The sequence below is a fragment of the Amblyomma maculatum genome, chromosome 3 (assembly GCF_055883805.1).
Source record: "Amblyomma maculatum isolate TAMU_Amacu chromosome 3, ASM5588380v1, whole genome shotgun sequence".
NCBI lineage: Eukaryota > Metazoa > Arthropoda > Arachnida > Ixodida > Ixodidae > Amblyomma > Amblyomma maculatum.
In genome coordinates this window covers 165,229,029-165,373,207 of record NC_139346.1, presented here as the reverse complement: position 1 = coordinate 165,373,207, position 144,179 = coordinate 165,229,029, and the positions used below count along the sequence as shown (strand labels likewise).

The following is a 144,179-nucleotide window of genomic DNA, read 5'->3' as shown; positions in this document are numbered from 1 at the left end:
CAGCTCTTCCGTTTCAAGCGAACTGGCTCCTTCAATATTTCACGTAAAGCTGGGGTTCTCCCGTGGATTATGTATCAAGATTGCGGAGGCCGTTCAAGAAAACATGTCAAGTACAAATTAGTTCACTAACAACAAAAATAACGTAATCAGAGGTGAGTCAAATCCCGGTTGAAATTTGGCCGGGGTTCTGCGCCGTATTCAGAACAAGCTCGCACCTGTGCCTATAAGAGAAAGGATTCAAATGTCAGTATTGAAAACGTTATAGCACGAGGGCTTGTCTTCCTATCAAGTTACGGTTCTCCGCTCGCTTATTTCGATATCCTCGCTTCATTGCAATTTGTCAGTTTATATGCAGTACCATTCAGTGATCGTCTATATCGCCACCTGGTGGTTTCAGGTAGTGCCTGAAAGACGAAGAAGTTGAAGACTCTCGCGCGCTACCTCAAACCACCAGGTGGCAATATAATGTTAGGACTGCTATTTTAATAAGATGTGCAAACGCTAAAGTCAGTGTGGCCGATTGGTCATAGTGTTTCCACAGATATCTAGCCGTGGAATGAAGGAAGAAGACGGAACATAGTTAACGACGCTTCGGTCCATCCAGAAGCAACTTTCTTACAGTTTGTAGCCGTACCCTCTATGTACTAAAAAGACAACATTCACTTTAGGTCCTTTATATCCCTGAGTGATTTGTGTCCACAGTGTCTCCTAAGAAGGTTGCCTATACCAAGACAAGGCGAAATCGAAATGACAATGAAAAGGTAGTTTCATTCGGCTGAACGTACAGAAAGAAAAAACAAAGAAATCATTGCTCCTGATGCCACACAATTATTCCTGCCCGCGACCAAAGAACAGCAACGGTAATCTGAATAGGTGAACGATTAAAATATAGTACTCCCCTGATGGGGCTAAGACAGGTAGGTCAACACCGCTTGCGGCGGGGGCTAGCCTACGACCGAATTTTTTTTTTCTGTTGTAGGCCGTCATTGCACCTGCCACCGCTTCGGTGGTGGATGATGGCTGTTGTTGCGGCGCGCGTCTTTCTCTCCCTCTTCCTTTTCTTTTTTCTCCATTTTTTTCTTCTGTCTGCACGAGGCAGCGGAGGTGGCTCAGCTACAGAGCCAGTAGCAGGCCCATGCATTTTCTTTTCCTTCTTCCTACAGCCACAACAACAACAACAAGAGGTGGACGATTAAGTTGTTAGTTTGTCATCTACTGCAATTTCCGGTTGGTGGCGGAGGAATAGATACTTTATCCAGAGCTACAAAATTCGACAGGAAAAAGAGAAACGACAAATCGTTTGCGACAAATCGAAAAGAGCATTTTTTAACGACTATGCATAGTCAACTCATGGGCTAACGCCTATGGCCAAGTTTCATACGTAGCATTCCAAACGTAGCAGCGTAAAACAGGTAGGGAAAAGTTGCGTTCTCCTGGTTTCACTTGGGAAAAAAACAAAAAGAATAGCTTTGCACATTAAAGCTAAAGTCAGCAACGCACCCACTACCTGCTAATTAGCGCACTGCCTGGTCGCCTTGTTGCACCATATCCGTGCCGTAGGCCCCTGACCTCAGCAGTGGAGAGGAAGACGCTATGAATCGTTCAAGGCCCCCGTTAATACGTATAGATTATCACAAGCGTGTACTGTACTAGAGGCTGATTCAAGCGTGGCCACGCAGCACTTTTGTCGTCAGTATTTAAAGCAGCTGACGAAAGACTTAAGTTTTCATGAAGAGAAGCGAGGTAACGAGGAAACGATGAGAATTTTTATCGCTTCAGAACGCCCTGATTTTGAATAAGACTCATACAGCCTAACAAAGTTTTAAAAAGACAGAAGACGAGATGCTCTACAGCAGTTCGCTAAGTTGTACTGGGCATACTTCGGCCAAGACAATATTTTAACACTATCAGTGCTTTTATAATCTACTGGGCACTTGCCTCTAGGAATTTGCCTCTAGGCACTTGCCTCTGAATTTCCGCTCTCGTATTGAGATGTACTGAAGGTTCTGACTTGTCTGAAAATATATTTTTCATGTGCTAAAAATTCGGCACGAAAACGTAGGGCTGCCTACGTGTATGAATGAGAACGCATTGTACAGTGTTCCGGTAAGTGCAATACTTTCGAGTGTGCTTTTCGACGTTTATAATGCAGCCCTATCTCTATTAGTATAGTATTTGGTGCGTGTGTGTTTGAGTATTCCACATAAACTGCTATGCTTTACGAAGCTTCTGGGAGCAGCATTCGCCGAAACCTTGCTTCGAAAGCACAGGATTGGGACCGGTACATATGCCGTTTGTTTGAATCTTTTTCGTCAGATGTAGCCTACTGATTGTCTAGTACATGTATGCTCTCAGCAACAATAAATCGTATGACTTCCCCTGGCATGTTCTACGGCCAACATTTACATCAAAGTTCTGATACGAATGACAGAAAAACTGGCGTCACATGAAAATCTGGCAGTATATAGGCGAACTGCAGATATAGTGTTGCCAGGAGTGATGGTGGCCGCGGTTGTAGATAGGCCTGACTGCACCCAGTAATGCATCCTGGGTGCTTGGCTTGCTGTATGCGTCATACGGCCGCTTGATGACGTCGCCTTATTTTCCTCCCTGGTATATTTATGACCATAACAGGAGCACAAACGAAACGCACCTCTGGCTTTTGTCGTAATGGAATAAATAATTATCTCATTAAAACTGAAATGGCTGACATCCTGGATCGACTCAACGGAACAAATTAAATTCAATTGTATTACAACTCGACACTTTTGGACCTTTGTCAATGGTGAAGACCAAAGAGGGGCCTGTTATCTCTACAGGACTGCTTGCTATGTTCAGAGGAATGACAACAACGAAATAGGATTAGACAGTAAGAGCCACTTATAAATAAGCCAGCTGAGGGGAAGGCATTCCTGCTTTAAATGGGCTTAAGGCATTTTAGGACGAAGACGCGCCAGCTGAAATACACGTTGGCGTGCAGGACCTGCAGCCCTGCATAAGCGGTAAGCCTCACTACACAAGCGAGACTTGGCTGTCCGCCAGAGAACCAGTACCTTTACCGCTGGCTGGCAATGGAACAGAAAACTGAAGATACGGTTAAACTTCTTTCAGCTGTTTGTTTGTTTCTCGCTCTGAGTTTTGACCAGACTAGTATGCGCATTTCTCATTACATAGTTGCCGTGACTGCACAGAACACTGAAAAGAACGAATACCAATATTGAATGAACGTTACTTTTACCGAGCGGTTCCATTCTTATAAAGTAAGGTTTGCGCACTCCATCTTCAACTGCATTGTAAACGGCCTAAGGCTGGTTGCTGGAACCTAGCTTGCAGACTGCGGATTAAGGCGCCCTTTTATGCATTAAGGGGAAATGACTCTGGAACGACCAGACGATGCAACCCCCCCCCCCCCCCCCCCCGCCATCCCCTCCTAATTTTTCTTTCCAGTTTCTCCAACTGCGCCATTACGAATATGAAGGCCTGGCGTTTCAGTTGTAACACTCCGGATGTTTTCTGTTATTACCCGAAACCGTGGTCCGGACGCCCACGCGTTAAGCACCAAAGAAGCGAACAGAATGCTTCGCGAAGTTTTTGCCACGAGCGGAAGAGCTTAGAAACGCACTGCTGGGGCAGAGAATGGTATTGCAAAATCCACCCGCACTGCATTCTGTACCCGCGCCGGCAGCGACCGGGGAACGGTGGACTGGTCATAACGTGGTTATGGCGCAGTGTTTCATCTTGTACCCTGGCGCGGCAGAATATGCTTACTTTCTTTCTACGCCTGAAACGCTGGCTTCAGCACGGAGCTTGATTCATAGGCTACACTAGTAAGAACAGAGAAGCCATCACGTCCGAGTTAGGTCGGTAGTTAGCGTTAGACGCGGACAGACTGCTAGGAAGATATGCGAGAGTTAACTGGTTGTGCCTAAAAAAAATGCAAATTGCTCGAATTGTTGAAACGATAATGTCTGCGTGAAAGTGGGAATGAAAGAAAAAACTCAGGCCAGTCTGGGAGGCACGAGAAGCATTGTATTGTGTGAAATTAGCAAACTGAATACTGAGTAGCTCAGTAAGTGGCAAACCCTCCAGTCTTGGTCGACTGTGGTATATGGCTGCCATCAGCATAAACCGCATAGAGATTCCACCCGTGGCCCTCGCACATGCTGTAGTTTCGTCTGCCGAGCGCTAACTCAACGTCCCTTGTGATTTCCAACTGGCTCCCCTTAGCGGACGCAGAGAAAGAAATTAACATAAACCAATATACGCTCGAACGACAGCGAAGAAAAAGAACCATAGCGGGGCCTTTTCCTCATAATTGTTTTCATCAAATTGTACAAATCGGGTTTATGAACGCACAGAGTTTGTCGCTTCAGTCCCAGCGCATCTGGCGGAGGCCTAATATGATGTACTTATTACGGCATCTCTGGGTGCGTGACAGGAGTTTAAAGTGATGCAGAGAAAAGAGGCAAGGGTGAGGAAGCCACATCTCCTTTCTGCGCCAGTACTGGGTCACAGGCATGACGATGTATCCAATTTTTCTTTATACAAAGAATGCCAAGACACCTCAAAAAGGTAGGCGTGATAACACCACCCCTGTTCTTGCTGTGTTGAGTGAGTGGGAGCGTTTTGTCTTTATCTGAGTGCTCGATTTCGATAAAATATTTGCAGCAAGCAAGTAAACATAGTATTTTCCAAGCTGCGGAGTTTTAATAATGGAAATGTGTCATCGCCTTGAAGAAGGCCAACTTTCAAAAGCCAATCCTTGACGATATGGTATAGCACGGCAAGGTTCGTCGGAATAGGTACGGTACGAAATAGGTATGTGATGGTGTGGTATGCGGGAGTGCAGCATGATATGGCGTTGTACGGCATAGCATTGTATGGTATGGTATGGTATGGTATGGTATGGTATGGTATGGTATGGTATGGTATGGTATGGTATGGTATGGTATGGTATGGTATGATATGGTATGGTATGGTATGGTATGGTATGGTATGGTATGGTATGGTATGGTATGGTATGGTATGGGTATGGTATGGTATGGTACAGTATGGTATGGTACAGTATGGTATGGTATGGACTGTTTTCGTTTATTTTATGGATGTCCTTAAGCATCTCAGGCTATTAGAGACGTTGTAGTGAAGGGCTTCGGAAATTTTGACCATTTGGGTTTATTTAACGCGCACTGACAACGCGCAATGCACGGGCGCCTTGGTTTCACCTGCAGTGAACAGAAGCAGCTCCGGCTACTAGGATTCGATCCCGCGTCCTTGCGCTCAACAGTCGAGTGTCTTAACCACTGAGCCAACACAGTGGGGCGGTACGGTATTGTATGATGTGGTATATGGTACGGCGTGATGAATAGGCATGTTAAACATCCCATAGTACCTCACAGGCTGTCTACCACTGGTAATACCATGGCTGTATCGAGGATGTAACTAAAAAATGGTCTTGAACCCTGCGTCGTGATCGATGCTTATTGCCGAAAACATACACGTATAAATAAATACGCAAGAGAAATTGGTGGCTGCACTACTAGTCAGAGCTTGCGTGAACACCAGGAAATGCACTTAGTTTAAGGATGCGTGTTTACGTGGAGAATACAACATGTGACCCTAAATATAGGCTTGTATATGGTAAAAGAAAGACTTGCTATAAAGATTTAGCGGCACGCTTGAATTATAGCGTTGCGGGCGCATTTTTAGAACATTTTGCTGTAAATTTGTAGCAGGACCGACTATTTCTCCAAAGCCCGGGAACAACCGATTCACGGAGTCGTCAGCCATAACTATTTCACAATTTCAAAATGCGTCCAACACGCCCTAACACGTCTCTCTCTATATTTGTTAAATGGTCATAAGCGCAACAAAGTTAAAGAATTTGACGCGAAGCGGTTAAAACTGAAGACTCTACCAAGTGAAGACCCGCAGATACCAGCAGGCCCACAGTGAACAGATTGAGTCAGCCCCGCTGAGAGCATAGTAAACACTGTCACGCGTGTTCTGTTACTTTTTCACTTAGACGAATGATGCCGCAATATGTCATTTTTTTTTTTTATAATGGCTGAAATCTTCTTGTACTTTGAGATTAAAATTACGCTCAGAAAGGTAACTATGAAAGAGCTTACTCAGTAAAGTCAGGACAAGTGATGTGAGCTTTGAGAAGGCAAAGTAAACAATTGCCATTCTGATGCGCTTAGGGATGCTTGTAAGTTATAACTACTTTGACATCAGAAGTTGAACGGACACGTTGTCTATACGGCTTTATTCAAAAGAACCTTTTTCTTTTTAATAGCTTGCCGCTATTGTGTACTGATATGTTTACAGGAAATGTGATATGTGATCTGACACTACTATCGGCGTGACCGGAACAGAGAAAAATAAAGAAATTACTGCCATAAAATCGCGCGAAAAACATTTACAGATCCTCATTTAAAACAACACATCGCAGTTCTGTCTTCGCCTCGGTAATAAACTCACGAGTAAAAGCTTGCAGCTCGTATAGTAAAAATAAGAGCTTCTCCGGCATTACCGGTAGCGAGATTCAATTCTAACCTATTTTTCATTATCGGCGCTTGAGGGAACAATGGGCCAGCGGCGTCCTCAAGTTACATTACATACTATGTAGTCACCAAAGGTTCAGTAACTGTGCCATCAAAAAGAAAAAGCATACAAGAGAATAAAGAAGCTCCGCCTGTAAGTGTATGACGCGGTAGCGTAGGCGACCACCTGACATATAAAGCCCCGCTTTAACCAAGCGGTACAAACGTGCCTATGCGTAGCGTGCCTGATTCGGCATACAAGAGCACTGGAAGGTTGATTCTTATGGCACCTTCCCACCTTACGCGAACAACTCGATTTGGCAGCTCCTCCTAACTTTCTAATATCATGTAACTCTAAGTCACACAAACCACCGAAGTATCAGTGACTGGCCTTGCCAGCTGCCACCTGCCAGCGCCATGCCCGCGATTTTTCACCCACAAAACCGATGTCTGATTTTTTGAGTACCAGCATCTTTAACGCCATAGCGTTATAATAAAATAAAACGTGAGAGCAGGTTGTAGGTAACGAAATTATGTAACGCCCCAAGTAAAAAAACAAGATGAAGAAATAGAAATATGAAAAAGTAGTGTCAGCAGACCGGTCATGGTACTTTTCATCATTTGTCGGGACAAGTTGCGGATGAAAGAGAGGACTCGCTCCCCGATTGTTCTGCTGAGCTGCAGTTTATCGCACAGAGGATGTCAGCGTCTTTCACAAGGATCCAGTTATGCATGCGTCATTTCATACTCGTGACAGAAAGAAACGACAGCTGTTCTAGATTCTTTTTGCGCGTGTGATTTCCTTGTCATGCGAAGAAACGCATTAAGCTCACGATAAAGTTTCGTTTACTAATACCAGCTGCACGCTAGAGCTTGCAACTTAACAAACCAATGATAATCCGTCTGCGGCACCTAAGACAAGAGAAACAGAGATTAAACAAATGACCTTTTCAAGACCGGTAACCAAAAAGCAACAAATCTAATTATCAGGCCCCGAGAAATCAGGTAAATCAGGAAGCGATAGGGAGGGAGATGGGGACATGCAGGGCAATCAGGCACCACTTAAGTCGGACGTTGAGCGTATGCTTTTATAATGCAACAAAGTGAGCAAGTTATGGTTAGGTAAGTCCGCGTCTATAGTTAAGAATAAAGAAAGAGCTGAAACATGTTCCTCCTGCGTTTACATTGCGCACCATCAGCGTGGACCCGAAGCCCACGTTTCCTTTGCAAAAGAAACAAAGAAGAAATGGGACGAAAGAAGTCAGCTCGCAAACTAAACGAATACACGAGTACAGTAAAGCTGTCACAGAAAGAAAGAAATACGGCGAGTGTTCAAGCGATGCTGTATGAAAATAGGTGCAAATTGAAGGAATGATACAAGTAGGGTTAGCGCAAAGTGCGTGACTTGCGCTCTTTCGGCCTCACTATGCAGCACCACCACTGGTATGGACACACCGAGCTGTTAAGCCACCGTGGAACGAACCTGGAGAAAAAAATAGCCTAAAAATATAACCCTATAAGATAAAACGTACAATTCTATAACGAAGAAGAGTACCGATAAGTACGGTTGAAATAGAACAGGCTATAGCTTCCTTCTGCACGGCTGAATTTATTCTTGCGTCAGCGGAGAAGACTTTTCATTTCTAAGAATTTAAGCCTTTTTTCTTCAATCTCCCTCAAGCAAATATTCGCGAACGAGAGTATCGGGTGCTGCGAGAACGTGGCTCTAATCGCAGATTTCAATATCCGCCCCAATTGGAAATTAGAAACCGCTCCTCTTTCTAGCTTTTGCTGGTGCTTGCCTTTCATTTCTCTTTCTTTCCTTTAACTTTGTACACGGCTTATTTTCATTATAACGATCTGCGCATATAAGTCGGCTAAATACGCACAACCAACCAGAATCCTCCTTGCCGCTGCAACACAGTGCAGGCATGCACGTCTTTTGCCGTGTGGGTTCGGGAATAAATAAAAATGACAGAAAGATGAGCAAAAATTAAAAACAAACGGAGGAGACAATGAGAAAGAGAGGGGGGGGGGGGGGGGGGGGGGGGGAGAAAGGGCAGATAGTTGAACAGGCTCCGTAACCCCGCGTTTCGACAGCGACCTAGCCATCATGCAATCGTGGACGAGGATGGCCGATTTTATTCGTGCGAAGAAGGCTTACTGCAATTGACCTGCGACGCTGAAAGCAGCTCAATCTTCTGAAAGAAGAAAAGCGAAAGAGCACATGCAAAATGTGTTGGCATTTTACCGTTCCCTTCTGTTACCGTTACGGATTGTTCAAGACTAAGTTTCGCTTTTTTGTTCTGCTCTTACATAGGAAATAGTTTGCGTGACCCGCAAATCCCCGTTCATTAACGCTTCCTGTGTCCGCTCTCCTACAAGCTGTGCTTTAGAGCTGTGCCACTGAAGTGAGCATTATTGGGCACAAATTGAGATAAGAAATTGAACAAGGATCCGACTATTTTTCGAGGTTCCACAGAAGACATGGGGACGCCGTAACCGCTGGGTATTTTACAACTGAGATAAATCGTCAGTGCAGTCATGCCTGCAAATACCCTTTTGCCTGGAGTTGTCACTCGTTAATAGGTCATACGTACCTTAACAATGGTGACACGATGCTTGGCTGTTATTGAGCTCATAACTAAAACGTGGGTGACCGCTGTCATGAAACTATAGCCTTTCTAATGCTTCTTAATCTGTTGCGATCCTGTCTCACTGGAATGCAAGCTTTGTTGATTTGTTTCCACGTTCTTGCAAACGGGCTGCCTGGTATGTTGTTTTAAGGGACACTGCCCCTAACCATAACATCTCCGTCACATGCCAGTACCCTGCATTTTGTGATCCTTGTGACAGACATATATATATAGCCTTTCTAATGCTTCTTAAACTGTTGCGATCTTGTCTCACTGGAATGCAGGCTTTGTTGACTTGTTTCCACGTTCTTGCAAACGGGCTGCCTGGTGTGTTGTTTTAAGGGACACTGCCCCTAACCATAACATCTGCATCATATGCCAATACCCTGCATTTTGTGATCCTTGTGACAGACATATATTTATTTTATAACTTTCCTAAAGCCCATTCACGCATTGAAGGTAAATGCCGTGTCTTAGCGTGGTGAATGACGGCCACTGGGACCCAATTCTTATAGGTAACTGTAGTCAAATGTCAAAAACGTTATTCGAGAGGGAGAGGAAAGACATTCACGCATCTATGGGAAAGCAGTAAGGGTGAATGTTGGCCACCAGTGATCAAAAATTCCCCAAAGCAATACTTCAATAGTTCGATTTTGCCTCCACCGCTAGTAAATGCTCGCGTGTTGAGAAGTTAGTACAGTCGCAGTCTAGAGTACCTTGCTAGTTGTGATTTTGAGAGTGTTTGTTGAGATGAACGCCTCTAGGCAAAAACCAGTGACTGATCTATTCATCAACAATATTTTAGAGAAGCCTGATGGGCGAAGCGCGAGTCCTCGATGCATGATATCTTTACCTTGTGGTGTTGGAGCTAATATTCGCGTGTTACCTTTGACGGGTGAATTCTTTTAAATATATGTAATAGTTAACTTCTTGAAGATAGCGTCAATACACATATGCACTCCTTTATGGTGTACGCTGAATGGGATCCCTCTTTTGGAAAATAAACTTGCGATATATTTATACAATGAAATTAGGAAAAACCGTAACAATTTTGCACAGACATATATGAGCCTAAATCAAAAGTTTGACCTCAGGAAAAAACAATACCGACTATCAAAGGTGAGAACAAATTACAGTGGGCAAAGTCTACAACCCCAAATGCCCATGCTTTTGAACAAAAATAAGGATTTTGATACCGTTATTGAACGGCATGCATCACTTTGTGTATTTAAACGTATACTGATCGAGATGTGGAACTAAGTGTTTTAATAAAAACTGTCGTTGATGTCAAAAATTATTTTGCTTTTTGAGTGCCTGTTACTGTTTTTTTTTTTCATTTTTAATTTGTTCAACTTTTTGAGTGCAGATTACTGTTCTATTTTTTCATTGTTAATTCGCATCTTTCAGTGGAGAAAACAATTTCATCGGTACTGCAGCGCTGTTTCTCCTGTGTACAAATTATACGGGGCTCTGAACCTAGGCAGGTGCAAGTACGCAACTTTTGTTCCGGGTCCTTTAGTTTCTGTATGAAGAAACTAAGAATAAACTTCAAACTTCGAACTTTTCAGCGTGCATCAGAGACATCAGCGGCCATGCTTCAAGCGCTGCAATACAAGAGCAAGTTATTAATATGGGTGGTTGTTTCTCTGGGGCACAGTTTTCATGGGGCACAGTTTTCATGGCGCAAAGAATCCGGGCCGCATAGTGTGCCATCCCAGTTTTAGTTTCCTTGGGAAATTGCTGATTAAACGTCAAACAAGTGCATTATGCATTGCCAGCATGCTTCATCGTCACTGCGCGCAGGCCTGTGTCGCAAGATAAGCTCGCTCAATCCGGAGCCTGTTGCTCCATGCCAACCTCAGAAATTACCGGTATATCACACACAAGGTTGATTTAAGTTATTTCTCAGACCTGTCTATACAGGCTTACTTGTTTGGCCATGCCTGGTAAGATGAAATAGTCTTAACCTGGTCGACTGGCTTCAGAACGCTGTATATTATACCCAATTTTAACTAAGCCAGATATCTTAACTAATTAGGCACTTGGAGCTGCTACACAACCACATTTTTGGAGACCTCTATCAATCTCAAAGCTATGGGTTTATGTTTGAATCAGTGGCCTCAATGAGCACTAATTAAACAGGTACTTCATATCCCTACCTTGCACTGCCTTGTAGAGGTTGGTTCGAGGTCAAGGTAGGCTCTCGAGGTTGAAACACGTTGATGTATTATAACGGCCGGCGACCACTATCTCTCTTAGGCCGCTCATTATTCAATTCTGAACATAACACAGTGTGCGCGTTATACATGCATTTTTTTTTTTTCATTGATCCCGGAAGCACTTGAAATAAGATAGCGAGCTCGCAGAGACTGAAGACAGAATGAATAGCGCAAGAACCGTGCCTTCCTAGCGTCCGTCGTTTGAGAAATGAATGCTCTGTGACAGCCACCGGGTGAATGACCGCTCTAGCGACTGCGACGCATGCGAATGTGCGGCCGCCTACGCGCGTTTCTTCCCCGCCGCGGGAGCTTACACGGCACAATGGGTTCCCGACTTCCAGCTCTCTTGCGCCGTTATTAAAAATGGGCCCAAGCGCGGGTTGAGTGTGTAGGGTGGAGACGGAGGGGCTGAACAAGTGGTCCGAGGCAATCGTCGCGATGGTGAATTCTACGGAATGCCAACTGTTGTTAGTGGATGCACTACACTTGTCGGGGAGGCGACGAAGCCATGGAGTTTGTGTACGTGTTTTCAATCGCTTCCGTGAACATAGGCATTGTGGTGGTGGTTGTGGTGGTTCTGGTGACTATGGGATATTTTGGGGAAGGGGTACTGATCGCGTCTTATGTTGGCCATCTTTGTGGCATCACTCGTGGCGACAAGGGGCGGGGGGGGGGGAGGGGGGATTATCGGGGACGGGAAGGGGGTAGGGGCGAAAGGGCGCTCCGACTGAGTGCAGCTACCGGCGAAGATGAACAACTGCTCATCACCGCTACGCGTTCCTTCGCGTATACCAACGAGATGAGGCACGAGGCAGGAGGACGTGGACGTCTCTTGCTCAGTCTCGTGAAATGAAAAGTTTTACTTCGGAAAAAATGAGCTCGAGTGGAACGCCATTTGTAGACTTCGTAGGCTGCTGTGGTCGCACAGCCTCAGTGAGCATATCGTACAGATTAAAGAACGAAGACACATTGAACAACAATGTTTTTCTCAGTTTGAAAGAAATTACTCGATTAATATGGACACATGTTTTCCACCGCGTTAAACCATCACACCGCACGAGGTTAGAACTTCACACACAAAAAAAAAAAAAAAAAAAAAAAAAACATCCAGCGATGGCTTGATCGACGGATTTTCGAAAGCGGAAGTCCGCTTCACCTGTTCAACCAAATTTGTGACGTGGGATAGTCGTCATGTCGCAGATTCAAATATCAGTCAGGGGAACGATTTTCAGGTCTTTTAGAGATCGTGCTGGGCTTTGCAAAACTACTCGCATACTGCTCGCATAATTGTGAGTTTTAACACCAACGAGATTCAGCGTTTCTGTCTTTTTGAAGCCACCAGAAAATCTCAGTTCCTCCGCATGGCTATAATCCCACTGAAGGTCAAAACAATTAAACCCTGAAGTTCTTCGCGCTATATTTCGAAGAACTTCAAGGTTTTATTGTTTTGATCTTCAGTGGGGGAAAAAGTTCTTCGTACTATATTTACCCCGCCGGGGTGGTGCAGTGGTAAGACGCCCGACTACTGTGCCGGAGTACCCGGGTTCGAACCCGACCTCGGCGGCTGCGTTTCGATGGAGGCGAAACGGAATGGCGTCCGTGTGCTGTGCGATGTCAGTGCACGTTAAAAGACCCCAGGCGGTCGAAATTTTTGGAGTCCTCCACTACAGCGTCTCTCCTAGCCTTAGTCGCTTTGGGACGGTAAACCCCACAAACCAACCAACCAACATACTATATTTCGTGAAGTGAATGCGGATTGCATTCACGTCGGAACTGTTGTCTCTGCGGCCGAAGACAAGGAATGCTGAGATAGTCATTTAAGGATAATGTTATTCACTGCAGCACACTATACTCTATACCGCGTAGTATATTTCTTGAGCAGCAGCACTGCTATAGTCACATTCACACATTTCTCCGATATGCGCCTGAAGCCGACATGACCTTTTACATTCACGAGTGCCGACGTAATTAAGGGGCCACCGCTAGTGGGCCTCTAATCCAGAGAGAGGCAAAGTAATCAGATGTGGTGTTCACTGTGTGAGACTACTGCGTCATCTCTTCGTTTTTTTTTTCTTTACTGCACGGGAAGAGAGAAAGAGAAATGGAAGAATAGAAAGGCTGGGAAGTTAACTAGACGATGTCAAGTAGGCTAGCCTACACGTGAGGAGAGAAACAAAGGGAGAAAAAGAAAGAGAGAGAGCGGCAAGGATAGGAGTCTGTCACGTCTCCACAGATGTATAGTGAAAGGGGGTAGAGAACGTAGACTTAAAGTCTATAACTCCACCCCAAGTCCGTTAAGGAGCGCCTTCACTGCTTTCCTTTCTGACGAAGGTGTCGTCCAAGGACCCATAATCCTTTCTTCTGTAAGAGAACAAGAGTCCAAGCGGCGTAGTGTAGCATCCAGGAAGGCGCGCTCACGCTCAAACTGCATGACGGCAATCACAAAGTGTTAGCAATCATTTCATCACACCTGCACTGCTTGCACGTTGGAGAGGGCTATTGCGCTGTGATGGCAATAGGAGTTTGTGAACGCCTCTCCTAGCCCCAGGCGGGAAAACATTGTAGCTTCGCCGCGAGAAATGCCGATTGATGTCTGCAGTTGAACTAATTGATCAATGTGGTGCAAGCGGTATGTCCAGCCTCCCGGCGTAGACCATGATTGTAATAGTCACTCTTCTGGCGAGCAGTAGAATACCACTGACAAGAGCCGACGCAGCAAGGCACCTTCTACTGCATGGGAAAACTTCCGAAAGGAAGACACCCTAACAGCTCATGACTCAAATGAATGCCCTGCATAATGCGAACCCGCCATATCTCAGCATATCCCCGCCATCACAAATGGCAAAATTATGGAAGGCACACACAAGTATTAAAGTATGATAGACAGCTAGGCGGCTCTTCCAAGGCAGCATACACTGCCCGCACCAAAGCGCACTGCTCCGGGGACACTTGACTTTAATGATCGTGGAGATTTGGCATGACGATCCATCGTACGACTCGTCCGTAAATTGAATAGTCCAATCAAATTAAATAAAACGCAAGGTACATCGCAGATTTTTTCAACAGGCGAAAAACCGTATTCTATACGCCGTAATTTCAATATCCCTCTGCATCGCTCCATCACGGCTCAAGATAAAACGATGATCAATGGCCACTGCCGTTTTACACAGGCCGCCATTCACCGGCCATGGCACAGAGATCTCTTTAGCGTGAAGCTACGCCTTGGCAAAGAAGGTTAATGTGTACATTTTAAAGAACAACGTTTTTGCATCACATTGACTTCACATGCACTTAGTGCATTTTACACCGCTAGTGCCAAGAAACCTCTGACAACCCTGCCGATACACCAGTACAGAGAACAAAGGCTCAATAAAGGCATCTGTCTTTGGACAAGCTATGTAAGTAATATAAATAATGAAAAGATAATTGAAGTGTCTGCAACTTCCATTTATGATCCTCATCAGTACGTTCACGAGCCTGTCGACTTGGTGCGAATAAGCTAGAAAAATGAGCTCTAAGACGCCAGTTAAGTACTGCCACTAAAAAGCTGTGATTTCCCAATTTGAAAAAGAAAGAACGTGAAACAAGGTGATGCTTAAACAAATTTAACGAGGCGTATTGCGCCGTACTCTTTAAAAAGAAACGTGTCACGACAAATCCGCTCCCCTTAAAAGCTTCGCATGAAGGTTGCGAATATTCTTTTGTCTTACCTACACTTTCTTTCTTGCGCAATGGAGAACCTGCAGGACGCAGGTAAGATTTGCAAACAAGAAGGTTTTTCAGGCTTGAGCACGAGCAAATACGCAGAGTTCCTGACACATCCAATCATTCATCTGTCGCCTCATAGCCAACATTTGCGAATCATAATATGCTTCATTGTTGCAAACCTGGTGCCGGGGAACCACTAGGTAGTGAAGGCGGCCGCAATCCCAGCTTATGTCACCAAATATATTCGGCCTCATACTCCACAGACCCAATGAAAATGCTTTGGATTTGTCTCCATTGAGAGCCGCACCTGATAACACGTAAAGCTGTTTAGTCAAACGTAAAGCCTCGAGTGCACCCTTTGGTCCGAAGTAAAAAGAGCGTTCTCATCAACATACGTCAAAATGTTAATTTCACATTTAGGTAAGGACAAACCACGAATAACTGCACCGTTAATAATGATTAGACAGAGAGGTTCGATATATATATAGGGCGAATATAAAAGGCGCAAACCATGGCAAAAAGATTATTTCATTGGAATAAATTAATTAAATTGGTTCACAGGAAGGGAAAGGCGCAGTAACTGTCACACTTGCTCTTTGGACACCCGAACCGCGCCGTAAGGGAAGGGATGAAGGTGGGAGTGAAGGTGGAAAGAGAGAAAGGGGAGCCGTAATGGAGGACTATACGGAGTAATTTCGACCACCTGGGGATCTTTAACGTGCGCTGACATCGCACAGCACACGGACGCCACTTCGTTTCGCCTCCATCGAAACGCAGCCGCCGAGGCCGGGATTCGATCCCGGGAACTCCGGCACAGTAGTCGGGCGTCTTACCACTGCACCACCCCGGCGGGGCTTGGAATAGGTTTTGGGTTTTCCTATTTTGCTTCAGATAATGTCTTCTTCTCCTCTCACGAAGTAGCACTAAAAATCTGAATGGATGGTGTCGCCCCTCCGGGGTGGCACAGTGGTAAGAGGCCCGACTACTGTCCGGAATTCCCGGGTTCGAACCCGACCTCCGCGGCTGCATTTCGATGGAGGCGAAACGAAGTGGCGTCCGTGTGCTGTGCGATGTCAGCGCACGTTAAAGATCCCCAGGAGGTCGAAATTACTCCGTAGCCCTCCACTACTGCTCCTATTCCTCTCTTTCCACTTTAACTCCCACCTTCCCCCTTTCCTCACGGCGCGGTTCAGGTGTCCACAGAAAACGAGTGAGTCAGTTACAGCGCCTTTCCCTTCCAGTGAACCAATTAATTAATTAATGGATGGTGTCCAGTTTGAAGTGTAGCTCTATTGACACAAGTGGTCTCCTCGTTGCACAAAAAAGGATGACGCTTAATGAAGAGCTTTAAAGGAGTTGGTGCGTTACGCGTTCGTTTGCTCTGTGTGCCCGATTTTCAAATCCAATTGCAATGCAAACCTATTTCGCAGCGTAGCCTACGCGTGTCTGTATGAGTTGTGGCCACGCTAGTCTCTATATGCTAGCCCGGGCTCGTTCGAAGTGTCTCATGGAGAGTATTGCAAGTCGTGCAAGAACGCACAACTTTGTGCGTAACTCTGCAGTGAAACCGACGAAGAACGCCAGTCACCGCTTGACACAAGGAACGCACAAGCTCATACGACGCATTCCATAGTGCTACAGCACGATATCCGGTGCCTAAGAATGCCAAACCATGCCCCGCCGGGGTGGTGCAGTGGTAAGACGCCCGACTGCTGCGCCGGAGTTCCCGGGTTCGAACCCGACCACGGTGGGTGCGTTTCGATGGAGGCGAAACGAAGTGGCGTCCGTGTGCTGTGCGATGTCAGCGCACGTTAAAGATCCCCAGGTGGTCGAAATTACTCCGTATAGTCCTCCATTACGGCTCCCCTTTCTCTCTTTCCACCTTCACTCCCACCTTCATCCCTTCCCTGATGGCGCGGTTCAGGTGTCCACATAGCAAGTGTGACAGATACTGCGCCTTTCCCTTCCAGTGAACCAATTAATATTATTATTATTATTAGGAATGCCGCTTTTTTTTTTTTTCTTGCCTTCCTCCAGCGAGGTGCCTAGCAAGATCGAGCTAATTCTATATTGTGCGCCTGAAGGGAGACATGTAATCCTTCCTTGCTGAAAGACTCAACTCTGTTTCACCCGTGTAAAGATGTCATCACCCGGGCCTGATGATCTTTTCGTTTTCTTGGCATTATTTAGCTTAACAGGACGACAACGCGGTAGATGTATCGCGCGTCCTTCGCCATTTCTTTTCCCAAATGTTTCCAGACCCAATTTGAACTAGGCCCTTCGCTACCCCTTCTCCTTCCAGCCCAGGCTCTAATACATTGTCGCCAAGTTTTCCGTAAGTGCACAGAGTGCCATTTTCCTGACATCTGCGGTCAGCGTCGTATTCCACATGGTTTTTCCCCAAACCGAGGCAAGCCCAAAAATCTCGCTGTGTCCTCCCGCTATCCTCCTAAATGTCCCTTCAGTTTCTTCGTATCGCAACTTTGCACTTTTTTTGCCTTCTTCACTCTCGGCTCAAATAAGATGTCGAGGCGACCACTGGTGTAGAGCCCCCCCCCCCCCCCCCCCCCCTCTTTTTCTTCCACTTATCGATCTGCGTGGCTGCCCACTTGACGTTTGTGCGGCGGTCACATAGCTCCAAGCATTTCGTCACACGCAAAAAGAAGCGAGCGAGAACACGTGCTCAACGTTTGAGCTCTGTAAGATTGCTTGACCCGAGGTCATGGGACGGATGTGGAGTTGCGACGAAGCGCTTATTCACGAAATTTATTGCCTCGACGCCAAGCGTTTCAATTTGCTGGTAAGCTTTATTTTTATTTTTGCTTGTGTTTATACATAGCAACACGTTGAATTATTTAAAGCCACCAGAGCAGTTTGCGCGTTGATATGGCTTTGATTTTAGCTATTCCTAAGACTGTGACATTCAGTTTATATACCAAATGGAATAGTGAGGGTTTTGGAGCAACCTGAAGGCCGGTTCAGGAGCAGCGTTCTTTTTGCTTTGAGTAGTTTTCCTGATAACATAGGTTTTTCTGCTGTCTACACAATTATCACAAACTTTGCGCTAATTTCCGCAAGTTTTTGATCGCAAGCAATGTCGCTGCACAGTTCATAACAGAGAATTGAGACCTTAATACTGAAAGCAATTCTCATTTACAGCATTGTATCAAAGAAACTAAATTCCTCTATGAAGCAAGAACTATGAGCAGAAAAAAGGCGGAAAACTAGAACAGAGGTGCTGAAATTCTTGAACTCCTTCTTTTTTTTTTTCCTGTTAACAAGTCTGGGCACAACCGCATGATTAGGAAAAATATCGTTCTTATAGCTTCTAGCCAATATATTCGGGTCAAATAGTGCTTTTTGATCCCACTGTGTGGCAGACAAAGCTACATATATAAATAGCAATGAGAACGCAAGAAACCAGACTGTTTGTAAATTGTGAAACTTGCTGAGAACATGTTCATAAAACAAACAAAATTAGCAACGTATGTAATTTCTGGCGCTATACGCGGAGTTAATCTTTGGTCACGGGAAACCAGTGAAATATCCAGCATTTAAAATTATAGCTTCTTTAAATTTACACACAGCGCGATTCCTTATGATGCAAATATAAGCTTTGCCACGCTGAGGATAGTGTAATAAACATAGTGGGGAACCCCATATGCACCACCTTTGACGGTATGCGCGACGACGTATTGATTCCTGTTTGCCGGGCCCTCTTGCGATCCTCGTTCATCTGACTCGAGATCGAAGGGTCTTTGAAGGCTGCACTCAGATGTTACCCTCCCATATCAAAGACCAATTACTAGTTGGCAGTGCCTGCCAACTCTACCATGTCACGTGGTCTCGTGACGTGACCCAACGCCGACGTGGAACCGGGCCTTCAACGCCATCGTGTTGAAATATAGTGAATGGCAATAAGATTGGTGTGCACTTTTCCCTAACGTTTTGCGAAAAATGACACAGTGGTTTGTCATTTCACTCTACAAGTCAGCATAAACCATTTAAGATGTAAAACTACATTTTATAAGAACATGGCGTGCTACACAAAGGCACATTGATAGTGGACTCAATGCATATTTATGTTTACCTTGGCCGACAAGGACTCAGGAGCGTGTGACATGATTGTACAACTGCATGAAGGAGAGGCTAAACAAATACACCTAAATACACCAGTCAGCCCGTTTGAATACTGGACGCAACGTGCACTATATGAAGGACATTAGAAAACTACTTTTAATGAACGGAGCACACGCAATAATGCAGTGTTTTGCTTTAATGTCACGGTAGGTTTAAAGAGGTTCGAATATTTGACATGAACAGAAACTATTTGGGCGCGAATGTACTTGAGAAGCTACAGAACCGATCTGCAGCTCGGCTTACATGAATGCGACAGCAGTACATGATTTCTTAGTAGAAAGCATGCAGTACGATGCGCCAGCGTTTGCATGTAACGTGTTCTGTTTGGTGCGGTGGGGTCGGTACATGATGTCGCTTATCGGGCAAATGAGCGCTTCCTATGAACTGGGCTTTCACGTTGTGTGCAGGAGATCTGATTTTGTCATTTGCAAAAGAGGCTGCGAAGTAATGTGATGATCCGGTTCACGCATTAATATGAACACGGTTTACAGAATACAGTGATGAAGAATAAAATGGCAGAAAAATAGAGTTTATAAACGAAAGCAAAAACAGTCATGCACATAGGAGGCAGAAGCGATTGTCCTCGAAAGCATATAGTTGGAGCGTCATATCATGACCCTTCAGTTTTTAGCGGTGCTTTCCACACGAACGAGTGAGCTGCACTCTGAACCTGGATGTCTAGCTGACCTGTCGCTCAGCAGCGTGAGTGTAACTTGGAGCTTCTAAAAATGCACGCGAAGAGCCCGCCGAATCGCACATGCGCGAGGCGCTTTCAAGGCCGCGCAACGTTTCTGAGTACCGCATCTCACTTCAGTAACGAAGGAGTGAATGCGCCTCATCGCAGACCATGCACCAGAACCATGACCAAGGTTCTATACTGTCCTATTCCCATTGGACTCTCTCTGGCATACGGTGGTTACAAACAGAGTGCTAAAATATGTAGGAGGAAAAATAGGACAAAACTGAGGAGTGAAAAAAAAAAAAAAAAAAAAGAAAGCAGCTACAGCAGGCCACAGCGAAATGGGAAAATGCGTGGCTCCGTTCCCTGCGGAATGAAGGCAATGCGCTGCCGCCGGCTTTAATGAAACCGAATGCACCCACACAATTAGCTCGCCCGAAATCTGTACCCACAAGGACAAATATGAGAACAGAGATCCAGCTTGAAAACAAGGGTTGTGTGTCCTCAGCGCTCTCCTTCCGACATGCAAGGAACGCAGCACACATATCAAGAGAGAGAGAGAGGCAGTGGAATTAGTGCGTTAAGAGCAGCACCACCACAGTCTAGACGTCGTGGTGTCTGAGCGCAAATCTGTAACGAAAGGAAAGACGGAAGACACATGGTCAGGAAGGCAGATTCGCGAGGATGCGTCGGAGCTATGCTGCATGAGGCAAGACGTCGGGGAAGTAGATATTGGCTCTGTTCTAGAGATACAACCGACCTCTTCGAAACTCTTCAGCACTGCGGACCTATCTTTCGTCTCGAGTTGCAGTCGTGCGTTGTGGTGCGAAGAAGAAGAGCGATCCAGAAAACGATATAGGCGGAACTCTCTACTGTTGCAGCATCCCTTGTGTCGCCATCCAGTTTTACCTCTTTACATCTGCCGCACACGAGTGTTTACATGATGTAGATGCAGTTCCATAGCAGTTCGTTCCCTTCCCTGCACAAGGAACTAAGTTGGATCCCCAATTTCCACTAAATAAGCAGATTTATTTTAGCATTCTTATTTATTTCACTTCCTTATGGGGTGTGACGTCACAGACTCTTTCAACTAATGATAATTTCATTCCCCGAACGCATAGTTTCTTTTCGAGCAGGAAACCTAACGCTTTCACTTTAATTGGGTTCGCAAAGAATCGCCGGTTCCAGAAGAAAGCGTTGTCTAGAACTCATGCATTATGAAGAGTACTCGGCTCACCTACTCGAAACTGCCTTCTCGATGAACGCATGAAAGAAAAAGCATAAAAACCAAATCGCATACCATCATGCAGCGAAAATATCTACATGTATTAGGGGAGGTTCATCGGCGCTGCTCTAGCATTACACGAGGCAAGCGCTGAGCGCCGGTAGTGAAAGCTAGTTAAAAAAGGAGACATCTCCGCTCTCGTAGACTGTTCGGCTAGGGTTGCTTTTCGCTGGTCAATCCGCCTTTTTCATAAAGCAGCTGTGCGCATGCGCGCCTCTCCTCTGGTTGAAAACAAACCGCCAACCCCAGCTGCGCATGCGCAGTTTTTGGCCTCCGCGATCGCCGGAGCCGTAACTGATCTCGGAGGCCATGTGTAGTTAATATGCGTGACATGCGCATGCGATAGATGGCGGTAGCAGTCAAGAACACACACCGGCATTTCTCTGGTGCCAAGGGCGTTTTCAACCAGTATCAGACGAATTTTCAACCACTCCCAGAGGGCGCCACATTTTGTGAAAAAGGCGGATTCACCTTCCTTTGCTTTCTATTCTCCCTCCTCATCGATACCGCTGCCGCCGCTGATTCATGGAGTTAACCCGTTGTTTCCCCAGATAATCGAGCTTGAAAGCAGAATCACGGACCCAGTGGTATGTACGCGAAGTTGTACAGGCGTACAGGGTAGCTATGCTATAAAACTATAGAACAAAGGAAGCCATAGGAGACGGACGAGGCCATATGTGATCGAACGCGGCCGAGGTATTGGGGTCACTAAATCGATGGCATTAAGAGGGGAGAGATGATGCACATGCGGCTCCTACTTCTATATATCCGCCGCGATTCCGGAGATTCCACAGCACATCTACAGCGCAGGCAAATAAGAGGAAAACATCTCAGATACGTACAAGATTAAGCACCGAAGCAAAACGTTGGATGAGAGAAGGTGAACCAGTCAATGGGACGCAATTTCGCCCTGTTTTCAAAGCCCGATTTTTTTTTTTCCGTCCAGCTGCAGACTCGTAATCAGATATGCGCAGAAAAGACGCTCGCATATGCGCGCGTTTCAATAATGAAGACAAAGCCCCATGCATACGTGCTTCACTGTTGCGACATGAGAAACGTTCACCATTGTCGTGATATGGGCGGCTCTTCGGACGCGTCTTGAGGGCACGTAACAATCATCGACGAGTGAGCGACACTTCCCACCTTTCTATGTTTGTGTCTGCGACGTACTGCATTTATGCGTTAAGAAAGAAAATAATGTTACGCTGTGTAGAGGCCGCCGCAAAAACCGTATGTTACAGGACGCGAAGTCGACAAAATTAGAAACAGACTAACATGAGCAGCAGAACGGCATAGCACATTGGCGCCGAAGGTGGCATGCGGTATGAATGTGCACCGATTGATAATAACTATAGGCTGCGATCTTCGCAGTTATTAGGTAATAAAGAATAAGGAAGTATCTGCAAAGGGAGAATGAAATAATTCAATTCAAGGGAGAGAAAAAGGAACTGCACAGACCGCCGATCGACCGTCACCAATTACGTAGTTCTCAGAAAGCTGGGCGCTCTTAATTAGACAGGGCACAGAAGTCGAGATAAGAAAATAGAAGTTAGAAAAGATAAATATTAGATTACTGTATAGAAGTAAGCTCGCCCTCGTTTCACGCAGCCCCTGGAGTGCCTGACTTCGAAAAGAAGCCTCGCGGCATATAGCCGTGCGTGTACGCGAGGATGCACTGGGCCCTTTTAATTGGTCTAACGGAGTCTGAAAAGCACAATGTCACTCTCTAGTCCTAATTTCGAAGTTCCAGTAGAGGCTTGGCGAGGTTGGTATTCGTCTTCATTGAGCTGACACCTCTGGACTGACCAGTGGCACGGAAAAATTAATTACCTACCGATGAACGAAGGGAAACGCTAATGTATCTTTTCTTAAGTAGGTGCCACGGTTGACACGTGCTCCCCTTTGAGAATGCCGAGACCACTGGCCTATGCAAGAATTAATGATTAAAAGGCAACTTAGAGCCAAAAAAATGCGTTCATGCTGAGGCCATCCTTCGCAAATCGTCTATGCATGAAACCAAGAATACTGTATATCACCAACGTTGCCTCGTTAAAGATTGAAAATTGAAGACGCAGACTCGCTGAAATAACAGTTAACGCCTCGCAACTCAACAAGACATGTTTCGACAGTACTGGTCCTTCAAGAGAAACTTTCTCCAATTCGGTAATCTGTAACTCAGAAAACAAATCACTATAATTAGGCTTGGGATCGAAGACTGATTGTATTAAACTTAAAAAATGGTACCAGGCTCCTTGTTCCTTTTCGAGGTATTGTTAGTAGCTTTTAGGCCGTCCAGTGCGGTTCACGTTGCGCTTTCTCTACGGTAAGATCTATCTCTCAGCTCCCAAAGCTCGCGTCTACTCGGGAAGGAAGATTAAGAGGGAGGAGAAAGGGGGGGGGGGGGGGGCAACAAGCGCCCTACAGTGGGACCATGAACATAACCCGGAGGAATTTATATTTTAAAGCGGAAACGTTTAATCGTTATGGTTCAAGATCGCGTTGCCAAGTACAGCTATCCTTCCGTGCCACAACCTAGCGCGCTAAGCACTTTTCTACGCCGTCTTTTTCTTTTCAATCATTGGGTGCTTCGACAACATCACTCTATACGGTGACCTCTTGAGAACAGTTTCAGTTTCAATATAGATTTATATTTTATAATAGATTTTATTTATATTTAGATTTAGATTTATTTATATTTTTAGTATTATTTATAATTTTCTATATTTATATTTTTATATTTTATATTATTAATATTTATATATTTTTACATTTTTATTATTTATATTAAGATTTTATTTATATTATATTATATAAAATCTATTATATTTATATAATAGATTTTAGAAATATATTTTATAATAGATTTATATTATATAATATATTTTTAAATAGATTTATAATAAATTTATATTTGCGAATGCGAAAAAAAAAAAAGCTGAGAAAAAACGATCCCGGACACCTACATCCTCTTACGTGGTGAGAATGCGTAAGCGTTGAGTACAACCGTTTTGTTTTTGTTGCATGTTTTTACAAAACGATTTAGACGATTATTACCTCACGATTACCTGATTTTTATGGTTTATTGTTTGATTTCAGATACTACGTATAGATACAGTTTGAAAGATATATGACTTGATGTTGTTTCCTAAAATTAAAATGATGTCCATATATAAATAATTAACAATAAATCCTTAAATTGTACAGCTCTCCCGGGGTAGTCATACTCGACATACTCGACGGGGCAGTCCTACTGGACGATATTTGGCTAGTTGCTGTAGTGTGAAGTTCAGCCTTATTCACAAATAATTAGATAACGACAATTAATTATGATGTACATTTTTAATTGCGAATTATACTAAATATAGCTGAAGTCACATCGAACTGCAACAGATATTGATAACGACTTACATTTAGTCTAGAGCAATTACACGCCACACATGAAATCCAAAGATATAGGACTTTATAATGCAACAAAAAGTTCAATATTAATCGTATTTAACTAATTAACTTTATTTAATTAGGTCCGTAATTACCTCAGTGAAAGTATACTTGAAATAATCTATCCAATGCTAGACTTAATACTGAAGTGCAAAGTTAAACTTAACCACAATTATCTCATCACTGGTAATTAATTTCGATGTACAATTAGTCTAGTGTGAATATACTGAAGATAAGCTGCTAGAAGATATGACACTTGTAGCTGTTATGCTCTACATAACCTACACAGCTACTGCGCGCACATTCAGTGCACTCATTCTGTACGCTCAATTTTTTACGCCTGTTTCATGCAATCCGTACACGGCACACATGGAACAAGCAAAGCTACGACTTAATTGGCCCTTCGTCATGGGTGGTGCATGTTGTTTTTCTCCTACGTGATTTTTATAATGGAAATCCTTGCTACGAACATAGCTGTCATCATTGCGGTGATGGACGCGCGGCTTGTGGCGGATGCCAAAGATATTACTGAGGTGAAGCAACCGTGCGTTCTAAGCAAACCTGGTGGTTTTAGGCCTTTTTCGTTTTTTTCATGTGTACTACACCTTGTATAAAAATTCATATTATTTTCGTCTTCAAATTCGCCTTTTGTTCGGGGCTAAGTTTGGCCAGAATTTAAGTAATACATTGTTGTAATATCAAATACTCAAAAGGATGAAGTTTTGAGAAGATTTAAGCAGCGCTGCAAAAAGATACGATAACTCGCAATCTTCTCCGGTTTTAGTGATTTGACATAATCTTGACAATTGACTTTGCTTTTTTTATTTGCTGTCCACAGATGGAGGAAGTAGCACACGCTGTGACATCCAAGACTCCTCGCTGCCCACTTGGTTCCTTGTTGGTGCCTCCGTAATCTAACCCTTCACAACCTTGCGGTGCGTTCAAGATTGCACCGCGTGGTGGCAACTTCCCCCTCCTTCTCTGCGGCTGAGCCGCCTGAACTCAAATGACGGAACCGATGGGTCATAATATCAAATTACCTTAAACAAGCAAACATGAAGGTGACATGAGCTTGTTGCTAAGAACTGGACGACATAAAAATGCCACCGTACCACCATACTGCGCCACTCATCAAGCCAGCGTTCGTCTCCAGCGTTCGTGCCTACCAAGGCCTGCAGAAATGGTTCGCGTGTTCATTTCTCTCGTGGTCCTTTTTGTCGGTGAGTTATGCTTTTCTCCTCATACGATATTTCTTCTAATGTACGCTGGGCGGTAGAGCCCTTAACCCTTGAAGACAAAAAATCATAAAAAAGCCACAGGTAGAAATCCTATTAGTACCTTATGGGAGTTTACGTACTCTTGTGAAAAAGCTCAGTTAATTCTTTGCAATGACTGGAACTTCGCTCGTTTGGCTAAAGCAGGCGGAGAGGTGCACAAGGACCGCTCGTAAGTCTGTATTCGCGATTGAAGTCGCACAAACGTTTCTCCTTAAATATGGAGAATTTCAGAATTTACTTTTAACAACGGATATCGATTTAGTACTTAGTGCTGTCACTTTATAATTTTTAGAGAGAGCCCGTCATTCCTTCTACATTTTCTTTCTACGGCCTCACGAATGGTAAACTTATCCGTTTGCATGGGCCTCTGCCTTCCCTTCATGATTGTTGTCCGTATTCATTATATGGTCACATTTTAATATGTACACGCAGCCCGGGTCATCACTGAAGGGTGACTTGTTCAGTAGCTTACTCTAAAAGAAAAAAAAGCCGGGCGCTCCTTTAAATGGTCCCGAAGATAATTCCATGCAATGTTTTGCAGTTAGTAAAATTTGTTTTGTGGCTTGTTCCCACTGTACCGGAAAAAAAAAAAAAAAAAAAGCTTGAATTTATTGTCGTGAAAATTGAATGTAAAACATTGCCGCCATTCGACTCAATTTAATGGTGTGAAAGCCATATAAAGACTCTGAGGCTACAATTTCAAACTGAATAAGCGGTTCCTATAGCTTCTCACTGTCTTCTTATCTTCCCATTTTCATCAATTTACAAATAATCTTTCGTGTTTAGTATACATGCTGAAGCATGCACTAAAGACGCGAATACACCGACAGGCAGCCATCTAATACACTGTTTGTTTTATCTTTCTTTTTTTCCAAGGTGTCATCATTGCCACTGGAGAGGTGAGCCGTCCTTTTATGATATCTTGACCGTGTGCTTTTGCCCGCACACTAATCTTCTACATGAGAATAGATTTTGTGTACTTGTAAGCTAAGCTGAAACTAATTCATTTCGTACTTGTACGAGAAACGACGAAACTGTGCGCATCTCAAAGTAATAACCGTGCTTACTTCTGCAAGTTGTTAATGTGCAGTGATGTCAGCGTCTAGAAATGTACATGTATAAAAAAAATGATTAAACCCCAGCTAGGTTTCCTTTTTCAAGGAGGTTAGCTGCTCAGCTAGTTGGTTGTCAGATATAACGGGTATTCAGTGCAACACAAACACACGTAAGAAAGAGGACACCATGGGCGCTTACTACAACGACATAAAAATTCTGGGTAGAGGCAGAAATCAGACGGCTCGTGAAACTCTAGAACATTTATATCAAAAAAGCAGGTTCAAACCTTTTCAGTGACACGTCGTTTTTTCTTTATGAGGCGGAGCAAACCTTTGTCACGCTTGCTTTGATAACAATGATGCTGTTCCCTGATGCTTTGTACGCGTGCGCATTAACTCAGAAGGTTATATATGTGGTCTGTTTTCACCTGATTAAACAGTTGTAGTAAGCACTCGCGCTCAAAAGGGCGGTAAAGACATTGGACTCTTCAACTTGGAAAACAAACATAACAGCAGTTCTGCCGTCCAAGACAAGCTCTAGGATATATGAAGAGAAATATAATCTCAGCGCAGTTCGAAAACACTTTCTTACCTGCGCACGAACTAAGACAAGTGGTGATGAAAAGCATAATAAAGTGTTCTTAACCAGATGGTTTTTCTGATACGATAGGGGAGCCCTACAGGTCAGCCCAGTCCTCCAAGCAATATTTTCACCGAAGAGCCTCCGCGGGCAAGTATCTTGAAATTGTATTTTTTACCTTCATTTCACGATTACTTAAAATCGCTGCTGTCGAACCTCGAAAAATAAAATCTGACAAAAAAAAAAAAAGAGGAAGGCTGAAAATTTGCATTTTAATTTAGCTATAATACTACCTTATTCAATTATTCGTGACTCTCATTAAACGTGGGAAGCTTATCAGTATGCATGCTTTTTCAGCACCGTTTAAGGGATCAATTCCTTGTGAGAGTTGGGATGTTAAAGGAGTAAAAGTATACCATAATTTGGTTGGGTATTATGCCTCTGGGGAGGATGCACAGAACGTTACTTAACACGAAGATCGGCATGAATTACGCGATGGATAGCCAATAAATGCAAATAAAAATTTTCCAGCATGCAATTTCGGTTTCATTTTCAACTGCCGAACGACGGCTATGATATTACCGAGGTATCGAGGTCATGTCAAGCGTACAAAACCTGCAGTATAATCTGTTTTGTCCATTTTAATTCGCACCAGTGCTCATGCAGTCCAGCGCAAAAGGTACAATAACTAAGAAATTTAAATACAGTAATTGTATCAAAGCTTTTACATTTCTCAAGTGACCGTATTGCGTCAATGACGTCACAGCCATCGTTCAATCGTTTAAACGGGAATATAAGCAGTACATGAAAAAGATTAAATATAAACTAATCACCTGGTGTATTCCCGTCCTGATTCATGGACACTACTGTCTTGTGCACTGTCTCAGACAAAAAAAAAAAAAAAAAAAAAAAACACGCGCCAGAACAGTTGTTGCCTCTACTCTTCTAATCCCACGAATTTGACAAGGTTCATGCATAGACGCTGAAACAATCTGTCTCTTTCATTTGACTTCCTCTTTTAGTCCATTCTTTCTTACTACTTTTTGTTGCACGCGGTCTCGTAAAAATAACTTCTCTCTAATTTCGACCAAACGCGCAGACCGGCAAAGCTAATTAATTGCGTTTCTATACTGTGTTTATTTCTCCTCCTTGGTTGCAGGGTCGAATTCATTTGTACCGTTCTGCCCATGGCCACCAGCTAAATCTCGGAGTCCGAGGGGAATATGACATCGCCCGCTCAGAGGACGGCAAGAGACTCACAGCCTACGGCCAGGGCTCGCAGGGCATCGGCAACTATAACGGCCATTGGTACTTGGGCCGTCCCCAATGGGAGGTGGGACTTGGGGCCCACATTCCCTTCTGAGGGCTGCGCGTCGCTCTGCCTCACTGCAGCGCAAAATGGGACATCGTAATTGGACCGCAAGAGGCTGCCAGCTCTCGCTCGTGGCTGACTAAAGACATTTCATCAATTTATGAGCAATCAGCACTGTATGCAACTTAATTTCTTTTTCTCGTAAAATAAAGCCTAAATCCTATCGTCCGTTTCAGTGTTGCATTTATTGAAGGAACCGGACGTTTCAATTCACGTGAAAAGTTGTATACAAAGCATTTTTTTTTGTGTGTAAAGCTCTAAACTGGAATAAAGAAAACAAGCGTTTTTGCAGCTCCAGGAAAGAAACATGGCGGTGAGCTATAGAATTAAATTCCTTTTAGTGGGTACACACAGCGCAGATGCGAATTTGTTGTTCAGGGGGGTCGCACTATTCGGCTGCCGTAAGACCAATCAAATAAAATTAGTTGTCGTGTAGCTTTGGTTAACCCTAGTTGGATTGCGAAAGCAACGGCGGAAGCTTCTTTTGCCTGCTGCATTATTTCCCTATCACGCCCTATCAGTGTAAGGTGCTACAATATTGCAGACATTTAAGCTCATCTTTTAAGGGTATGACGCGAGAGCGTAAGCTATCAGCCCGCATATAAAGTCACGCTTCAACCTAGCCGTATGGACGTGCCAGCGTGTCGTAGGGGTAACGAGAATGCAAACGGTTCTGGCAGGTTGATTATGATATGACCCTCCCATATGAAAGGAGCGACCCGAGTTGGCAGCTCCTGCCCATTGCAGCGCCGGCTCGGGGACCACGGACACGGACAAGCACACGGGCAAGTGCATGGTCAAGTACACGGAAACTGACACGTACACGGACACGGACAGGGCACACAGCGACGAGCGGTTAGACCTAGCGTAGTAGTTAGTTCGCAATAGGAATTCAGACACCAGGATGGTGACTTTGGAGTCTTCGCTAGGGCGCTTGGAAACAGTAAGAGGTCACCACGCTAAGACGACTGCAAACAGACCTATACCAACGCACAGCCATGTACCAGAACATGTGGCCGCTTGGACGAAAGACCGTCTGAGGTGTAGGGGTTACGCCATGACGTACCACGTCATCTAGGGTTGCGAAAAGTGCCCTTTATTATCAAATATTAACAGCGCTAGTCTAGAAGAAAGAGAGGCCCATTTCACCGACTCCGACCTAAACGCACAGCTCGTGGTGGTGTCCCGTGTCCCGCCTTTTCTCTCGTGTGCGTGTGTGTTTTTTTGCGCTAAGTATGCCGTCTGAAGCTGAAAACCATCTAGCCCGTCTAAAAGTTCTTTTAAACAGTCAAACCAGAACAGTGCATCCAAAATACTATTCAGAAAACTCAAGTAATGCTCAACAGTCTCGAAGGTACAGTATATTGCGATGGGTAACGAGATGCTGGAAGTGGCACAGGAATACTTAGGGCAGTAGTAACCGCAGGTCTGTACCACGAGTGATATAGTTAGGACAAAAAAAAAGAATTAGACTGGCCAAATATTGCAGGTACTCTAAGATCACACTATACGATTATCCCTCAAAATAATTTTATATAGCAGCAGCCTGTATGCGGCTCTGAAATATGTAGTATAACGAGAAGGAGAAGGACTTAACGAAAATTGTGGGAAATGAAGTGAGCTATGGAAAGGAAAACGAGAGGCGTAACGTTAAGAGACAAGAAAGCGAGCAGATCACGCCAGGAAACAAACCCGAGATAACAATACTCTTGCTGAAATCAAAGAAACCAAATGCCGCTAGCAAGATATCTAATTTCGCGAAGACAAGGAAGGGTAGTCGAAAATAAAAGCGCCAGGATTTCAATACCGAACCTGTAGCGGAATTATTATTATTATTTTTTATGTTGGACATGCCGGTAAATATAGAAACTCTGTGCTAAGCTTTTCGGCATTCGCTGAGAAAACAGGATGTTTTGGCTCGAACATCCTTAGTAAAGTTAGTTGTCCAACAAAGGATGAAGACGACCCGTCACTGTAGCCATTTCATTGAGGACTTAGAGAATCGCGGGATTACTGTCACTTACTGTCATGCCAGTTAGGAACTTTTTTGGGACCTCGAATTGAAATTGCGCAGTTGTCATGGAATTTCGTAATGGAGTTCTACAACATCCAACTGGTGGCTGCCATTTGAAATGAATGCGTGTCATTATGAATTTCTTAACCTCTCTCCTATGCCTTCCTCTACCTGTGCTAATTATTTCGTGTTTGAAGTTGGAATAACCTACACATGGAAGAATTTAGGGAGCTTATGTGTTGTTCAACACGGTATCTACCGCCTTTTACTTCCTGCAACTTCAGTGGCTCGCTACGTCACAGAAGTTTAGGCGAACGATGTGAGACAAGCAAGCTCGATTGACAAATTGCTTACGGTCTACCATCTGCGTCGGTCACAGTCGATGCTGCCATGGCTCAGTGACTTTGGTTGAAAAGTTGCTCTGTAAATGGCTGGAAGTGTTTCGAGACGGCCAAACCGACCGCGATTCTGGGAAGAACACGACATAGATACAGAGAAAAACGATTGGAAAAATGAGGCTTCAATTAATTCATCAGATCATATTACGCAATTACGCTCTCAGTCTGTGGTTTAGTGACGAGCTGCGACATCGCTTTTTTTTTTTTTTTGCATTCTTATTTTAATCCCTTGTATTGCCGTGCCGAATGGCACTGAAAGCTGCGGAAATGAGCATCTTGTAAGAGCATCTAGGCACAATTAACCTGGTGCTGTTGTGGAGTTGTTTGCAGGCGTTTAAACTACACATATGTAATAAAGCTTGGGGTAGTTAGGTTCATTTTGAGAACATGGAGCTATAGCATTTAAGGATCCCTATGTCATCTCTTGAACGCCCCCTGGCAAACGCTTTTGCAGACATTGCCAGGCTTGTAGGCATCACATACTGTTTTTTAATACAAAGAAGCGAACAGGCCACTGTGATTCGCGACTGAAAGATCAGAGGTCGAACTTCACCACTTCAGCACGCATTTGTTTTTCAGCGATGCTAGAACGTGTAACGTCACGAATACGTCGCGATCCTTCTCGTCCAGTCACGATTTTCTATACCCACCATATGGCGGTCTTTCCGGTGAATTCGACCTTTACCGCTGCCCTGTTAATAACTACCAAAATGACGCTTTCGGAAGATTATAATCATTATTGGCCGTTGAAGATCGCTTTTAAAACTCTGCAAATGGAGGAGCGTTTACGTTTATGACCCTTTTGCAGAAAAAATCTACGAATATGGGTGAACATCCGCCGTAGTTGCGTAGTGGTTATCTCGTACTGTCGCTCTGCAGGGGGTTGCGGGATCAACTATCTGGTCCGGCCACAGAGTTTTGATGGGGGCGATAAGGAAAATATGCACTTGTTCTATACAATGGTAGTGAACGCTAAAGCACCAAAGACGATCGAAGAAAATGCGCAGCTCTCTATCAAGTTACTTTCTTCCGACTTGCCTTCTATTACGCCTTCTTCTATGCCTTTCTCAATGACGTGTTTCGAGGGTGCACTCAATGTGGCAGTCGACGATTTTTACTCCTTTATATATTTCAGTATGTTTTTAAATGACCTCCACTGAGATTATTACGTGGAGGTGTTGTACAAGGTTCATAAAGAGGAACCTATAATTATAACAAAATAAAACATTCCAGCTGAGCAAAATACTACTGAATAAAGCTATTATTTGAACAGCAGGGATGGCTTTAGGCCACTTTTGGGGTATAACAAGGGTTTAGGAGTTGGGGCTACGTAGTTTCTAGCTTCTTATTGGTTCTTCTCGATTCTTATCCCTTCTAGCTTTTTCCGATACTGCAGACTTGCATGTCGAATCGACCTCTCTTACATTTCTCTAAGCATTATGCTCTCCCTGTCATATGTCGCAATGCAATTAAAGATTGAATAGAAATTCAAATTGCATGGGCACCAGGACATATACACGCATAGGGGGAATGCAGCCGCTCACGCAGCTGCCACGCGGGAGCTACTATATAAGTTAAGTACACGAATACTAGCATCATGTGGGTACATACATCAGAAAGATTGTGATGTAGAATCTGAAAATTAAATAAAATCCAAAAAGAACGCATGCATTGAAAAAAATATTATGTAAATGCTGCGCGCACAAATGAAAACAAAACAAATTAAAGAGTAATTTGGACTAACAGTGATTGAAGATTTGATGAAAGTCTTGCGATCTGATAAGTTTGGAGTCTGCAGAAGAACTGAAATCGAGGTTGCTCCATTCAAATGAAGTACGAGCTTTCGATGTTTAGCAAAATCATTGGAATAACATATTATGCGTTGAATCTAGCTGGAATGAGTGGTTGCGGCATGAAACATTGTTATAATTTACCTAAAAAGTTGCTGTGAAGCAGTAGTTGGCATGAAATTACCCAGGATGCTCCAGGTTTGCGAATTACGCTCGTATAGTTTTAATCCTATCACGAAAACATACCGTGAGTAACCGGAAGAGGTAAATGGGTTTGCAGAGATTGGGTCATTTATAAATGATCATCATCATCATCAGCCTGACTTGACCCACTGCAGGGCGAAGGCCTCTCCCATATTCCTCCAATTCACCCGGTCCTGTGCTGGCTGTATCCACTTGACCCCTGCGAACTTCTTAACCTCATCCGACCACCTAATTTTCTGCAGCCCCCTGCTACGCTTTCCTTACCTTATAACCCAATTTGTTACCCTTAACGACCATCGATTATCCTCTCTTCGCACTACATGTCCTGCCCATGCCCATTTCTTCTTGATTTCCACTAGAATGTCAGTGACTTGAGTTATTTCTCTGACCCACCTCTTAATGTTACCACTACCATTTTTCTTTCCATAACCCTCTGCGTTGTCCTCAACTTAAGTGGAACCCTATTTGTTAGCCTCCACGATGCTTAATCAAGGCACCAGATGGTTGATGCATCATTTAATATATGACTCAATATAGTATTGTATGCTAGTTTTCTAAACTTCGAGGGGGTTGTAGATGTTATGTTCAAGATGACGCCAGAGACAGTTGCTTGAAAAGAACTGCAACTGCAAAGTTGAAAAGAACTACAACAAAGAGGAGGTAATATGGTTAACTCCGCGGAATTTAGGCTAAAGATGGAATACAGATACCTGTAAGCAGTAGAAAGCTGAAATTGATTATTTTGAAAGCCTTAACATTTAGGTACACGATGGGAACTGTGAGTAACAGAAAGCAACTTCGTTTTAGAATAATAAACATTATTAAGATATATAGACGAGCATCAGTTACTAAAAGAATAGAGTACAGTTTGTAAAGGCAGCCTATCACAGATTCGGCCACCGCATGCGCAGAGTCACTACAAATAGAGGCAAGAAAATAAATCGGGTGAATATGATCGATATAGGAATCAATACTTCCATACAGGCGATAAATGGCGAGGAGGTCAGGGTGAGAAACTTGAAAGCCAGGCCAAACCGAAGACACAGCTGAAGAATTTTTGAGATGTCTTTCTGGCCATAGGTAAACTTTCAGTATTTCAGCTTCGTTTATAGTTTTCACGTTTGTGTAAAGTACTGATGCGTTTAAAGACTGATAGCCAACACAAACAACGCAAAGCGAATTGAGTGAGAAATAATTAAAGGGTTCCTTGTATTTGAGAAATGGTGTTTGGGGTTAGCGCACCACTTCTCCATAATGAAAAAGTGTCGCTTTGGTCACACTAAAGTATCTGTGTACCATGGTGAAGGCACTGAAGCAAGGAACAAAGGACGTCTTTGGCATTTGGCGTTGAGAACACCAGAGTGGGAAACACAATGTGGAAGAAAAGCAGTGGTATGTGAGAAACACCTTTTTCTCCATAACTTGCCTCAGAGTGGTACTAACAAATGCAAAGCCGCGGTGCAGAATGTTGCTCCAATCAAATTGATCCTCAATAGGAGGAGCACTGCAACAACTCTAGGTCAAAATTTTTCATTTTAGTGGGCCCTTTCTGGGCGGTAATATCTCTGCCCAAAATTTTATGATTTTGCTTAACACTTACAAGTGACTATTTTAAAAAAAACTAAAGTAATTTAGAGCTTTGATATTAGCAAAGTAGATTCTCCTTTATGCCTATTGTAGGTTCATAGAGCGAAACCAAGAGACAGTGCGTTCTTTTCTAGCCAAAAAGTATTTGCGGCAGACTTAATTTAGTCCTGAAACCCTGCGTTCCTGGATCGCATAGGACGTCTGATAGTCAATATGCCATCCAATGTAGCAACATGCGCTTTTATTATAGCGCATACACTGCAAGCAAAGGAATATTATATGGATAAGGTATTTCCTAGTTCCAGAAAAAAGATGAATTTGGGAAGTGCACTCTATATAGGTCGGCTATGAAGGCGGCATTTGTATTCAAATCTAATAGAGGCTAAGTGATGAGGACGACAATATGCAAAATCATCAGATGTGTTTTCGCAAGCCAAGAGTTACAAAATAACCCCACCCCTGCATCTGCGACTCCATTTTGCAACAAGAATAGTCCAATCAGTTTCAAGAATGAGAATAGGATAGAATGACCTATTACGTGATTCTGTCGCTTTTCACGAAACTCCCGAGCAAACTTTGCTATTTTGAGACTACACAGCTAAACTGATTGCCGCTCTCCGGACAGTTCTTGAGAAACCAGCGGATAGCGAGAGTTATGGAACTTGCTAATCCTTTCGCAACGAACTTCTTCTCGTTGCTTTATTGGGAGAGAGACCATCATTCAACACTGGACGCACCTCCGGAACACTACCTCTCAGCACAGGCGAGCGCAAGGCTGGGTCAGGCGAGACTGCCTATAACGACTCTCGCCTGATGGGTAGCTCACGAAGCGCAGCTTTTACCCTGATTATTGCCGGTGGCACTATGGACAAGTCATTAGTTCACTTTTTATCGCCTAGCGCCTAGTTTCGGTGTGAGTATATGTAGACAAATTAGTTTAGTGACTGGTAAAATAGGACACTCACCTGGAAAGGTGAGTATCGGGCTTGTTAGTGCCCGCTGGGGAAGGAAAGAAAGTCGTGACGGGTGACGATGTGGTGAGAAGAGGTATAACAATTTCCACAAGCAGATTAGTTGGCATCCAATCGTGAACTGAGGCCCGTCTCGTTCAAAAATAAATTAATAACAAACTAAAACGGTGTACCACATACCTCCTACTTTGTGATAGTAAATCTCACAGAAAACCTGAAATGCCTGGTATCCGGGCAGAAATAAAATTTCACGGCATTGCAAAACGAGCAATTAAAAAAAAAAAAGATGATTTAGTAAAGGAAAAAGTGGCTTTCAATTTAGGCTGCATGGCTAAGCTCAATGCGACCTAGGTACACTGCCACATATTGCTGTTGTTCAGCATTGTTTATCGTTTGCGTCGCTGTTAGAGGAGGCGTTAAAGGCTGGCTGGCAGACCTTGGCCCATGGCAGCCTTCTCCGCCAGGTGGACGATGTTCCGCTGGACCTCAGGGCCCGAGCTTTGCAGCAGGGTCTTCCAGTTCTCTCTACTAAGTATATTTTTTCCCAACCCGAGAGAGTGCGGGCATTCCCATATTATGCGGTCGAGGGTCTTTCTCGCCCCACAATCACTAAATCTGTCATGGTCTCTCGTCTCGGGGTACACATGGTACGCCAAGACCGGATTGATGAACGTATTAGTTTGCAAGCGCCTCCATGCAGCAGCTTCTTTGTTATTCAATTTTGAGTTTGGGGGGGGGGGGGGGGGGTTCCAGCCTACGTGCCAAGCGATAATGGTTGATTATTTTCCCATAATTTAGCAACCGCTCCTCGTTACCCCAGTCGTTGGGGGGTCCCATGGCTGCCCGGAAATAGAGTGCTCGAGATAGCTCATGGGCCAGCTCGTCTGGCACGGACGCCCGGCGGGTCGAGTTCATATATGCGTTAATCGCTTGGTGATGTCTCGGTCATGACCGGATATGACGCCATCATGACCTTCGATCATGACCGATGACATCACAAGGCGATTCACGCATATATGAAGGTGACTCCGCCGGGCGTCCGATCCAGACGTCAGTGCTGCGCCTTTCATTTGCCGCTTCCTCGAACGCCGCAACGCACAGCGCACAGAAGCAGAGCCAGTACAGCAGGAATCAGCGGAGTTTCAAATTGGCATGCACCTTCAGTAAATATCGCGCTGCAGACTAAACAACCACCTCGCTATAAACGCTTTCGCATCACATTTTAGCGGTACAAAGTGACCCCTACAACTTTTATTTTAATTTTGCCTCATTTATCACACACATAATTAACATATAATCATATGGAATAACAATGTGTACCGATGTAAATAGAGAGCGCCGCTTTAAGCAAGCCTCTAGGACGTAACTGCATGACATAATCTTATTGTGACGGGTTCTGATTATAAGGGTCGAAATTCAATTATCTTCTGGCCTCCCCTCATCAAACGAGCCGCCCGATTTGGCTGCCAACTCGGCAATTTTATGTGATCTCATAACATTGCATAATCTATATAATCTATCGAGCAGTCAGTGCCCGCCCATGTCACTACCGCCTGTATGCAAATGCTTCAGCCGTACACAGCGGTTTGGCCAGAAGTGACACATTCAGTGATAATCCAGGGTAGAACGAGAGAAAGAAGGTGGCTACACAGTACGAAAGAGAACTAAACAAGGGTTGAGGGGGAGCCTCAGTTCGCAGGCCGAGCCAACGTTTCGACAAGGGGACTTGTCTTCGTTTGGCTAGACGAAGTCACCTTAATTGTTGAAACGTTGGCTCCGCTTGCGAACTGATGCTCCCCCTCAACCCTCGTTCGGTGCTCTTTCATTCATTCAGTGGTAGCATTACAAAGTAATATAAGCAGTTATCCCTACATCCGCTTCCCACTGCATCGAATCTCCTCACCGCCCGGTACCGAGCGTTCGCATGAGTGCAGTCATACAGTAGTAGGTTGCTGACCCTAGCTTAGGTAAGATATGTCTAGTGAGAGATAAAGCACGCGAATACGGTACCGATGGCTGTTATATTACTAGGCCTGTACTTTCCAACTATCAGGAGCCTTCTAGCGGGTATCAGATTTCGCTGGCCTTACATGCTGTCATTGAGGCAGTACTGTGAAAATAAAGTGCAGAGATTTGTTGAATTTCAGAGCAGCAGATGAGCCCTAAAAGGTATAGATATGAATTTTTGATGTTTTCTCACTGTTAATGGACTACATGGACCACCACGTGGTATTCTAGGACTAGTGCTAAATAATTTGTAATCAAATTTATTCATTTCTATTGTGTCGGTTTTGGTTTAAATTCATCTTGTTGATGGCTCAAATTTTCTGTAAGTCACTTCAGCGTGCGCGAAGATCCGCCACAATCCCTGCTTTTTCAATTAACGTAATACTTTTTCTTGAGTCAGGCTGACTTTACTGTCTCAGTGAATAAAAATAACGAAGGCGCAATTGCATATCGCAGGTTTCTTTAATCACTCACGTCACTTATACAGAACTTGAACGTCGACGCCTCTACCACGCTGCAACCGGAACAGATGAGAGAAGCACATCGATGACAAGTTATTTATTTGTCGTAGGCGAATGCCACGCGGTGATCCATGTAAGGTATTGTCTTGTGCATCATTAAAAAATAAAATAAAGAAACAAAATACAAGCTTCTTCACCGCTCAGGCAATAAAAACAAGGCAAATACCAACACGAAGAATTCTGAAGGAAATCTCAGGAAGTATCAGCACCACGGTGACCACAACAGAACGTTGGACATTTTACTATACACATCTGTATGCCTATGTGCGTGGCATAGCTACTGGCTCGCCTTCCTGTGAGTAAATGTTTTCAGTCTTCACAAGTTTCTGAGTAACCTTTTCACCTGTCCCCCCCTTTCAAGTGCCAGCATTGGTCAGGCTGTTCGCAGACAATTACAAAATGCCGCAGTAAAGGTATTCCAAATTACCTTCGACTCTAAGTTCCCTAAGCTACATTCACAGTCAATTCCACATAGCTGCAACAGTGAGCATATTGCCTAACTGGAGCTCAGAACAACTGCTCTCGACATTATATACTCTCAAGGCATCTCATTTGGGACAGGAACACTAGCGCTTATTTGCCTAGAGACGATGCGAAATCCAAGTAGCATGTCAAAACAAAATGAACCGAAGCCAGGGCATGTGCACTCAATTCTCATTTATAGGTTCATGCAAATGCCCACTCGGGAACAAAGTAGTACACGTGTGCCTCGGGTATTGCCGACGTTGAGTCGGCAGTATACATGAGCGCGCATTTCATTACTGGTTGAATCCCTGCTCTGAGCAAATAGAAGGGGACGGCGCCAAGCACACGCGCCTGGGCTCATCGTTCTCGCTCGCGGCAAGGCTTCGTTGCGAGGCACCCGGCTGCGAAGCAGGGCAGAAACTAAAGCGTATTGGGAGGAGAGTTGTCCGACCACTCTCCGCCGACATTACCAGTCGGCCGGACGCTTCAGCGTGGCTGTGATTAAACCGACTCTAATTGACGTTACGTGTCTGGCCCGCAGGAGGCGCGCCGTAAACGGTACGGCCTCGTCAGGCGCTGTTAATGGCTGTTTCGGGACAGGTGCACAAATTTATGTTTTATTAGTGTTTAATTAGTAGTAATTACTCGTGTCTTTTATAGCAGTTTTAACCCTAACTGGCCATTTATATCGAGGCGTCTATTGTAAAGCCCATTTAACCCAGCTAAATATTTATTAACCACTCTCTATATAAATGCATCCATAGGGACGCACCTTGAACAAGAGTAATTAACACAATTTACTCTGGTACGTATAAATTGATTATCTAAGGCCGCGAATCTCTTACGCATGCGGTAGAAAGGAGTCGTGAGTAAGAATGGCAAGCTTGGCAAGGTGCCTTAGCTATAGAGGTGATGGCTCGCTAAAAAGCCCGCAATGCCCTTTAGCGGAACGGCCCCGGTGCAAGAGCTTACTCGTAAAAATAATTTTGTTTTGCTTATGCGTTTGTTATTTCTTCTGCTCCTATATGTGTGCACTCATCACTTCAATCTAGAACAAAACGCTTGCTGAAAAAGAGACCCGGGTGTACAGGCTACGAGCAGTTGCGTGGGCGTTTTCATATCGTAGGAATTACACTATTCCCACCATACAGTCATCGCTTCCTGTTGAATTTTTATTTGTCATCCGTGTGATGCACCCATCTAAACGTATTTTCATTCTGCAGTAAAGGCTAGATTTGTTCATTCTAATGTTCAGTGTGGTTAAGAAAGGCTAGAAAATAAATCATGTTCATATGATTTTATGATTTACGCCGAGTTCAGGGAGCCTTGGCATAATGAATGAAACTCAATGCTCGAGGCTTATGCATGAAACACGTACTTGACTTTCTGCTCTATTTCTGCAAGCAAAGAAAAAAAAAAGTCAGCTTGTTTGTAGCAAAAACATTGCAACAATGTTTGATAATAGCTTTGGCAAGCTCATTTTCATTACTGTGTATTTGCGGGGCAAGATTATGGCTTTCAGCAACGTAAATATCCCGAGCAAGGGGCTGCATTTCGACCAGGAGCCTTCTTGGCACCTGGCGAAATTTACGGGGTTGTTTTCTTTCTGTAAATTAGGTTCGCAATACAAAACTTGAGCATACTTTGATTTTCTTACGCTTTCTGTGGCGCGACGTTATAAGCGCTCTATGTTTATCAAGCTTAGTATTCTGAGTTTGTCAGCTAAGATGTCGAAACATAGTTTTTTTCACCATTCGAAGCGATGACAGCCCAGACAGAGAAAAAATTTAGAACGCTATACCTCCAGCGCCTGATTTTAGAGACATTTTTAAAAGTAAACAATTCGAACTAATAGAGAGGACAGGGTAACAGCTGTCGGCCAGAACGCTATTGGACTTTCATTGCAAATATAAATGTGCAATGTCGTGCTTTACACGGTCCATAGTTCAAAATAATTAGCGTAGAGCATGCGAATCAGGGTGTCTATATTTATCTACTGAGTTGCAGAGACGCACACGTCTCTCTAGTTTTTGCAGCAAATTATAGAAACCTCCCTGTTACGTTCCGACAGCGTGCTATTACTCTGTTGTTTTTCTTTCATTGGCACTGCTACTGACTTGTAAAAAAAAAAAACACGTATTTGAAACGTATTTGAAGCGAAGCGGGAATGAAAAAATACGAGCAATATAAGCCATCAAGTGATATTACCAGTGCCGCTGCGTGTTTGCTTGTATGAGCTTCAGATCTCGTTTACTTAGCCCTGAGATAGCAAAGCATGAGATAACTATAACGGTATTTTTATGATCGTTACTTACACGGCCACGTAAATCATACCGCGATATTGAAATGCCATGCAGTAAAACTGGCGATGTCGCCTACAGCGGTTTGCAGCGTTTGTTAGCTTGCTGGGCATAAGTGGTGCACATGTAAACAAACGACGTATACTAATGAAGCATGATTCAAAATGACACGTCGCATTCTTTGTTTTATCCTGGGCGAATTATATTAGTTATGTAAAGAAGAAGTTCCGATTAAGTGGGCAGATTGGCGAGAGAGATGAAGAGGAAGTGATTTTGCAGACCAGCTGACGGAAAGCTAGGCCACCCCCGCTCCGGTCCTGCTCGCTACCAGTGCCCGCTACCAGTGCCTGGATCCCCGCTTAACAGTTAGATAAATTCGGTATCGAGCAGAAAATGAAACATGATTCGCATGTGAGTTTGAGCATAAAGGTCATTGCTTTAGTATTGCTTACTTGCATATGAAAACAATGAATGGCAGTATCGTAGTTGCACTGGATATCTGCTAGTTGCTGGCAGCTAATGCTGATCAATGACAGCTACTGCGTGAAATAGGTATACTCGTGGTTGTTACTGTACATTACAAAAATAAATATTGAGTTTAATAAAGCATCTGACTCAGGGTTGGCTATATATATACCATTGCTCATGCTCGCTTCATAAAACATATCGAAGACGTTTCTTGAGCAAACTACGTCACAGAATTTATTTTATAGAAAAATGGAGCTCTGGAACTACATGGGTAGGCTTTGCAAATCATTTTCTCGCTCCAAACATACGATCCATATGTAAAAGAATAATGCTTTCACCGTAGTAAACGTTCGAAGAAAAAATGAAATCGCCACTTGTTTAGAATCCTCTAGCAGACAGTTGGACTTAAGTCACGCCGTTGTTTAGTAATACACACAACAAGAGAAAACCACAAAGTGAACACAGAGGCTAATTTCCAGAGAATAAAGGGAAACAGAAGAGTATCTTTTTTACTATTCTTGTAGTTGAAAAACATTATAATATATAAAAAATGAAGGCAAATAATGCCAAGTGCTTTTTGCATTAGCATTTAGGATAGTGTCATAATCGATAACTGAACCCAAGACAAAGCTCATTCTTTTCGATCTACTTTCGGAGCAACAAAAAAAAAAAGTTCATAAAGACGTCATCAGTGGCTGATTTCCATGCCTCGCCTAATGTTGCCACGAAACCCGTAGAGACCTGTGCCTATAACGGCATGTGCTTTCTTCTTTCGGGTGAGCATTACAGAGTTGGAGACCTAGGGTCACAGTTCACGATGTCAACACGTATGGTGCGACCTGGTACCACGCACTGCGTATAACAAAAACACGATCGCATTTATTGGCAAAGTCTTCATCATTTCAGGTGCTGGCGCAAAATTCTTTTCCATGCTTCATATGCAGGTTGCCTACCATCAACTCCTGCAAGTCCGTCGACCTAGAATATTTTCAGCACCCCCTTAAGGCTACATAAAACGACATACCATGAGACCGCTGCAAGTAAATTATAAATTCAAATCAGCTGAATAGATTTTGTTATGAACAATGCCCTCAAGTAAGGTGGGGTAGAGTAGTTTTTCATTTTTTTTAAATTTTATGCTCTTTACATATTCAAAGCAGTTCGGCCATTGAAGATGCATTTGTCTCACAGATCATTATTGAAGAGACGTATGTTTATGAGCAAGCTTCTTCTGTGGCTATGAATCGACCCTTAGCCTAGTTAATTAGGCACATAGTGCACTTTGCTTAATAAGCCTTCGGAACAGTGCGCTGGCGAGATAGGTCCCATTAGTAGAATGAGCTTACCATCTGACTGCCTTAATGTGTTTTAAAAGTGAACAGTTAAATCAGGTAATAATAAAAGCCGCAAAAAGAAACGAAGTTACCGCCCACAGAAGAAGACGGACACACATTTTGTCAAGCACAAAATATATTTTAATTATGAAAATAGTACCGCAGCTCCGAAGGCTAAGGCTGAACATTTCGGAAGTGATAATTGCGATGACAAAAGCTGCTAGGGCAAAATCAGGAAAGCGATAACGTGGCAGCTGAAAAAAAAAAGAGAGATCACACGAGCACTACGGCAGTATCAAGATACGGTGATTTTATTTTCTTAGCCCCTTGTCAAGGAAAGTAAACTTCCTCTCAGTATTCTATTCAGTAAAGTTGCGGTAGCGTGAAAAGCAGTCATTGCAGCTACAAATACAACCACCAACATTGCAACAACCCTAGGCTACCACCCCACGTGTGAAGCCCGGCTTTAATCAAGGCGTATGAACGTGCCTGCGCGGCCCAGGAGCAAAGAGTCTGACTCAGATTTCAAGGGTCTTGGCAGGCTGATTCTCATATCACCCTCCAACATAAGACGAGATGTCCGAGTTGGAAGCTCCTGCTAAGCGTGACGTCAGGCAACTGTCTACGTCTACGTCCAGTCTAGCCTGTCTACGTCTAGTCTGTCTACGTCTAGTCTATCTACGTCTAGTCTGTCTACGTCTATTCAGCGCGTGGCCGCGTAAGCTGCCATCTACCGACTGCCAGCGCCATGCTCATGTTTTTCGCTCCCAACACCGATGCCGATAATGACGCCGACGCCGAAACCAACACCGGATTTTCTAGTACACAGGACCTTTAGCGCTATCGCGTTAATGTATGCCCAGGTCTTGATGATTAGAAATAGCTTCTTGACGTATATGTTTGTAGAAATATCGAGAACGAAAAAGTGATATGCCGGTACGGAACGCACGCAACCGGCACTGAAGGGCTTGAGAGGTGGAGTCCCGAAAAAGGCGAATATTCAGGTGGCCTCAGCAAGTAGCATGATACGAAGACACTGACGACAGACAATGTTTATGGAAGGTTGGTGTATGCGCAAAACCACTTTGAGCAGTCACCTTAGCGATCTTCTCTGGCTGCTTGATGTGCGAAAAGACGCGAATTTCGTAAGCGCTCGTAACAGTACCAGACGCTATATAGAATATACTTTTACTCCGTAACACGCGTTCCGTAGTCTTTTTGCTGCCGACAACACGTGCCAATAGACAACACTTTTCGTACGCAGCGCCAAGGAGATGCGCGGAAATCAAAGCGTTTCCTCAATTCCTTCGTCCTTAACCCACATTCTACCTATGCCACCAAAGCCAGTACTCTCAGCAGCTTCGAAGAGAAGAGCAAAAAAGGTATCTTTACGGCCTGAGCCCTCTGACTCCGCGGTTAGGACGTCCGACTGCTGAACCCGAGGTCGCGGGTTTTGTCAGTCGCGGCAGTCGCGTTTCGAAGAAGGCGAAACGCAAATGACGCCCAAGTACTGTGTGGTGTTAGTGTTGGCGTCAGATGGTCGAAGTGAATCCTAAGTTCTCTGCTACGGCTTATCCCAAAGCCCCAGATACTTGGGGATAATATACCATGCATACATATATACAGGTGATACCATAACTCAAATTAGGTAAAAACAAAATCAGTTGAATGAGTTGTATAGATACGTCATGGTAAACCAATCAGTACAAACATTTCAGTTGATGACGGCGTAGTTGAGTGGCTGCAGACAGTTAACAATGGGTCGTAACCACATGGATAAAAATAATGGCCGATGAACAAAAAGTCAAGCTTTTCTTTGCTTTTATTACCGAGGCGTGCTAGTCGCACATGCGTAATGATTAAAAAAAAGTGCAATGCTTATCAAGAAAAAGTTACTGCTTCCGTGTCCATGGTGCACGGTAGCACGCGCTGCATTTGTCCCCGATGTTCCACTTTCATTCGTGTGCACCTTCATGCCGCACTCCAAGGTTATATGTTTGGGCTTCAAATTGCGTGATAATTTCGCATGATTAGAAAACATTGGAATGAAGCCTCGAGTGGCTTTACTCAAAATTCGGTGGTCTAATATGTGCTTCATCTATATTGCTCCACTCTAGGAGTGCTTGTCTGATGATAAATATTTTCATCTTATGCATACAGAGGGAACAACGCATGGAAGATTAGCACTAAACAAACCTGTGCGCTTTTTTGGTCACAACCATCCAGAGACGAGGCAGGGTGCACGGCATGCCAGCTTAATATCGTCGACTGATATCCACACTTCCAGCGCAAGCATTCATTTTAATTCATTTTCATCCATTATGTTACGTTTCACATGCAGAGTGAGTCAGAGAATAAGTAACTACAGTTAATGACATTCTAGCAGAAATGAAAAAAGACGGGCATGCACAGAGTATGTTGTGCGAACAGAGGATAACCGAAACCGAAGGTTGCTTAAGGTAACAAGCAAAGGAAAGCGTATGCAGGTGCAGCAGAAAGTTAGGTGCGCGGATAGGGTTAAGAAATTTACAGCGGTGAAGTGGATACATCTAGCAGAGGACTGGTTTAATTGGAAGAATATGGGAGCGGCCTTCTCTCTGCAGTGGATATAGTCCGGCAGATGATGATGATGTCACGTGGTTCGGGAGAAACGAAGACGCTAGCGTTCATGAGAGCATATACCTAGACAACAACAACGTAGATGCAAGCATATATATAAAGAGTTTATGCGTGTTTGGAGAGCCAGCCAGGCACTTAACTATCTCACTGCAAGAGAAGAACGGTCACTAAACAATCCAGCAAACACAGAGAAGCGCGAGCGAGAGAGGTTACAAATTATGTGCTGAAAGATAACAGAGAATGCATCGCAAAGAGGGACCCCCCCCCCCCCCCCCCACACACACACACACACTCGAAGCATTCTAAGCAGTTAAACTTCTGTAACGTTTTCAGGCACATTTTTCGGTCATCTAATGAGGGTACGGCGTATTATTTATAAGCGTATACGTCTGGGTGCAACAGATGACCAAGAGTTTCCAGAAGACTGAAATTTGAGTGAAACCGGGAGGCCATGAAATTACGACTGTAGAACTTCAATTCTTCGGCGTTATCGTTCTCGTGGCTGCATTAGCTACTGCCATCACAAAACTTGCCAGCACCATTAATAAAACACCCCACAAAATCAAGCTGACAGCAGTATATCAGAAGGATGACCGGCGGACATAAGAAATATATTCAGCGCTATGCCATCTTAAGAAGAAAATGATCGACAGGAGCCCAAAGGCAGTGCTTTTTAAAAGCTTTGACGCGTCCTTGGGACCGCCCAGACGGTTTGCTAAGGCGGAACTTGGCGAAGCAAAACAAATTCAAAAGTGTGCGGGCGACGGCATACAGAAGTTTGGAATGGATATAAGGGTTGCTTGAAAAGCCCAAGGAAGGTATTTCGGCGTCCGTGGTTGTTGTTGTGGCTGTAGGAAAAAGGAAAAGAAAATGCATGGGCCTGCTACTGGCTCTGTAGCTGAGCCACCTCCGCTGCTGCGTGCAGACAGAAGATAACTGATTTATTTATAGGAAGGGAAAGGTGCGGTAACTGTCTCACTTGTTTTCTGTGGACACCGCAACGGCGCCGTAAGGGAAGGGAGGAAGGTGGGAGTGAAAGTGAGAAAGAGAGAAAGAGGAGCCGTAGTGGAGGGCTACGGAGTAATTTCGACCACCTGGGGATCTTTAACGTGCGCTGACATCGTACAGCACACGGACGCCTCTTCGTTAGAAGATAAAATAGAGAAGAAATAAAAGGAAAAGGGAGAGAAAGACGCGCGCCACAATAACAGCCGTCGTCCACCACCGAACAGTGGCGGGTGTAATGACGGCCTACAAGAGATAAAAATTTTGTGGCAGACCAGTCCCCGCCGCAAACGGCGGTGACCTACCTGTCCCAGCCCCATCAGGGGAGGACGTACCAAGAGGTCTCTCGCGTCCGTGGGCTGTTCCATAGCCTCCTTGATACTCTGTGCGATGTCGGCGCACGTTAAAGATCCCCGGTGGTCGAAATTACTCCGTAGCCCTCCACTACGGCTCCCCTTTATCTCTCTCTCCCTTTCCACTTTCACTTCAACCTTCCTCCCTTCCCTTACGACGCAGTTCAGGTGTCCACAGAGCAAGTGTGACAGATACTGCGCCTTTCCCTTCCTGTGAACCAATTAGTTTTTATTTATATATTATTTCGGCTAGCAGCCTTGGCACCTCTATCGTGACCGAGCCAAATATACAGTAATTGAAAGAGACATAAAAGAAGGTAGAGTTGGAAAGAAGATAATAAAGCCTCCTTTGTGCTCCGCCCAGAGAAGCAAGGGCGTATGAAATATGCAGCCGACGTTTTCGTAGGTTGTCCCTGAATCCTCATTTCTGTTGCTTTTTCCCTTCGTACCAGTCGCTTCGCTTTACCCTCATATAGCACAGTTTACTTGGCATTTTGCTGCTCACTGAGAATGTGCTACATCAATGACCCACTTTACGTACATTACGCCGTCCAAAAAGCACCCTGATCCTTCCCTTCTATTCCCTTGCCACAAGCGCTTTTATTTATTTTGCCAATCTATGGCTCCGCATCAATTACAAAGCCTAAGATAACCTTTATTTCTAGTTTTGATTGTGATCGCTAGGTTATCAATTTCTGTGAACGCGTGCACTTTGTCACCGCTGCTGGCAGGAAGGAGGACCGCTAACCATTGGCCCTCTTCTAAACAATCCCGTCATTAGCGAGGGCAATGACGCCTGTCCATAACTGTTTATCCCACCTCTGTAGTGCGCTTATCCCTTTTTTCGCGCTTGAAAAAACGTTGTCAGATACATTTTCTGAGCTCACACAGCAAGCACGCCTTGCCCGTCGACTCTACCCCCCTCCCCACACCCAGCTGTCTCACTCCCAACAAATCCTCTGGAGGCGTCTTCAAACCCGAACGCTTCTCACCCCTCAACGCCTATCCTACTACCGACCCGTTTCCCCTGAATGCACTCTCTGTGGAGAGTTGCACGCCACCTTGGACCACATTCTTTTCGGCTGCCCTGCCGATCCTCCCCCGCAGGGACAGCCCGCCATCGGATCATGGGAGGAATGGGAGGCCCTCCTTACGTCGCAGGACCTGGACATACAACTTCGCTGTGTGGACCGGGGTGCCAGTGCCATGGCCCTACGTGACCTGGACACATGCACGTAATGTGAGGGCCATGCGGTGGCCCTGGGCCCTTGAAGGGTCCAAACTCGCTCGTTTAATAAAGTTTTTTCCTCCTCCTTCTGGATGAATGCTCGACTTAACGACGAGGCTAAACGAAGGAGTGAGCGGAGAACGCAATGTACCCGCTGATTACTTCTTCAATAACGTCTGGTGTAGTGAAAGTAATGGAAACATACCTTCATATTTGTGTTCCTGCAGAATAATGCGGCTTCAAATGGTCCCCAGCGTGAGCTAAAAGGATCTCGCATGCTATTGGCATTGACTTTTTCTCGCACCGTCAAGAGATTGTCGCCATCGCTTCAGGAGGCAATACGGAGAGAAGGCGGGGATGAGAGGCCGTTGAAGAAAAGGTAACAATTTTCTCCATTCAGCAGACCTTCTCACTTGCACCGAAATAGACAACAAGTGAAACAGTGGGAAAAGAAAGATTGTGACGGAGCATGAAATATTGAATAGAAATGGGCATCCTTAAACTGCAATGAGCATTTCTCACCGGGAGAGCTTCTGTTCCTATTTTGTTTGCTATTATTTCCACTAGAACGTCAGTAACTTCAGTTATTTCTCTGACCCACACTGCCCGCTTCCTATCTCTTAATGTTACCCCTACCATTTTTCGTTCCATAGCCCTCTGCGTTGTCCTCAACATAAGTAGACCCCTCGTGGTTAGCTTCCACATTTCAGCCTCATAGGTAAGTACAAGACGCAACTGTTGTATACTTTCCTCTTGAGCGATACCTTTTCTCTTGAGCGATGAGCGATACAGGTCAGTATAGAACTCAGCTACTTTGAGTGTCTTGTCCATATTAGTAATGACATTGCATTCATTGTCCCATAGCACACACGTGTTTTTTTTTTTTGCGCTATGGGACACAGTGTATTAAATATCAATGCGCCATCTTTACTTCATCCTCGCCATCAGCCTGGCTATGCCCACTGCAGGGCAAAAGCCTATCGCAAATCACTCTACTTTATCCGGTACGTCTTATGCCAGCTGCATCAACTTGACCCCCGCAAGCTTCTTAATCTCATCCGGCCACCTATTTACTGCCGCCACCTACTACTCTTGCATTCCATTGGAATTCGCTCTGTCACACTTAGCGATCATCGGTTATCCTACCTTTACATTACATGACTTGCCCACGACCATTTCTTCTTCATGATTTTCACTAGATTGTCACTGCTGCGACTCACTGCATCATATTCTTAGAACACTAGTTCCACGGAAATGTCGGGTAGGTAAAGCTTCGTATTTGGCTTGTCTATCGCTTGACCAAAAGTGTCGATTCCTTGTGAGAATTTTGAACTGTGCCGAGATGCTCAGCTTTGCGCGAAAAGAAATTATAAATTTAGCGCAGGTTCGATAGCAAGATATGGTATTAAAATTCTCACAGCTATTATTAAAGGATCGCTTCGCGAGGAGTCGTATTATTGCGGCATTTCATGCCCAACAATAGTAAACACCAATCCCGAAACCACTTCCTGATCTATGATTGATAGACTACCACTGCTCTATCGTCCATTACGTTAAAAGGAAGAAGCCTATTCTAACCACTGGGAGCAGCGGTTACCACCCGAGTAAAGAATATATATGCACAGTCTTTGTCAAAAATTCAAAGGCTAAGAGGCCTGCTTCTGGGCCACATAATGTGTCTTGTAATGCATTAGCAGAGTTGCATATCTCCCGGGAGTAAAATTTTCTATCCTACAATCGCGAATGGGAAGTACATCTACGAGTGCGAAATGAGCGCCATCACACGGCTAAGAAGCAGGCCCCCTGGCCACTACACCTTTGACAAAGTCTACGTAGCCTAGCAGTTCCACAACATATGGGATTCTGAGGCCCCTGCGTGTAATTATATGCTCAGTTTAACTCGGCAGAGCCTCCTGTTTGCCATCTCACCAGTGTTAAAGTAAAAACTTTTCCAGCATTTACAAGAAATTTATGAGGTATAACAGGATCTTATACGGGAGCCATTAATGCCCAAAGGACTAAAAATTGCAGATTCGATATATATCGTGCGTGCCGGGGATTCACAGTGCGCATAATCACTACGTCATCTTGTGGCCGGGCGGAAAACTGCGACACTACATGGATTTAGCTAGAAGCGATAGGTGGCGCGTGGAGTAAGAAGCGGTTAGGAAGTCTCGATGAGCAGAGGCGCGCGCACTAGGGGAACCCTAGAAGCGGTTACATGTTACTTACATGTTACTGCATGGTTGCATATAGTGTAGCTACAGAAGCGGTTAAAACTTTTCTGCGAAACAATTCCTCCTCCTCCTCCTCCTTTGCTTTTCTTTTGATAAATGGCACATACTCACGAAGGGAGATTGACAGGATTCAGTGTGGACTGCCAAATGCGCTACAGATACGGAATTAGTGTAATAATAATAATTGGTTCACAGGAAGGGAAAGGCGCAGTATCTGTCACACTTGCTATGTGGGCACCTGAACCGCGCCGTTAGGGAAGGGAGGAAGGTGGGATTGAAAGTGGAAAGAGAGAAAGGGGAGCCGTAGTGGAGAGCTACGGAGTAACTTCGACCACCTGGGGTTCTTTAACGTGCGCTGACATCGCACAGCACACGGACGCCACTTCGTTTCATAAATTAATTATCGACTTAACAAAAAACACAGGACTTAAGACGATAGAATTCAGTGAAAGCACACAAAAATACCGAGCAAATGTTTTGAAGTTGGTAAATTTGGAATACAATTAGCAAGGGAATCTGTCCGTAGTTGTGATGTAATTATGTATATAATGACAAATTTGAGGCAACGCAAATCCAGTTGAACATGCACCAAAGGAGAGAAGAAGCGGGACCGAGGAAGTAAATCTCAATTAAGTTATTGGAATTTCTAACTGTACTCTTCTCTGACGCGAAAACCTTCAGCAAGCGAAATGGAAATTCCCAATAGTTTCAATCTCACCGCGAGCTTCACAAAGTTTTGTGGCACTGAACCTGCGTCTACATAAGTAAATATTTAGGCGGGGGATCCCGCATCGCATATAACAGTCAGCGTTACCTCACATTGCCGTTATTCACATGAACGAACTTTCTATGAGTACATGATATGCTGATAGTCTGTTGTTGGTAACAATTCATTACATGAGGCGGCTGTGTGTTGATAGCACTGAATACGAAACATTCCAAAAATGATATTTAGGATTGTACATAGAACAGGTGCATCTAGAGCTGATTTAGACGAGAAGTCTGCCGCCTCATTCTGGAAAATGCCACAGCGACCCAGGACCTAGACGAAGCGTATTTTTTTCACCAATCCCGGAATAAAATACTTTAGTGAGCGGCTCAAAAGAGCATCTCGTGTTGACCCCATTGACTACAAAACTAGCGACATTACTTCCCCTCCTCCTCTTCTTACGCCTGCGCTCTTATCTGACACCGCTCCCGCGTAGATAATATTGCCATACTAGTCATGCGCATTTGGAAACTCCGCTCAGCCACGTTGCAATGCATTATAGAAGGTTTTTTTACGCCGCACTTGCTATTTTTCAAGTGCTGAGAGAGAGAGAGAAAGAAAGAGAGATAGACCCTTTAATGAAAAACAGAAAATTTATCCGGCGTTTAGATTTCGCTGCCACGCTACTTTGCGCAGGAAGGGGAATCGGGGAGGGAAGGCGGAAAAAGAATAGTGAGGAAAATAAAAGAAATGAAGGGTGAGATAAAATACGGCCAATAAATGCATTCTAAGGTGCCTCTTGGAGTGATGGTATAAAATGAAATGATGAAATGCATAATCCGACAAATGTTTATACGGTTTGCTTCTGTATTGTGTAGGACGCCCGAGTAGCACTCAATAAAAGCTAAAAAGAGAAAAGACTGCTTGGTTTCTCAGAAAACTGATCGCGCTCACCTTGCTTGCGGGTCTAAGGAGCCCACGCACATTGCCAGATTATCCACGTAGATCACTCTATTTTTTAAGCACTGCTTGCATTATTACACCTGAGTGGACCAGAATAATTGCACCTGAATCTGGTTCAGCTGAGAGCGATGGATTGACCTGTTCAGTTGATTTTTTTTTTTTGCATGCCAGGCATTTGTTCTTTGCTTTGTAGGCTTACGGCGGGACGCTGCTACGAACGGCTGACATCATGCTAACATATTCTGTTCTCCTAGCAACGTTTATAGCCATGTTTCTGCATCGCTGCTTTTTAATCGTGCGTCTCTAAGCTATTTTTCAATGCCACATGGCAAACTCTTTATTACGAGGTAATGCGACACTTTTTCGCACAGAAGGTGAGAAATGAATTTGATTGATAATTCCCAGCATGCTATGTCCTTATTTGCTTACTAGTGGGCTCCTGTCGGTCTTCACTGTCCGATGGCAGCAATTTGCTCTTAAATTAGAGTTCACACCTTCACCTGGCAGCGCGATCATCACTTGATGTTTATATTCGCTTTTTCTTTTAAAGAAGAAAAGCACGGAATGGGAGAAACGCGAGTAGGGTAAGGATTGAACGACTTTTGCCTTATAGATGACCTTGTCTTAATTGGAAATGTGCTAACGTCTGATCTGAGCCAGATCTGAAGCAGGTTCGCTGCTGGTGGATGTTCAGGAGAGGATGAACGCTTTCATATAGAAAATACATATAGAAAATACAAATACAAAAAAGTGCAAGTGCTGCATAAAAAGGACAGATGCATTGTTTTCGACACCCGTTCATTTTACTGTGCAGATTAAAAATGCTTTGACATGTCAGACTGATCCTCACGTGAACACTTGCAGCAGGATGCGTCCAGATTTTGAAGTTCTAGCTTAAATCCCGACAATTATGCACGCACATCCGGCAAGTAGGGATGTTTGAATGCCAGGCTCTAGGAGGATCTCAGTGACAGCAGTGAAATCATTAATCTCTGGGTGAAACATCATTTGTACATCACACGTGTGCATTACATATATTGTGAGCGCTGAAAATAAAAACAAAATGGCTTAGCTTGCCTATACCAGGATGTAGTGAGGGACGTAGCGAGAGGTACGCTTCTCTGGCTGAGCTGTTTAGCAATGAGAGACATTGGCTAAACACATCTTTTATTCATTTGCTTAACAGAGACGAACACTGCCCGATGATCTGTGAAGTAGCATGCAGCGGTCTCAATTTTGTCTAAAAACCAAAACAGACAAAGTAGATTGAAGAAAAGACAGAGACGCGGTTGCTGGCGCATAGCTAATAGCGCTCGTGTTGTTCCTCTCCAGTTTTGTGCCTTTGTCTTCTGCTGCGCAATTGTTTTTTTTTTTTTCAGAGAGAGAGAGAGAGAGAGAGAGAGAGAGAGAGTCGGAAGAGACTGCAAAAGCGTTTCTGATGCAAATAGGAGTTAAACTTGCATATGCGATTCATCAATAGCACTCAAGAGGAATAAATATGATCGCGCGAGATCGGCGACATAACACGCTAGACAAAATCGTTGAGTAACGTGCTTGTGAATAAAAGATATCCTATATTTACGAAAATGTTTCATCACGTTATAAAAAACAGTTGTAAGCTTGAGCTTGTGGTGTGCGTCATTTCGTTCCTTTAAGTACCGCTTACATTTCAATCAAATCACATCTGGCACTAAAATAGATACCCGTGCCAGGCGGCACATAACGTGAAGGATGTGGCCGTTGACGTTTATAAGAAAAGCACGGAAGAAAAATATGTTCGGAAGTTGACGCAAGAGCTTAAGCAGTCGGAACTTCGTTGGTACGCGCCTAAAATCTTTTATCGGGGGTTTCTATTTAGTCTTTACGCCACTCTGGGGTAAGAAACTAACGCATGCATCACAAAACGCTTTGTGTCTCGATTTCTTGTTGGCTGCTGCTCTTTAACAGTGTTCCTTCGTGATGTATGCGCTTCTCGACATCAAAACACACGGTGCATGGTCCGGGCATTGCAAGCAGTGGGAAATTTATTAGCGGCCTCTCGCTGTGGCTTGAAGAGTGTCGGAGGGCGACGCTAGTAGAGCCTGATTCGGCGCTTGATGGGACGGCGGCAGATGTGGCAGCTGCGGATCTCACCTGCGCAGCTGCTGCACGCTGCGTGTCCGCACAGGAAGGCGACGTCCCGGCGGCGACTCATGCAGATTGCACACTTGAGGGCGTTCTCCACCTCGCGAAGCCTTGCCTGCAGCTGGGCGTAGGTGCGTGCATGAGCTTTCTCGTTCTCATTGTCGCTGTCGTCTGAAAAAACCAAGAAATCCAGGCTGATCAGAGGCGCGTTTCACAGACACACTTCGGTAGTCGTGTTGCACTATGTTGAACCTGCTACCCGGTATACGCGCGGTTTGAATCAACTGCTCTCGATTCACCGTCATAATTCGGTACTCATGCTTTGCTCTGATAACTACGTGGTACACACGGACGTTGCAACACGTGTTGTACCGCAACGATGGCACAGTGACTCCAGCGTGCACTTCACATGAGGGAGGTGTCTGGTTTTATCCCCTCTGCCGCCGAACACTGACCAGTGATAGAATGGGTGAGAAGTTCCCAGGAACCTGCGCGGCTTAATCGAGATGAAATGCTGGAAAATGCGTTTTTGACCCAACCTTGATAGAATAAATAAATCATGTGTTACGGAGGTCATTCGTTTCCATTACGTCATTAAAATCTATCGCCATTAAAGCACCTCCCAGATTCACAGCTGCATTTCGACATTCATGCTGTGTTTTGTTCATTTTTTTACAATGCAAATCCGTACTTGATACTACTTGCACTTAGAAATATAGATAACAAACTCCCCCTACTGCTCCCGTCCTGTTTACGCAACGTGCGCACAGCAGTGTAATGAGGAACATGGTGATCTAGAGTGAGCGCTGGTTGGAAAAGTCTATACAACACGTTTCCAAAAGGCCTATTCGAAAGCAGTCCTGCAACAAATATTGCGACTGGCAGAGAGCAATCTCAGCTATTTAATGATATCAGTTGGGAATCGTTGCCTCAAAAAGTAACTAGCTTTGGCAGTCACGTTTCGAATGTCCATGGCTGCTGGTGCCATCTATTAGCAGAGAGTAAAAATGTATTGCCTGGTATCGCGACTATGTTCTGTAGAGTTTCTCTTCTTGTGCCTGCTAATGCTTTATCCGTCTATTTGACAGTTACTTCTATCAGGTTTTAAACTTCACATGATAATTGTCTGCTTCTTTACTGTATTTACTCTTCCTTTTTTACTATTTTATCCTCTTTTACTCTCGAATGACTGTTTTCGATGTTTGTAACGCAGTGACGAGGCCTGCCATTAAAGCTCTGCATCGTTTTTTCACGTGTTTCGCACAATTTGATGTCAGCAGCCGTTTTCATGTCTGCACACTATATCGACATCCATTCCTATTTCGGCGTCGAATTGACTTTTTTGGCTCTAATTAAATATTTATTTTAGATAAAAAAATATGTCCTAACTAATTATTCTACATAAACAAAATTTGTCCATAGAGACATTTTTTTTCACCCTCTACCACACACAACTTTTCATTTACTCATAAATCACTTCATTTCTCGACAGGAATGGTGCGATACTCTCTGCGGACGGACACTTCCTTTGCCCACCCATGCGCCTAAAAAGGCTTTCGTCTTAAAACACGGAATGACCTCTCGAAGCTGTAAACCATTTTCAAACCATCGCTAACCCGAGAGCTCGGGAAGTTGCAGCGACAGGGAACGTCCCGGGTTCTTGCGGCCACGCCCGGACAGCCACTTCCAACGAGGACGCTAAAAAAGTAGAAAGGAACACAGTAGTTGACGACCGATATCACTGAGAACACGTGTGAAATGTGCGATTCCGAGAGGAACTCGATATTGGCTCGAACTTTAGTGCATTTGCGAACGCTTTGCTAGATTACCGAAGGAGGCAACGATACCTAGACGCAGTGAAACAACCGACCATTGCGTTTTGGGTGGAGTAGAAATTCGCAGCCTACTGCTAGAAGAGCATTTTGAATGCCTAATTAAAAGCTTGAGTAGCTGCGAATTTAAAGAAGGAAAAATCAACTTTCAGATCCATCGTATGCCGCACTGACAAAGGCTGCTAACATGTCAGCCACCGCAACCTTAGGAAAGGCGCACGAAGTGCTCAACGTCGTTGGCGATTCCGTAATCGTGCCTGATGCGATGCGAGGCCAGGAGTGGCCGTTTTGCCGAGTTTGGAACAAAATGACAGGCGTTCGCGCAACACTGATTGCACACCAATGAACAGAACACTTGGGCACACTCTTCAAGAACCTTATTCGGGCCGGAGATCCGTATGCTGAAGACACAGAGAATGCATTTACTAGAAGGGTGGGGACAAGGGTGCAAAAGCGTGTGACAAAAATGTATGCTGCACGTACTCTAAGGGTGTACAGATGCTTGGTAACATAGGAGGATATACACAAATAGCCGAACCACCGGGGCCATGAGAACTGCAACAAATAGCCTAGATGACCAGAACATCTGGAGCATTGTGAAAACGAACGCCAGCATTTGGGATCATTCGCAATGTACGTCGGGGCTCTTTGTGCAACAAAGGAAATGATAAAGCCGGGTCTTCCGCGCATTACCAGCGTTCCGCGCGTTACCGTCGGAGTGATAAGAGCACCCGTTGGCGATTGTTGCAAATAACAATATTAAAAGTTTTCAATGATTCGCGGCAATACATTAAGCAATCTTCAGGTATGGCAAGTGTGGTAAAACTGCAACCTACGGACAGGCTGTTAAGGTTCAAGAGATGTAAGGCATTTTACACTTCGGTCAACGTTCGACAGCGTATAATAATTAGTGATGACTCGCCACTTATGTAACAAAAGATATTCGACAGAGAAACTTTAGGCTGGTTGCGTGTAGGAAGTCAAAAACTTTATATCTCGGGTGAGCTGTTTTCCAGTGAGATATTCAACATATATTAAAGTTCTGTCTGTTGGTATTTATTCAGTGCATTTGTTTTCATATACCGTTATAGCGTTGACATACGTTCATTTATAAACCCTGGATAAGAAGTTACTTAAGTGTGCGATATTTCGGTACATTTTATTCGTAGCGAGTGAAAGTTTTAACTGTCACGTTTCTCCTTATAAGTGCTCACTGGTCATCATGTTGCTAGAACTATGCATTGATGCATATTGGTGCTCGTCTTTCACCTGCTTTGCACAAATAAAACCCCACTCGTGGGCCGTGTCGCAGTACGTGCAGCATTTCGTTTTTTCCGGGAAGCCAGTGCTTACAGTTGCAGCATAGAGGTCACATCAGTCGATAGTTTTGTTCGCGAAATCTAGTTGGTTGCAATTTTCAGTATAGATGCTGCGACGCCATGCGCGCATTGCAAGGCGCCGTTATGTTCCATCGAACAGGCTGCAACGAGAAACTGAGCAGCAAGTTGTGGCGCCCTGCACAGAACGTTTTGCTATAACAATAAATACCTTAAGCGGCGGAGGCCTTGTGGACAGCTCCTGAGAGGACGGACTACTTGTGCTGCTAGTGCCTATAAAAGAAGGTCGGACCTTATCAAAGGTTTCTGGTGAATCGTGTGCTGAACTCAAAAGAAACGTCTTATACAGTGTTCTGCAACTTTACCTGAACCGTTTAAAATCATTCTGCAACCTCGACCGGAGGTTCACTTGCGGTGAAACCTAGCAGAAAGCTTGCTTGTTGTTGACCTCTTTGCTGCGTAATAAGTTCTTAAATGATGCTTACCTGGTTTTACATGCATAATGACCAACCATGCGATAGTGTGAGAGCAAAAATGTCAATGCCAAGTTTCCGATAAAATACAATGGTGGCGCCATCTGGTTGGAGAAAAGCACCACGACTGTAAGCGCGGAGGCATAAAAAGAAGGTTGGCAGGTTTTCATAGTTATTCTGGATGACGCCACTATTCACCTTCTCAGGCAGCTTGGCGTTGGGGACTTCTGCTCTCTCAATATCTTCGTAGACGGTTCTGGTTTCACATCAAGTGCGGCCTAACCAGGTAAACATTATTGTGAAACTTACCGCACAACAAAAGAATCCACAACACGCGAGCTTTCAGCATGATTTCGCCGCAAATGAACCCCCGGTCGAAGCGAGGGAATTTCTCAAAGCGGTTTAGATAAAGTTTCATAACGCTGTATGCGAGTTAATGGTGTTAGTAACATCATATTGCCCCCTCTACCTTGGTACGTAAAAACTATAAAGCTGCGACGCCAATAAACAAAGCACAATTCTAACCATTTGACCGCATGCACTTTGGCAAACCTGTTATCGCTTTATTACTTTCAGTGTCATCAAATTAAGGAACAAAAATACATAATTTTTAAAGAAATATTTACTTGGGGAAAACAACCAAAAGCGTCTGAGAGTGCAGGCAGACGCATCATTGGCGTCTTTGTTGGTTCTGTGGAAGGTTACTTATATGTGGTTTTATGGCGAATGAGCAACTACGGGTATCATGAGCCAAACACAGGGTTAGATGTCTGGATTACTATAATTATAAAATATTTGGATTCTTGAGAAATGTGACAATTTGTAAAAAATGAGCAAAAGCGTGCTCTTCTAATATCCATCCTGAATGAAATGGGATGTAATGGGTATAAAACACAGGGTTAGATGTTTAAAATACTATAGTTGGTGTAAAATGTTTGATTTTTAAGAACCGTTAAAACTTGTGAAAAATGAGCAAGTGCATGTTCTCCTCGAAGCAGTGCTGGATGGAATGGGATGTGTTGACTATAAGGTAAAATATTTTTTTCTCAACTCTGCGACTTTTGAACATGTCATTAAAATGTGATATACAGTGAGCTCCTCATCACAGAATCCACATAATGGTTTCTCTTTCTTTGTAAGTAAACAATTGCGCGTTAGGTGCCCTATTCGTAGACGACATAAGAATACTTTTATGAAACGTTCCTGGTGCTGTCACGATTTTCATTCTCCTAATATTGGTTTAATAGACTGCGGCTCATTGTTTGTTTCATTTCTCCAAGCAGCCTGCCACTTGGCTTTTAGTTTGCTGTGGACTAATTACGTGTAATCGCTATGTGGCACGTACCCCTGTCTTTTTTTTGTCATTGTGAAAGCTCGCGCTGCGCATGCATCTGCTCTCTCATTATTCCTAATCCCAATATGACTGGGGACCCAGCAGAATTTTTTGGAATGGATTTGTGCCGTGACTATTACTACATTGTGTATAATACTTCCAATGAGAGGCTCAACAGCTTTTCTAGAGTTTAACGCAGTGAGCAAACTTAACAAATATGTGTAGGTAATGCTATTTTCTCCACTGCGACACAAACTGCAAAACATTCGGCTGTCAAAACTGATCCTCAGTTCACACTGAGGAAGTCGAATTGATTCCTCTGTTTCTGCACTATTGCACCTCCGACACAATCTCTGGTTTTTGAGCCATCTGTATAAAATTCAGTGTGGTTCCTATATTTTTCCTATATCGCCAGGTATTGTTGTAATATCAGTTCATGTGGTGTGTGTGATTTCTGGAATTGAGGATCGAGCCTGGAAGTGAAGGAAACTAGACGTGACCGAAACGACCTTCAGGCTGCAACATCTTGCAGAAAGCGCTAAAGGGAATTTTGCGGCATTACAAAAGTTCGATCAGCTTACCACAACGCTTCTTGCCGCAAGCAGCACCTCTTTTACAACGTGCGTAGTGGCGATTGTGACAAGTAGAGGAGGAATGGAAAAGTTGCGTGAGGTTGTATAAAAGTGCTGGTGCTTGGCCAGAGCCATGCTGCATGGAACTAAAACCATGCAGAAATATTTCCGCTTATGCGGCGCTCTTCCGGCACATCCCGAGACTGCTTTATCAACAAAAGTCTCAAGTAGATAATGGCAGGTCTTGATGCGTCACAAGCTAAAAAATAACAGTGCGTGCTTTTTCGCGGCATTTCTTCTCGGGGCCGTATGCCCCAAGTAAAAGGGTGCATGCTCACACATCCTGGCTTAGCCATGCTCGCCCGTTTTCGCAGACTAGATTGCTCCGAAGTAAAACCAAAGGGAACAAACAGGTGGAGCAAAGTGTTTTGATACGATAAATCGAACGAATGGCTTCGCGCATTTTAATCAATTTTAATCAAATGCCCTTACTGCGGTCATTATAAGCTGCTGTGCCTACTTAGGGATGTATATTGTGAAACTTCCTCTCTCAGTTTGCATCCAGTGCTGCGATTGGCCAAGAACAAAGTCTCACTGAGCGAGATAATCGCAGTTTGGCGCAAGCTGCTACTCAGAAACATAAAAGCCAAACTTTATAACTATAGCCCTAATCGAGGCTTGTGTTGGCGGTTAAGGAACGGTCTGCGCCATGCCCATCAGAAACCTTTTTCATTACGCATACGCACAAGGAAAAGAGCCCGGAGGAACAATGTCGGGCGTTTTGTTCTGACTGAGATCATGCACAAGCGGCTCGATTAACAGCACTTACTCAAACTGGAGATCGAGCTCAGTTGACGTGAAGTCGACGACAAAGATGGAGAGCTCGCCCGCGACCCAATGGAGTCAGTGAGGTCATCCAGGGACTAAAATATAAATTATAGAAAGTACAGAACGTTAGCTAGTAAGGGGTTAAAAAGTGTGGTGCACTGCATAGACCATTGAAAAGAACCCTTGAGCCGCAGCACAAATTTAGTGGAAATGTTGCGAACCTAAAACAGCAATCTCATCGGTAATAAGTATGCCGCAGGCGTTATGCAAAGCGGCGTTGTTCCTTAATGTCCCGAAGGCATTACATAAAGGGGGTGGGCATACGTACAAGTAGGGTAGTGGCAACAAAGAAAAATAAAACAGCACTACAAGCGAACAAACAAAAGCAAAAACATAGAAACAAATTCCCAAGCTCAAGGTACAGTACAGGTGAAAGCTCAGCATCGCAGTAAGGTTACAGCTGCTCAAAATCAAATAACACCTAGTGACCAGAAACGGGTTGCTGAAATTTTGAGAAGTGGTTAGCTAGTTCGTCTCCGAATGTTTGACGATCAGAGCACCTGATTACATTATCCGGCCTTAGTGACGATACTATTAGCTACTGCTTTACTGTTCACTTAATAACTAGTTTCTATTAGCGTCACTTGTGCCTCTATTATCTCGCACACATCTCGCACACGCTATCGCTTTCAAGCAAATCTCGAACAAAGGACGATGTTCCTGCAGTGATCGTCCGTGCACGCTACAACGTACTGCAGTTTCAAAGACATATACTGCAAGAGCTTCTGTCAGAGTCGGCACAAACGCACTGTTGCGGAGTATACGTTGAAGCAAAGCTTTACTACGCCGTGTATCAGCCAATGTCAACTTGGGCATCCGCTTGATCTTCAGTGAGCCAGAGGTCAGAGTGCGACTATATAGCTTAACAATGGTACCACCACTTCAGTTCTGACATTTGGTCTTTGACAGCAGATAGAGCAACATGTGTTCTTGAAACTGACGGTGTCCTCGGCTCCATATTATCGCCAATTTTCTCGCTGAAAAACCATGTCTGGCCATGTATAAACCCGGCCTAACCAAAGCAAAAACAAGCAAAACGACGCTTCCCATAATTAGGTTTATCATGGGTTAAATTTCAGCAAATTGTTTGTTGCTATCAGGATAAGCTACATAAAATCTACCATTTCTTTTGCTTTTCTCTTTTAAAGCAAAAGAGTTTATCGGCTGTGAGTGTGCGTCCGTGTCACACCCATCATGTCAATGAAATGATGTCATCAACCGCGAACGAGTGAGACTAACCCCCAAGAAAAAAAAATCATCTTTCACAAGGAATCAACTCCTATCCCTCCGATCACAAGATGAGGGCCTTAACTGACTACGCCACGCCGGACACGTGAGAAACATATCTTAGTTCTTGTCTAGCGTTCCTGCGACCTCCATGAAAATGTAGGGGCACGATGACGATGCTTTGAACCCGGTCTCCAGGAGGGCTCTAAGAAAGGCGCGCGGCGCGCGCCACCCGCCGCAAGCTATGGAAACCAAGCACCAGAACGAGTGTGCGCCATCGCCACCGAATAGAGCTGCTCAGCTCGAATACGGAACGGAAGATGCAGTGTGTGATCAGCAGGATTCTGGGAAGTGAACATTGCAGTAGAATCAGCCCCAGACTTTCCCTTATCGCTCTTAAGGGGCCTATAGTACCTAGATAATTTTGTTTGGTTTGAGTGTTACGTTTTGTCTGCAGATTCCTTCAGGTTTCAGTAATCGTTTTTCTCGTTTCATCCGTGTTGCACTATAATTTAAAATAACACGGTGGTATAGGCAGTCTGCAACGAACGTTTTTCTCGCCTACAGCCCAGCAGGAGGCAGGAACAAAGTTCTTAGCTAATGAAGGAAGGAGATCAGAACAGAAGACGAAATAATATATAGCGGAGCCATCCCTCAACAAATGTTTGCAGGCGAACCCCTGTGCGATGGCCGCTCGATGGTACACACTGTCAAGAAAAAGGCAGCCACTTGTGTAAGTCCTGTTACGTTTCTCCCCCGAGAAGTGGGACAGCTGACGCGGCCACCGCATAGCAACAGGCAGAACCGCGAGCGGATCGGCCATTTCGACGCCGTTCATCGGCAGCGCAACGCTTCCTCCCGCCAACAAGTCTCAGCGTGTTCCTGCCACGCGCCAAATGTGTGTGCGTGCGTGTGTGTGCAAACGCCGGCCAAGCCTGGAGCTCGTGAGAGAGGGCGCCGCCCTCGCCCGTCTGCAGGAGGTGGAGGAGATGAGGTCGGAACACCTGCGATTGAGTCATTCGTCGTGAACCAACATGTTTGGCTCTCCCTTTCATGTGAGGGTTTACCCTTTCCCTGTGAACTGGAAAAACTATAAAAAGCAGCGGCCGACTCCGCTGAGAGAGAGACTACTTTGACGCGCCGTTGTTACGACGCTAGACACCAGCTGTGTGAGAGTGTCTGTAATCTCTCCGGGTCAGCTTCACTGCCCGTTTCTTCCTGATGTTACAGTAAAGATTGTTTCGTTAAAAGACGCCTCGTCTTTGCTGGCACCTTTGATGCCGTCCGCCGTCCCCGGAGCCGCCAGGCCAACGCTACCAAGGGGCCGCGCGCCGCAGCGGTACGCAACCCCAGGCCCACGCGCGCCAAACCTAACAATTGGTGAACAGCGGTGGGACGACCAAGCCGTAACCGTGGTCGGTGGGATGACGACGACCAAGCCGTAACCGTGGTTGGAGGGACGAGCCAGGCGATACCGTCGTCCAACAACTGGTGAACAGCGGAAAGCGGAGAGACGAGGACGACCAAGCAGTGACCGTGGTCGGTGAAACGAGACAGGCCTGACCGAGGTGCAACATCTGGTGGGAAGAGCGGAGATGTCACAGGCGTGACCCGTGAATCAAAGCAGCTCAGCGGAAAGGCGGGAGCAGTGCAACGAGCCCTGTGTGATGACTGGTTGCCTGCAGCGGAACGACTGCGTTGGATTCTTGGCTGCGAGGTTTGGTGAGTGCGGGACTTTCTTCTACTGAGTTTTGCCAGGCTTTTGTTAAGTAGAGAACAGAGCTGGTAATTGTGTTGTCGTTGTTGCTGGGTTAATTGCAGCAAGGCAATAGTGGGCAGTAGAGAAGGCAGCATTCGGAACAGCCATGGGTTTGGATCTGAAGTCGTTGCGCAAACCGAAATTGCTGGAGCTTGCGGAGGAGTTGGGTCTGAATTTGTCAGACAAACTCAGAAAACTAGAAGTGTTAAAGGCTATTCTTGAGTTGGAAGCTGAAGATGACGAGCTTTTGGAATGCCTTGAGATCATTGACGAGCGTCAAGAGGATCGTGTGCGTAGGGAACGTTACGAGAAAGAGGACGCCCTCGTAGGGAAACTGATCCAGCTGGAGATTTCAGCACATCGAATGAGCGTGGAAAAGTTTGACGCTTTCAGTGCCATTCAGCATAACGGTTCGATACCGCGAGACGGTACGCCACCATTCCTCATCGCCGAGGATATGGTAGATTATTTGGCAGACTTCGAGAATGTCTGTAGAAGTAAACGCTTCGAGCGAGGTAGTTGGGCGCTGAAGTTGGTAGCTCTTCTCTCCGCTGAAGCGTCGGAAGAAATGAAGCGATTAGTTGGCGACCGGTTGCAAAATTACGATGAACTAAAAGATTCATTGCTGATGCGATATCAGATAACGCCTCATGATCTTCGGAAGAGATATGAGAGCGAGAAACATTGTGACAAGTCATACTTTGATTTGGCCTATCAGTTGAAAGCCGCTGTAAGCGAATGGCTAGACAGTGCGGAAGTTCCGGAGCAAATCGAACTTGCACCGGAGTGTGAGAAACAGCTTGGGGAAGCGGCCGAGCAAGGTGACCGCAGTAGCGAGCCGACCGAGCCTCTAACAGAAGAGCATCGTGTTACCTTGGTCGAGCCACTAGCTGAGACGGTTAGCACATGCTTAATCGGCGGGAAGTCCGAAGTGACGCCGTTAAGCGAGGTGAACTGCATGCCAACCCAAGTAGCTGTAGGAGATACAGTTACATCACATGAGTGTGGGGAACTATCAGTAACTAAACTGCATCTCGAGTCGAAAGCAAACGCTTGTGGAGAGCGCGACGGAGATGAGAAAATTTCGGTTTCCGAAATCAGCTGTGTCGTAGAGCAGGGCCCACGCAGAAAAACGAAGTGCCGATCAGGGAAACTGCGCAGCCCGCGAGTTGTGATCAGCCAGGGCAGACCGACGAGGAGTGCGCGTCCGCTGTAGAGAGCGAGACCTGCGAAGGCGACAGCGAGCGACCAGAGCAGAGTCAGAATCGTTCGTGCCCTGATACCACGCTAGGTTGTATTCGCGAAAGCAACCCCAGTGCGAACGCGGACGTGGCACACATGACCCTCACGCAATCCGAAGCGCCCGAGCTGTCGAATGAGCTTGATCGTGCGCTGGTTAACGCTGAGCGATGCGGCTCATCGGAGGACCCGTGTAACGTGAGTGGCGAGCCAGAGGAAATGCCTAGCTTGAGGGCTGGCATAAGCGGTTGTTCGGATTTGACTGAAAGTGAGTCATGCGATGCAGCCGCGGCGCCGCCAGAGGAAATGCCTAGCTTGAGGGCTGGCGTGAGCAGTTGTCGTTCGGACTTGACGGAAAGTGAGTCATGCGCTGCTGTCCGCGATGCAGACGCGGCGCCGCACTTTGACCACTCAGACGACACCGGTGTCCTACTAGCTCCGGTTACCGCTAGCTTGCCAGAGCTCGCGCCGAAAGAAAGTGGGACTAGAGTGTTCAGGTGCTGCCACCGAAAAACGCGGAAAGGCAGATGCGAGAAAGAATTCTGCCATCGTAAGGAGAGCAAACGCAAACGATTGCAGAAAGGAAGCAGAAGGCTAGTATTCCAGTGCTGCCGCCGAAAAACGCGAAAGGGCAGGCACGAGAAAGAATGCTGCCATCGTAAGCAGAGCAAACTCAAACGGTTTCAAAAAGAAAGCGGAAGGCAAGTATTCCCGTGCTGCCGACGAAAAACGCGGAAGGGCAGGCGCGATAAAGAATGCTGCCATCGTAAGGAGAGGACACTAAAACGATTGCGAAAAGAAAGCAAAACGCCTGTGTTCCAGTGCTGCCGGAGAAAAAAATGGAAAGGCAGGCGCGAGAAAGAAGCGAGAAAGTTGAAGCTATCGCGAAAGAGAAAGCGACTATCCCAAAGTCACAAATGCGCCCGTGCCCAGAAAATGCGTGATTGGTGCGCAACCCGTAAGGAGAGGGATAGGTTGTTCATAAAAGTGAGTGACTTATGCTCATGTGTTTCTTCGCACAGAGACAGGAAGGTAAGGTTGCTCCGTGAAACGGACAACCGAAGCTTTAGTGAAAAGGGTGATCTCAACGGTAACGCCGATGGCTTAAGTCGAAGCTCCTAACGTGAGAAGCAGCCCGTTTTCACTTGTTTGTGTTTTTCTTCCTGGCATAGGATTTTGAATATTTGTATTGCATTATCTTTGTTTAAAGTGCTGTTTTGAAAATGCGATTTTCAAATTTGTGGACGCGTTCCAAGTGCTGCTGAGCTGCCCATTAATATTGATGGGGGCATAAGAGGGAAAGAGTCTGGCGGAACTTAGTGAAGTTTGTGCCGTGCTTGCTGGCTGAACGGTTGAGTCTAGCGTGGTTGTGACGTTGTGGGTTGCCAGAAATCTCTCCGGAAGACAAGTTGCAGAGTGCCTTGGAAACCCGGACTTGCCAAGGACTTCTTCAGGCTGTTTGAGCTCAAGAGAAGCTGAGTTGGACGACCCCGGCTAGCAGCAACATCCCGATCCCTCCGGACAGCGGATGCAGTCCCCTGCCCTTCGGGATCTCCCTCCCCCGGCGGGGCAGTCTGTTACGTTTCTCCCCCGAGAAGTGGGACAGCTGACGCGGCCACCGCATAGCAACAGGCAGAACCGCGAGCGGATCGGCCATTTCGACGCCGTTCATCGGCAGCGCAACGCTTCCTCCCGCCAACAAGTCTCAGCGTGTTGCTGCCACGCGCCAAATGTGTGTGCGTGCGTGTGTGTGCAAACGCCGGCCAAGCCTGGAGCTCGTGAGAGAGGGCGCCGCCCTCGCCCGTCTGCAGGAGGTGGAGGAGATGAGGTCGGAACACCTGCGATTGAGTCATTCGTCGTGAACCAACATGTTTGGCTCTCCCTTTCATGTGAGGGTTTACCCTTTCCCTGTGAACTGGAAAAACTATAAAAAGCAGCGGCCGACTCCGCTGAGAGAGAGACTACTTTGACGCGCCGTTGTTACGACGCTAGACACCAGCTGTGTGAGAGTGTCTGTAATCTCTCCGGGTCAGCTTCACTGCCCGTTTCTTCCTGATGTTACAGTAAAGATTGTTTCGTTAAAAGACGCCTCGTCTTTGCTGGCACCTTTGATGCCGTCCGCCGTCCACGGAGCCGCCAGGCCAACGCTACCAAGGGGCCGCGCGCCGCAGCGGTACGCTACCCCGGCACTCGCGACACCCAAATGTAACAGTCCTTACTCCAAGTGACCAGACTCTCATGGTCCAAGTAACTGTCAACAAGAGAGTCAAGTTGGATAATTGGACGCCTACAGGGAGTTTTATAGTACCCACCGCGAGTAGTGTCCCAAAACGATTTCACACGTGCCGTATGTATTTTAACGGTTCATTTCTTCTCAGAAAGAGCGCACGCAGTCTGAAATCATCAACTCCTCATTGGCTTTAGCAAATAGTTATTTTTTTTCGCAGTGTCGTGAGATAAACGTACGTGTTTTCAGTAAACATTCAGAAGGAGCGCAGTTTCAAAACGAAGGCGCCCGTACTGTGCGCTTTTAGCACACGTTAACACCAGGTGCTTCAAATTTTCGAAATCCTTAACTATGGCATCTCTCACAGCCTCAGTAACTTCGGGAAGTTAAATGCCATAAACCAAACCAGTTTAAAAATCATGCACTCAAGGTTGTGAGCCCAAAATATTGGTCGTACTCCCTTCGGGGGTACGTAAAAACGTTTTTCAATAGCTATTCAAGCGGGATGTACCGGTTGCAATCCAGCTTTACAGCGCATATCCGACAAGTTAGATAGAATGCAATTACCGACATCGGCTGAAAACTTCGCGCTACACTCACCGTAAGTGAGGTAGTGTCGGAAGTATCGCTCGAGGAAGAGGAGTCATCTGCATAAAAGAGAAAAAAATAAACTCTAGAATAGTTCAGATATTAATAAATAACAGAAGAGTCACAAATGCTAAGCCGCGACAATTAGAATGCACCTCTTGAATATACGTTTGCTTCTAAGCGTGTATTGGGGCTATGTTGCGCCCAAGTAAGCCCTTAAATCGAAAGGTATGAACGGAGTAGTTCTTTCTCAAGGAGTTTGATAGTCCGAGAAAACTACAGTGGATTATTATTCAGAGTTAAGAAGAGTTTGCCTGAATTGCCAGTATACGTTCCCAGTAGAATACGTCTCGGCTTGAATATCATTTGAAATGGTTACCCTCTAGCACTGCTGTTATTAAAACGCTACTGCTGTTATTAAAACGCTAAATACTACAGGTTGTAGTAGATTCGCTCCTTGCATCGACTTGGTGCGTTTTCATACCTTGCTGTTGATAAAAACAGGAAAGTGTGCGTCCGCACAGACCACCGTGAACAGATTTGATACGTACTAACATTGAAGTAGATTACTTAAATTTGGAGCAGCAAACTGCAATGATTCTTTTCTTAAATCATTCAGTTCCCATTTGTCATCGATAGCTCCAACCTGTAGGTTAAGAGCACAAAGTTAGTCGCTGACTGTAATAAGTAGCTCTGGAAGACAATAAGAATAATGAGAAAAATGGTAAAGCTTGAATTGTTAGGAAATCAGCTTAGGTTCGATGTAATTAGTACTTCCGAAAGGACCTCGACTATGAAGGATGCCATGGTGGAGGGCTCCGGAAATTTCGACTACCTGTGTTTTCCAGACTGCACTAACATCACACTGTATGCAGACGCTTTGTGCCTTGCACACGTCTCTATAGAAAAGCGGCCGCTGCGACCGAAGTCGAACCCGTGTCTTTGGGAGAAAGAAGACCGGCACGATTGTGGACGTCAGACCGCTACTTCAGTCGATGTATCGTCGTTTTTCACCGACAAAATATGGGTGCAAAATTTTGGGGAACACTGTGTAAGGGTATAACGCGAGAGCGACAATGGCTTCAGTCCGCAGATCTTCTCACTGGTCCTTGTTTGCGTATAGCACCGTCCACATTCAGTGTGAACACGCGTGCAGATGGTCGCTTTCTTTAAAGCCCAATTCTAACTGGCACGTTTATATTTCGAAGAAAAGGTACAAAAAAAAAGAGGGAGCGGGAAGAGGGCTTGGGAATGTGCTGTCATTTATTTGCCGTGTGCAGTCGGGTAGAACGCGTTGACGCTCCGAAGGGAGCGGCCACGTGCTCGTGTGTTCACCCTAATAGTGTACGACCCTGTACATGCAGTTTTCTTCGCGGTTAATCACTATTCTCTCTTAATGTGTGCCTCTATTACCTCAGTTACACTAATTGGCATACAATGGTAAGGTGCTACATTATGGGAAAGACTATTCGACCATCAAACCAGTTTGCACCAAACAGCACTGACGTGCTTGTGTGACCTGGACGTAGCGTCTGTTACTCAAGCTCCAAGGTTTCCGGGCTCGATTCGCGTGTGACCCTCCACGCTCGAGTTAGGTATCCGCGTGAACAGCTCCTGTCTTGCTCATGTTATGGGGCGTAGTGTTGTCACGTGATCTATCGACCGATCAGTGCCCTGGCATGTCACGTCGCAACTACGATCTGCCGGAGGCATGGCCGGGATATTTTGATCACAACACCAACTCTGACCGCCAAAACCGATGCCAGAGTATTGTAGAACAGGTCGTCGAACATTGTCACTTTAAAAGATGGCTCATTGGGTAAGCTGAAGGCCATACGACTACGAGAAAAAGCTGCGAAAAACACATCTAAAATATTTTCTTCAGATGTTCCGTCTTTTTTTTTTTCTCGTTGGAATAGCTCGCGTATGTTTCACCTCTCAAGCGTAACATTTTCGACATACCTCCAAAAGTTGGCGACACAATCAAATTGGCAAAATAAGTTGGCAGTGGGAGATATATTCGGGTCAGGCGGTTATGCATGCGAACATAGTCGCCTTGTCCCTGCAACTGCACTATTCTAACCCATGAGCACAGATTGCATGGTGCCTCCCTTGCAAGAAAGCATACCTGATAACGACGAGCTACTGGAACTAGTCGCCACAGCGATTCGCCTCGATCTTCTAACTCTGCAACGTGAACCCTGCAAAATAAGGAATAACAGAAGCAATAAGACGAGAAGTAATAAAAAGCAAGGTATTTCTTCTCCTTAGTAGTCGACTTCTTTTGAGGGACTAGGAAGGAGATGTTAAACTCAAGGCACAGTAGTGAAAAAAAAAAAAAAAATGCAGCCACTGCGTATAGGCGTTGAATTGCAAGAATTTCAGCTGTTATTCATCGCACTTTCATTTCGCATAGATATCGTCGAGACGAAAAGTTTGATACCACCCACAAATAGATACGACCAGTGGTTCGCCAGATGAGTAAACCACATGCATGAGTAAACCACGCATGAGTTCTAGCGAATTCTTCGGGACGTTTCCTCACCTCCTGCATTGGCAACACTTCTGAGCATGCAATACGCACGCTACTTTCCAAAAATATGAAGGACAATCGCTTATATCTCCCTGAAATGGTTGGTTTCGGCCAGTCTCTTTCATGCCAAGATGTCGTGTTCCGCCTTAAGGGCGACATACTTGTCCCTAATGGCAGCAATGGATGCACAAGCCACACTAGGTCTCCACCTACACGTGCACCTACACACATGCCACCATACATGTTGGGCTTAACCACATATCTGCTGGCCTCAAAAGATAGGAATACATCGGCAGGTTCCTGTCGACTCGTACAGTTACCCTCGTACTTGGTTCTGAGCACTCCCCCTCCTAAACCCTGAAAAGTTTTGGCCCTCCCCAAGGCCCTCCACTTTTTTGCCTTTCCTCTTTAACTTGACTATCTTACATACTTGGCTATCTTACCTACACCTATTTAACTTTGTTTCGCTATCTTACCTACACCTATTTAACTTTGTTCCTTCCCCTCTTTCAGTGTACCTCGGTATGCAGATGACATTACTCTGGATAACCAGTGGCTCTTATGGTCACATCGAAGACACCTTACAAATGGCTACAAACGTAGTAGCAGAGCATGCTGCTGCTATGAACCTACACGGTGTAGCTAAAAATGTGAGCTCCTGCTTCTTCCTTCACACCGCCGTTATATCCACTCTCCTAACTGTTCACCTTAATGACCATGCCATTCAACATGTCCCTCAGATTCGAGTACTTGGTCGTTTCATTCAAGCCAACCGATGAAACGCTCATACTTTTCAAACATTTCATACTGTTGTTGCCCCGCCGCGGTGGTGCAGTGGGAAGACGCCAGACTACTGTGTAGAGTGCCCGGGTTCGAACCCGACCTCGGCGGCTGCGTTTCGATGGAGGCGAAACGGAGAGGCGTCCGTGTGCTGTGCGATTTCAGTGCACGTTAAAATATTCCCAGGTGGTCCAAAATACTTCGTAGCCCTCCACTATGGCTTCTTTTTTTCCTTCCACTTTCACTCCCACCTTCATCCTCTTCCTTACGGCGCGGTTCAGGTGTCCACAGAAAAAGTGTAACAGATACTGCGTCTTTCCTTTCCTGTGAACAAATTATATTTCGTACTGTTGTCAATCATACCCTCCGCTTCATAGGACGCGTGTCTAACAAGCACGAAGGCCTCTGTGAATCAGAACTTCTTCGTCTTTTACAGGCCTCTGTACTTAGCAGACTTACCTCTTCATTACCGTACCTTCACTTCTCCAGTGTAGAAACGACCGCTGGAGGGGTTCTTCGCCGCCAGATTCACAAATACGCAGTTGGTGTTCCTTCTTATGCCTCAACCAAATATATTCGAAAAACGGCATCCTCAACACCTTTCCTCAGCAGAAGCCCAGCTCACCTCACAGTATGTCCGGGTTTCCCGGGCCACCCCTGATAGGCATAAATTTCAATCCATAAACTTTAATTCGGTAACCGAATCCAAGCACACGATTCCCTACCATTCTCGTCAACACCTACACATTCTGCCTTTGCCTAAGAATATCCACCCTCTTCACCACCCACAACAACGCCGAAAAATGGACAGAATCAAAAACGACTATCTAAAGCCAAGGATGTGCTCTATGTCGATGAGGCGGAATATTCCTACGGCCCTTCCTATGCCCTTTCAGCTGTCGATTCGAACGGCCACCTTAAACGACTGCCAGCATATACGCCTCTTAAGAGGAAGCGGAGAGGCAGCCCTCGCTTTTGCTCTAGCCACACTCAATATTTTCACCATTGTAAGTAATTCTAAATCAGCGATCCATAATTTCGGCGCGGTTGGATATCCGGTCCAGCCCTCTCCCTCCTCCTAAAACACCCTTTAACCCACTCTATCATCTTTATTTGCACCCCCGCACACGCGGGCCCAGATGATAACGCGGTGGCTTACGCCTCAGCCCGAGGTTCCACTGTCTGGCCGCAGGCAACGGAGTTCACCTCCGGCCACGTGGCCCCTCTTAGTGCACGGGACTGCCTCCTCTCCTTTTATGACATATGTCACTATTACCGTCTCAGTCGCCTTATGCGTTCCACGGCACACCGAAAGCCACTCGTTATTGAGGTATCCTCTGGTGCAAGCTTCAGGCTCGCACGTTTTTCACTCCTACCTTCCACAACCTCATTCGCCTAGCTATTTGTCATTTCTGCCCTGCCAGAGCCAATCTCGCCCATATCATGTGGGGCCATGCTCGCCCCCCCCCCCCCCGCCCCCCTCCCACATCACTCAATATTCATTCAAATGAGCAGTGGGAGACTGCCCTGCGCAGCCGAGCGCCTGATTTTCAGGACCAGATCCTGGCTTGTGTTGAGGAGGTAGCGGAGGCCTACCCAGCGTAGAAGGTCCCTTCCTCCTCCAGTACTCATTTCCCCTGTGGGACAAATAAAGTCCTTGCTCACTCACACGTGAGTGACTTCACTACCCCACAACCAATAAGTTCTTGACATTTAGCAAATCAGATCGAGACGCTATATGACGTCGTGTGTGACTTGACTCGGTTGAGAACGATCAGGGTGGCGCACTGTTGTGATACGTAACTCCGTTGCGTACAGTCGGTGCGAAGCGATGCAACGGTTGTGCGACATAAACGACACTAACACCGTCGCTTAAAATATAAACGTGCATTAACCGTTACTGTAAAAAGAATCATTATATTACATAGGTTCAGATATTTGCAACAGAAGCAAATTTTTCTCGCCTACCCATCATCTGCCTACGTGACGTTCATAGCAAGAACGTATCTATTGCACAGCGTTGCAAATGTACCCTTCAAGCAATACACATCCGTATGGTCGTGCTGAGCGCCATGATTTATTATCCATAATATTATCCACGCGCCAAGAACAGAACTAAACCTACACCTTGGCAGCGCTTCTTCGCGTCGCATCAGCGTCTCGTCTACGGACGACGTCGCCCGGCGCGCGCAGGAGAGGACGACCAGACACATGACAGCGTACGAACTCGTATCTGCATACCAAGGCATGGGGGGATCCTGGAAGGTCGAACGAGCATTTCCGGCGTCGACGCTGAGATCTAGCATCGCCAGATACCTGCGTCTTTCAGCGTCGCCTCACTTATCAGACCCTTGAGGGGTGCTCTGCCCTGATGGGGCTGGTGCAGGTGGGTCACCGCTGCTTGCGGCGGGGGCTAGCCTGGCACCGAATTTTTATCTGTTGTAGGCCGTCATTGCACACGCCACCGCTGGTGGTGGACGACGGCTGTTGTTGCGGCGCGCTTCTTTCTTTCCCTCTTGCTTTTCTTTCTTCTCTATATTCTCTTCTACCTGCACGAGGCAGCGGATGTGGCTCAGCTACAGAGCCAGTAGCAGGCCCGTGCATTTTCTTTTCCTTTTTCCTACAGCCACAACAACAACTTCGCCTCGCTTCAAGCTGTCCAAGCGTCTGAATTACGTCTCCGGCGAAGCCAGTTTTTTATCTAAGAACTTTGGCCGAGGCAGTGACGTGGCGCCGAAAAACAGTGCCGTGGGTTAGCTCTGGTTAGACCTTGATCGATGCGGAAGCTTCTTTTTCCTGGCTACGCCTGTAGCCAAACTTTTGATTAAACACACGGATAAGCAGTGGTTTAATTGGTGGTTTTGTGAAGCTTTCGCTTCAAGACATTATTGAGGACACTTAAGCATCTGCTCCTCCTGAGATTGAGGTAGTTATCGCTCAGCTAAAATGATGCAGCAGCTGGAGATCATAAAATAAAAGCATTGGCAGCTAAATACACCTGAAAGTAAATGCGATACTTCTGTCTAGAGACCGTCATGAGGAAATAAAAATTGATGGTCACACCCGTGTATAAAGGCGGCGATGTGTCCGAAATTAACTACCACCAATTTCCGCCCTCCCTATTTTTTCGAAGATGTTTGAAAGAGTTATTTGTGACTGAGTGGCTTTTTATTTAAAGCCAATCCTCCCAACGCGGGTTGCAAAAGAAAAAACAATATGGACACTTAGGCTCCGCCTCTAAGAGTATGACGCGATAGCGTATAAAGCCCCGCTTTCTCCAAGCCCTATGAACGTGCCTGCATGGCAGGGGTAACGTGAATGCAGAGGGCTCTGGCAGGCTGATTCTGATATCACCCTCTCATATAGAAGGAGCGACCCAAGTTGGCAGCTACTGCCAAGCAAAATGCCAGGCAACCCATATTCAGTTAGGGCTCGGCCATGTCAGCTGCTAGCTATCGTCTGCCCGATGCGAATGTGGAGCTAAAGCTTTGGCTGCGGACGACCGAGCGTTGCATCGAACACAAGCAGCGTTCCGTTTAACGCATCAAAGTTCACCGGCGTTCTATGCAGAACCCACTTTCATGCCTGTTACGAACGTGCCTGCGTGGCATATGGGAAACGAGAATTCAATTATAGAAGGCTGATGAAAGGAGAGGCCCGAGTTGACACTATTTCAGGCACCCACCAACACTGACTCTGAAGGCTCGAGCTGGCTCCAGTTGCTTTTAGGCGGTACTTGCAGTTGTTCGGGCCTATATACAGCGCCTGCGCATTTCTCTAGCGTAAAGGAAATGCAAAGCGTTACTGAAACAGTGAGCCTTAAACTTGGTGTACTAGGTAATGAGCCCTCGAACCAGCGGTATCACCGGGGTTACAGCGATACCCAGCGCACTGACACGGGGCACACTGAACAATAATGTGAGGTGGAAAAATAAGTTCTTTCATAGGAAAGAAACAGTACATTACCTTTTTGTTTGATACCGTGCCGTAAGGAAAAGGAGGATGGTAAAGTAAAATATATAAAGTGAAGTAAGTGCCGTATAGTAGAGGGCTACTGATTACTTTCGACCCCGCTGGAGATGTTTAGCATGCACTGAAACCGCACAGCACACGGACGCTTTTGCGTTCCGGCTCCATCGAAACGTGGCTGCTGCGACCGGGTTCGAGCCCGGGTACCGCTCTTCAGTAGCCGAGCCTCTCAACTGCTGAACACCGCCGCAGGTATATTCCGTAGCTACATGAAGGGTTTGGGAAGCATAGATACCTATAAGAGAGCGCTTCAGAGAAAGATGACTCGAGAAGGGGCAGGTAATGCCCGAAAACAGAGGGCTGACGTGTCGCGTCACTGTTGCCACCTCAACGAGTTTGACGAGCGGGGTCACTTACCCGCGGCCCCGAAGACATGCCCGCTTACCTGCGGCTCCGAAGACATGTCCGCCAATTCCTCTAGCGAATGTGGACGTTCTTCCTTCGGCAGCGAGCGGAACTGCAGCGAAATGAACCCGCCCATCCGGGCTAGCTGCTGCTAGTGCGCAATCGCACAGCGCTTACTCATCGTTGTCTTCACCGTCGTCGAGGCCTAGCGCTCTGAAGCATGGCGTTCGTTTAAGGCGAAAGCTTTTCTAAGCGCGACTGTAAGAAGAAGGCAAAGAAACTGCACGGGGCTGTTACTGGCTCTGCAGCTGAGCCACCTCCGCTGCCTCGTGCGGACAGAAGAAAGAAAGTAGAGAAGATAAAAAGGGATAGAGAAAGACGCACGTCGCAACGGCCGTCGTCCGCCACCGATGTGGTGGCGGGTGAAATGACTGTACAACCACCGGTGGCAGGCAAGCCCCCGACTCAAACAGCGACTTAAACAGCCGAACCGCACGACACGAAGGGCGACTGAGCGAAGCGGATCAGCGCAATTCGTCCTTCTTGTTCTTGACTTCGTGCGCCGAGCCCTGTAACATTTAAGCATTTTGAATGGCGCAGTTGAGGGGACCCAACCCCATGTCCCGAAATACACGTGTGTACTGTGGCAGCGGCAGCTCCTAGGGCATCGGTCTGTGTAAACGTTCAAAGTTCCATCCATCGTCTGCGCTCAGCGCGCGCCTCAAATTTCTAGAGCAGGCGCCGCGTAGCGAAGGCATTCCTTCAGAGCCGAGCGTGTGCAACCGCAACCGAAACCAGCTACCGTCTACCGCTTGCCGTGTTGCGTGACGGCTAAATTCCCAGGATGGTTTCTATTATATTTTTTTATGACTAGGCTTCACCCCCAGCGCGCGGCGCTCCCTCCTATTTTTGTTTTTTTCTTCCTCCATGCCGACCGCCGAGACTAGGCCCAGGGACGAGTACGGCAGGGAGGCAGCAGCGCATATGGCCTGGCGCACCCCTGAAAGGCGCTGTTGCCGAAAGCCCCACGCTTTGTGCAGGCATGCTGCTGTTGCAAAGTTTAACAGGCAGTCCTTCTGGTACCAGCTTTTTTTCTGATACGAACGTGCACTGCATCAAACCAAGCAGCGCTACACATGCTGCGCCTTTCCGCGGTCTCGGCTGCGGCGACGGGAAACGCGGACCATCGGCGCACCGTCTGCGACAGCCTCGACGAGTTTTAGTCAGTGAAAACGGCAATTAAGTAGAGGAGGAGGAGGAGGAAGAACATTTATTTCCGCCGAATATGGTGTAGCAGCCACCTACGTGTCCGCACGCAGGCGTCCGGGGAGGCAGTCTGTCACACCGCGGCCAGAGGACACCCGGCCTCGTCTAGGAGAAGAGGTCTTCAGCCTCGGCCGCCAGGCGGACGGCGAATCGCTGTGTTTTTTCGTCGGGGCTTCCTAGCGTGGTCTCCCATTCATCGCTATTTTTCATCGCGTTGCGCCCTGGGGCACGAATGCATCTCCATATTATATGATCTAATGTTGCCACGTGGCCGCAAAATTTACAAATTTCGGTTTCTGCACCGTCCCTCTTCCGCCCTCTGGCACCCGTCCAACTCCTCCACAGGGGCGAAAAGAAATTTCGAGCTTGGAGTCTTCTCCAGTCGTACGATTCCTTTTTACTCAGGGATCTAACCGGTGGCGGATATATCCTCCGGTCTTTCTTCAAGTTGTCGGTTACATCCCTAAAGGTACCTATACATTCTTTGGTTTTAGATGTTGTGGAGGCGTCCGCAGCACCCCGAGGTAGCGAGGAGCGGGCGAGCATGTGGGCAGCCTCGTTGCCGGCGAGACCGGCGTGTGCTGGGGTCCAGATTATGGTCACGCTTTCGGCGAGAGACGACTCGTTCAGAAGTTTTGCAGCACGATTGCTGACTCTACCCTTGCTAAAATTTCTAACCGCCGCTTTGCTATCGCTGATGACGTGTTTCACGCCTGGTCGTGCAATGGCAATGGCTATTGCAATCTCCTTCGCCTCTACCGGCGGTAGATCTCGATTTCTTTCTATTCCTATGGCGATCCCAGTGTCCAATAGGGCGACCGAGGTTACGTCACCTTCTTTCCCGATCGCTGCATCGGTGTAGGCGACCGATCCCGGCGAGAGTTTGTCCAATTTGTTAGCGAGGTGCTTAGCTCTGCTTTTCCTCCTCCCCTCGTCGTGTACGGGGTGCACGTTCTTCGGTATGGGCGAGACGTATAGATGCTTTCTGATTTCTCGATCTATGCTTTCTCTGACACTTTCGCCTTCCCCGGGCGCTAGTAGGTTTACCCAATCGAGGATTTGCCTACCCGCCGCCGTTCCTGCGAGTCGCTCTCTCTGGGACAGCCTGACCGCCGCAGCCAGCTCTTTCCACTCATTATGCAACCCCATTTTCTCTAGAATGTCGTTAGAAGTAGTTATGGGGAGTCCTAGAGCGCACTTCGTGCATCTCCTAATTATGGTGTTTAATTTGTGTTCTTCGGTCTTGTTGGTATTTAGGAATGGAGTCGCGTAGCACATTCTGCTCGTGACAAAAGCTTGTACGAGTCTGAGTCTACTAGCCTCCGTGAGACCACTCCTTCTGTTGGACGTCTTCTTAAATACTCTGACTACGAGCTCCGCCTGATCTTTTAATTTCTTAATCAGGCTTTTGTTACTACCCCTGCGGTTGATAATCATACCTAATATTCTAATTTCATCTACTTTCCGGACTTCGTTTCCGTTGACTTTAATTTTGATATCTGGAGTTATCTTCCCACTACTGCTGGTCATTACCAGGAGCGCCGATTTTTCTGGCGAACAGCATAGACCTACGTCCTCTGCGTGATAGCTGATTATATCTGCTGCCTCTTGGAGCCTGGATGTGATGTACGAGTCGTTCCCTTCGCACATCCAGACGGTCACATCGTCCGCGTAGATGCTTAGTTTTAAATCATCGAGATGGCCAAGCTTACTGGGGAGCTTCCTCATTACGATGTTAAAAAGGAAAGGTGAGAGCACAGCCCCCTGCGGAGTGCCTCTGTTACCCAGCGGGAACTCCTCCGAACATAAGCCCTGAAAGCTGATGATCGCCGTCCTGTCTCGCAGGAATGATCTAATGTAGTTGTAGGTTCTTTCGCCTACTCTAAGCTCAGCGAGCCCGTCGAGAATGGCGTCGTGACTGACGTTGTCAAAAGCTTTCTTAAGGTCTAAGCCTAGAATAGCTTTCGTATTTTTTTTCCTGAGGTCTCTGACAACATCGTTATGTAGTCTGAGCATGGTATCTTGCGTACAAAGGCCGGGCCTGAATCCGACCAATTCAGCCGGCCACGCATCATTCTCTTCGGTGTATTTGGTTAGCCTCCTCTGAATAACTTTCTCAAGCAGTTTGCCTACGCAGGATGTTAGTGATATTGGGCGGAGATTCTCCAAGCCCGGTGGTTTTCCCTGCTTGTGGATTAGGGTGATCTTAGCCCTCTTCCACTCTTGGGGTACTTGACCACTCTCCCACACCTGATTTAAATATTTGGTTAGGGCATTGATCGATTCGTCGTCCAGATTTGCGAGCATCTTGTTATTAACGAGGTCCGGCCCGGGGGCCGAGCGTCTTTTTAGGCCGTGCAGCTCCGCTCTGACTTCTGCCACTGTTATGGACGCGTCAAGCTCGCTGTTCGCCGGTCCGTTGTAATCTCTGTAATGCGCTGTGGCGGGGGGAGCTACGTACATGGACTTGAGCTTGTCAATGAGCTGTTTGTCCGTACCCTTAAAGTTATACCTCGCCTTGACCTGTTCTATATTGGCGACCGTTTTGGACTTAGTCGGGTCTATCAGGAACCTGAGCAGTTGCCACGTCTTGGCCCCATTCATGGTGCCCTCCATCTCGTCGCATTTGTTCTCCCAACGTTGCGAAGTAGAGTTTTGGTTACAGTTATGTGTGCGCAACTATCGCTTACATCACAGTATGGACGTACATGCAATCCCTATGAGGCGCCGGTGTGTAGGCGCAGCAACTCGCTCGACTGCTCATGCCTTGACAACGGGAAGAGCGGCCGTTGCATCGTGAGCGCTCGCCTGCATGCGCTGCCTGCAAGACGCCACAGCGAGGGAAATGGTTTGGAAGGGAACTGTCTGCAAAAAAACAAAACAAACCGTATCAAGTAAGAAGTGCGTAGGAATGAGTAAATCAGCTCAAAAATGGGTACTTTTGTCGGTGTGATGTCGCCCGGAAATTTGCCCGGCCGGCGAACAGGCCAAACAGCTTTGACGGACACTGTTTCTTGTTTGTTTTGGGTGCTTAACACTGTCGCACTGAGACAACACTGCAGCAACCTGTTGGGCTTCCCGGCTGTTCGTGCGATGTGACATGCGGTTGGGGAACAAGTTGGCTCGGAAACATGTTGGAGGCTTGGCGAACTTGTTCGGTTGAATACTGTCACACTGAGACAACACTGCAGCAACCTGTTGGGCTTCCCGGCTGTTCGTGCGATGTGACATGCGGTTGGGGAACAAGTTGGCTCGGAAACATGAAGGCTTGGCGAACTTGTTCGGTTGAACACTGTCATACCAAAGCAACACTGCAGCAACCTGTTGGGCTTCCCGGCTGTTTGTGCGGTGTGACATGCGGTTGAGGAACAAGTTGGCTCGGAAACATGTTGGAGGCTTGGCGAACTTGTTCGGTTGAACACTGTCACACCAAAGCAACACTGCAGCAACCTGTCGGGCTTCCCGGCTGTTCGTGCGATGTGACATGCGGTTGGGGAACAAGTTGGCTCGGAAACATGTTGGAGGCTTGGCGAACTTGTTCGGTTGAACACTGTCACACCAAAGCAACACTGCAGCAACCTGATGGGCTTCCCGGCTGTTCGTGCGATGTGACATGCGGTTGGGGAACAAGTTGGCTCGGAAACATGTTGGAGGCTTGGCGAACTTGTTCTGTTGAACACTGTCACACTAAAGCAACACTGCAGCAACCTGTTGGGCTTCCCGGCTGTTCGTGCGTTCTGACATGCGGTTAGGGAACGAGTTGGCTCGGAAACATGTTGGAGGCTTGGCGAACTTGTTCGGTTGAACGCTGTCACACCAAAGCAACACTGCAGCAACCTGTTGGGCTTCCCGGCTGTTCGTGCGATGTGACATGCGGTTGGGGAACAAGTTGGCTCGGAAACATGTTGGAGGCTGGACGAACTTGTTCGGTTGAACACTGTCACACCAAAGCAACACTGCAGCAACCTGTTGGGCTTCCCGGCTGTTCGTGTGGTGTGACATGCTGTTGTGAAACAAGTTGGTTTGGAAACTTGTTGGCGGCTTGTTTGGTGAACCTGTTTGGTTGACGTCGCTGTTGTGTTCCCCTAGTGTGACTCCGCCTTTCCGGCGCGATTTAGGTGTCCACAGAAACAAGTCCGACAGATACGGCACTTTTCCATTGCTGTAAACTGATTATGAAAGGCACTCTTCAGAGGTCGTCACCAGCTCCACTTTCACTCCCTCCTTGCTTTCTTTACGGCGCGATTCAGGTGTCCACAGAGACAAGTGTGGCAGATACTGCGCCTTTCTATTCCTGTAAACAATTATGAAAGTCACGCTTCAGAGCTGAAGTGGTAAACGCGACCACACATGGTACACACTGCAAATATAATAATTCATGAATAATGGTTTGGTTTGGTTTGTGAGGTTTAACGTCCCGAAGCGACTCAGGCTGTGAGAGACGCCGAAGTGGAGAACTCCGGAAATTTCGACCACCTGGGGTTCTTTAACGTGCACTGACATCGCACAGCACACGGGCGCCTTGCTCTTCGCCGCCATCGAAAAGCGGCCGCTGAGGCCGGGATTCGATCCCGCGTCCTTGGGAACAGTAATCGAGCGCCTTAACCATTGCGCCACCACGGCGGGGTATGAGCCCCCCCCCCCCCCCCCTCCCAAACTGCAGGGTATCATGTGCAGTAACCGAGAATTCACACACTAACAGAGAAAAAGCATCATATTACGATGAAGTAGCTAGTTTGATAGTCCGGATCTCTAACCGATCGTCCCTTGGCTTTCGAGGAAGGCCTGCGCCGGATCTAGCCCGCCCTCATTTTCCTTTAAAACATACTGCCAGAAATTCGATGAGACGCTTATTAACTTTGCTATAGCGTTGTGAAGTCAGTTTAAGATATTTGCGCAGGCTCTTTCTTCTTATCTGCAGCTTGTGGCATTAATCTCTTCGCGGCGCAACATACCTATTGGCCCACGTGCTGCCTCCCGCAACCTCCTCATAACTTCATTGCTTTTTTCATTTCTTCGACCACAAAGCTTCCTTAATGACAGTCAAGAACTGTTAGTTGAGTGTTTCTTGAAGGAATATGTGTGAAAAATAAAATAGTTGTTTGTAATTGTACATACATATCTTGCTCGAAAATTTTGCCTCAATCTATCGAAAGAGGTGAAACAGCTGATTAGTTGCGCTCAAATTTCTCATTAGGAAGTAATGTAATCGTCGGTAAATCTTTCCCAATTATTTAATAATTGATCAATTACACCTTCTATATTCCCTTATTCATAATCATCAAGCATTTGCTATTCATTCTGAGCATTTTGACACGTTTAAAACCCCATTTTTACAATTTTTCTTTTTTCCCCAAATATTTCAATATATCACTGCTGAATGACAGACGGCAAATTTCTTAAATAGCATCATCAAGTATAGGCTCTTCCTGTTGAGCATTTTGACACACTTGAAACCCTCTTTTCCAAGCTTTTTTGTTTCTTTCAAATATTCTAATTAGCCAATAACTGAAAATTACACATTCAAAATTTTCTTAGTTTACATAATCAGTCATTACCATTTTATTGCCCAAGGAAGCGGGATCGAATCCCTACCTCGGCGGCTGCGTTCAGCTGGAGGCGAAACGGAGTAGTGCCCGTGTGCTGTGCGATGTCCGTGCATGTTAAAGAACCCCAGGTGGTCGAAATTTCCGGAGTCCTTGACTACTGCATCTCTCATAGCCTGAGTCGCTTTGGGACTTTGAACCCCACAAACCAAACCAAACCAAACCAAGCCTGTTCATTCTGAGCCTTCTGACGCGTTTTAACACCCCCTTTTCCTAATTAATTAATGTTTTTCATTTCTTGAATTCATCAACTAATAAATTAATTCCAGTAATTTTATTAACTCGACATCGCATACCATACACTAATCAAGCCTCAGCCATAAGAAATTCAAATTACCGTGATACCATTTTTTCACGCCGTCCCGAGTATTTCCGGCGCGTGGTGCCGACTACTGCTACTACGACGACGACGGCTTTTCGACCGAACGAGCTCCATATAAGCTATCGCTGGTGTTAAACGCTATCGCGTCGTACCGTTAACGGCACAGCTTAAGTGTCCCACTAATTTTCCGTCTCACGGCACGCTTCAGGTGTCTGTTGTCACGATTCTGGTCCATGTCCGGGTATCAAGGCTCCGAGTCCACAAGACGTGGTGAACGAACGGTGAATTTAACACTATTTACAGTCATGGTACAAGGCACAAACAATTTCGTTTGGTCTGTGGTGTTTAACGTCCCAAGCAACTCAAGCTATGAGAGACGCCGTAGTGGAGGGCTCCGGAAATTTCGACCACCTGGGGTTCTTTAACGTGCACTGACATCGCACAGCACACGGGCGCTGGCTTTTCGCCTCTGTCGAAAAACGACCGCCGCAGCCGCGATTCGATCTCGCATCCTTGGGAACAGTAGTCGAGCGGGCTAAATACAACTGTCTGTTTTCCGCCTTACCTAGTTTTATGCATTGGGTAAGCACAAAAAAGCTAGCATTTATGCTCCTACCATTCCTCGATTCGTTCTGCAGTGCTTATCACTTTCTACTGCTGACTGAATTTTTAATTTCACCGCTTGCATTGCCAGTTTATATATAACAGATATTATCATAATCGGCCTGTAGTATATTTTGTGCGCGCCGTCTTCTTTCCCTTTATAAATCAAATTCATTTTACTCTGCCACCAGCTGTCTGGAATTTGCTAATTCGTTATGAAGGGTTCTAAACTTTTTACGTTTTCTTGCTTCTTGAACTGAGTTCGTTAATAAGTGCGACTGGAATTTCGATCGTCAATTCCTGCCGACGGGCATTTAAGATTATTTGCTTCCTCGTTTTTTTCATTTCAGATTGGTAAGTTCTAAGCTTTGTTTTCTATATCGCTGCCCTATGTTTCTTCTACAGCTTTTTCATGTGGGGATGTTACCCTACTATCATACCTAAACGACTCAGTCTCCTTTGCCCTCTTGAATCCGTTCCTAATTTATTTTATTATTTCTACCTAACCATCTTATATGGTTCTAGAATTTTCTCGGTCCGCCTTTAGTTGCATCGCTGATTTCAGCCATGCAGGAATTGGTTGACTGCTTAACTTTACTTTGGACAAGGGTCTCCTTCAGAGCCCACAGTACAACACACGCAGAAGAGGTGGCGATTGCTCTCGCGGCCTCTCATTCCGACTCAAAATACATAATTACCGACTCACGAGGAGCCTGTCGGAACGTCAGACAAAGCTGGACTCCCTTATTAGCCTATAAAATTTACTTAAATTGCGTACTGGATACGGACCCCGCACACCGCTACCTTATGTGGGCCCCTGCTCATCAGGGTTTGGCAGGAAACGAGGCACTGCAGACGCAGCCGCCCGCGCGCTCTCTCACCGGGCTGTTTTCTCCTCCCTACCCGATCAGGAACCCGATTTTAATCCGGCCTACACCTTCAAAGATATCACGACGTACTATCAAAATTGTCATCGCCTTTACCCCAGCCCATCTAAAGGTCTCAAAAAGGCGGATGAGCGGTTCCTTCTCCGCCTTTTCACCAATACATTGCTGTGCCCGGCAGCCCTAAAACATTTTGACCCCTCGTTTAGTGGAAGCTGCCCACACTGTGGAGCGGTGTCTTCTGACATCTATCACATGGTGTTGGCCTGCCCCTCCAACCCGGCTATTCCCCCCATCCCCAACCCAACCCGGGAGAACTGGGAGGCGGTCCTGCTCGGCTGCCACGACTTACAGGCCCAACAAGCCTTAGTCGGACGCGCCCAAGCGGCGGCAACTGCCACTGGGGTCCCCAACTAGGGACCTCCACCTAGTGCTTGTAAGGACCGGTCCCTTATGGGCCGATCCAAACATACCTCCTGGCCCTTGTGTAAATAAATGTTCTTACCACCACCACCACCTGCAACCAATTGCTTCTGTCGATACTATTACCCTTTTTTGTCTATTTCCTGCCGAAATACTTGTGCCCTCTTCGCCTCTTGGCTTTCCGTTGAAGTTAGCTGTCGCATTTGATAGCTTCCCTAAATTCCTTATTGCACCAGCTTCCTTTGTTCCTTTTTCCATACCAGCGGTTTGCTAGTTTTATTTTGTAAATTTTTGTATTTATGAATAGTTCTACCTGATTATATTCCCACTTTGCCTGGAGGAGTTTCTTTATTGCTTCCTCTATACGTGCTACTACTAGCGCAATTGTTCATAGTCTAATTTGGCGTTTCCTTTTTGCCTTTCTTATTTTTCTCGGTTAAACAGGGCCCCAACTGCAGACTAATACGTTTATGATCACTTCGCAGCCTTTAATTAAAATATTCTTCTATTTCCATCTTTCTGAGCTTGCTACAAATTCCCTGCGACATTAGGCATTAGTAAATGGCCGTCTGCCTGTTCCAAAATTCCATGCGATTTGTCGCTAACATTTAATTTCACTATTTAGAATAAATATGTTGTGTTGTTTTCAGAAGTCTAGAATACTCTTCCCGTTACAATCAGTGTATCCATCCATATTCTAGATGGGGCCACATAGTAAAACATAGGCATCGCCTCCAAGCTGGTTTGTATTGTCACAGAGGCACTTAACGAGACCCTTCTTTTCTTGTCTGCATTTGTCGCCTGTTCCTCAAAAAAACTACCCCTAACCATGTCCTTTCTAGGAAATTGTTCCTGATACCAGGATATGTTCTTTGTACCATGATTTTATTCGTTGCAAATTTGTTTCTTTGTGTATCAACATACCAACATCTCCACCCTTTTTCCGCGCTGTTGTTCTGTTGCACCCTTCGCAGAAGCAGACATCAATCGTTGGTGGATCTTCTAGGTCCCACAGATGTATCTCGCATAGAGCGCATCTATTTCGTCGCCCTTTAACAACGGTTTTATTTCTATTTCGCTCTCTTTCTACTTGCTTGCTTCTTTATATAACTGATTTTAGTGTTAAATTTCTTTTCATAGTTTTATTTCTTGACCTCCTCCTTGCCATTTCTTCTGGGATATATGCCGCCATTATTACGCTTTCGTCTGCTTCCCCGATGATTATTCCCGTGCCCGTAGCCCTCGATAATCCCCTAAAGAAGCTATTGCCCGGCTCGCCATCCGCCAGCCGATTTCTACTCCCACCCATCGGTTGAAATGGATGCCCCCTCGTTGAAACCCTTGGCCAAAAACGGCTCCCGCACTTTAATGTTTATCTCTGCTACTTCAAAGCCTTACTCCAGGCGCACGTTCCTTACCTGATTACTGACCATCCCCACAGCCTTTTCCATCTTCCTGCTTTGTCCTTGTACTTTTGGCATGGTGCATACCACAATCTGCAGCTGCTCTGCTATCACCCTGATATCATCAACGCCTTCAGATAACCTTTCTACGACTTGTGAGGCGCCATCTCATCAGGATATCGTTCAATCCCAATGCTACCATCACTAGGTTGCTCCTTGTGGGATTCTTGGTTAACCTTTCCTTGGTCTCCTTTAATACCACGTTCATTGTCGAGCTCCCTGGGAAAGTTCCCACTGATTCTCGCTTATCACTATTACAGGTTCGATTATAGCGCGACTTCACTTTACTAGCTCATGTTGGTATTCCCGGCGATAAGCACAGGGGCACTCCCTCGTCCCCTCCTGACTGCTGTCTGCTGATTCCGTTCTTATGTGACCCCATCTTTGAAAAATTCCTTGTCCCTTACCTATACTTCCTTTCCCGACTAAAAAGCTGCTGCGTCCAATTCCAGATTCCTTCCCTCTCTCTATTCCCCCTCCAGATCAGGTGCTGCCCTCGTGTCCTGCTTCTCATAAACATTCGCCTTCCGAAGCCCCACATCTCCCTCCGCTATATAGGGTGCTGTCTGTTTCTGCACACCTCTCCACCCACCTACAAGGAGCGTCACACATCATCCGCATCCACCTCTCGCACAGCACCCAGTACCACAGTGCACCGACCTCATCTTACAAGCGCCCTGTGTGAAACATTTAGTGCTATAATGAAACATATAGTGCTGGGCTATTTGGTGAATCATACTCGGAAGGAATACAGCACAAAACAGGACAACCGCAGTCCTGTATTGCGCTGTCTTCGTTCCGAGTATATTATTGAAATTAAAAGGCATCGTGCGAGATCGGTCAACGTTAATCTGAATTGGCGGCCACTACTGCTAACTCAGAGTTTTGTCGTCCAAACGTGTGGTCGGTCTTTGTTGCGAACTTCGGTTCACACTTGAACCACTGCCGCCAGAAAGGGTGTTGATTCCAAGTTAACTGGTGCGTTGTTTTGACATATTTACCTGATAGAATTGATTGACTCTGACCATTGAACTCTGGAATTCGCTGCCTGGAAGCGTCCGCTCGCTACCAATTGAAGAATATTTGACAGCCATTGCTTCCTAGTGCCATTTTTTTATTATTTCTTTGATTTTATATGTTTGTATTTTCTTGATACACGCCATCGCTTCCTAGTACAATTTTTATTTTATTTTTTGCTTTGTTTTATATGCTTGTATTTTCTTGATAAACTCTTCTTTGTTTGTCCATTCCTGCCATAGCCTCATCGAGGCTGCAGTATGCACAAAAAATAAATAAATCAATGAAAAAACATGTTACTGCTTTGTCTTGAGTGCAAATAACAAATTGCACACTTCCTTAGCGGGTATGTTACCCATTTTTCGAGAAGGGATTGGTATTCCAAGCTTCTTCACGACCTGGAGCATTCAGCCATCCTAGAATTTGGCGAGGTAGACAAATGTTCAATGAGTGCGTTCTGGAAAATTAATGCTTAATCAGCAAAGCTTAAAAAAGTAACACAGAAAACATAATTTAAGGTCCCGTGACCGTAGGCAGCGCTGCGGCGCCGAAAGGCGGCCTGCAATCTGCTTCACTGCTCACTGCGGCTAGGACACACGCTAGCAATAGTGTTCTTTTATATGCTCAGGAACACTAACTAGCCAGAGATCGACGCGGCACCTGGCGCCTGTTCCGATCTAGCAAGACGCGCGTAAAGTGGGAGTGAGGGTACAGAGATATTTGAGATAGCCTTTAAAGAAGGGCGCGGCCGTTGTGTTCCGGTGAAAAAGTCCCCGGAGTAAACGTCCCCAGAAAAAATAGTCCTTGTAAGAATGTCCACGGAAAAGAATTCCCCATTTATGTCCCGAAACGGGGGCAACCAAATATACGATCAAAACACTTAAGCTTCGCCTAGTGTTGTACCCGGCTTGTCAGGGGCGAATTATATTTACCGTTAGCAATTTTTACTGATTTTATTTTACTTCTCCTTTCATCGTTTAAACTTGAACGGCTTATGTTTTTGTTTCTTGATATATTTATTTTCCACTTTCTCCGTTGTTCTATTAGGTGCAAATCGCGTTTCACCGTGTCGTGCTTGGAAAATGTCGTATATCAAAGTTTGTGTGGCTTTCATCACACAAATAATGAAGGCAGCGGAATATGATTGGCCGAGGGCAAAGGATTCTTCGGATCGTTCTGCACTTCGACTACATTACGGGTCGAAGTGTTTTGCTGACGATGTTTTATGACATAACCTGTACCGCGTAATTGTGGTGTGATGAACCCAACAGCGTCCCAGTGGATGGCGCACTCGTCTTCGTTCCTTTTTGTTTTGCCTGAGAAAGGGTGTAATGACCATCGGCTCCGGTCTGCTGGAAGCTGCGAATAGCTGCTTCAGGGTCGCCATGTCAACGACAGGTTAAGGCTCCACCTGCCTTCCTTAGCACATTATCTTCATCACTACCGGACGTGAAGAAAGATTTCTGCACTGTAGCCACCGGAAGGGTTGAGGCTCGTCACCAGGAAATCTGCGAGGATGTCCAAGCGATCTCTTCAGTCAAAAGTGGTTCCCAAACCTAACAACCCAACAAGCTAACTGCACCCATGTAATGAGGTGTATAAATAAAAAGTAGTAAAATGTACATTTTTTGCGCGGTAACTTCCGAAAAGATTAATTTCTAAGGCCAATATTTGGGTCGCGGACGTGTTATTTTTTTCTAGTTCCCGCTTTATGACGGGCTTTTTCATCCGGGGACGTTTTTACCTACACTCGTTAGATGGCTCAGAATGTAGTTTTGCCACGCTCTTCGACGTCCCGAAATATTGTGACTGCGACAGTGCATTACGCAGCAATTTGCTAGTATTTAAAAAAAATGTTTTCTAGAATGCGTTGACACTATCTATGCGGACATACTGACCGAAAAGGAGCAATCCACACGAAAAACATACATTTATAGTTATGGGCTTGAGCAGGCTATCCGTGAGCAGCAGGAAATGAAACTGGGCTAAACAATCTATCGGAGAACATAGCGGCTACAAACAAGAGCATTAAAAGGAAATCACCTGATTGTTTCAAAGGCCCGTTAACAAAGACCAGCTGGCAGAATTCTGGATAAAAAAGTACTGGCTTATGCAACAGGCGATTAGATCGCAAGGCCTTTATCTCACACAGCCGGGTGCCCATTATTGAGACAAACTTGTCGCGCTCATTGCGACGCGACACATGGCTTCGTTTCCTCGCAAGCAGCGCTTTGTCGGATTCAGTTTTGTTAGTGCGCCTGAAAGCGAGATGCTTCCACATACTTTTCAACCCGGGTATAGAATGATATGCGCGTTTTAAGCACATTGAGCGACACTGAATAAAAATTGGCCGTGGCTTAGCTCAGCTAGGCCAGGATATACGCAGCGAAAGCATGTGTGCCTGGCTCTGGGCTGAGGCCCTATTCTCGACAAATATGGCCACCATTCGGCGCCATTTTTTTTCTCTGATTGGTTCTCAGAACCGTCACGTGTTTCAAATTTGTGGCGCGAAATTTCGGTGTGTCGAAATGGCTTTTTGCGGTGACGTAAAAATGGCGTGAGCGTGAAAACGGAGTTTTAGCAGTGGTATTCAAGATGTCTGGATGGTATTTATAAGTAATTGTGGAGGGAAAACAGAGGTATATATGATAGAAAGGGAAGAACTTAAGTTTGTATTACGCTGAAATGAACCGCCCAATGTCCAGAGCTGACCGGAAATACGTCATGCATAAACATTTATTGATGACGTCAAAATGACGTTTCATTACAAAAGGGTGTTCTGCCAGTGCTGTAAATGGCCATAGTTGGGCGCCGCATTTTGAACCTCTTGAGGCGGCCACGATAAAAACATGAGGAAATTTAAAGAGCAAGATACACTATCTGCCTCAAGATTCCATAGTAGTGTACGTAGATGGAAGCCTGCAAGGCTGTGAAGCCAAAACGGCAATCTACTGTCCACGGAGACCTAGCCCGAATCAGACAACTACGTTTCAGCTTTCAGAACCACTTACATCTTTCTGCGCTGAGCTTGTGGCAGTTCAGGAGGCACTCTGCTCCGTGACTTCTATAACCATGCTCCCTACAGCCCACGTTGTCATCCGCACTGACGCACTTCAAGCAGTACGTCTCCTCCGACGTGATCAGCCGCTGCCCTAAAATTTGCCAGGACATCCACCAGCTTGCGGCGCGCATCCCACAATCAATACGCATTGAGTTTGTCCCACGGGATCTGCTGTCTTCCCAAAGTCAAGCTGATTTTGCAACCCGCCTCGTGAACCAAGACGCATCAATCCCACGGCTTCTCGAAGTCGACGACGCTACCCTCCTTTTGTCAAGAAAGGAGCACCTCCGGCGCCGCACACGTGCACTTATCCCTCCGTGTGCGATATCCCTTCCCCGCGGTCTCACCCGTGCAGAGGAGGTTGCGCTTAGGAGGATCCGGGTCGGTGTTGCCGTTACACCAGCGGTAACTAGGACGTGGTCATACTTCCAACACTTATATCCTCGCCCAGGATGCCCGATCTGTAACGACGAAGATGTCGAGGCCGACATCCACCACTTGCTGTGGGACTGCCCAGCACTCAAGCCAACACTAATCCGGCACCTGAGAATAGCTGGCCTTTCAGCAACCAATCCTGCCTCATACGTCACTTGGACGCAGGGACCTCATCATCGCTCACTTCTGGACGTCATAAAATCAGCCAACCTTTTTCCATTCATTTAACCATTTATTCATCCTTCATCTCATACCCTACTGATGCCCTGAGGCAATAAATATCGACTAAAAAAAAAATTCGACGTGCAGTTTAGTAGACAGTTTGGTGGGTGGTGAAGTAAGCTGACACATCTTGTTGCAATTGCATAAAGCACTAAAACGACGTTATAAGGGAACTTTTCAGCTGCGTCATTTTTTAGAGGGTTAATAATGAAGACGCAGATTTACAGCCGCACGAGGGTCGTACCTACCCTCCCGTTGCAAATGCTTTGCTCTCATAGAGAAACCATAATACCGCGCCGTCGTTGCCAAGCGCAGCAATGCGGCCCGCTAACTCAAGCGGTTGATCTGCGCGAGACGAGTTATTTCAGAGAGCAACAGAATGGGAAGTTTGGCGAGTTGTAGGTTGTTCATGATGGTTTCGTGGGCGGTCTTACCCACAGAGACAAAGAAAAGAAGAGAAATAAAGGCACCAGTTCTGTGTTTTCTTCTCTTTGTCTCTGTGTTAAAGAGCGGCCACCAAACCATCATGAATTTCAGAGAGTACCGCGATGCTTTCTAATTATCTGTTTGATCGGTTCGTGAGTGCAACCTGAGAGGTCATATGATTCGATGGTTGTGCAGGAACTTCGCGCGATAGGCAGCGAGGGGTCACCAGACTTTCTTAAACGTCGGCCCTAAACACTGCCTTTTTTGCCTTGCACAATGCACTCATTGCAATGTTAATGGAACAGTCTTTCCACGATGGGCAAAGCAAGCAAAAATAAAACTTCTGTTTTAATACAGGAATGTATGTTTCATGTACATGACACATTTTTGCTTGCCATATGGGATGTGTTTCATATATAAAGTTTTCTTTTAATATGCATGCGGGCTCACCATTTGCTTATTGTTTAGAAAAAAAATAAGTACTCCGGAGCACGTTATGACGGTACGCTCTAATCATATGATGTAGTTGAGTGACATTTTGTGTTGATTGCTTTTTTAATACAGCCTGAAAATGTTTTCCCTTTATTTAGTTGCATTTTACCGTTTCGACAGTAAGATATACGCGCGCGCGGCGCCGCCCTAGCTTCATACCATAATTTCCTCAGTCATCTTTCGGTTTCTTTCCTTATTGTCCGTTTATCCCCCCCTGCATTGAACGGTAAGCTGAAAATCGGCTAATTATCTTTCCTGCTATTCTGTTCTTCTGTTTCATTCTCTTTCTGGGACATACTTTGCGTTTCGCAACAGCTTATCGCACGCCAGCGCATGAAAATTTAACCGACCAAGTTTAAGGCCCAGCGTATGCCTTTCAACTCGTGTGTGTGGAACACTCTCTTTCTTTCTTTGCGCTGCTTTCCGCGCTCTACACAACTCAAGCCGACACAATATGTCAGAACCTTAAGCAGATTTGGTGACCTGACGGTAGCTGGTCGTAATGCTTCTTTTCGAAAAAGGTGGCAAAGCCAGTATCTAACAGTAATTGATACTTTGAGACTGCGAGCGTTGTCCTCAGAGATGGACATTACCGGCTGTGCCGGAGCCTCTTCATCCGTGCTGGAGCTACTTTGGAAATCTGTCGATTCCTTCTGTTTACGACCAAGCCCTTAAACGTTTTAGTTCCTGCATTTGAAAGCCGCTGATAAGTAAACGTGAGAGGTCATCGGCGCATATGAACAGAAATGCTAATAAATTTTCGATCCCATTTTGCACCAACCCCCTTCGAATATTCCATTGCCGTTCGTGCTCTTCAGCTGAAACTCGCGCAGCCTTTCCGTGCGTAGCTGATGCCGAATGTACGACCGCAAGTATGTCATGACACACTAATACCGCAACGCTACAACATACTTCACTCGCCTCACTGCAACCCGAGGCTTCCGAATCACGGAATGCACCGCAGAGTATCGGTTCCTGCAGGAGCACCGTCATTTTTCATACTTGGCGCCAATATATAGTAGCAGACGCCAGCGCGCTTATTTCTGTCTCTTTATTTCTCTTTTTCTTCAGAAAATGTACCCCGATTGTGTGCTTACGTAACCTGGCACCATCCTGATGCACACATTACGCGTACGTCACAATTTGAACAAAATGACGAATTGTTGAGAATAGGGCCCCTGCCCACTTTTCTCCAATCCAATCTAATTCCACCCAATCCAGTGTAATCGAATCCAATACCAATCCAGTCTAATAAAATCCAGTTAAATCAAGTACAGTTCATATCAGTGAAATACAGTCCGACAAATCGTGTCCAATTCAATCCGAACCAGGCCAATCGAGTCCCATCCAATCCAGTCTTATTTAATCTAGTCCAATCCAATCCTGTCCAATATTGAGTACACGTTCACCCGAAATGCGCCGCTGGCTAGCCTATCATCATCACTCACTACTATCATCCTCACTCTAGAGAAGAATTAAGAGGCGTTACTCACTATGTCTAGCTACTTTGTTGCATTGAAGACGAGAGATTTTCTTCTTCTGGTTGTCGCTTGATTGCCAGATGGAGCGGCGAGCGCGCGGAATCCGCCAGCTGCGGCGGTTGCTAGGCAACGGTTCTGTGTCTCCCACCACGCGAAACTCCTTGTTCGTGACCAATGTAGCTTTCGCTAGAAAACTATTTCGTCACACGCGCTGGACAGCTGCCGTGGAAGGGTCGCACCGGGACAGCTTCTCGAGTGAGGGGACCATAACGGCGGGCGCCCGACCATGTGATCTTAACTGGCCAATAAGTAGGGCAGCCGCGAAGATAAAGCTGTACGGCACTTTCAGCATTACAGTGATTTTAGTCTTTGGATGTCGTTGAAATGGCACGTGCGTGCGATACGCGCATGCAGCTTGCTCCTCGACTGTGTACTTGAGTCCACGATACACAGCGCTACAATTTTTCACCCTTTGTACTGTGACGGACAGGTGAAGCATGCGAAATCTATGCATATATCAACTGCAAATAAAAAAAAAACGCAGGAATCTAAAAGTTCATTACTTTCCTAGCGACATGTATTTCAATGGTTGTTCAAGGTTCGGAATTGTGTACTTCACTGACTGCCATATCCTCTCATTTTTTTTTAGTTCTCTATTTCCTCCCTTTTCCTAACGGTTACGATGGTTCAGTTGTCAGCTGCATGGCTATGAAATGAGGGGGGTTCCCCTCACCCGCCTTCGCGCCAAGCAGACATACTCATTTTTCCTCAGCTTCCCTCAAGTTGCCGTTCATCGCTTGTCATTAAGGTTGCCCAGCTTTGTTTATTCTCTGTGATATTAAACACATTATTTGCTTCACGCTGTTTGAAAGCCGCTGGTCTCCCTGCGTTTCACCCTTTATCTGACGGGAAACGGTTGCACGCCGTCAGTCGGTCCCACTGTTCCATGGATAGCGGCTGCCCTGCTCCTCTTATCTACGCTTGCCGAACGAAGGAGGAACTGATTGCGGGCCGCGCCGCGAACGCTGTGCGACAGTCGCCGAAGCGCCAAAGCCACAGTCACCGCGAGTGCAGGCGTTGTTGTCACAAAACCCTGTTTCTGCCCCTGATCCTACACTATGCGTTCGATGCCCAAACTGTGCAACACGTCGGCCCCAAATGCCTGAGCTCATCCGCACAACGCAAGCGGTTGCCGATTAATATTTTGAGTAACTTTCGAGGCCTTTTGTTGTGACGAGAGCTGCGCACCGGATGCATTTCTGCTTCTGCGGTGATGCCTTGTGTTTGGATAATGGACTGACTGCTTAAAGTACATAGGTAAGCGAACACCTTTCTGCTTGCTTCATCTAGCTGTCAAATTGTGCTTGATGAGGAGCCCTACGCTTCATGTGTACCATTCAAGCTCACCTTGCTATAAAAGTTCTCACCAGCAGCATTCAAAAGTAGGCGTTCCAGAGACGCATCATATGGCTTTTACACCCTGCGAGATATCAGAGCTTCAGACAGGTTCTTTCTACGAAGGGTTATGGCACCGCCTGTTGCTAGGTTAATGCAACTCTCTTGCGTGCCGGCTGTAGTAAAACTTGTTTGTCGAGGCGTATGACTTGGCTTGGTTACGTTTAGACAAAGAAAATTATTTTTAAACCATACTGAAGACATAAAGCTACGCACAAGACAGGACACAGAAAAAATGCAGGAAGGACGAGCGTAGACAAACGACTGATTTATTGAACTAAACGTGCTTCCTTCAAGAGTATAACGCATGCGCAACTAACGTTTGGTTGCGCATGCGTTATGCTCTTGAAGGAACGAAGTTTCGTTCAATAAACCAGTTGTTAGTCTACGCCCGTCCTGTCTGCATCTTTTCTGTGTCCGGTCTTCTGCGTAGTTTTGTCTTCAGAATGCCTTACCAACTAGCCTCACATCACACACTTCTAGAATGTTAAACCATAGTTGTTTGGCCGATGAAGGAAATTAGCACACTTTCGAAATAAGATGCATATATCATGCTTGCGGTTCCCTGCTCTCCACCAGTGTATGGTCTTAAAATGCCGAATTTATTGCTGAATTTCGATGTCACAATTCAAACTTCACTTACAGGTTCCTTGCCTTGGCATGCATTTCAAGGCGCTTTTACTGCACGCGAAATCAATTGCGTAAATGTTTGCATAGGAACTCGGGAGTTAAAGACGATGACGGGCAATACTTAATGTGATGCATACATCAATATATAGCGATTTTTCCGTGGCGTCATTATACTTTGCTATAGTATCCGCGATACAATGTCGGATAGCATGTACGTAAGGGTGCTTGTAGGAAACATTTTTTTTTTTGTGGATACACCGCTAACAATGCGCAGCTAAACTTCACCTCAAAATGTTCAACTGCCACTCACTTGTTGTTGTTCTCTAAATTGATGACGCACACGCACACACGCACACACGCACACACGCACACACACACACACACACACACACACACACACACACACACACACACACACACACACACACACACACACACACACACACACACACACACACACACACACACACACACACACACACACACACACACACACACACACACACACACACACACACACACACACACACACACACACACACACACACACACACACACACACACACACACACACACACACACACACACACACACACACACACACACACACACACACACACACACACACACACACACACACACACACACACACACACACACACACACACACACACACACACACACACACACACACACACACACACACACACACACACACACACACACACACACACACACACACACACACACACACACACACACACACACACACACACACACACACACACACACACACACACACACACACACACACACACACACACACACACACACACACACACACACACACACACACACACACACACACACACACACACACACACACACACACACACACACACACACACACACACACACACACACACACACACACACACACACACACACACACACACACACACACACACACACACACACACACACACACACACACACACACACACACACACACACACACACACACACACACACACACACACACACACACACACACACACACACACACACACACACACACACACACACACACACACACACACACACACACACACACACACACACACACACACACACACACACACACACACACACACACACACACACACACACACACACACACACACACACACACACACACACACACACACACACACACACACACACACACACACACACACACACACACACACACACACACACACACACACACACACACACACACACACACACACACACACACACACACACACACACACACACACACACACACACACACACACACACACACACACACACACACACACACACACACACACACACACACACACACACACACACAGGGGGATCGGCCAAGAATTGGGGTGCAGAGATATTTGGTTTTGAGATGTATAATTACATCGCAAAAAATTAAATGATTGCTATAGAAGAGAGAAGGAAAGTAATATATGACTTTAGGAGGTCATCATTCCGGCTTCGTTTTCTTCTTCCTTCAGAACTCGAAGCACTAAGCTAGAGTTGGCAATCTTTTCCCGCTAATTCACACAGAGGGAATGCACTCCGTTCTCTGGTCTCACTGGAACCTTCTTCATACACAGCTTCCTTCTTCAGCGGTTCTCACTCGTGTTGTCTGTGGCGTCAACTGCAGAAAAAATGGAGCATTGGCTAAAAGCTAATCACCAAAAATGTCGGCGCAATTCATTGTGCTACAATCTATGCTCAACTCATCGAACTCGCGCTGTATGCGTGTAGTGTGAAATGCAGTTAGCGCTTTGAAGATGCAAACAAGTGCATGCTTATTTACAATTTCATTGGGAATAACCGCTGAATAGCAGAGATAGGTCTCACTGCTATTGCTACAAGGGAAACGTCGGGTTCATGAGCATTGATCGTTGTAATTGATTGTTCACAATTTTAAAATGCTTGTTTATTGTTCACAAACCTTGTTACCATCCCTGTCCTCCCTCCTCCTCTCTGCCCATATACCTATCTTGTTTCTTTTTTGCCGCTTTATCACCACTCCTTTTGTAAAGTCCGGCGAAAAGCTTTTGAAGAATAATAAAGCAGTAAAAAAAAAACATAAATAAGGAAGGCCCGGCAGAAATAAAGTTGGTAGTACAAGCTTGGGTGCTGGGATGCCAATCTTAGGCTTTTGACTCTGGAAACGTTGATTTTCAGGTGTTCCGGCTATACCTCAACTTAATTCCCTGCCACAAAACTGATGTGCAGTATCCGAGTAACTTGGAAAGAAAATATTTTTTTTTGTTATTTAATGAAGTGTTAGCAAGCAAGTTGGCGCCTAGGGATATCGAAGGCTGTTAAAAATCATAACTGCACTCAAACTCGAAAAATAATTTACTATGCGATATGAAAACTTCAAACAGGGCCTCAAAACGAGGAAGCAAAGGCACATATTGCAGATTGCCAGATCACAACTTATTTGGTGCCTGTAGATGTGGTTCAACAGCAGTTGTAAGACATTACCTGTTTATAGCGACCATTGCATTTAGAAGGCCGTTATGCTCACTTATTGTGCGCGGAAAGAAAGATGAGTTAGATACAGGTCTACGGCAAGAAAATTTGCTTATATGATCGCCCTGGTGTCTTGATTATGATGGAGGTTTTAGGTAAACGTCGTGACTATTGGAAGTGTGTTCTTTTATAACGTTGGCTACGTAGACCTGTCCTGTAAAGGCGAGATGGTGTAGTGCAAGCCCAGCTGGTATTTTAATCCGCCTTTTAATATTCATAAAGAATATAACGGCAAACTTTTGTGTACCATAGAATCTCTTAATTAGTATTTTACTGAACGATTTCGCATCGTTGGTGTATATTCGATGAGTGAGTGTACAATCGAGATTTGAATTACCTGAATTTGAATTTGAAGATGGTCACATTTTGTTTAATAAGGTTTCACAGCCGTCCATCTTCTATTATTATACAGACATGCTTTGATCTGGTTAGATTAGTTGACGATTGAGCTCCCAAGTATTTGAAATCCTGCGCTGTGTCATTTTCAGTGAATATTTAGAGTAACTTTTCAAGAATGTAATTTTTTTGCTGCTGAAGAAAAATGTGGCTGCACTTCGTAGCAGCGTCTATGATCACGTTCTGGTCTCGGCGTCCCGTTACATCCGGCTGACGTCAAATGTCAGGTGACGTTGCCTTCATATGTTCCTGTCACTGTGTAAAATACACAATCATCCGTGTATAAACGAACTTTTGGTGTCATCGCTACGTGAGCGCACAACGTCTGCGTAGAATCTAGTCTTATTGTAGATATTGCGAATCTGTCTGTAGAGTGTTTCTGTGCATCTGTATACAACCTGTTCCGTCCCTGGTCTGCTTTTTGTAGTTTGGCCACACTAATATTCAGTCGTGCGCTTGATCTTGAGCATGCGCTAGGAGTCGCTGAGAGTGAAGGGCACATTTGTCGGTTCGTGCTTTTCTACAACACTATTGAAGCCTGCGCTATGGCTTTAGGAAGTATACGTGTTAGGCTCGCTTTCTAAAATGGGCGTGTTTTCGCAAGGAAAGTTTTATCGGTGACATTCTTTTGATTTAAATGCCTTTTATTCCGTCGGCGCATGTCTCGTAACCGAACCATCATAAGGCCCTTCCTGGTCACCCGAAGGTCGTTGGAGGCAGGCTTAGACCAATAGGTGCACGTGCGTACACGAGTGGGTGTTCTTCGGAATATGCGAATAATGGCCGTGGAGAGTAACACCACATTAATGCCCATTATAGCGGCGCCCACGAACACCAGGGGATTGTCGCTAAGGTGGACATGTTGGCAAGGAAACTGAGGCTGCAGGTTGAAGCGGTGCGAGACAGATGTACTCTGTTATTTACAGGGCCCCGCAAAAGGGTACAAACTGTAACAGCTTCTTTATTTGCTGTTTTTGTAAAGCCTGCATTAGGGACTGGTGTTTGAAGTTCTCAACCAGGCTAGTGCGTTTTCCACGGGCTATCTGGTCGATGAAAGTTGTCACAGGGTGACTCAGAGCCGCATATCATAGGTACACAGTAAGTGTACGGAGCGATAACATATAACGGTTAGCCACTCTAGAGTGTATACGTTCGAGCGGACGAGCTGTGCTGGTTCAAAGGTAGTCGTTGTCATTGTAGATCGTATTCGCTTTTCAGCAGGGACTGGCAAGCGGCAGAATAAATTCGAAGAGGCGCAGCCCATAAACTTCTGGGGCCTTTTTCTCCTTGATGTACAATAGTGCCAGCGTTGTCAGAATTTATTTCAAGCTTGGTTTTAAAACGAGTATAATCTTCAAATTGGCTTTACTAGGAATACTGTGTGACTTTATTTTTGACTTAAAAAAAAAAAAACTTTGCTAATTTTGAGGGAAATGACGCTCGTTGGCATTTAGTTGAACACCACTGAAATGTTCGCAGCACGCTTTAAAACCCTGCAGTTAGCTATTTCGCAGTATGCAGGCCACAGGATTTCCCCTGGATAACTAAGTGCCCAGGACATATATGGCTGTCCTTACTCCTTACTAGAACATAGTTGTCTTGGGCAGAGAGAACTGGGCTCTGGCCTCGCCCGTCTTAATGCCACGTCTTACCAATAGTTGATTACCACTGAAGAGCGTCGGAATGTCCATGAAAGGCGAACGTTACCGTATTACATGTCGTTCATTTGCTTTTTGATTTATGGATGTCTCGAATGTCATTTGCTAGTGTTACATGACAGCTACGCTATTACAACTTTTTCGTGGCTCTGATTGAATACCATGAAGTATTCGGGATGGGTGCGGTGGATTCCGTCGGCAGAGAAGTCGACGTACTTTAGTTCGTAAATTAATTGGGAATAGTTGGCATGTTGAGTGAGATTATGTAATCACTGTTTATATTTTTGAACAGAGAGAACTATGCGATGGCTATCTTATAAGCAGAGAGATTTGTTGTCTGGGAAACATCCTCTCCCAGCCGGCGCTGCCACGACACTCGCTGGGGTAGTGGTGATCGGCCGCAGTGAAGGAAGGGGAAACTGGTTTTCCACAAAGTATACGCACAAATAGATTGGATGTCATGTACTACATTCATTTTTACTTTTGCAGGTTTTTATTTTAGAAATAGCTAAGATCTTTTCGGTAAGGTTTTTTATAAAAGCTGGACTCTATACAGCAAGGTAGGCATTATATGAGTGATGTAGCTGAGTATGTATGTGCTTATTAACTAGAAGAAACAATCATTTATACATCTCGGTTTTAGGGGTAGGTTATGTTGCTTAACTGGATGCGGTAATCCACCTTTTTCACAAAATGTGGCGCCCTCTAGGCGTGGTTGGAAATTCGTCTTCCACTGGTTGAAAACGTCCTTGTGAGATGCAGCCGCCAGCGAAATGCCTCAGCGAAATTTAAACCTACAAAGAACAGTCAAATGGTGTAACGACTGGCAGATGGAGTTGAACTTAAAAATGTCTGTTCATGTCAGTAACTAGGAAAAAGAATGTCCTTATTTTCAATTATTAAATAAATGGTTACATGCTCGAAAGCGTTGATCAGTATAAATACCTATGCATAACTTTTACATCAGACCTACGATGGAATACCCACATTGAAAACGTCATTTCCAAAGCTGTTAAAACATCATGGTACCTGCGACGCACTATGCACAGTGCTACCCCGGATGTAAAGTGCCTGGCTTACAAAACCCTAGTCAGACCAATTATCGAATATTCTAAAGTAGTATGGAATTCTCACATAGCAACTAAATGTCACATGCTAGATAGGATTCAGCGACTAGCTGCAAGGTTTATCTATAATAAATACCGCCGTAACCATTCTTCAACAGACCTCTGCCAACAAGCTCAACTACCAATGAAAGAAAACAGAACCAGGCATGAAAGACTAAAAACTCTCTACCTCATTATCAATAATCATCTAAAATTAATAAATCAGATTACTTTGCGATCAAAACTACTGAGACATCAAGGCATCGTCATAGTAGGGTCATCCCAATGCCGGCTATAAAGAATAATTGCTTCAAGTTTAGTTATTTTTCGCCAACTTGTAAGGACTGCAACTCTCTTCCAGATTCTGCTGTTCGATCATCATCATAATGTGAATTTGTACGCCATTTAGAAAATTTCATCTATGGCACTAGCACCGGGTGATGAGGTCATATTGCTGTTGTGTAAGATGACTGTTCCGATTAATGTGTGATGCATTTTTGTTTTGTTTGTGTGTGTATTCAGAGACGAGTTTTGATTGACTATTGATTTTCATCGTATTTTGTATTGCTCATTTTATCGTTTTGTATTTTTCATTCCTGTTACAGCCCCTTATGCTGGCTGACAGTATTAATAAGTGAAATGAAACGAAATACGTGTTCTTGACAGCTACCACCATCTATCCCATACGCCTGTCACGAATATTAACTATACACATGGCCTCCGTGATAAGCTACGGCTACGCCGATTGCGGAGGCCATGAACTGCACATGCGCAGCTTGGGTTGGTGGTTTGTTTTCAACCAAGGGAGAGGTGCGCATGCGCAGAGCGACCTTGTGAATAAGGTGGATTGAAGGCAGGGCGTGCGCCACAATAAACGCAACAGACTCGGTTCTAGAAGAAAACAAACGTAATAGAAGGCGGTGTCTGGCACAGGAGGCGTTACATCAAGGGATATGAGGCCTTGCTCTGCGGCCTTTGTAGTACGGCTGGTGATAAGATGAGTCGACTATGTGGTTTGAAATATCAACGCCAAAAGAGATGGGCACGGATAAACAGTTCTTTTCAGACAAAGACAAGACAAGAGTGGGCAGCACGTGCTGTCCACTCTTGTCTTGTCTTTGTTTGAAAAGCGCTGTTATTCGTGAACATAAACCAACTCTCTCCCGAACATCCACCCTGAAAAAGAAATGGATTTGAAAGCTGGTAAATTTATTCTGTCGGATTGTATATGTAACAATATGAAATGGCATCCCTGCACGTTGTAGCATCGCAGTAACTAGGTTAACTTGTTTATTAATGTATAACAAAAAAATCTATACTTTACACAGAAAAAAGTTTTCAAGGCCGTTTTATAGGTAAGCAGTGCGGGAAAGCCAAGTCAGCGTGCTTTGAAACGCCTGTTTATCACGTCGTATATTTAGAACCACACTCTAAATAAGGAAAGCTTCAAAACTATAGGCATGATATTACATTGTGATGGATTTGGATCTCAGTATATAGGCATACCTGCCCCTACAGAGAGTAATAAATTTTAGATGTTATTACTGTAATTATTTAGCGATATCGCCTGCTTAATGTTCGCGCGCTATAGATTCAACCTGCTAAGACTGCGCCCACTCACCTCTCCATTAGGTATAAAACAAACTTTGTAAACATCAAAAATGCAGTCTTTAGGCTGCCTTCAAGCAGCTTCTCACCCATCTGGATTATTCTGAAACTTTCCTCAGAGTCTTACGCGAGTATACAAAGTCACATGCTGACATAGTGACGTAGAAATAAGCTTCTTCCAATAAATAAGCTTATTTAGTGATATATGGTGTTTAACACCCCGGGTGGCTTTGACGAGCCGTGGAAGTTCGTCATAAGGCTGCAGTCGTTTTTGCCTTATTACGAGTCCAGCTCGTCACTTCTTTCTGGTACTTGGTGCTCAGCTCCATGCAGCTGTAGATATTTTAGAAGACAGCGAGCCTAAAGGGGATGGATATTTGAAACTTGCAAGAAAGCAATGCAAATCCTATTTGTACTATGGTTTGAAATGGTAACGCGAACGCTAAATATATTGACATTTGCGCTTAAACGTCTTCACTGTGCAGAGCACTAGATACGTTTCCAGAAGTAAACCAACCACCGAAAAAAAATTGCTCGCGAAGCTTTGTTTGGCTTCATCAGATGACGCACGGCCTCATGTTGACAAGCCAGCGAAAAAAAAGTTTTCCTTGATCACTGCAGAATCCCCACTGGAGAAATGCTTAAGCATTAGCGCGCTGTGTTGTTCGCAACTTTTTGCTGTAACATTCCAACTTTTGCAGTGGCACTAGGACAATTGTTTTGCGTTGGCAACCCAGCAGCGCTCAAGCTTACGCATTTCTGTAGTCTAGATTTTGCAGTGTTCACAGAATTTAGTTTTTTTATTGCAGTGTTCTCGGGAAATGTTTGCAGCGATCCGCAAATTTTTGGTGACATCGCACCCTATGACGCCAGAAAACGTCGAGATACTTTCCACACTTCCCGTCCACTGAGACACGTGACCGGAAACTGAGAACCGAAACCAGAAGTTTGGCGGTAATCTTTGCTCCCAATTACAATTAACTGGTTCTAATTAGTTACCTAATTAACCACATCCAAAATTTTGTTCATTGCACACCTTTTCTTTACGCTCTACCAGTTGGTACCATTCTTTTTCCAATATACCATCTAGTTCCTCTTTTAGAGCTTCGACAAGGTCACGTACATGCAAAACATTATTTTATTTATATACCTAATACTACGGACATAATGTGGCCCAAGCAAGAAGGGCAGATGGCAAAAGAATTTCAATGCGCCATAAAATTTGTACAGAAAAAGAAATGTTTTAACACATCGCAGAAAACAGGCAGCAAATGACAGCTACATTGTATTACAACTTTTCTTTTATAGTATAGTGCTCAGCGTCCTTTCAAAAACTTCACTGACGATAGATTCAGGCAATAAATTCCATTCGTTTATTGTGCGCTGAAAGTATGAATATTTGAACTGATTTGTTTTCGCGAAGTGCGGGGCTAAAGCATGGATGTGTTGGCGAAGAGTTTTTCGTGTCGTTGGCAGTGTAACATAGCATGAAGAAGAAATGCCAAACTTTCCTTGGAGAAAGGAATGAAGAAGACTAGGCAGAGCAGTTTTGCATCTTATTTCAAGCGTTTTGATATTGTTGGCGCTCATTCAGTCCTCTTAAATTTATTATGGCGGAATTGCACAGCCCCTCTTTATATATTTTCTATTTTCGCTATATTTTCTTTAATGTGTGGGTCCCAGACTACAGCAGCATGCTCAAATTTCGGCCTTATTAGGGAATGGCCGGCTAAGAATTTTACACTTCTGGGAGTTCCTTTGAACTTATGTTTTTCCAGTGCAGCTGAGCAGATGCAATCAATATGGTCGGTCCAGTTTAGCTTTGAATTAATTACAACACCTAGATATTTGTATAGTTGAAATTCTGAAATGGCAGTGTTAGAAACAGAATAAGCAAACTTAGAGTGGTTCTGTTTATTTGTCATACGCATGAGCACAGCTTTATCTGGGTTTAGCACCACCTTTATCTGTTACACCGTTAGTATATGTTGTCAGCAACAGAGTGTACAGCCATACAAAGCTTACGCATTAATAAAGAAACCAGTAGCAGTTACCTCGATGGAAGCTTCAGTTCAATTAAACTTTAATGGGGAAATGAAAGGTGGGGCTCGGGAAAGCTGTCAGCAGGTGCTTCAACATGAAAATTGCGGACGACGCAGGCCCATGCCCATGGCTCAGGTGTAGATATTGGGTTCCTTGCTGGCGGCATGCGTTACCTGTGTGGGTGGATATCGCCACGCGGTAGGGACAAGGCCACAGGCACTAAAACAGAAGACAGGCATAATATAACACTAAAATCAAGTCTTTACTTGGCTGACTTGCGCCCGCAAGAGAACTAAGCAACTCGGCGGCGGCGATAGCAGCGAACGTGCTCGCTGGTCGTCGGACTGAGAATGCCGGTTGCATTCATCAGTGCTAAATTTAAAGTAGGCGAGGAACCATATAGATAATCGGCCGAAGGAACCAAGAAACGTCTCGCACGACACGGAAACAGTTCTACTTCGCTGTAATCACTCGGGCAAAATGTCTGCGCATCTCGCGCTGTAAAGAATGTGACAAAGACGCGTCACACAATGAGCATAAACAATGTCGCTCCATGCTTTGCAATCACAGTAATAAGGCCGCGGGCTAGTGGCGGTTGAAAACGACATATATATCTTCCAATGGTTCGCGCAATATTCTGCCGCCTTTGGTTCGTCTTTTGAAGAATACGACGGTAATGGTGTTTTTTTTTTTTTTTTTCAATGGTATAGAAGGCGCACATTGATGCTGTTTGAAGAGAAACAGCATTGGAAAACTGGCGTGGAAGAAAACGCGAATCAGTTTTAGGTGGTGTCAGTAATACCCGTGTGCATTTCTGACTTTGAGAACTGCCGCATTCGTGACGAACTACAGTAGCAGAATTTGATCGTTGGTTGTCTCATTATATACATATGAATTTGTGCAAAAAAATACAAATACAAATAAAATTGTCCTGAGCCACCAATCTAAATACATATAGGAAGAAACCTTGCTTTCTGCATTAAAGCGATAACGTTAGAAGCCTTTTCGGGAAAAATGTAATGTCATTTGATTCCCATTGGCTGGCTGGGAGGCGCAGGCGGCGGCGGAGGGGCAGCTGTGGGCGATGCTGGGGCTGCGTTTCGAGATGTGCACATGTTTACGTGTCTAGCTGGCATAAAGGCAGAAACAAGATCGTCAAGTCTAGAGGGGAATCCCCGCGCACGTGCTACAGGCTCTTGGCTATGGCACTGACACGAATAATGTAATTATGTGCCTCGAAGTTTTCCTGTTAGTTTGCAATACACCTGGTTTGAATGGGCAGAAATGTACTATGTAATAGATGTTGCACAGAAACAAAAATAAACATAACGTTGTTTTGTGTTAAGATAAATCAAACTGTCCATGCCATGACAAAGAAAAGACAGCATGACGTCTGTGCGTAACACATGAAAGAAAATTGTAATTTGTGTAGGTAAAGATGCAGAAAGCGAAGAGCCTGATTTTGTGGTCGCAGTGCTCCATTATCTTGAGCAAACAATTTTATACCGTTATAAAGGTGGTAGCTCTATCTTACTAGTTGTATTTCATTAATAAATGTTGTATCGTGACTCGAGCTTCATTTATCTGATGATTATTGGCCCACTATAGTCGCCCACTGGTTGCGACGTTCGTGTCGTTGAGTCTATTCAAGTACTGGGCGGATTAGTGCTTAGGAATAGTTAAATGTATATGCCGACCATCGACATGTCGTTATGCTTATGAGGCCTAATATCTTGTTCTACGGTTTAGTTTGCGTCTAAATTACCTGTGTACTTTGTGCACTGTTTTGTCGTTATGCGCCTTGAGTGTACCATGTGCCATGTACTGAGGTTGAAAGTGATCACAGACGCGTATGTACGTAGCCTTCTTCAGGTGTGAACTAAATAAGGTAAAGTTCGATGCGAATTCAGTGTACCCATGTATTGCGTACAAGACAAAGCATTGCCACTGTGTTCAACGATTGATTTCCTAAGCACAGCTCTTGTGTTTTTCGAAGGCGCGAAAAGCCTTTACCCTTTTTTTCATATTTATGGGTTCGATTTTGAAGGAGCGCTCTATTCGCCTTGAATAAAATTTCTCCTTAACACGAGAGCGTTACTAAGAGAGGGTGGAGAGAGAGTAAACATTTTTTAATGATTTGCAGCAGCTAGGTGTTCGGTACCCGTAAGTTCAGGTCTTCGCTGGCGGCAGCTGACTTCTGGACAAGCTGCATGATCCAGACTTGCTGACCCATCTTGTAGCTGGTCACGGCCGTTTTCCGCTGCTCGTGTGTCGGGCCTAGCGTTACTAGCTTTTTATTAGGTTTGTCATGGCAGTTCCAGGAGTTATGGTAGAGCGGGCGCCTTGCATCGCACCAGTGAGAGTAACATGGGTGTTTTGTTGTATTAATTTTGTTTAAATTATAAAACTTACGAAATGTTTTGCTTTCATACTTCTCCAATATCTACAGCTTCTGAGGAAAATATTTGTTTGTGTGGTGGTAAAAAAATGGATTCTTTCTAGTCTGTCACCGCACGGTTCTCTAGGGGTGAGGGGGGGGGGGGGAAGGGCGAGGATAGCAATCCGCCCGGTTTGTGAGAGCTCGCGCTATATCATTCGCTACCTCGTTTCCCACATGACCTTTGTGTCCAGGTGTCTATGTTATACTGCATGGTGAGTGGGAGAGTGTATGAAATAGTGTTGCTCCCCCCTTTCATGAGGCTTTCAGCATGTTATCCTCTGCAGGCTCATCGCGGATCTATCACTGCATTCGATGACTTCCCCTCTTGATTTTGATTTTTGATGGTGTAGGCAACGATCAATCATTCTGCTTCAACAGATCCTTAACATAAATCGAAGCTCGGATAATTGGGCTCTTCTGACTGTCGACCGCGGCTATCGTGAACCTGCCTGCCTCGGTAGAGGCCCCGATGTCCACGTGGAGGAAATCTTGGTGCTCTGATTGCTGTTTTGCGAGTGCTTGGAATCTGGCTTTCAGTATACACTTCAGCCGCTCGTGGTGCATTTATCTGGACATCGGATTTACGTCGATATTTTCTCTTTCTGTAGTTCTTAATGCCTGCCGTAGCCGCACTCTGCTCAAGATTTTCCTACCAAGATGCATTGTTGTTAGTTACCTTTAACTCTCCAGTACCACCTCCCTGAGCACCTCTAAGGGTTATGTACCTCGAGTGCCAAAAGATGCTCCGTTGTTGTGTTCAATGCGATGAATAGAGCTTTTTTATAGTCTCCCTTTATGATGGTGTCAATTGCCGTCCTTTCAACGATTCTTATCTATTGTTAAGGGAGCCCGTAGGTAATTTATTTATTTATTTTATTTTATTTATTTATTTACAATATACTGCAGGCCCTTTGGTGGGCCCAAGCAGGAGTGGCAACAATAATATTATTACATTAAATATAAAGAAAAGGTTATACACAGCTAGAACACAATAATCATGGTAGCCAGGGGTAGAAAAATCGAACATTTTGTACAATAATCAAGTGAAAAACGTCAGTGAAATCGGCAGTACAAGGGAAAAGATTTTTTTTTGGTATTTAAAACACACACAAATATTTAAAGCAGCAGTACAATAACAGGTTGGTCAAGGTAGTCAAGACTTAATTAGGTCAATCGAGTCGATGCTATTTAGTAGGTGAGGTGGCAGTCGGTTCCAGTCTTCTATAGTACGAGGAAAAAAGGAATATTTAAAAGCGTTTACTCTAGAATTGTATGGAGTTAATTGATGTTCGTGACGATTTCTTGTCAGACGGGTGTTTAACGGTTTCAGGTAAGGCCAGGAGTTCATTAACAATTTATTGTGTTTCAGCAAGAACAGAAGTTTGAGTCTTTGAATCTTTCTTCGTAATTCAAGTGTTGGGATGTTATGTTGCTTATTTAGTTCGGGTGGTGAATCCATTGCACGATACTTGGAAAAATAAAACGATCAGCTTTGCGTTGGATCATTTCGAGGGCGTGAATGTTGAGTTTTGTGTACGGGTCCCAAACAGTGGAGGCATATTCAAGCTTGGGTCTTATGATTGACGAGCATGCTAACAGCTTCACATTAGGCGGAGCTTGCTTTAGTTTGCGTCGTTAAAGGGAAAGCTTTTTAAATGAGGATGCGCATATGTTAGAAACATGACGGTTCCAATTAAGTTTATTAGTTATAGTGACTCCATGGTATTTGTATTCGCTGACTTCAGTTAAAGGATGAGACGGAAGATTGTACCGGAATGAATGTGTGATTCGCTTAGTTGTTATTTTCATGAAGACCGTTTTATCTGTGTTACGTTTCATATCCCACTCACTGCACCATTCTTGAATTTTATGAAGGCTAGAGTTAAGGAGTAATTGGTCACTCAGATCGTTAATCTCATGAAAAAGAACGCAATCGTCTTCAAAGAGCCGAATTTGAATCGGGTCAGCTATTGCATTGATAATATCATTAATATAAATGAGAAACAACAGCGGCCCGAGTACGCTACCTTGTGGCACTCCTGATGTTACTGGAAATGGTTTAGAGAAATGATCACCTATACAAACAACTTGAGTTCGGTCAGTCAGATATGAAGACACCCAGCTAATTATGAAGTTTGGAAGACCGATCAGATGAAGTTTGTGAATTAGCTTACTGTGTGAAACTAGATCAAATGCTTTACTGAAATCCAAAAATATAACATCAACCTGGCCTGATTTATTCAAAACACTTGCAAAGTTATGGATAACAGAGGTAAGCTGTGTTACAGTAGAAAAACCCTTCCTAAATCCATGCTGATAAGAAGACAAGACATTATTTTCAGTTAGAAATTTAGTAATTTCATTGGCGATAATATGTTCAACTAATTTACAGCAACTTGAAGTAATGGAAATTGGGCGATAATTAGATACCATTTTTGCGTCTCCCTTCTTAAACACCGGCACAACGCGTGCTGTTTTCCAGTCAGAAGGAAGGCTAGCAGATGATATTGAGGCATTAAAAATTATAACCAAAAATTTGGAAATGGCTTCAGCATAGCGACTTAATGCTGCTTAAGACTAGGTCTTGAACTAGGCGGAGGGTGTCTTCCTCCTTCATTCCTTTCAAACGACGGGTTACACTTTATTCATTCTTAAAGTAAGAAAATTCTCCGTCTGCGGCATTGGCATCATGGCCAGTTTGAAGCCTCGAACTCTTGAAAGATCATAAGCACGGCTGTGGCAGATTTTCAGTGCGAGAGCATATCTCCATGTCAATCAGAATTGTCGGTAGGAATCAGCATCGACTATTTGAAGTCTTGCTGCCTCAAAAATTGATGGGCATGATTCTGGCTGGCAGGTGATAATCCTCAGTATCCTTGCACGCTACATCTGAAGCCTGGCAGGCTAGAAGAACCGTGAACACACATCTTCCTTGAGATCGTTGACAGGTGACGCGACCCTACACTGAATGGTTGGAGGAGCACTGGCTTTTCTGCGCTTATTTTTTCTTTCATCGTAGTAGTCTTCGGACGTGTGACTGTTCGGTGGGATGACGGAAGTCACGAGACCAGAGGGCATCGTTGAGGAGCTGTCAGCTTGGACAGCTGCTTTCGTATAGAAGCGTGATGTGGCTAACACTCAGGACCCTTGAAAAATCAGTCGCCTAAAACGAAATTTATACAGCAAAGCAAGTAAATGAGAAACGTGATTTGTCTCAATTTTTTTACATCGGAAATAACATAATCTTGTAACATGGTGCAGCAAAATAACGTTATCATATATATGCCGCATGAATCTCACTGAGCGTCAGCGAATTTTTTTGTCATCAATATATTATTGTGTTAGTCCTAAAAAAAGACTTTTATCCGTGGTATTTGCTACTCTTCTGAGCTCGCAATGCTTCTCTGTGGCCAGTTTTTTTCATCACCGTCGTGTGAGCGCGAAGGCATGCGGTTAAACTGCGTGCTGTGAACTTGAAGAAGTCTTTTCCTTACTCACATTGAAAGTGAGTTTACCGCGCGAAACTGTGGCACACAAGCACTGTTTCTTATCACTGAAGACATAAAACTACGCAGGAGACAGGACACGGAAAAGAGGCAGGCAGCACGAGCGATTTCTGTGCCCTATCTCCTGCCATTATAGCCTCTCATCACACACTCCTAGAATTTGTTCGTTATCAGGTTCAGTATGAAATGCTGACACTGGCCCTTTTTGTATTTCTAGAAAGGTTCTTGACATGGGTTCCAGGAATTCTAAAGCGAATCCGGAGGGCCCTCAGTCAGGTACGAAATAATCCGTTTACTTGCACAGCTGTTCTATCAATGCTGGCTCCCGTGAGCAGCGATGATAAACATTCAAAACAGAGGTCCGCTGCAGTAAATATCCGGTAGAAAAATCCTCTTGATCTCCGTCTCTTTGTAATCAACAATAGAATTACTGATATATATTCACAAATATTAGATGCTTCTGCAGCGCTAACCAAACATATTGTCACCGCTGTTACTTGCCTTTGATCGAAAAGCAACTAAGACAATATTTGTTAAAGGGTCTGACTTTTTTGTCCTATGTGCTTAATAACGGTCCTGGAAACTTGAGAAAATTAAATTAGAGAGCGTATTATAAGGATGTGTTAAAAAGTGCTTCCCACTTTTTTTTTTGTAATTAAACTTTATTATACCTTTTAGTGCTCAGCCGTTTTGATTGAATGCGCTATGGCGACAATTTGAATGGCACGCACACTGTTGCTTTCAAAAGGGGTCGGTGTAGTACTGTTAGGGCGCAGATATAGGGATCACAGACGTTTGTTTTTCAGTAGAGCATGAATAAATCCCTGTAGTCGAAATAATATATGTGGCCAAATCAGGCTGAATAGGAAGATTTGTTGTGGACAACGACAAAGCCTAAAAACGTTTTCTTGGACATAGCACCATTAAATTTGTTTTTTGCTTTTTAAGAGGATGCAAGCGGCTTCACGAAAATAATAACAGACGCGTGTTGAAAGCCTCTGAGATCAAAACAACGTTTTGCGAGTTTGAAAGGACAATGGTCAGCAATATTGTTTTTTCGTGCTCCGTAAACACTGTATGTGTATTCACTTTTTGTTGCCCCTTGTCATTCGCGTGAAAATATGCAGATGAGGGCCGCCTCAAGGTTGGCGACCGAGTAGCCGTCACCATGGAAGTGGAAAACTTCAGACTTCTTCAGAACAGCTACGGGGGATGGGAACCCAACATGTCTCTGGTAGGTACCTAACTCTGAATTTTAATGTCACGTAAATATATAGAAGGTGCAAATGAAACGAAGCTGTGAGAAGGTGGGCGATTTTGCCTGTTAACACTGGCGGCGAACGTGCCAGAATTTAGGAGTGTAATGGGCTACGCAGACATGTGTATACCAGAACTAGAGGCTTTCATTGTAGGCTGCATGCTTTTAAAATTTAGAAGATCCACTTCTTGTTTTCATGTAATCGTTCGTAGCTTTATTCACGTTTTTATATAATATAGGAGAGCGCACTTTTTGTGCGCACAGGAAGAAATCCAGCCGAGACGCAGTCAGAAAATGGCGTAAAATTAATATAGCTCATATGTATAGCGATAATGACTTCGGGCCTCTGACTTATGTGAAATGATCTAAAAAAGAACGAACGAGCTTCAAATGTAGATAGGGGGCAAAACAACTACTTGTCTTTATCGCAACAATGTATGTTCTACGGGTGTGGAGTTCGACACTCTTCATTGTAGACCTTAAAAAATAAAATGATTTGATCTATGACAACCACCACTGGGCAAAACTCTACAAGTCCAGTAAGCGCTTCTCAAATTGCACTGTAGCGAAAGGGAGTCTGCAGGTTATATCTACCAACTTAATGTTTTTTTAGGATTCATCAAGGATAAAAGAACTTTATTATTATTTTTTTTAGGGAGGGGGGAGGGGTGCTAGTTGGAAAATATTCATTTTTATGAAAGGCACGAGACTCATACAAACACTAATAAGATAGGATGGAGTCAATGTGAGGATCTCTGTTTATGAGAAGCTCCCTGTCCGGTCTTCCTTCGTTGTTTTTGTGTGTGTCTCAAGCATATGATAAAAGTGGTTCATCAAAGCTTCACTGAAGCAGGCTAGTGCACCGTAATATATGCGTCTGAAATGTGGTTAAGTTATTCCTTTTGAGTCGTTTAACTTGTTTGTAGCGTGTGAAGAGTGATGATACATGCAAATGATTGGTTATTTAATTAGTCGGCATGCATCCGTAGATACTACAAGTCTTTATACACTACAACTTCGAGGTAGCTTCTTAATTTTAAAAATGAGGACGGGTGTCAGTTCCATAAAAATGAAACTGGCGTCATATTTTGATGCAGACTTTCAGGAAATCAAAAAAGTAAATGTTGTCGTACATATGCAGAAGCCTTTCTTATCGTAAGAAGCGTTTACTGAAGCGGTTTTAGAATGTCTTCGATCTTTCTGCAATGAACAGACTTGCCGCCAGTTACTCGGCGGCCCCGGAGATTACTGTTTCATTGCCATTTTATTTTTCTCGTTGCTGAATAAGTTACGTTGATATTTTTACGACTTGCCACCGCCATGTGCGACTACCGACGCGGCCGCAGCGCATCATCAGGCAAAGCAGCGAGCATTTCGGCCATTTCGGCACCGTCCGGTCGGCCGCCCAATGCTTCCTCCCGCGGGCGTGTCTTGGCACGACTAGGTTGCATGCGGCGAATGTGTATGCGTGCGTGTGTGTGCAAACGCTGGCCAAGCCCGGCGCTCGAGAGAGTGCGTCGCCATCGCCCATTTGCTGGAGGTGGAGGAGATTTCTGTCGCGTCACCGGCAATTGAGTCACCTCGACTTGTTCGGACACGTAGTTTCTCCCTTTCCCTCTGAACTGACAAGCGTATAAAAAGCAGCGGCAGACTCCGCCGAGACAGACTACGTCTTGAGACGTCGAAAAGACGACGCCGGGCACCAGCTGTGTGAGCGTGTTAGTTTTCTTTCCGGGCAAGCTTCTCTGCTCGCTCCTTCATGATGTTGTATTAAACATTTGTTTTGTTAGAAGACGCCTTGTTTTTGCTGGGACCGTTGATGCCGTCCGCCGAGCCACGGAGCCGCCAGGCCAACGCTACCGAGGGGCCGCGACCCGCATCTAACAACTGGTGGGAGCGGTACGATTCCCAGGCGGAAACCAAAATCTAACATCTGGTGTCAGCGGTGGGACGAGTCAGGCGAGACCGTCGTCCAGCAATATGAAAAACGCGCAGCCGATACGTAATTCATCCACACTGAAAGTAAATATCGAAATAGAGCATTGCATAAATACCAACATGCGAATAACAATTGCAGCCTTAGACATCGCACTCACGACTTGACATCCCGCGCAGATGTCAAGATTGAGTGTGAAATTTTCATTTAGTCATGGCGCTTTCTTCCTGGCCACTTGAAAGATATAAAATTGTGAGTCAGACTCGTTGACCCCTATCATGAGTCATTGCTCAGCGCATGAGCTTTTCAAGTGCTCTAGAGCATTGTTTTTCGCAGATTTTCGGAAACGTCGGCATCGTCCAGGCATTGAAGCCAGATGGTGGCGTCATGGTTCACTACAAATTGGCAAAGTCCACGTGGCATCTCAACTCTGCTGTGCTGGAGAAAGTAAGTATATATAACGACTAATTGGAAATATGATGTAAGCGTAATGAAAGAGGGCATGCGGGTTATGGGAAAAGATCACATTTTTATGCTAAAAATTTTGCTACCTTCTCTGCGATGCAAAACGCATGTCAGATCGGCAAATGAAGAGAACTTGCGAACTGCAGCCATGGACGTTTGTTAATCCTATTTAGTGCTTGAAATTATTTCTTACTATGAAGAAAAAGTCAGAGATAGCCTGTGTTATCGCTGCCACATTGATTACCATAGAACTTGGAGCCAAAAATATTGTGACTTTTTTTGCTTACTAGCTTCCGGCCTACAAGAAGGGCGACAGGGTCAGGGTCTGCGAAAGGCTTGAAACACTCAAGGAATTACAGAATGGGCACGGAGGATACACTGACCAAATGGCTGGAGTAAGTGGATAACTTACTCTTTTGATTTTTTTTTCTGTGATGTCTTGCAGGAAGGGTAACACTTTTCTACGCATCCGTCATAACATGGAAATAGGTATCGGAAAGTATGCATGAATCAATCTTGTTTCTGAGTATTTTCTACGCATCCGTCATACGACATACGTCGTATTGTCTATTTCCTTGTCTATTTTTCACTTAGCACACCTAATGTGCAGTTCAGTTCGCACTAATTGAGGAAGTGGTAGAAAGTAAAGCCCAAATTGCAGGCAGAGCCGTTCTATATTTTTCTTTCGTTTCCAGAAAGTAAAGTCTACCTTTCTGAAGAGAGAGCATGAATTGATCAGTCTCGCAAGGAGGAGAAACTAGAAGCAAAACAAATACAGACGAATAATTTCACTACTCTAAAGATACATTGCGAGACTTGCCTGATACTAATAATAAGCTGCCAAAGGTGTACGGCTTGCCTTTATAGTATTTCTTAATCCTGCCGAATTATGCGCTGCCCATGCGGATACTGTGCCATCGCCAAAGGTTTAAAGAAGCATGGCGCGATTGCTGTTGCAAGCTTTGCTGGCAAATTTTTAAATGAATACACCACAGATGTTTTTGAAGGGGTTCAAAATATGCGCTGAGATTTGTGTTTGAGACTGCGAACCCAACTAATTTTGCTTTGTAGGTAATCTCCTCGCACCCACCCTCCAAACTGCGCACACAGAAGCACTGACTGCTAAACATGCGCGCACGCGCTAACTCAGGAGAATGTTCTCATGCTTTTTGTTTCAAGAAAAGCATCGCGAGAATAAATTTGCTATATTTGAGGGCATGTGAGTCGGCATAAATGCTATCGTAATCGCGAAATGTCATCACATTAAGAGTTCGCATCCTTCTTTCATGTGTATAAATATTCACTTATGGTTTTATTTACAGTGCGTCGGAAAGGTGGGCATTGTACTCAGCATACAGCCCGATTTCGACATATTCGTGAAAGTGTGCGGCCACACATGGTTGTTCAATCACCTCTCCCTGCAACCTGCTCCCGGTGCACGTGTGACTGACCCAGGTAACACTGATGGCATGATACGGCGCTTTGAGATAATGCTTGTGATGCAGGCGTTAAAAAGTGCAAGGATCACAGAATTATTTCCGATCTTAGTCAGCCTTGATTTTAAGCCGACACCTGAAAGTTGAAGGTCGGGAAAACAATTACCCGAATGGAAGTCGATCCGAAAAATGAGACTGAGCACAGCTACAAAATGCAAACGATATTCACTTGCCACGAACCTGTTCCCGGTGGCACGTCATTGCCGCCGCACGTCTCCTTGTCACAGTCCCCTTTATTCAGTGCACGATTTTCGCTTGCACCAAGCGCATTCGAAATGCGTCACTTTCTAAACGAGTATCCAACAAAGCCATCTAGAATCTGGTCTCTGGCTGCAGTTATACAGCTCGTTACTACTTCTTGAGACGCCAGGTTGATGCGCTGCATGTCAGGGTTATGGCGCGTATTTCAGTGAGCCAGTCGACATAAAACAACCTCAGCCGTTCCTCAAAAGGCTTGTTGATGCCAACCCTAGGATGTTGTAGCTGAATTACATTCCGCCAGGTTGAGACATCTGCACGAGATTTGACGAGAGCAGCTTTCACTTCGTTGGCCAGGTGCCCATGGGATCAATCGGAGGCGAGGATGTAGTTTAAGTGTCTCTGGAAGTAGTTGCAACATCAATATAAAATCAAAATTAGTGTGAACTGCGACGACATCGCATTTATACATACAAATACTCTAAAAGCCTCGCACATGGGCTTAGCCGATTTCAGAGCGCCGTTAGTTTCCATGGCGCGGGATGACGGTTCATGAACTGTGGCAGTCCTGCGTCAACCAAGAACTGGCCATAATCTCCAGTAGTTTCACCAGTTAAAGTGCTGTCTTGTGAATGAGTTTTCTGACAGTACCACTAGCATGCCATTTTTCAACTTTCATTGAATGGCCGTGATTTAATTATCAGTTAATAATACACATTTAGCCTATCGTGTATTGTGTTACCGTTTGCGTTACCTGATTACCTGGAGACTTCCCATCGGCAGTGTGCCTGATCGGAGTGGCCCCGATGCGGCGGGCATGTGCGTAGTTGCGAGCACCTGGCGCCATCTGGCGCCCTCAAGGTGAGCAGCGACGCGTCGCGAGCGCTCTGGTGACTCATGGCACTCCGGTAATGCTAACGGTAATGTGGCACTCAGTATGCTAGATGCATCTAATAAATCCTTCTATCTGAGCCGCTTTCGCAGTTTTATATTTCATTTCTTTAAAGAAAACTATCGCCCTAAATTCCAACAGAGCAGTTACCGCGGAGATTCTAACAATTTGGAAACGGAAGTCTCTCGACTTAGGCTAAACTTGCATATGCAAGTCGCGCACTAATGCTGAATGCGAGCCCGATGTTTGTTGTTTCAGTATTTAGGCATGTTTGGGCTTGTGGGCTCCCAATATTTGAGTTTAGATTACTGTCTTGTAAGCCTCCTCAGTCTAGTGCAGGATGTTGTAGAGCAGGAAGGAAAATGACGGTTGTTCAACGGTACTTAATTATGGTTATATTGAGCGAAAGTACCCGTCGCAGTGTTCTTGCGCATTCCCATCGAGATATCGGCTGGGCGGGGTACAATCTCGGAATCCTGGTAGTTGCACAGGCGAGACATAGAGGGCGCCGATGCCGCGTGCTGCGGCCATTATACAGGCACGCAAGCGTTAGAGGATGGTAGACGACTTTGTTAAGCTCCTTACGAACAAATTAGCGCTTTCGAACAAAAAGGTGCGTAGGCCACCCGGGACTCCACTGATACATCGCAGAGCTAAGTTTTCGGATTTAAGCAAGAGCTTGACGGATTAGATTGAGCTGTGATGCTTCTAGGTTAAAAAAAGCTCCTCTGAGGCTGTCTCGACATCAGCGGAAGTAGTGTCTTTGCTGAAGTTTAAGAAAGAAAAGTTTAAAAAATATTGCGAATCATGCACAGTTTTTGGTTTCAACAACCTGTGCATTCTAGGTGCACCCTATGCACATAGCAGAGGGGGACTATTGCGCTATGCAATTTTGCACCTGTTGGTTTATCGTTACTGGTGTCTTTGTTTTCAAAAATAAAGCTGCAATAACAGCGAAAACAAAACGACCTACAAAATGAGGTGAAAAAGCCTGAAATGACTGCAGCTGTTCGCAGAGGCTGGAGTGAGCATCACTGCAAAGTACTACGGCCCTAGTAAGTGACGTCCCCATACACAGTGAAGTACCACTGAACATTCAGTTCAGTAGACTTTAGTTGTGTGCCGAAGCTTCCGAAAAAGGAAACATTGACAGCACGACCACACTGTAGAAAGCAAATAGCTAGAGGATAGCTAGCACCATACTCCTAGAAATACACACAAAAGTGATGCGTACCACCGCTTCTTTCAATTTTTTTCAATAAACGCCATAAACTGTCGAACAATGTTGTTTTACAGCAGCGACAAGCATCAGCTAAAGCGTTCTTTAAAGCTAATAAAGAAACCATAACAGTTTAATCCTGGTTGCAACTAATATCTAGCCACAGGTGTGCGATGACATATTGTTACGTGGTTTAATTACAGGGGTGTCAGATATGCGTGAATATATTTTCAGATTCTAGTTGTGGAAATCTTTTCAACGATATATGACTTGACGTTGTAGTGGAAATGTTAATTTTTGATCACAGTTAACGTATTAGAACTGTAAGTATTGTAGTGTAATTGCACTAGATATAGCTTATTCAACGACGTATGACTTAATGTTGTAGCCCAAAGTGCAACTTTATTAAAAATTACTCACTTTACGGCGAATAATAAAACCTAGAACTATTATAGTGCGATTATACTGAACGTAAGCTGTCCAACAATATATGACGATGTACCGTAAAAACTGTTCACCACAATTACATTCTTCACTGTTATTATGATGCGTAATCAGTAAAGCAGTAAGTCATGTAGTCATGCAGCAGTTCACCACAGTACAATATACTTAGGGAGACTTCTCACTAGGCAGGCTGCTCCAGTTTGACCCTGGCTGGGATGGAGGGTCACTGGGCAGTTTACAAGCTTTCTCGGAGTTATACATGAAATCGTACAGCGACCACTCTAAGATATGTTTCTTGTGGCTAGGAATGAATGACATTAGGCTCCTTTTTTGGTCAGATGGAGAATCGGATAGAAGGGACACCTTCCAGGTCTTACTGCGACTGGCGATGCAAGACACTGAAGACTTCATTGGACAGGTTAGCTGGAGTTTATTTGACAATGTTTGACAGTCTGTGGTGCACAAAGTGCTGACTGGTCCTCACTAGGTATTTGGCAAACGCTGAGCAGCTGTGTTTACGTTTTTTGCAGCCGCGCTAGCACTTCGTTTAAGTTTTTTTTTTTTTTAACCTCCGTAACACAAGACTAGGACTTGTATTATGCAGAATAGCTACCTGTGGTCCGAAACCAGCTTTTAGAAGGCGAGGTTGCAGCTGGAGTGAACACACTTTTCTTGCTGGCAGTGCTCAATTCTGCACGTGAACCTTTTGCCACTGTGTTCAGTTTGCTGTAATCAGGTATTTATTATCCGCATACTGCAAACTCCCATGGGGCTTTATTACAGGAGTCAATGAAATGACACACTTTTGTGCAGACTTATTAACGCGATTATGTTAAAAGTACCCGTTACTAAAATCCGGCGACAGCGTCGGTGTCGGCGGCGGCGTTGTGACACAAAAATAACTGGTATGGGGCTGACAGGTGGTAGGTTTTAGCTGGAAAGACGAAACACTGATTTTTTTTATGGTTTGTGCGACTTAATGTGACAGCATGTTACAATAAGTTTGGAAGAAGCTGTCAACTGAGGTTGCTCATTCGGGGTCGAAAGGTGGAATAAACCTTCCAGTGGTCTTGAATGCTTCGTAAATTTATATAATATTTGAATAATATTTTGTACATATTTAGACCCAGAACCATAATAAAAAGCAGCTTAGAACATATACAAGAATGCAAACATCATCACCATTAAGTAAAACAAACTATTTTCTCAGCAAAAAGTAACAAATATATCCAGTTATACGAGATGCAGTTCATTACATTCGCGCACAGATTATGATAATTGGGAGAGCAAAGTTATTATTACAAGTACATTATGCCTATTTAGGTTTTCCTGTAGAATCTGCCAAGTGCGTTTAAAGTTTATAAGTTCTCAGTAATTTACATTAGGAGAGCTGTGGAGCAGCAAATACTATATCAAATTCAATAGCCTCGCTCGACTATAGTCACTGTGTAAAGCCTTGCACCCTGAAAGGCAATAGGGGAATCGCTATGCTTGCAAGTGCTATAATAAAAGCTCACAGCTTTCCTATGAATAATCTTGACTGTGTACTGGTTACATTTTAGCGCAAAAACCATACTATATGCATATTCAAGGATCGGATGTTGAAATGACGTAAGCAAGGTGTTTAGGTACGAAAGTCGAGTGCCCCAAGATGGCGCTGTAAAAGGAGAATGGCGTTTGCATTGGATTTCGGGTTAGCTGTTAGACATGCGATGGTGAAGTCGGTAGGAATGAATGATTACATTTAGGTATACGATGCTCCGACACACTTGAGTGACAATATTCTTGATGGAATACGGTCTAGTTCTTTCTTTGTGTAACGTCCGTGGAATCATTGTTTTCCGGATTGGTTGACACCTGCCAGTCATTACAGCACTGGCTGAGCTTCTATATAATTTGCTTAATTTGATCCGTAGTTTTCTTGACCTGTTCATAACGTACTCAGTCGTCCGCAAATGGAAAGATTACAGTGCTATATTTTTCAGCAGTATCGTAAATGCAGAGACAAACGAAGATAAATAATACATAACAGGATAAATAACTATAGCTATAAAAACCATAAGTACGAGATACAGGTACGTGTAACAGTTTCTATGCTGAAAATGGCGTGAATCGTTATACTGCTGCATCTCGTGGGAAATTCTTTCCACAAAAATTCTACATGTATTAGTTCGTTATTCGGTTCGAGTGTACTAATTATACTGCAGAAAAGAGTGAACAGAAAGGAACTCCGAAAAGAAGTAGCTCTACCTATCAACTGACTACTTTCCTTCATTAAATATTTCCTAGTAGATCTTCAAAATGCCTGTGATTTCCCCATTTGTATTATTCTTCGCCTCTGGCGGCCACATGTGTCACTAGCATAAGTTGCATTGTAACAGGAGTGTTTAACTATTATGTCATCTTGGTTTCCTGTCCAAAGTTCGTAATGTTGTAGTGTGTAATGTTTTGCGTTTTATCAGATAGTAAATTATAAAAATGTTAAAGTCACTTTAACGAAGTTTATCTTAAGCAACGGTTCTAATTTGGCTGCAAATTATTACATTTTTTGACGCCTAGTCCTTTATGGGGCTCTCTTTGTACTCCCGAACGGAAATCCAAGTAGAAAAACTTGAAGTTGCTCAATTTCACTTCAGTTCTAAGCACTATAATGTTCACCACGATTCAGTTTTACAGCTAGAAATGCATACACAACGCAATAACGATATACACGAAATAAGGAAAACATTTCAATTTTATTAAGGCAAACATCATTTGATCCTTTATAATTATTTCCTATTCGTAGGGAACCAGTTGTAAAATAATGTTAACTCCGCTTTCACAGCGACCTGGAAGGCGAAGCTTGGGCGAATCGCCATTGCATGCTGCATGTTTCCACGGCAACGAGGTGCTGGTGCGGACATTGATAGAGCACGGAAGTAATATTGAAGCCAAAGACAGGGAAGATGACAGACCCTTGCATTACAGCGCTTTCGGGTGAGTGACGAATTTCCGCAGGTTTATCGTTTTGAGTTTCGTTTAAAAGAGTTGAGATACCATGAGGCTATAAAAAGTACATTATGGGCTTCGTCTGCATATGTAAGGTCATCAAAGACAAAGTATTGGATACAACAAATGAAATACGTTTTAATTCCGCTCCAAAGAGTCGTTAAATGTCCTCATTCATAATCGAGACCCATCGCTAGCGCGATAATCAGTGACGTATGAAGCTTGGAGCGATGCAAGTGAACAGTGATAGCAGTATGTTGGGACGTGCTATAAACGGTGCCGCGACGGGCGACATCAGCCATCCGTGCTGCACCAGCGGTCGGTGGGCAGATCGCGGGCGCCGTGTCGCCGGTGCGCCGCGGCATCCGCACCCGATCTAAACTTCGCTGATAATACTGACTAGCTTCCCTCTGTACTTTTTCGAATTACATATATGCACAACAAGACTATATTTCATCACTCTGAGTAAGCACCGATGCAATGTTTAACTAACACTAGCCCCCACTGCGACGAGTAGGCTATAGCTCGTCCGCGGGGTTCGTTTATGAGAGATGGCGACAGATGTGCAGAGAGAGTTCGAAAGTTTTAGCGAATGCAAATGATCGCAGAGTATAGTTTTGATATCAGTGATCGGAAGTCGATGTTTCTTGGCATCTTATAGGATACATATAATGAGAGGAAAGCGCCACTGTCAGGCAGCATTGCGTTCGTTACATGATCGGTGACGAATACTGCAAGCGCCCGGAAGCAATCGCCAACTTTCCCCGCCGCGGTGGTGCAGTGGCTAAGCTGCTCGACTGCTGTGGCCAAGGATGAGAGAACTAGTTATATTATTTTCAGGCCTATCAACGCCCCAATCCATTACTCACTTGATATAAGGTATGCTAACAAACAAATACAGCAGGTAACCACTCAGAAGTTTCTCGGTGTCTGGCTCAATGAACACTTATCCTGGATTACACATATTTCTAAACTTGCCACACATCTTAGCAGAACTGTTGGCTGTCTCTACAGGACCAGTGACCTTTTACGTGTTTCATTAAAAGTATCTATGTATTATTCTCAATTTTTTTCTAAGTTATCTTGTTTCATTAAAAGTATCTATGTATTATGCTCAATTTTTTTCTAAGTTATTTTATTGTGCACTGGTGTGGGGCACCACAACAAATAGCAATTATCAGAAGCTTTAGATTCTGCAAAAAATGGCACTCTGGGCTATTGAGGGTTATCATGGTAGACCGGAACACTTACCAACATCACCTCTATACAAAAAACATAATCTACTTCAAGCTAACCCAGTCATACCGCTTGTTACAACATATCCATAGTAATAGGCTCTTCTCCGCATCTCCTAACCGATGTCCTATTAAATACCCTCTCAACCAACACAGAAGTCTCGTCCCAAAAACAAGGACAAATTACGGTAAACAGAAGCTTAATTACCAGATTCCAACTATTCTCAAAAACCCATCCCTATGTTCAATGTTTCAGCTCTCTGAACGCAGATTTAAAAGAGACATAAAAAGCAGTTGATACTCTCCGAAGTGGAATTATTGTTCTACTCTGGTTTTGTATTTGGCAAATGCAAATTTTTATCATGTTATGTTACTGCACAATATTTTTTACCGTGTTTTGTGTGCCATATGCTGTTGTTTCTTTTTGAGTGTATAGTGTATACTGTTTCTTTTTTAGGTTTTATTCCAGCATGTTTAATTACCACATTTGCTGTAATGCTCTGTTGTCGTTTGTTTTACGAGTTTAGCGCTGCTGTGAACTGTATGGGGAACTGTGACCAAAGAAAGAAAGAAAGAAGGAAAGAAGGAAAGAAAGAGAGAGAGAGAGAGAAAGAAAGAGAGAGAAAGAAAGAGAGAGAAAGAAAGAGAGAAAGAAAGAAAGAAAGAAAGAAGGAAAGAAAGAAGGAAAGAAAGAAGGAAAGAAAGAAAGAAAGAAAGAAAGAAAGAAAGAAAGAAAGAAAGAAAGAAAGAAAGAAAGAAAGAAAGAAAGAAGAAAGAAAGAAAGAAAGAAAGAAAGAAAGAAAGAAAGAAAGAAAGAAAGAAAGAAAGAAAGAAAGAAAGAAAGAAAGAAAGAAAGAATCTAAGCCGCTGCGGCCACTTTCCTGTGGAGGCAAAACGCAAGACGCCCATGTGCTGTGCGATGTCACGGCGCGTTAAAGAGCCCCAGGTAGTCGAAATTTCCAGAGGCCTCCACTACGCTGTCTTTCATAGTCAGAGCGGCTTTCGGAAGTTGAACCCCATAAATTAACCAACTAGTAGTCAACAACTTCTGCATACATTATGTCAGAAGATTTGGACAACCCTGCAGTGGCCACAGGATTGGAGGAGGTCAGTTTACATCCCCATTCCAAAGAAAGGCAGTGCCAAAAATTGTTCCAACTACCGCACGATCGCGCTTATTTCGCATGCTGGCAAGGTGATGTTGAAAATCCTCCAAGGTAGGCTGCAACAGTATGTGGATCGGGAGCTTCCGGACGTGCAAGCTGGGTTTCGCAAGGGCAGAGGAACTAGAGACCAAGTTGCCAACCTTCGCTGGATCATGGAAAAAGCAAATGAGTTCCAGAAACCCATCTACTTCTGCTTTATTGATTATGCGAAAGCGTTTGACTGCGTAGATCACAGCAGATTGTGGCAAGCTCTCCAAGAGATGGGAGTTCCAATTCACCTCATCTGTCTCCTCAGGAACCTGTATGAAGGGCAACAGGCCACAGTTAGAACTGGGCATGGTCTTACTGGTTGGTTTCCGATTGAGAAAGGAGTGAGGCAAGGCTGCATACTGTCGCCCTGCTTATTTAACCTATATGCAGAATTCATCATGAGAAAGGCCGGTCTGGACGAGTCTTCAGCTGGAGTGAAGATTGCTGGAAAACGTATCAACAACCTTAGATATGCGGATGATACCACTTTAATGGCAGAAAATGAAGTGGAACTCAAGAGACTTCTGATGCGCGTACAAGAAGAGAGTGAGAAGTTTGGGCTTAAACTGAACATTAAAAAGACAAAGATCATGGCGTCTTGCCCTATCAAGTCCTGGAGCATCAATGGATAAGAAGTGGAAGCTGTGACAGATTTTCTCTTCTTGGGCTCCAAGATTACCTCGGAAGGAGACTGCAGTCATGAAATTAGGAGACGCCTGCTTCCGGAAAACAGAGCAATGGTTAGCCCTGACCGCCTAGTAAAGAGCAGAGACATTAGTCTGCCAACCAAGATCCGTATAACTCGTGCTATGGTCTTTCCAGCTGTGATGTATGGATGGAAGAGTTGGACTGTGAAGGAGGCTGACCGGCGAAGAACTGACGCGTTTGAATTGTGGTGCTGGCGAAGACTCTTGAGAGTTCCTTGGACTGCCAGAAGATCAAATCAGTCGATATTGTCGACCATAAACCCTGACTGCTCATTGGAGGGTCAAATTCTAAAGTTAAAGCTCAGCTACTTTGGCCATCTGATGAGAAGAGAAGAGTCGCTGGAGAAAGATTTGATGTTGGGAAAGGTTGAGGGTCGCCGGAGAAGGGGTAGGCAGCGAACGCGATGGTTAGATGGCATCCTCGAGGCACCGCAGATGAAGTTATGTGATGTTAGGAAGATAGTGAGAGACCGGAAAGCGTGGCGTGACATGGTCCATAGGGTCACGAAGAGTCGTACACGACTGAACGACTAAACTGAACTGAGTCACCAACTTGTCGATGTCGCTTGCGGATAAATTGCACTGTTTCAATTATTGTAAAGAATGGTCGGCATATAGACTTTTTAATAAAGCGATTTAAAGTCGAGAGCGCTGGTCAAATGGGGTGAAGTAAATGCATACGAATCAGCGAGTAACGCCAGTCCGATGCTTCAACAACCCGGGTATGAGGCGTTCCCCCATGTTTGCCCTCTCATTCATCGGCGCTTATTGCAGTTATCGCACAGCGTTACAATTGATTGTAAAACCGGTGCACACCATAAAATATTGTTTAGCTTAGGGAGAATCTTGCACTTCAGACAAAGGATTCTAGGCAAAGTTGCCGCTTATCGGTAAACAGCGGCAGCGCTCAGGTGGAAGCACGCTGAAGGGACTCGATCTGTCACCGGTTCATTAAGATGGGAAGGGGGGAGGGGGCGTGGTATATGCTGAATCCTGTGGTGCTATCATGACGCATTCATTTACGAATACCCAGAGGGTTTGACAAAAGTGCAGCAGAAAACATTATGGAGCCGCCACCGCTTTGGTGCATGAGGACGGCGGCTGTTGCAACACGCGTTTTTTTTTCTTTATCCCTCTTCTTCATATTCTTTCTTTTCAATTTTCTCCACTGTCCGCACGAGGCAGCGGAAGTGGCGCAGCTACGGAGCCAATAGCGGACCCATGCATTTTCTTTTCCTTCTTCCTACAGTCTCAACAACAACAACAACAAATATTGGCTTTACATTCTGAGCATTTTGACACCTTTGAATTCCCATTTCTTACTTTTTTTTTCTTTAATCATGCACTCGATATCGCCTATAAAACACCAATCAATAATATAGTACCCGCAAATTACCTTGATCCCATTTTTGTTACGCAGCCACCGATTATTTCCTACGCTCGGCTTCGGCAATCCTGCTAGTACCAGGTCGAGGTCGTTTCAGCCGAACCAGCTGTATAAGTAATAATTCAAAAAAGCGACCAGAGCATGAACAGCCACAGTATTCAGAGCCTTCTCATGGCGCGGCTGAGGGTGGAACAAAGTGGAAAGCGGCGGATTGTGGTCACTTCGGACAGTGAGACATCACGCTGTTGGAATGTGAAAAGGGTATCGGCTCTCTGAGGAGCTTTCGGCTACGAACCACCGATACGGACGTTCACCAACCAGCAGCGCTGATGCATGACAGAGCTAAAGCCAAGAGTTGAGAGAAGCTTAGGCGTACCACTTGGTTGGGGAACACGGTCCCGCCCTCGGTTGCTAAAGTTTTTTCGTGCACTTGGCTGACTTTCGACAGGTGCTGCGGAGCGTACCATGTGTGCCTGAGCAGACGACACAATCGTACTGCTTTACGACTTTTGAGCACAGGCTACAGCGAACTAAACAATATAGTGCAGCAGAGGGGCCCTTAGCTGGTACCCAGAGCAGGGCCGTTTCGGGCCAATTTCAAGAGAGTGCAATCGCAACGCCGCCAGAAACCAATGGATTGCATGGAGCTTGAGCAGTTGTTATTTTGCTGTCAGAAACGCCATAGCAACGGGTGTAAACGCGTTATAGTGTGGCCAACAGCAGCGTCACCGCTTCGTGCCACATTTTAGAGTACAGCTCCCCCTTGGGAAATCCCTAGTTCCCTGTACTGTACCCAGGTGATTGATGTTGCATCTCCTCCTGTTCTCTCTGACGTCAGAACAGCACCCACCACTGAGGAACAGAGATTGCTCACTATGAATAAGAAAATAAATTATTTGCTACATATATATCTGAATCTGAAAGCGTGCGACACGTGTCCCGGAGCATCACGCAGGGTTTGATGCAATGCGTGATCCAACCAAAAAAAAATAAAAAAACTGGTGTAACAGCCGCTTTAGGAGTGTATTACCAGCCTAATTATAAAACCAAAAAGAGTTTAACTTTATTTGGGGGACAGCTCGTGCTCCCGCAGCACGTTTAATGCGACTCTTCATTACGATATAGAAATGGGGGCTTGTAGAAAACACTTTTGCTCATCGCAGTTTTCAGGAAAGTATCATTGCCGCGCGTTTTTTGACTGTATAAGATTGAATGCCTTTTTTGGTGACCATACAATACTAGAGAAATCAATACTTTTCCTTTCGTGTCCTGTAACACTGTCATATATAATACGAGGGTGCATAGTTAAGGAAACACGCATACCTAATGACATCACGGTACTGAATAAATAGGAATGCCTGTACAGAAGCAATTTTTCGAAGAGAAACTTGAGCGGTATGGCCCACTGTGAAGAACTGGATGACGCATATTTCAGCAGAGATGATATTGGCAAATTGATGTTGATGAAAGAGATCGCGAGAAGACCGCGTTCATCACACCGGACGGTCTTTTTGAGTTCAAGGTGATACCATTTGGCCTCTGCTCCGCACCAGCCACATTTCAACGAGTAATTGACGCAATCCTGGCCGGCTTGAAGTGGCAAAATTTGTTTGTCTATGTTGCTTTGTTTTGGAACATCGAGGCGATGTTTTTTTTAAGGGGGGAGTAATGCCGCGAAACCTTCAAAACTGTATTTGTTGTTTTTCAACAGCCGCCGGCATACAGGCTTATCACTCTTATTCTGGATCGCGTATCAGTTCTGTATTCTTTGTTTGTTAATGCTCGATGTCACGAGTCGCACCTTTATCAGTTTCGTTGTAGCGAAGGGTGCATCGAGATCTGTCCCGAAGAATCCGGCCACCCGTGTGTATTTATGCAATGTTCCAGCTTGTGCTGGTAGCTGTTTGCGACGTTATCTAGATTGTTCTGAGCTGCCTTTAAATTGAGCGTTGACGAGTGTGACGGGCATTCTTTGTTCGACGACCGACGAGCGCGTTTGTTGCTATCGCCGCCGCCGAGTTGCTTAGTTCTTTTGCGGGCGCAAGTTAGCCCCAATAAAGAATTATTTCAGTACCATCACGCCTGTGTCTTCTTTTATCACAGTATCACAATCAATGACGCACAGACAAGAAATGTTTTGCCGCACTTGGCAATGACAACGTTTTCCCTCCTATTTTCCAGAAAAAATCCGGGAATCATGCGCCTTTTATTAAACGCCGGTGCGAACATCAACGCCCAGAATGAGAAGAAGCGAACGGCGCTGCAGGTGGCAGTGCTGAAGGAGAACACTGACTGTGTGCGAACGCTTCTGTCCTACAGCGGTCGCATTGACGTTAACACAAGGGTATGCACTTCAGTTCGTGTTATGACCCCCTTTTAGAGTGAACAGCCTCTCCAGCTTTTACTGATATTTTGTTTACATTTTTAATTTGTAAACAGATTGTTCGCTTTTCTCCCCAATGATGCTAAAGAAGTGCAGCGGAATTTGAGTGCTCTCATCTGCGTCGAATCGAGTATTCCTCTGAGAGTCCTCAATTCTCGTTTCAGGACTTCGTAGGAGACACGGCCTTACATGACGCCGTCACCATCGGTAACGTCGAGATAGCCGGCATGTTAATAGACTTCCCTTCTGTAGACATGAGAGTCATGAACAACCGTGGCTTTAATGCTCTGCACGAGGCGTGCTTAAAAGGAAATCACCTGCAAGTATTTGATTTTTTTCACATTGTTTTCAAATAACTTGCTTGTGCTGTATTTTATACACGCCCAATGAAATAGGCATGCCGGCATTGGTTCGTTGCTGCTAGGGCAGAATGCTATTTTAGTGCTTTCACATTTCTTTAAAATTTACCTATAACTTGTTTTTCTCCTTCTGGCGTGGTATCTGCGGAGCCCTACATGTAGTTCGATGCTTAACATCTACAGGACAGTGATTTACGGCGATCATCTCTTGCTATATCGTCTGTAATGCTGTCCGAACAAAAGCGGTCGCATGCTAGGCTGACATATGAAAAAAAGAAGGGACAAACGCTACCAAGGGAATACGTCACTTTCTCCAACGAACGCGAAAATTTAATCTCATTTCAGCATTGTTGAGAGAATCATCGAGAAGCGACCTGACATGGTGAATACGCCGAAAGAAGACGGCTTCACGGCTCTACATCTGGCCGCCAATAACGGACACTACCGCGTAGCAAAGACCTTGCTTATGAAGGTATGCGTCTTTCCTATGGCTGTTGCTAGCAAAAAGTTTCGAATGCATTTCTGGGGACGCGCAATAGGAGAAACTTTAGGGATTTATTTAACAGGAGTTTCAGGAGTTTCAAACTCATATTCCTATGCGAGGACGCGTTGAGAAAATGTCCCCCATCGTGGACCAGGAACCAAGAAATAGCAAAAATAATTGCCAGAATAAATGAGAACAATTAGAAAAGCAAAATACAAAGAAAATGAATATAAATCCAACTTTTCGTTCCTAGACTACACCCTGCCATTCGTCGTGCAGCAAAACGAAAGTCGCGCCTGCTCGTTTCTGCATAATTATCGACGGGCCTCGCTTCAGGATGGCTTATATAGAAAGGTAGCGGAATTGTACAACAAATAATAAACACCTCAGCCACATATATTGAAAAGGAAAGAAAAATGCAGACTTGGAGATGAAAGAGGAGGCGCCTTGTCACTGAAGCTTGTCCTTAAAGAGCGCATTGTACTTGCTCTTGAAGGCAGCTGGCTTCCTTCCTACATTTATGCAAATGAAGGGGCCAGTGCCTATATTCGTTTCCCCAAAGAACGAGCATCGTCTTGGGAAGATACCTTTTAGTTGATTTTAGTTGAATATGACTAGAATATTGATTTAGATTCGTGAAGCAGGCACGTGCTTTCGAAACGAAGGTTGCAATATTTGGAGGCGGCTGGCCGCACCATATCGCTACGTGGGCCGCATGTGATCCGCATGCATGAGACCCCGAGTATAGGTTGTTAAGGCAATATTATAGTAGCTATAAACCGGGAATAAAAATACCATTACGGAAACTGTCACGGTACGCCCAAGCTGAACAGTTGCCCCTCCAGGTGAACACAATCACTAACTTCAGTCGACACATGATTTAAGATATGCTACCATGTTTTAGATGACTCTACCGCGACATTCTTCGCTTTGATTATCCAAAAACAAGCACTACATATCTCGTAATTGAGAGTAAATATAAGTATGAAAAGGCTTTATTGCTCCGGCATAGCAAGCTGACTGAGTGAACCAGAACATCTTGTCAATGTCGCGCGCAAAGGCAGATTATGGTCTCTCTTGTAAAATATATGTGTATATATATATATATATATATATATAATGTGTACACAATGTTATAATCAAATCACGTGTACAGTGACGTAAATATGTATATGTGGAAATATAGTATACAATTGCTCTTGCTTATGTCTTTTTGGGCGCTAAAATTATTAATATACCTAAAAAGCCACTGTTACGAATTTACTTCACTCTGTTATCTACATCCGCAAGGGCATGTGCAGCCTCAATGTTCGAAACCTCAGTGGAGAGACGCCGCTAATCTTGGCGACGTTTTTCGGCCATTTGGACATCATGGAGCTTCTGGTCGAGGCTGGTGCAGACGTAAACATACAGGACAATGACGGGGACACTGCACTTCATGTCGCTGGTATAACTCATAGACTGCGACAGCTCTCGTCTTCAGCGACGGCTAATGCTCCCCACTTGATGGCGGTGAGTGAAAAACGTTTTTCGTAGATGCGGTGATAGTACCACTCGCCAACTGCTGCTTCAGTTTTGGAGTGCTGCGAGTCTGTAGCTGTACCGCGCATGTTATTGTACACATTCACTGCGCAAGACTCCTCACTTTGAAAAAGCGAACGGCAGACGTGTACAGGGTCAATCACACTTGACTGGAACAAGGCTTCGTGTAGCTGCATACATGCGGAGCTACATTCCGCCCAAACCGATAGCAAACTGATGCAGAGTGGCAGGCAGACTAAATGAAATGCCACCTTGACGTACCTCATCTTATGTGCCAATGTGCATTGATTCATGACTGAATTAGTTCTAATGGCATTCTGCAGATGTGTGGCCAAGCAGATCGGTGTTCCCGCTAAATTTGATTGACCCTGTACCATGACGAGGAGACCAGTTATGACAGGGCCTATGAAGTCAAGGGCTGCGTGCCAACTGTAGCTACGTTCGATTCACCTGCATTACAAGAACTGGCTCTTCTGGTGCTGCACTTCCCCATTTCAGCGGTGTAACCGTCGGATGGTGGTGGTGCAGGGGTTAGTGGGCCTGACTGCTGTGTCTAAGGATGCAGGATCGAATCCCGGCCTCGGCGGCCGCTTTTCGATGGAGGCGAAAAGCAAGGCAAGCATGTGGTGTGTAATGTCAGTGCATGTTAAAGAACGTCAGGTGGTCGAAATTTCCCGAGCCCTTCACTACGTCTTCTCATAGTTTGAGTCGCTTTGGGACGTTAAATCCCATAAACCAAACCAAATTCAGCGGCTCAACATGATGGCACCCTCTGCACGACGCCGTTCGTTTCATCAAAGTGGTAAACGTCGTGCAGGCTCAGTTCACGACAAGGTGAAGAAAATTGCTCACCTTCTCAGCAGTGAATGCCAAAATGGGGCAATTGCCGCCAACGTTACTAGAACAAACTTTGGTTGCCGCAGCAGCATGGAAGCAGACCCCGGCTCGCGTGCTGTAACAATTGCCGAACATAAGCAAATTTATTCCACTGTCAACAAGAGCAGTGCGCGAGTTGGACAAGGAAATGGGTCCGCGTGCTTCCCACCACAGTTAAAAAAATGAACATGTGCATGCGGTACAATGTGCATTCTGACTTCAGTCATGACAAGTGAAATTTATGTGCGTTTTGCGCCCGCTGCCGCAAGGTTCACATGCATGAATCGAAGCTAGTTCGTGGCCAGTGTTTGAAACCCTGCCGCGGTGGTGCGTCAGTTAGGGCTCTCGACTACTGTGCGCGAGGATGCAGGATCGAATCCCGGCCTCGGCTGTTTTCGTATGGAGGCGAACAGCTAGGCGCCTGTGTGCTGTGCGATGTCAGTGCACGTCAAAGAACCCCAGGTGGTCAAAATTTCTGGAGCCCTGCAGTATGGCGTCTCTCATAGCCTGAGTCGCTTTGGGACGTTAAACCCTATAAATGAAACCACGCTGTTTGGAAACTAGTCACTTTACTCGGAATTTTGGTTTCGACTAATGTTTGTAGCCTACACAACTGATAGCATGAATGCGATCGACTGTGTATTGGCGCCAACGCCCTGATGATGTGATAATTTTCAATTAGCGGATCACAATAAGTACGCACACATATTGCCATGGACCAGCCTCGATTAATACAGCGAACCTTAAATGCAGCAGCCGCGGCGGAATCGAACGCACATGATCACGACTGAACTGTCAGCACTAATCATACCGCATGCATATGTTTACTTTTTAGTCAAGTTATGAAGCACGCGTAGCCGTTTCCATTCGAAACTCGGGCGCTGTTCTCACTAAAGAGAGGAGCCACTCGCGCCTCATCACCGTTTAATACAACGCGCAAGCCCTCTTCGCGCGAGTCACATGCATCTAGGCTGCCCCACCGGGGTGGTGCAGTGGGTACGGCACTCGATTACTGTGCCCAAGGACGCGGGTTCCCATGTGCTGTGTGATGTCAGTTCCCATGTGCTGTGCGATTTCAGTGCACGTTAAAGAACCCCGGGTGGTCGAAATTTCCTGAGCCCTCCACTACGGCGTCTCTCATAACCTGAGTCCCTTTGGGACGTTAAACCCCACAAATAAAACCAACCAACATGCATCTAGGCTGGTTTATAGCGACACATCGTTGCCTTGTGCTCCTTGATAATTCGTTATGTTATTCGATATGTCGTGGCCGGTTGATGTGAGCGGCACTGATCCGAAGGTAGCTTGTTGGCGGTGCCAAGGCCAGCAGATGGCGAGGCCACCACTCTACGATTAATTTAAGAAACAGTCTGTCGACGCTGCTCTTGAATTGATTAAACCGGCGTTGCACGCTCGTATTTAGAATTAACGCACCTATATTGTCTATATCTGCGTATTTTGTTATTCATTAGCAGTAACGGTAACAAGTATTAACTAGGAGCATACATGTGCCATATTAGAAGGGTCGGGACATTGTGCGGTGTATATACAGTCAGGGCTGCCACATTTGGGCACTCGGGTCAGTCAAAACTTGAGTATCGCGGCCGTGAATCCATAATTAGCCGGCAGGGCTGATACTTGCCAAGAGCACTGTCACGTGGTAGTTCTTGCTTTTTTTTTTGTACTTCGCGAACAAATGTAAAGCAAAAAACAAGCACGTAAGAAGTGCCTTGGTAGAAGAAAGAAACAGTCTAATTGTTTCAGAACCCCCTATGCAACCTAATTAACGTACTTAATCCTAAACTAAATAATAATTATTTTCTACGTTGAAGTGCGCGCAATATTTAAGATGAATATAAAAAAAATGTGTGAAGCACTGCACAACGGCAAACAATATTTCGCCCTGCTACGGTCTCTAATGACGTATAGCGGCCAACTAAACTTTTATAACTTGGGGCAACAATGTAACTACCGGCTTATTTTTTATTACCTTATCAGCGGGGCTTAATATGTCAGCGCAGTTATTATAGCCTTTAAATATGTACAATCTAGGCGCATGAAAGCACAAAGCTGCTAGTATTAGAAATACAAATGTTTTATTTGAATTATGTTCTCCGGCTCAAAAAACGGCCTGCTCTTTCCACTTGTTTGTATACTAATTTTTATTAGTACTGTAAGCCTTTGTCTTGCTCGTAAAGAAGATTTGGCGCAAAAAAATTACATTAATCTTTTAGCCATAACTCTGCAATAACGTGGGCAACAGGGGTAACAGTGCACTAACAGCAACAGCCCAGCAACAAAAACATCAAAAGAGAAAATATGGCACCATGCGAGGAAACCCGACATAATATATTTGTTAGGGAAATACAAGACAAGAGATAATTTCCGTTTCACGCCACCGTGGTGTTGTCAGCATAACAAGCGGCAACAAAGCTGGTGGTATAAAAGAAATGGTGTGGCTTTCGAGAATAGCGCACTTTTGCTATCGAGAATTAAGCTGTGCTCGTGTGCGTTTTTCTTCAGTTTTTCCACGCTCGGACAATTCGGGGTTTAGGGTTCTGTCGTGTTTGAATATTTTGTTTCATCTTTATTTGGATCTGGAGATTTAATTCCTGGTGCGAGTTATTGATTTCCGACTATATTGTGACCGTCGATGATCGTCTTCAATGAAAAAAAGGAAAATCCTGCTTCTTAACGTACACGAGAATTGGCAGACAACACGGCAATTACCACATGTTTACTGTATACGAGTACGAACCACCACCGTCTAGTTTCAATTTGTTACGCAAAAGCATGGGACAAAGCGCCATTGGCTCAATGAAGGCGCTTTCTATGTAGCATAACGTAGAATACTCGCAGTTGTGCCTTCCTTCCTTCTCCTCTAATAACATCGGGTCAGTAAGCCGCAATACTGAATTTGCGTACTGTTTCTAGTGCTGACATACGCTTTAAAGGGGCTGGAACTTGCGTCAAAGCTATATCTTGTAATATAAGTGAATGGAAATACTGCATGCAATCGTGTACTCTCAAGCGGTGCAGGTTCATTTTCAATTTAATTTCACTTCATTCCGGGAATTAATGCTCTGTGCTTTAAATTCAACTTATGCTCATTTCACGCAGTGGTTTGAGCCAAACCTAAATCCGCTGGCGGTTGAGTTAACTGAGTTGGACCTCGAAATATTGGAGTCGATGCTCTGAATAAATATGCTGCGGTTTAGATTAGCAGTTTTGCAGTCGGAATAAGTGCACGGTGTGCAGAACGCGATTTGGGGCACAGAAAGTTTTTACTGTTGAACGAGAAGCCTGTACGCGCGTATACATCCAACGCAGTGCAATTGACATGTCTAAAAAAGTCGGGATAAAAGCAGGCCTGCGCACTTATTAGCAGACTCTAAGGAAAGGTGCAGCTATGGTAACCGTTGCCGTACTGATGCAGATCGGACGGCAGCTTCCGAATGACCGCCTGGCATCTGTCTGCTACTTGGCCAACAGAGGAGCCGACCTGTACAAGAAGAATAAGTGCGGCAACACACCTTTAGAGATTGCTGAAGGATTTGATGCCACTGTACATGTACTCAACTGGGCTTCGAGAAGGTCAGTACGCATCATCATATATTAGACTAAGCATACGTTACATGACTGGCATTCTTTTCTCTTTTTTCCTGCTTTCCCAAGTACCACCCCCTCATAATATAATGTTTCTCAGGAAGTAGTTTAGGTTAGTTGCTGAGCCTTACCTGCATTTATATGTGCATGCATTCAGAACTCCTTCGCAGGTATACACAGATGTTTTGGTTAACTCGTCGCAGTGCATTTCTCCTTAAAATGTATTAATCAGTATTGAATTAGCACAGCTGAGACGCGATATCCAAGGATGCGGCTATTTCGTAACCTCTAGGCCGACTGAGTGTAAGCATTAAGTTAGTTATCTTTCCGGTGGTGTCAATGCAGCTTAGCTTGAGCGCGCGTTATTGAAAAAAAAAAAAAATCATTTGACCTCACAACTATAGTTCAGGATACTTCAAAGCCAACCCAGCGACATACAGACAATTGCAACGCTGAGTATTAACCGTAAAATGGTTTTATAGCTTAAACCACTCCCTTATATCCACTGAAAATTGACACACACATGTCCTGCAACCGTTTATTCTTCTCAATACCAGTTTAGATGTAGTACATGCCTCATTCGATTAGGGATCATTCAAAATCTGCTTCGGCGACTGAAAAGAAGCCCCTTTCGCTTTTGTGGCACTTTTGGCGCCATCTGATGAATGTTTGCGGAGTGCAGATGTAGAGAGAGCGGGATTTTAGCGGCCCATCTGAAAATTCTTCCTCAGACTTTTACAACACTGTTTGACAAAAAAGAAAGTTGCTGTTTTTTAAGGAACGTCTACAACCAACTGGAAAATTTGGCGAACTATGACGTTTTGTTTTATTATACAAGCCGAAAGCAAGCACTGAAGCATGCTCGTGTGGATTTCTGAACTCTCGCCATTAGCAGCAGAAAATGCTCGCAGACTTCAACGCGTTTTTATTGTTAAGAAATTGCTAGAGTGATTATCATAGACAGCGAATGTAGTAGGAAATAGAGAAACGGGTTTCCATCGGCATTTTTCGTCTAGAATCCGCTTTCGTTCGGAAAGCACGGTTCACCAGAAGGTCCAGTGCGCTCTGCGACCGCCATGCCGGCAGTCTCGTTTCTAGCCTATTCCAGAAGACAGATCGGCACACCTTCGTCGTGACCTATATTCGAAAACAAAACCAAAAAAATATAGATAAGATTTTTGCCAGCTGCAATATCTGCTAACCAATTCTCAAGCACTTGAAAGGCAGCCAGCGGAAATAAACGGCCAGGGAGCGGACAGGGAGTGGAAAACAAGAGAGTGGAGTGATATAGAGAGCGGTCAGAATAAAGGTAATGTTTCTTTGAAACCTTCTGGCGTTCATGGCACGTGCACTCGAAAACCTTCCTAGATGCAAAACGTTCGCGCGTGCTCAGCCGCACATGCTAGTAAAACAACGCGGCGGCACACACACACGCAGTTTATAAATGGTACTCCGCGACGCACATAAGCGATGCTATGAATCGCGTGGGCCGCGCGCACGCAGAAAAAAAAAAAAAAGAAAAAAAAAAACTACTTGCCAGACACGCGACCGACGCGTCCTACCACCAGAAATAAACACATGCGCGCGGCACTACGCACTACAGCCGAGGTGGGGCGCCTGTCTGTGATCGTTCAAGGTATCACGCGCGGAGCGCCCTGCCACTTCACGCAACTCTAAATACAAACAGGAAGCTTTCCAAACCCATGGCTATATAGCAAACTTTTCCCAAATCTTCCTATGTGCAAACACTGCTCAAAACTGGCCACATTCATTCACATGGTGTGGACATGTATACGACTCAACGCAGACAATTTAGCTACAATGGATGCGTGGGAGTCCCTCCTGCGTACCACCGAGCTCGCCCAACAGCGCCAGCTCATTTTGCGCGCATTGGAGGCCGCAGAGTCCCAAGGGATCCCTGCTGATCTTCTGTAAGCAGTGCAACCAGTCTTTCGGCTGGTTCGCCTATTTTGGGAGTAAATAAAGAGCTTATCATAATCATCATCCACGCAACTCTCTGGTGAGAAACACTCCGGAATGTTAAACCCGTCTGTTAGGAGTGTAGAAAGAGGTTAATAATAATAATTTTCTGACCAATATGAGAACTATCCTGCGCTGACGAGAGAGCCATTATGTTGCCTTCACTTACACTAAACAGCACTCCGTAGAACGCGACCATATCGTGGTCGCGACTTTGCTGTGCTCGACGAACACAGCAGAGTGAAGAAGCAAAAAGTGCTCCAGTGTTTCAACTGCGTCACATCGGTTCACGTTGAGACTTTCTTCAGACAATATCACGTAATGCCAACTCGGAATTTGATGTCATTGTTCATCAGCCTTAATGGTTGTACATTGGTTAGGGCACTTGCCTACTGTGGCCAAAGATGTAGCATCGAATCCTGGCCGCTGCGGCCGATTTTCAATGGAGGCGAAAAACAAGGCCTCCTTGTGCTCTGAGATGCCAGTGCACGTAAAGAATGCCAGGCGGTCGAAATTTCCTGGGCCCTCCACAATGGCATTTTTTACAGCCCGAGTCGCTTTGGGAAATTAAACTCATGAACTAAACAAAAACAAAGCGTTGTTAGGAAGGCGGCTTTCACGGTGGTGTAGCCCCAGTTCTAATTGTTTCAAATGTACAAGTTTCTAAATCATTATAATATTCATATCACTTCAATTTTCACAGTCGGTTCGTGGTTTCGGAGGCCTCAACGGCGCAAAACGCAGCTGGACGCGGCAGTGGCGGACAATGCAAGATATGCATGGAGACAGAAGCGAACGTAATCTTCAAGCCCTGTGGTCACAGGATGACATGCCAGGATTGTTGCCGTCGATGTAAAGTCTGCCTGACATGCGCAGAGCCTGTTGAGTCGAAGTTTGGTCTCGGTAAGTAGTGCTGTTTTTGAAGGAACATCCATTACGGCGTACATGCGCTGATATTTGTTCTGGGAGTTCTGGGGACATTTCATGCGTTCTGTTAGGGGAAAAATTTATTTATTAAAATTTAGTCGCAGGGGGCGGCAGAAAGTTAGGTGGGCGGATGAGATTAAAAAGTTCGCAGGGGTCAAGTGGATGCAGCTAGCACAGAACCGGGTTAAGTGGAGAAATATGGGAGAGGCCTTCGCCCTGCAGTGGGTATAGTCAGGCTGATGATGATGATGATGATGATAAGTCGCGCCTTTTTATCGGCCACGAATGCTTTGCATTTGTGGAAAGCTTTCATGTAAAACAAGAACAACCAGTAATAGAAGCAAACAGTTCCTTAGCTTGTGTTTGCAAACCGCAATGCTTCCATGTGTTGAAGATGGTAAAAACATGACAGGATGTAACGGCGTGCAGTAATCGGAAACAAAGAAACAAAAAGGACGACGAGTCGCATGAGCGCACATGTCTCGTCGTTCCTTTTCTTGCGTCCTCGTGAAAAGCGCGCTGTTCATTTCTGTCGTGCTACACCATCATGTCTAAACTACCAACTTCTTGGACCCCGCCGGGGTGGCGCAGTGGTTACGGTGCTCGACTACTGTTCCCAATAATGCGGGATCGAATCCCGGCCTTGGGGGCAGCTTTTCGATGGAGGCGAAAAGCAAGGCGTCCGTGTGCTGTGCAATGTCAGTGCACGTTAAAGAGTCCCAGGTGGCCGAAATTTCCGGAGTCCTCCACTACGGCATTTCTTACAGCCTGAGTCGCTTTGGGACTTTAAACCCCACAAACCAAATCAAACCAAACTAACATCTCGGCTCGCCGTTTATGTACTGTATATTCTATGGCGGCCTCTCTAGTCATGAAAGTCAGGTGGAAGTATTTGCGCTGTCTATTTGTCTTTTGAGTAATCGAGGTGCGGTCCTCGCAGAGACCAAGGAGAGGAAGGGCTAGTCATTGCTTACTTAAAGGGCCCTGAAACGGCACTTGCCCTAATATTCTAATGCAAGAAGTTTATAGAGGTGGTGTTTCTGATTATTGAAGTAAATTTTAAAAACTTTGCGTACAGCCAATAATTTACAAATAATTCTTAAAAAGGGCTCCTAGCGACCACTCGCAAAAAAAAAAAAAATCAGGGTGACATCTCCCCTCACGCCCTCTCCTCGATGACGTCTCTAGGGCTTGCTGGGCGCGCCCACTCAATAGACGCTCCCGAGTAATGTGGGCGGTACGGGGCCTGCTGAGGCTGAGTGCAGTTTTCCTAGTTTTCCTCATATTTTCTTGCGCGCCCGCGAGCGCTGAGTTCAGGGGCAGAGGACGAGCGTCCTTTCAGATCGCACATATGCTGTGTGCTAATGAAGCATATGCTTAACATTTTTTCGCTGCCGAGACAACTTATGTGAGTTTTAGTAAAGTGGCGTTTATTGACTACACTTTGCGTTTTAATGACCCAAGTCCTATGAACGTATTTACTGCAGACGGAACACCCATCAGAGGCACCGAATCGAATCAGAGGGCAAACGCCGAGCTTGACAGAGAGCTGGACAGCAGAATACGAGAACTTGAGGACCGCCATACGTGCGGAATCTGCATGGACAGGCCACGTGACATGGCCTTCCTCTGTGGACACGGAGCATGCGCAGTCTGTGCCGAAAACCTCTACAGGTGCCACATGTGCCGTCTTCCAGTAGAGAGAAAAATACCACTTTATTAAAACTGTTTCCTTCCATACAATGTAGCAACGTGGACTTACTGAGGAGAAGGGCAGTTGACTTTAACACATCTGGGGCTACTTTCTGCAATTATTAATAGCTGAAGTTTAATAATCTGCCTGTTCGTCCTCAGCAGGTTTCGAATGTTAATTCGAGCTGTTATAGGCAGGGAAACAAGTTAACAAGTCAGTCGACAGCTCTGGTTCAATGCTGACGATGACATCTAATCAGAATACATGTCCCCAGTAACGTTCTTTTCAAATGTCCTCTAGAATCCTCTAGGTTTAAAAAAGAACGCTTTCCAAGAAGCTGCGAGAAATTTGACATTAAGAAGGAAGTGTGAACAGTCTCAATTGACAATTAGCTGAGCAAGCAGACACTTGATACTCCTGTTATTTGGGGCAAACTCGGAATTGGAATGCCATGACCTTTGTCACTCCTCTATGTAAAGTATCATGTGCTGAAATATCCGACGTCAAGTTCTTGATGTTTTTCTCTTGTGATACTGGCGTTTATTTCAGAAATATGTAATTAAAATGCGGTAAAACTACCACTCATTACTATCAGCAGACTCCGAGAGTTAGTCGATGTGGCAAACTCTTGCATCCGGTAAGAGATGCTTTCTGAGAAGTAGCCTTAATGCAACACGCTTGCCACTTCATTTTCGAACTTTTCTTTAGATTCCCTGCTAACGACATACTGAACGTAGCTTAACTTATGACTTCTCCCAGAGCGTTAAATACAGTACGGCATCTTCGCTCCGGAAAAGTCAAAAGTGATCAGAAACGTTTTGAATTTTCATGATATTTCATGCTTTCTAAAGTAAATAGGTCGACCAAAGGCAGTTTCGCATACGAAGTGCAGTCTTTTTATGACAGTCTACTCTGGGAAAGCTCGCGGCTTCGTTTGGCTTGTGATAAAAGAGATCACTGAAAAACATTACGCTGCATGGTGGTGCGCGCGTTGTGCTGTATGCTTCACAGGCAGTGCACATTTGAAGTGATTATTGATGTTACGATGGATGTGAACATATGTGTGTGATTTGTTATATATGTCATCTCTATGTGTTGTTCTGAGCGTCTTGTCGCATTTTAGAGCCATTATGGTGACAAGCGTCTAATAAATTACCTGTAAACGGGGCCAACGCTTTGGTTCGTAGCAAAGGACATTGTGTATCGCTCCTAGTTTTGGCACTGCGTAACACGCAACCATACGAGTGCCAATTGAATGTGCCTGCTCCGTGCGGTCTCATCTTCGTACTGCGCTCACTTCCTGTGCCATATACAATGGTGATGGTGGCGTGACGAATCCACGACAGCGACCTGAACTTAGCTCGCTGAACATTGAATTTCTTGCATATTTCCTTATGCCCTTCCTGTGAACAGGAAGATCCCTAGTGCTGTGAGACAAACCTTAACAATCACTGTCCAGCTTGCGATGAGTGTTTTAAAGTTACTAAGATCTATTTGCTGTCTTGTAACACACAGTTTATTTTGCTTTCCTTCTCTTTTCTTTACCACCTTCACTTATACTGCATGTCATCCTTATTCTTTAATTCTCTTAATATATTTCACCTACTGCAGAAACCAGCTTATTTTGCTCGTTAACCTCTCCGTTTTTTTTTTCTCCCCCTGATTTTCACTTAGCAGGGAACACTGTTGACGGATGCATGGGAGCTGAAATGTTGATGCCACTTTGAATGACCATCAAAATTGTGTTTCATGCTCTTACAAGCTCTGAGCTTGAAGGTGATATTCGTTAAAATTTTTTATTTCTCTTTGCGCAAATTTGAAAACGACGCATGCAGTGCTGATGCCTGTATGTCTGTTTTCATCCATCTATGGTTTTTTGAACTAGTTCGGACTCCAGCTGTGATGTGACAGCTATTATGAAGCTGTCGCTCCTGTGATGTGCATTACAAAACTTCAGATACTATTATTGCTATACGCAGCGATGTTTATAGCAAGCATAATTAAAATCATGTTGCACGAGAATAACCATACAGACTGCAAACAGAACACATGATAGCCTGTTTATATATATATAAAGTGCCACTCTAAATGCTTCTCAACTGTTACAAAGAAAGCAGCAAAATTAGGTTTATGAAGAAAGGTACGCACACTGCAAATCGTGGACATTCACTCCCGTAGTGAGGGTGTAGTGTGGCAGAAGAAGACTGTATTGGCACCCGTGGATCGAAATATCTATATTACAATGCTTTACTCGAATACCATGAAGCGAATGCGTCTGCGTCTGATAGGGCAAGGTAAGTTGAAAAAAAAAAAAAAAAACCGTTCGTCTATTTCGATCAACAGCCTCAAGCGCAGCTATAACCGAAAATCAGAACTATCGTCTTTAAGCTCTCTCTGCGCTAAGTTATGTTGTATATGATATAAGATGGGTCCTGCAGAGGTGGTCGCGCTTGCGTGTGTGTGCCGCTTCCGCCGTTCCCCCTGCGCTAAACTCTCTGGCTTGAAGTTCGATGCTTTGTTGTCTCGCCCCCTGATCATAAAGTGCGTGACAATATATTATATAACAGTAGTCAATATTATTACATGTAAAGGCATCGAAATTCATTCAGCTTGTGAACAAATATATGTTGGCCTCTATTTCCTGTTTTTTTTTTATGAAAAAAATGCAAATGTCAGCCTCTCACACGCAATATGAGCAACTCACACTGTTCAAGACGTGTTGCGCATAATAATACATCGGCGTTTAAAAGATTGTCACCTGCTGCTGTCCGGATATTGTTTTCAATTGTTCTGGCGTCTCTCGGCCCATAGCCCCCGATGTTCGAATGTAAAGTGCGCATATATAGGTTCAAATGAATTTTTAGGATTTACGAAGTCTATATGCTGAAAATCTAGCCCATTCTGAGCACTCAACTATATATTGTCATGTCCTCCTTCGTCTTTTTCCTCTCTGTATTGCGCTATTCCTGAACATGAACGTTAACACACTCGCCCAATAGAGCGTATCTATCCGCTCTGTCTCCAGTTTTCATTCATGTAAATATGTCGGCTTTCCTTGACCCCTAACGGTCCAATGGGCAACACATATTAAACTGTGTTTCGCATATAATTGTGGTTCACGTATTCCTCGCCGGGTCATTAATAATGTATTTTGCACCAGCTAATTCCCCCCTCCCCCCCCCCCCCCCCACCGCGGTTCTGCAGCAGTTATGGCACTCGACTTCTGTGCCGAAGGATGCGGGATCGAATCCCTGTCGCGGCGGCCGCATTTCGATGGAGATGAACAACATGGCCGCCGTGTGTTGCGCGATGTAAGTGCACTTTATTGAGCTTCATGTGATCGAAATTTCCGAGCACCTTCACTACGGCATCTCTCATAGCCTGAATCACTGTCGGACGGACGTTAAACTCCGTCAACCACACCAAACCAGCTAATTTTTAGAAAGAACGAAAAATGCGCTTGCATATGAATGGTGTATCTTCTTCACAAACTTTCAAAAACAGCGCCGCAGTGTTCTGCATTGGAAGCTTTGGGAGTGACGGTCACTTGCGCAAACGGCTCGTGATGACTCCTTTCGCACGCTTCCGCGCGCGTAAGTACGTCTTGTGTAAGAATAAATTCCTTGCATGCCCAGTTGACGAAGTTTATTTGTTTATCATACTGACGGTACTTTAGTTACCGTGAGCACAGCAAAAAAGGAAAAGCTTAGGCTTTCTCTTCTTTAAACAGAATAAACTGATACCATTGCCACTGCCTAAGAGCTCAATGTTCATGCAGCGTTTGTGTTTATTTTCATGGCCGGTGTCTCTACGTAGAGATAGCACAGCGCAGAAATAAAAATTGCTATCTCTCTTCAACAAGTGTATATGTACGAATGGAACTCATTTAAGGAACCTGGAGGAATTTGCACGGCTCAATCTGAAAACGGAGCAAGCTTTGTTCGGCCTGCCCTACAATCACCTTCATAACGTAATGTTTGCGCACTGCGAATCGCACAAAATGTGGGGTCATCTAACTTAGCTGGGAAAAGACTCTGCAGCTGTGACAGTAAAGGATAGGGAGATCACGACAAAAGCAGGACTTAATTAATTGGGAGTGTTCATTCGTGGTAAAACGGTTATAGTACAAAAGCACGAACTTTTGCGCCTTATTCTAATTCGGTTTAAGTCCGCTTTTTTTACGCTATACCTACCTGATTGTTTAACATTTCCCCTTGGCACTAGATGAACTGGTTAATTATCATCTTCTCTTTCGTGATTTCGTGTAGTCTTATAATTGTTTTTACCAAATGTTCCAAGGTGTTTTCTTTGGCTATGAACCTGGTGGACTGCATCTCCAGCTCTATCTGTGTCGCCATCTGGAAGCCGACGCCTGAAATGGCCAAC

The 144,179-nt window shown here is 45.0% G+C and overlaps 3 protein-coding genes across 5 annotated transcripts; 2 read left to right on the top strand and 1 right to left on the bottom strand.

Moving 5' to 3' along the window:
* The first annotated feature begins 25,775 nt into the window (after positions 1-25,775).
* Positions 25,776-29,119, top strand: LOC146196748 (uncharacterized). Its single transcript, XM_084596400.1, has 4 exons — positions 25,776-25,867; positions 26,801-26,823; positions 27,650-27,709; positions 28,719-29,119. The coding sequence occupies exons 1-4, from the start codon at positions 25,828-25,830 to the stop codon at positions 28,920-28,922; spliced, it is 327 nt and encodes a 108-aa protein (XP_084452526.1). The 5' UTR covers positions 25,776-25,827; the 3' UTR covers positions 28,923-29,119.
* Positions 29,120-54,107: 24,988 nt separating this feature from the next.
* LOC146196747 (uncharacterized) lies at positions 54,108-75,608 on the bottom strand. The gene is made up of 7 exons (XM_084596399.1): positions 75,431-75,608; positions 69,832-69,904; positions 67,716-67,762; positions 60,605-60,698; positions 57,609-57,670; positions 55,845-55,926; positions 54,108-54,399 (listed from the first exon to the last, which is right to left on the bottom strand). Exons 1-7 carry the CDS (start codon positions 75,524-75,526, stop codon positions 54,176-54,178), a joined length of 678 nt encoding a protein of 225 aa, XP_084452525.1. The 5' UTR covers positions 75,527-75,608; the 3' UTR covers positions 54,108-54,175.
* An 18,431-nt stretch (positions 75,609-94,039) lies between these two features.
* On the top strand, positions 94,040-139,843 carry LOC146196746 (E3 ubiquitin-protein ligase MIB2-like). Of its 3 annotated transcripts, XM_084598494.1 has the most exons (15): positions 94,042-94,408; positions 110,740-110,798; positions 111,650-111,756; positions 114,053-114,163; positions 114,472-114,576; positions 115,504-115,636; positions 118,769-118,848; positions 121,255-121,406; positions 128,125-128,287; positions 128,491-128,645; positions 129,031-129,157; positions 130,460-130,681; positions 135,024-135,181; positions 137,877-138,076; positions 139,588-139,843. In XM_084598494.1, the coding sequence occupies exons 2-15, from the start codon at positions 110,753-110,755 to the stop codon at positions 139,821-139,823; spliced, it is 1,995 nt and encodes a 664-aa protein (XP_084454620.1). In that variant the 5' UTR covers positions 94,042-94,408; positions 110,740-110,752; the 3' UTR covers positions 139,824-139,843. The 3 variants fall into 3 exon arrangements, with proteins under 3 accessions (XP_084454622.1, XP_084454620.1, XP_084454621.1); XM_084598496.1 differs by lacking the exon at positions 130,460-130,681 and having other exon boundaries at positions 94,040-94,408; XM_084598495.1 differs by lacking the exon at positions 110,740-110,798.
* Positions 139,844-144,179: the final 4,336 nt, after the last annotated feature.

Coding starts and splice junctions, on each gene's coding strand:
- LOC146196747 (XM_084596399.1), bottom strand. CDS start 75,526: ATGGGCGGGTTCATTTCGCTGCAGTTCCGCTCGCTGCCGAAGGAAGAA. Junction 57,671..60,604: donor GAGCTCGATCTCCAGTTTGA/GTAAGTGCTGTT, acceptor CTTCTTTTATAG/GCACTAGCAGCACAAGTAGT. Junction 54,400..55,844: donor GCAACTTCCCGAGCTCTCGG/GTTAGCGATGGT, acceptor TGGTTTTTTCAG/ACGACAGCGACAATGAGAAC.
- LOC146196748 (XM_084596400.1), top strand. CDS start 25,828: ATGGTTCGCGTGTTCATTTCTCTCGTGGTCCTTTTTGTCG. Junction 25,868..26,800: donor TCTCGTGGTCCTTTTTGTCG/GTGAGTTATGCT, acceptor TTTTTTTCCAAG/GTGTCATCATTGCCACTGGA. Junction 26,824..27,649: donor TCATCATTGCCACTGGAGAG/GTGAGCCGTCCT, acceptor CTGATACGATAG/GGGAGCCCTACAGGTCAGCC.
- LOC146196746 (XM_084598494.1), top strand. CDS start 110,753: ATGGGTTCCAGGAATTCTAAAGCGAATCCGGAGGGCCCTCAGTCAG. Junction 110,799..111,649: donor TCCGGAGGGCCCTCAGTCAG/GTACGAAATAAT, acceptor GAAAATATGCAG/ATGAGGGCCGCCTCAAGGTT. Junction 138,077..139,587: donor TGAGTCGAAGTTTGGTCTCG/GTAAGTAGTGCT, acceptor TATTTACTGCAG/ACGGAACACCCATCAGAGGC.